The sequence below is a fragment of the Cherax quadricarinatus genome, chromosome 1 (genome assembly GCF_038502225.1).
Source record: "Cherax quadricarinatus isolate ZL_2023a chromosome 1, ASM3850222v1, whole genome shotgun sequence".
NCBI classification, from domain to species: Eukaryota; Metazoa; Arthropoda; class Malacostraca; order Decapoda; family Parastacidae; genus Cherax; species Cherax quadricarinatus.
The window spans coordinates 82,859,506-82,994,505 of record NC_091292.1 but is presented as its reverse complement, the minus strand read 5'-3'; the positions used below and the strand labels follow the sequence as shown (position 1 = coordinate 82,994,505).

General features: G+C 43.0%; 2 protein-coding genes across 2 annotated transcripts in view; one reads left to right on the top strand and one right to left on the bottom strand.

Annotated features, from left to right (window-relative positions):
- eIF3j (eukaryotic translation initiation factor 3 subunit j) overlaps window positions 1-19,228 on the top strand; it is a 91,438-nt gene extending 72,210 nt beyond the window's left edge. The window contains exons 6-7 of the mRNA XM_053772280.2: window positions 16,720-16,856; window positions 18,426-19,228. Coding sequence (XP_053628255.2) covers window positions 16,720-16,856; window positions 18,426-18,479 — 191 coding nt within the window. The 3' untranslated portion in view covers window positions 18,480-19,228. The remainder of the gene's footprint in view (window positions 1-16,719; window positions 16,857-18,425) is intronic.
- A 17,677-nt stretch (window positions 19,229-36,905) lies between these two features.
- On the bottom strand, window positions 36,906-133,715 carry LOC128688640 (mucin-2-like). Its single transcript, XM_070083195.1, has 5 exons — window positions 133,331-133,715; window positions 53,876-54,193; window positions 46,478-46,575; window positions 37,469-46,183; window positions 36,906-37,403 (listed from the first exon to the last, which is right to left on the bottom strand). Exons 2-4 carry the CDS (start codon window positions 54,191-54,193, stop codon window positions 42,538-42,540), a joined length of 4,062 nt encoding a protein of 1,353 aa, XP_069939296.1. The 5' UTR covers window positions 133,331-133,715; the 3' UTR covers window positions 36,906-37,403; window positions 37,469-42,537.
- Window positions 133,716-135,000: the final 1,285 nt, after the last annotated feature.

Sequence of the window (135,000 nt, the reverse complement as noted above, 5' to 3'; positions counted from 1 at the left end):
GGAGTGCTCTAATGTCCTCATTAGAATGAATTGGACGGCCTATTTTGGTGTCTTCAGGAAATTTGCTTTTGTTGCTATTTATTCCCTCAGTTATGGAAGGAGAAAAGAGAATATGAATGTGTAAATTCAAGAATTATGTGGATTAAAGTAAAGGTTGGATGCGAGAAGTGGGTCATAATAAGCGTGTATGCACCTGGAGAAGAGAGGAATGCAGAGGAGAGAGAGAGATTTTGGGAGATGTTAAGTGAATGTATAGGAGCCTTTGAACCAAGTGAGAGAGTAATTGTGGTAGGGGACTTGAATGCTAAAGTAGGAGAAACTTTTAGAGAGGGTGTGGTAGGTAAGTTTGGGGTGCCAGGTGTAAATGATAATGGGAGCCCTTTGATTGAACTTTGTATAGAAAGGGGTTTAGTTATAGGTAATACATATTTTAAGAAAAAGAGGATAAATAAGTATACACGATATGATGTAGGGCGAAATGACAGTAGTTTGTTGGATTATGTATTGGTAGATAAAAGACTGTTGAGTAGACTTCAGGATGTACATGTTTATAGAGGGGCCACAGATATATCAGATCACTTTCTAGTTGTAGCTACACTGAGAGTAAAAGGTAGATGGGATACAAGGAGAATAGAAGCATCAGGGAAGAGAGAGGTAAAGGTTTATAAACTAAAAGAGGAGGCAGTTAGGGTAAGATATAAACAGCTATTGGAGGATAGATGGGCTAATGAGAGCATAGGCAATGGGGTCGAAGAGGTATGGGGTAGGTTTAAAAATGTAGTGTTAGAGTGTTCAGCAGAAGTTTGTGGTTACAGGAAAGTGGGTGCAGGAGGGAAGAGGAGCGATTGGTGGAATGATGATGTAAAGAGAGTAGTAAGAGAGAAAAAGTTAGCATATGAGAAGTTTTTACAAAGTAGAAGTGATGCAAGGAGGGAAGAGTATATGGAGAAAAAGAGAGAAGTTAAGAGAGTGGTGAAGCAATGTAAAAAGAGAGCAAATGAGAGAGTGGGTGAGATGTTATCAACAAATTTTGTTGAAAATAAGAAAAAGTTTTGGAGTGAGATTAACAAGTTAAGAAAGCCTAGAGAACAAATGGATTTGTCAGTTAAAAATAGGAGAGGAGAGTTATTAAATGGAGAGTTAGAGGTATTGGGAAGATGGAAGGAATATTTTGAGGAATTGTTAAATGTTGATGAAGATAGGGAAGCTGTGATTTCGTGTATAGGGCAAGGAGGAATAACATCTTGTAGGAGTGAGGAAGAGCCAGTTGTGAGTGTGGGGGAAGTTCGTGAGGCAGTAGGTAAAATGAAAGGGGGTAAGGCAGCCGGGATTGATGGGATAAAGATAGAAATGTTAAAAGCAGGTGGGGATATAGTTTTGGAGTGGTTGGTGCAATTATTTAATAAATGTATGGAAGAGGGTAAGGTACCTAGGGATTGGCAGAGAGCATGCATAGTTCCTTTGTATAAAGGCAAAGGGGATAAAAGAGAGTGCAAAAATTATAGGGGGATAAGTCTGTTGAGTGTACCTGGTAAAGTGTATGGTAGAGTTATAATTGAAAGAATTAAGAGTAAGACGGAGAATAGGATAGCAGATGAACAAGGAGGCCTTAGGAAAGGTAGGGGGTGTGTGGACCAGGTGTTTACAGTGAAACATATAAGTGAACAGTATTTAGATAAGGCTAAAGAGGTCTTTGTGGCATTTATGGATTTGGAAAAGGCATATGACAGGGTGGATAGGGGGGCAATGTGGCAGATGTTGCAAGTGTATGGTGTAGGAGGTAGGTTACTGAAAGCAGTGAAGAGTTTTTACGAGGATAGTGAGGCTCAAGTTAGAGTATGTAGGAAAGAGGGAAATTTTTTCCCAGTAAAAGTAGGCCTTAGACAAGGATGTGTGATGTCACCGTGGTTGTTTAATATATTTATAGATGGGGTTGTAAGAGAAGTAAATGCGAGGGTCTTGGCAAGAGGCGTGGAGTTAAAAGATAAAGAATCACACACAAAGTGGGAGTTGTCACAGCTGCTCTTTGCTGATGACACTGTGCTCTTGGGAGATTCTGAAGAGAAGTTGCAGAGATTGGTGGATGAATTTGGTAGGGTGTGCAAAAGAAGAAAATTAAAGGTGAATACAGGTAAGAGTAAGGTTATGAGGATAACAAAAAGATTAGGTGATGAAAGATTGAATATCAGATTGGAGGGAGAGAGTATGGAGGAGGTGAACGTATTCAGATATTTGGGAGTGGACGTGTCAGCGGATGGGTCTATGAAAGATGAGGTGAATCATAGAATTGATGAGGGAAAAAGAGTGAGTGGTGCACTTAGGAGTCTGTGGAGACAAAGAACTTTGTCCTTGGAGGCAAAGAGGGGAATGTATGAGAGTATAGTTTTACCAACGCTCTTATATGGGTGTGAAGCGTGGGTGATGAATGTTGCAGCGAGGAGAAGGCTGGAGGCAGTGGAGATGTCATGTCTGAGGGCAATGTGTGGTGTGAATATAATGCAGAGAATTCGTAGTTTGGAAGTTAGGAGGAGGTGCGGGATTACCAAAACTGTTGTCCAGAGGGCTGAGGAAGGGTTGTTGAGGTGGTTCGGACATGTAGAGAGAATGGAGCGAAACAGAATGACTTCAAGAGTGTATCAGTCTGTAGTGGAAGGAAGGCGGGGTAGGGGTCGGCCTAGGAAGGGTTGGAGGGAGGGGGTAAAGGAGGTTTTGTGTGCGAGGGGCTTGGACTTCCAGCAGGCATGCGTGAGCGTGTTTGATAGGAGTGAATGGAGACAAATGGTTTTTAATACTTGACGTGCTGTTGGAGTGTGAGCAAAGTAACATTTATGAAGGGGTTCAGGGAAACCGGCAGGCCGGACTTGAGTCCTGGAGATGGGAAGTACAGTGCCTGCACTCTGAAGGAGGGGTGTTAATGTTGCAGTTTAAAAACTGTAGTGTAAAGCACCCTTCTGGCAAGACAGTGATGGAGTGAATGATGGTGAAAGTTTTTCTTTTTCGGGCCACCCTGCCTTGGTGGGAATCAGCCGGTGTGATAATAATAAAATAAAAATTATTCCCTCATATAATATGTGTAGATTGTGAACAACGAGGGGCCCAACACTGACCCCTTTGGAACACCGCTTGTGACGTGCCCCCATTCTGATTTCTCCCCATTAATGCAAAAACACTGTTGCCTATTAGTCAACCATGCCTCAACCCAGGAAAAAATTTCTCCTATTCCATGTGCCTTAACCCTTTCAGGGTCCGTCCCGTAGATCTACGGCTTTACGTTCAGGGTCCAAACCGTAGATCTACGCCATGAGCTCAGCTCACTCTGATAAACTGTGAGTGGTACATTTGGGCCTAGATATGAGAGAATACATCTATGTGGTATGTGTGCACCACATAAAACAGATCCTGCAGCACATTGTGTATAATGAGAGAAAAAAAATGAAATCATGATTTTTCGATTAAAACAGCAACTTTGCAGTGTTTTTTCGTATGTTTTTTATAGTTGTATTTGCGATTTCTTGGTCTCATTTGATAGAATGGAAGACATATTACAGAAATAGAGATGATTTTGATTGGTTTTAGCATTGGAAATGACTTGAAACTGAGCTCAAAGTAGCGGAAATGTTAAATTTTTGCCGATATTCAAGAGTAAACAAGCGACCTCACACGTCTAATACACGTCAGCTGGTGGGTCTAATATACATTCACAAATATGGTGATGATATTTATACAATTATTACAGTATTGCATAACAGTAAATCTTCTATTTTTTGGTGTGAATAAAAATTCATTATGTGAATAAAAAATCAAAATGGAATTTATTTGTAAAGCCTCAAAACATAACTAATGAACAGAGGAAATGTTAGTTTAGTGCCAGGAATGCCTACATTGTTCATTCTGGACCCTATTTTGAAATTGGAATATTTTGAACTTTGTGTTAAATTGGCCAAATTAACAATTTCCGATCACTTTATTTTGTAGTTGAAACAGTTGACTTGGCGATTTCTTGTGCTCAGTCGATAGAATAGAAGTAATACTAGTGAAATAGCTAAGAATTTGGTTGATTGGAATAATGTAATTGGCCTAAAATGGGAGTCAAAGTCGGCAAAATCGCCGATTCGTAAATATCGCTGACACATCAAAATTCGCGAGAGCATAATTTCGTCAATTTTCCACCAAATTTCGTACTTTTTGTTTTATTACCTTCACAAAAAGATTCTCTACGATTTCATAAGAAAAAATAACAAATTTTTTTTTTTTGAAAATTCTTGGACACTGGTGCGTGACTCCAGATTTGGGCCTTGGACCCTGAAAGGGTTAAGTTTCCTCAGTAGCCTCTGATGTGAACTCTATCGAAAGCCTTATTGAAGCCCATAACACAATATATTCGGTACCATGATCTACCTCCTCAAATACCTTAGTGAAGAAAGTAAGTTTGTAAGACAGGAATGCCCCTTTGTAAAACCATGCTGAGATTCATTAACCCTTTCAGGGTTGGTGCTGTACTAGTACGCCTAAATTCTAGCGCCTTCGAATCTAGTGCGAGAAAGCTGGTAGGCCTACATATGAAAGAATGGGTCTATGTGGTCAGTGTGTGCAGTATAAAAATAATCCTGCAGCACACAGTGCATAATGAGAGAGAAAAAAAACTCCGATCGGGTTTTTGGTCGAAAATGACGAATTTGTAGCGTATTTTCGTATGCTATTTATGGCTGTATTCTAGTTTTCCTGGTCTCATTTTATAGAGTGGAAGACATATTATGGAAATTGAGATGATTTTTGTTGGTTTCCGAATGAAAAGTACCTTGAAATTGAGCTCAAAGTAGCAGAAACGTTTGATTTTTGCCAAAGTTCAGAAGCAAATAAATCAAGCCATGTGTCCAATACACGTCAACTGGTGAATCTAATATTCTTTCACAAGTGCGTTGATATTATTTATACCATTTCTACACTAATACAGTAGTCTGCATATCAGTAAATCTTCTATATTTTGTGTGAATAAAAATTCAAAGTGGAAAGCAAAAGAAATGTAACAGAGGCCTGGGGATGTGACTAATGAACAGAGGAAATGTTATTTTAGTGCCAGGAATGTCTGTCTTGTTTATTCTGGACCCTATTTGGAAATTGGCATCTTTTGAAATTTGTGTGAAATTGGCAAAATTGCCAAATTCGGACCACTTTATTGGATAGTTGAAATTGGTAAATGGGTGGTTTCTTATACTCATTCGATAGAAAAAATGGAGTTCTAGCGAAACCGTTATGATTTTTGTCAACTGGTACATTGGAATTGGCCATAAATAGGGCTCAGAGTGGGCGAAATTGCCGATGCGTAAACATCAAGACTGCTAACTTCGCGAGAACATAATTCCGAAAGTTTTCCATCAAATTTCATACTTTTGGTGTCATTATGATTGGGAAAAGATTATCTATCATTTCATAAGAAACAGTAATTATATTTTTTTTTCCCCGAAAAATTTCTGACTCTGAAAGGGTTAATAAATTTATGCCTTTCGAGATGACTGTGAATTGCTTCGGCAATTATCGATTCCATAAATTTTCCCACTATGGAGGTAAGGCTTATTGGTCTATAGTTCGAAGCTAAGGACCTGTCACCTGCCTTGTAAATAGGCATTACATTTGCCATTTTCCACTTGTCACGCACTATGCCAGCTTGTAGTGATATGTTGAAAAGATTAGCCAAAGGTATGCTAAGTTCCTCTTCACATTCCTTTAACACCCTTGCAAACAGTTCATCAGGGCCTGGGGATTTGTTAGGATTTAATTTCTCTAATTGTCTGAGGACCATGTCACTAGTTACTGCAATCGTGCATAGTTTATTATTGTCCTGTTCTACATAATCTATTATTTCTGGAATTTCGCTAGTATCTTCCTGAGTAAAAACTGAGAGGAAGTAAGAATTGAAAATTTCACCCATATCCTTATCACTGTCAGTGATCTGACCTGAGTTACTCTTAACCCTTTCAGGGTTTTGACCGCATTAGTACGGCTTACGCCCCAGGGTTTTTGACGTACTAGTACGCCTAAATTCTAGCGCCCTCAAATCTAGCGAGAGAAAGATGGTAGGCCTGCATATGAAAGAATGGGTCTGTGGTCAGTGTGCGCAGTATAAAAGAAATCCTGCAGCACATAGTGCGTAATGAGAAAAAAAAAACTTAGTGTTTTTGGATTAAAACGGCGACTTTGCACTGTATTTTCATATGGTATTTATTGTTGTATTCTAGTTTTCCTGGTCTCATTTTATAGAATGGAAGACATATTACAGAAATTGAGATGATTTTGACTGGTTTTACAATGAAAAGTACCTTGAAATTGAGCTCAAAGTAGCAGAAATGTTCGATTTTTACCAAAGTTCCAAAGTAAACAAATCATGCCAAGCGTCCAATATACGTTAACTGGCAAGTCTAATATTCTTTCACAAGTGCACCGATATTATTTATACCATTTCTACAGTAATACAGTAGTCTGCATAACAGTAAATCTTCTATTTTTTGTGAGAATAAAAATTCAAAGTGGAAAGCCAAAGAAATATAAGAGGGGCCTGGAAATGTGACTAACGAACAGAGAACTTGTTATTTTAGTTCCAGGAGTGTCTTTCTTGTTTATTCTGGACCCTATTCAGAAATTGGCATCTTTTGAAATTTGTGTGAAATTGCCAAAATTGCTAAATTCTGACCACTTTATTGGATAGTTGAAATTGGTAAATGGGTGGTTTCTTTTAGTCATACGATAGAAAAAAATAGAGTTCTAGCGGAATAGTTACGATTTTTGTCGACTAGTACACTGGAATTGGCCGAAAATAGGGCTCAAAGTGGGCAAAATCGCTGATGTGTAAACATCGTTGAGACCGCTAACTTCGCGAGAGCATAATTCCGTAAGTTTGCCATCAAATTTCATACTTTTGGTGTCATTATGATCGGGAAAAGATTGTCTATCTTTTCATAAGAAAATAATAATTTTTTTTTTTTAAGTTTGGGGACCCTGAGAACAAGTCTCGGAGAGGGCCTGGGGACCCTGAAAGGGTTAAGTGGGCCTGTCTTGTCCCTAATCTTACTTCTGTATACCTGAAAGAACGCTTTTGGGTTAGTCTTCAAATCCCTTACGACCTTAGCTTCATAATCCCTTTTTGCTTTTCTTATTCCTTTATTTCTCTCTTTAATTGAATATATTGATTTCTTAACTGCCCCTCCCCTCTTTTGATACTCCTATATATGCCTCTCTTTTGACCAACGAGATGTTCATCTATTTGGGATCATTTTTGTTAGATCTAATTTCCCTACTCGGAACAAAAGTTGTCTGGGCAGCTAGAACTATGCTCTGAAAAATGTCATATTGGCAACCAAGACCACCTACCTGACCCATAGTCAGGACATACCAACTTAGCCCACCCAGGTAATTTTTCAGTCCCATGAAATCAGCCAAGCGAAAGTCTGGGACAGAGATTTGATTGCAGTTATCCGGGTAACTCCATGATATATTGAAACTAAGTGATTTGTGATCACTTTTCCCTAGCTCATCATTAACCTCAAGATTATTAACCCTATCAGGGTTTCCGACGTACTAGTACGCCTTACGCACCAGGGTTATTGAGGTACTATAACACCTAAATTCTAGTGCCTTCAAATTTAGCGAGAGAAAGCTGGTAGGTCTACATATGAAAGAATGGGTCTATGTGGTCAGTGTGTGCAGTATAAAAAAAAATCCTGCAGCACACAGTGTGTAATGAGAAAAAAAAACTTTGAACGTGTTTTTGGATTAAAAAAGCGACTTTGTACTGTATTTTCGTATGGTATTTATGGTTGTATTCTAGTTTTCCTGGTCTCATTTTATAGAATGGAAGACATATTACAGAAATTGAGATGATTTTGATTGGTTTCACAATGAAAAGTACCTTGAAATTGAGCTCAAAATAGCAGAAATGTTCAATTTTTACCTATGTTCAAAGGTAAACAAATCATGTCAAGTGTCCAATACACGTCAACTGGCGAGTCTAATATTCTTTCACAAGTGCACTGATATTATTTATACCATTTCTACACTAATGCAGTCATCTGCATAACAGTAAATCTTTTATTTTTTGAGAATAAAAATTCAAAGTGGAAAGCAAAAGAAATGTAAGAGGGGCCTGGGGACGTGACTAACGAGCAGAGAACTTATTTTAGTGCCAGGAATGTCTGTCTTGTTTATTTTGGACCCTATTTGGAAATTGGCATCTTCTGAAATTTGTGTGAAATTGGCAAAATTGCCAATTTCTAGCCACTTTATTGGATAGTTGAAATTGGTAAATGGGTGATTTCTTGTGATGTAAAAAATGGAGTTCTAACGAAATAAATATGATACTTGTCCACTAGTACCCAGGAATTGGCCGAAAATAGGGCTCAAAGTGGGCGAAATCGCCGATAAGTAAACATCATTGAGACCTCTAACTTTGCGAGAGTATAATTCTGTAAGTTTTCATAAAATTTCATACTTTTGGTGTCATTATGATCGGGAAAAGATTATCTATCATTTCATAAGAAAAAAATAATTAATTTTTTTTTTTCTTTCAAAAAAAAATTTCAACCCTGAGAACAAGCTTAGGAGAGGGCCTCTCGACCTTGAAAGGGTTAACTAGTGATTCTTTGTTGGCAAGAACCAAGTCAAGTAGATTGTTTCCTCTATAGTTGGTTCTGTCACAAACTTTTAAAAAGCAGTTCTGAACCATATCAATTAAGTCACTAGACTCAAGATTTCCTGTCACATTTTTCCAATCAATTTGTCTAAAGTTAAAATCTCCCATTAACACAACATTTTCATATCTAGATGCCTTATGAATTTCATCCCATAGCAGCTTACTGCACTCTCTATCAAGGTTTGGGGGCCTATAAATCACACCCAAAACTAACTTTTCACAACCCTCGAGAAACTGTAGCCAAACATATTCTGTGTCTAATGTTTCTAATTTTATTTCTTGTCTAAGACAACAATTTAAATTATCTTTGACATACATTGCCACTCCACCACCCTTCCTGTTGACCCTGTCAGTGTGGAATAGTTTATAACCCTGTATGTTGCATTCATAGGGCATTTCTCTATCTTTCAATTTGAACCAGGTCTCTGTTATAGCAATAATATCTATATCTTGTTTCTTAGACTCCTATTTGTATAGTAAACCTTAAGGGAGCTAGTCACTCGTTGCCCTCTACTATCTTTGTTTGTTGATTATTTGATTTGCCTTTACTAGCAACTTTATTTTGAATATTGTCTTTTAAACATATCCCTGAGGTATCCTAGTTATATCTGCTGTTTTCAACCCTAGTACTGCAGCCTGATTGTTTCCCACAGACACCCATACCTCTATAATCTATCGGTTTAAAGTCCTAGACAAGTCATCAATGACCCCCTCAATTAAATTGGCTAATGCAACCACTCCAGCCCCAGAGATGAACCCCATCCCTTGCATACATATCATGCTTGCCATAGAATATATCCCAGTTACCAATGAATGGGATTGCAAGTTCCTTGCAGTACCTGTCTAGCCGGCAATTTATACCAATTGCCCTAGACATCAATTCATTGCCCACTCTCCTTCTAGGTAAGATGCTACATATGACTGGGATCTCTCCCTTAGACCTGACTACATCTGTGACTGACCTATACTTATCCAGCAGTTCCTGTCTCCTGCCATTTCCGATATTATTTCCACCAGCACTAAGACACAGATAATGGGCTTGTTCCCATTGCCTGACATATTTTCCAATCTGCTGACTGTCACCAACACCAGCTCCTGGGAGACACACCCTCTCTCTGACCTTTCTATGTTACAAAAAGCACGGTCCATATATCTTGCCTTAGAATCTCCCACAATCAGAATATTCTTACCTTGATAAGCAGGGGAGTCAGTGGTACCTTTAATCTCATTAACCACTGAAGTACACTCGTCCTGGAGAGTAGAGAATCGATTTTCTACCTTCACATCTTCTCTATTAACCTTCTTTATCATCATCCTTCCTGAATTGTGAACCACTTGCCACTTAAAGTGGCTGCCATTCTCCAAATCACTGCTGGTAACTTTCCTCTTCACAAGCTACCATCATCCCACACTCCCTCCCAAACCCATCTAGACAAAGCTTCAGCCTCCTATTTCCCTCCTGATGAAGTAGAATTTCCTTCTTCAACACTTTAACCTGCGATTTTAAAACACTACAACAAGCCATGGTGCTCGGTAACACCCCACTAATCCCAGACAGCTTAGGACAGGAATTGACCACACATGACCACTGACCTCAGCATACTGACCAATGACCTCAGAATGTGTACAAGAGAGGAATTTTGAAGGATTTGGGGCTGACCCTGAGGAGCCTATGCCAGTTGTGGAATCTATTGTGGCATTGGGGAATTCCATGGGGTTGGATGTGAGCTTGGAGGATGTAGAAGAGTTGGTGGTGGACAACGATGAGGCGCTAACCACTACAGAGCTGCAAGAGCTTGAGGTGCTACACCAACAGACCACAACTCAGGAATTTCCTTCAGAGGAGGAGGAAGAGAGATGGAGGAAGGTGCCTTATTCAAAGATTAAGGACATTTGTGCAAAGTGGACTGAAGTGCAAACATTTATAGATGAACATCACCCTGCAAGCCATGCTGGCAATATCTACGATGACAATGTTGTATCCCATTTTAAGGAAATCTTAGAGACACCAGAAACAGAGCTCTTTGGACGGGATTTTTGGTGCGACGGGTCCAGTGACACTCAAGCTGGTGCTAGTGGCATTATAAAACAAAGAAGAGAAGTAACCCTGGAAAAGGACTTGGTACCTGAAGTCTTTATGGAAGGGGATATCCCTTCCAAACACTAGTACACCTCCATCCTCTCCCCTCCCGTCTCATCGCTCATCAGTAAGTCTTCAATAAAGGCAAGTGTCATTTTAGTATTGTTTATTCTGCATGTCTCATTGTTTTCTGTGTAGGGAAATGTATATTTCATGTAAAAAAATTTTTGTTTAATCCTTTTGGGTGTCTGGAACGGACTAATTGGATTTCCATTATTTCTTATGGGGAAAATTAATTTGGATTAAGACAGATTCGGTATAAGACACGCTCTCTGGAACAGATTAATGTCGTTAATCGGGGGTCCACTGTACTTGTGTATATCTGTACCTAAATAAACTTACTGTGCTGGCGTGCAGGTACACATTAAAATCAGTAAGTGTCTTATGTCTCGAGATGCCATATTAGTAATGATAATACTCAATAATAATCACCGAGTCTCAGTAAATGTCGTATATTACGTTAATATACACATTTTCATTAATCCATCTATATTTTTCAAAATCATATAATAAACACGATACGTAATATATAAAGATGATAAATACACCCTACAGTAGAATAAATTAACAAATGCAATGTGGTAGCCAGACGACTTGTACGAGTGACGGCAAGAATAATGTTTTCTCAAGTTTAACATGAGAGAAAATGTGTTACTGGGGGTAACTGTAGAAAATTATTCCTTTTGTATGCCTTCACTCAGAAAGTCATTTCTTCTAAAAATGGTGTTAAATGAGAATGAGGGTGTTCCTCTCTATTTATTCTGCCGTATCAACGTAAATAACTTATACACAATGTAACTTGTACACAAACCAGATGTGTTCGCCTCGTTTATTTACATAACTCGGCGCCTGTCCTCTCTCACGTGCTCATTTATTCGTTTTTTCTCGTTTACTCCCCTCTGGCTCTACAGTGACTACAAATATTTTAAGGTAAGTAATGAGTGAACTGTATATGCATTTTATCACTCTGAGATGCTTAAATGTCGTAGAATATTGTGTGGGTGGGATGGCCTGGTATGGTAGCCTGGCTGGCTACCATACATACCACACTTGATTTCTTACAATAAATAATATTCATCTCGCCCTATATTAAGACTACAAATATTTTAAGGTAAGTAATGAGTGTACTATGTATATTTTATTTTTATTGCTTTTTAATGCCTAGTTCAATTGCTAACTTATTATGTTAGTGTAAACTTATCTAGTATTTATATGCAGTGTGTGTCCATAAATAGGGTTAAATCCGAGTGGGGATCTATAACAAGTGGGGTTCCACAGGGATCAGTCTTGGGCCCGTTGTTGCTTATAATATATGTCAATGACCTTGATGAGGGTATTACTAGTGATATGAGCAAATTCGCGGATGACACAAAGATAGGTAGGAAAATTGATTCAAACGTAGATGTTAGGGAACTTCAGGAGGATTTAGACAATCTCTCTTCTTGGTCAGAAAAGTGGCAGATGCAGTTCAATGTAGATAAATGCAAGGTTCTGAAGCTCGGGAGTGTCCATAACCCTAGCACTTATAAGCTAAATAATGTAGAACTTAGCTATACAGATTGCGAAAAGGACTTGGGGGTTATGGTGAGCAGCAACCTTAAACCAAGACAGCAGTGCCTAAGCGTACGTAATAAGGCAAATGGATTATTGGGATTTATATCAAGAAGTGTAAGCAACAGAAGTCCAGAGGTTATACTGCAGCTTTATACATCATTAGTAAGGCCTCACCTTGATTATGCAGCTCAGTTCTGGTCTCCATATTACAGAATGGACATAAATTTGTTAGAAAACATTCAGCGTAGAATGACCAAGTTAATACATAGCATTAGAAATCTTCCTTTTGAAGAAAGATTGAAGACTCTTAAATTACATTCACTTGTTAGACGAAGAATGAGGGGAGACATGATCGAAGTGTATAAGTGGAAGATGGGTATTAATAAAGGGGACATTAACCCTTTGAGGGTCGACAGGCCCTCTCCAAGACTCGTTCTCAGGGTCGGCCAAATTTAAAAAAAAAGAAGAAAAAAAATTCTCTTTTGAAAAGATAGAGAATCTTTTCCTGATCATAATGAACCAAAAGTTTGAAATTTGATGGAAAACTTACGGAATTATGCTCTCGCGAAGTTAGCGGTCTCGGCGATGTTTATGCATCGGCGATTTTGCCCAATTTGAGCCCCATTTTCAGCCAATTCCACTGTACTGGTTGACAAAAAACATGAATATTTAGCTAGAACTCCATTTTTTCTATCGAATGAGTGCAAGAAACCACCCATTTATCAATTTCAACTATCCAGTACAGTGGTCAGAATTTAGCAATTTTGCCAATTTCACACAAATTTCAAAAGATGCCAATTTCCGAATAGGGCCCAGAATAAACAAGAAAGACATTCCTGGCACTAAAATGACATTTCCTCTGTTCATTCATCTCTGTTCATTCATCACGTCTCAAGGCCCGTCTAACATTCTTTTGCTTTCCACTTTGAATTTTTATTCTCACAAAAAATAGATTTACTGTTATGCAGAGTACTGCATTAGTGTAAAAACTGATATAAATAATATTGGTGCACTTGCAAAAAAATATTACTCACCAGTTGACGTGTATTGGACGCTTGGCATGATTTGTTTACTTTTGAACTTTGGTAAAAATCAAACATTTCTGCTACTTTGAGCTCAATTTCAAGGTACTTTTCATTGTAAAACCAGCCAAAATCATCTCAATTTCTGTAATATGTCTTCCATTCTATAAAATGAGACCAAGAAAACTAGAATACAACAATAAATACCATACGAAAATACAGTGCAAAGTTGCTGTTTTATTCCCCAAAAAATGATCTTTTTTTTTTTTCTCATTATGCACTGTGTGCTGCAGGATTTTTTTTATACTGTGCACACTAACCACATAGACCCATTCTTTCATATGTAGGCCTACCAGCTTTCTCCCAGTAGATTTGAGGGCGCTAGAATTTAGGCGTACTAGTACGTCAAAAACCCTGGGTCGTAAGCCGTACTAGTATAGCCGAAACCCTCAAAGGGTTAATAAGGTCTTGAGAATATCTCTCCAGGAGAGAACCCGCAGTAATGGATTTAAATTAGACAAGTTTAGATTTAGAAAGGACATAGGAAAGTATTGGTTTGGAAATAGGGTAGTTGATGAGTGGAACAGTCTACCTAGTTGGGTTATTGAGGCTAGGACTTGGGGTAGTTTCAAATTTAGGTTGGATAAGTATATGAGTGAGAGGGGTTGGATTTGAGTGGGACTTGCAAATGGGTGGATAGTTATCAGAGCTTATTTCTTTGGGTAACATTGAAAATTAGGTTGGGCAAATGTTTTGTTAGTGGGAGTGATTGTAAAGGACCTGCCTAGTATGGGCCAACAGGCCTGCTGCAGTGTTCCTCCTTTCTTATATTCTTATGTTCTTAAGTGGGGGGAAAAAAGGGTGTCCCACTTTACAGCGATTTCCGCTTTACAGCGGTAGCCTGGAACCTAACCTGCTATATAAGTGGGGCCCTACTGTACATTCATTATATCATATGATTTGTTTTAAATAGACATACAGTTCCAACTAGTTGGACCATCCTGTAAACATTAAGAAAAAATTCTCTGATACATTTCTTTTGACCATGACCTGTACAGGTGAAACTAACGATGATGAAAGCAAATCCAAAATTAAGGTTGTTAAAATTAACTATTTAAAGAAATTTAATGTAGAGACTAGTAAGGATATTATAGTAAGGTGATGAGGGTATCAAATGATTTAGATAAAGAAAAATTGGATATCAAATTGGAGAGGAGGGGTATGGAAGAAGTGAACGTTTTCAGATATTTTGGAGTAGACGTGTCAGCAGATGGATTTATGAAGGATGAGGTTAACCATAGAATTGATGAAGAAAAAAAGATGAGTGGTGCATTGAGGTATATGTGGAGACAAAAAAACATTATCTATGGAGGCAAAGAAGGAAATGTATGAAAGCAAAGTGGTACCAACACTCTTATATGGGTGTGAAGCTTGGGTTGTAAATGCTGCAGCGAGGAGGCGGTGGAGATGTCCTGTCTAAGGGCAATGTGTAGTGTAAATATTATGCAGAGAATTTGGAGTGTGGAAATTAGGAGAAGGTGTGGAGTTAATAAAAGTATTAGTCAGAGGGCTGAAGAGGGGTTGTTGAGGTGGTTTGGTCATTTAGAGAAAATGGATCAAAGTAGAATGACATGGAGAGAATATAAATCTGTAGGGGAAGGCAGGCGGGGTAGGGGTCGTCCTCGAAAAGGTTGGAGGAAGGGGGTAAAGGAGGTTTTGTGGGCAAGGGGCTTGGACTTCCAGCAAGCATGCATGAGCATGTTAGATAGTAGTGAATGGAGATGAATGGTTTTTGGGACCTGATGAGCTGTTGGAGGGTAATATTTAGTAAAGGGATTCAGGGCAACCGGTTGTTTTTATATAGTCGGACTTGAGTACTGGAAATGGGAATTACAGTGCCTGCACTTAAAGGAGGGGTTTGGGATATTGACAGTTTGGAGGGATATGTTGTATATCTTTATACGTATATGCTTCTAAACTGTTGTGTTCTGGGCACCTCTGCAAAAACTGATTGTGTGAGAGTGAGGTGAAAGTGTTGAATGATGATGAAAGTACAGTGGACCCCCGGTTAACAATATTTTTTCAATCCAGAAGTATGTTCAGGTGCCAGTACTGACCGAATTTGTTCCCATAAGGAATATTGTGAAGTAGATTAGTCCATTTCAGACCCCCAAACATACACGTACAAACGCACTTACATAAATACACTTACATAATTGGTCGCATTCGGAGGTGATCGTTATGCGGGGGTCCACTGTATTTTCTTTTTGGGGATTTTTTCTTTCTTTTGGGGTCCCCCTGCCTCGGTGGGAGACGGCCGACTTGTTAAAAAAAAAAATTATGCAATGTCAGAGGATGCCAGTTGTATTAAATGTAAAGTATTAGTGGACTGAGAAAAGCTGATATCTTTGACATTGAGAGATTTTTAGTTAAGGTCAGTGATGGGTTAATAGTTTGAACAGGCCATATTGAGGATTAGATACAGGATAGGTTTCCCCAGGTAGCATAGGGAAATAGGACAAGCTACTTGGATGTGACATTTTTATTACTAGTGACTTGAGATAGAAATCTCCCTTCAGCAAGGGGGGAAAAAAAAAAAATTTAGTGTTCTTAGTCAATGGTTAATATAGTTGAAAAGGTCATGAGAACTTTCAGAATCTGAGCTTCACCCTAGATGACGCAAGCCTGTATGAAAGTAATTACATGGGAAAATACCGTACAAATAGTATTGCAAGTTTTGGTGCTTCACCGAGTCCCCATTCTTCTGAAATATGATAATTTTTGTGGATTCTTTCCATGTGGGTTATTTGTGCCACTAACCATTATTGTCATCTGAAAAGTACCTAGCAGAGGGTCAAAATACTATACAGACCATTTACTCTTTTGAGTTTCTCTCTCTGGGTTATTATTGAACACATCCTAGATAATTACAATTCACGTGTGTATTTTGGATCCCTACATACCTGTAGGATCTCTACAGTAATCTCATGTCTTTGTATTTATCCCTTTCATAATTTTTTTTTTCCAACATTTCAAAGAATGTATAGATTTGTAGTTTAGAGCTCTTAAATGCTTGCCATCAGTATTTCATTGTAGTTATAAATAATTTTAAATTGGAATTTCATCCTACCTCTATAGTTCTTTGTGACTGACATATTTTGCTTCTTTGGGTTCTGCTTTTGATATTACCATAAATGCAGTTATTTCTTAACCTAATTTACAAAATATTTGCGTAGTTTTAGTTTCTATCATTTTTTAGTTGGCTTTATTAAGTCTTCAGTGAGTGGTATAAAAAAGTTAATTTCTTTTATTTCATCCAGTGGAGATGGAGGAAGTGAAGAGAGTATCATCAGTCATTACCTCTCTCTACAATGAGAAAGTTAAAGCCAGCAAACCCAAAAGCAAGAAGAAAGCTGGTGGAAAGGCAAAACTCAATGTTGGACAGGGTGCCCTTGTTGTAAGTTGCACATTTCATTTCACTAAATGGAGCTTGAAAGATTACATATTCCTTATGTTAACTGATTATTGTAATTTTTAAGGCATGGTTCCTTTTTTTTTCTTTTCTTTTCTCATTCCCCAGGTGCTATATGACCCTATAGGTTTAGAATTTTCTCCTACATATATAGAAAAGGCAATGCGGCAGATGTTGCAAATATATGGAATAAGTAGTAGGTTATGAAAAAGCAATGAAGAGTTATGGGGAGAGTGAGGCTAACATAAGGGTATGTATGAGAGAAGGGAATTGTAAAAGTAGGCCTTGGACAAGGATGTATATTACCATGGTGGTTTACCTTATTTATAGACAGTGGTGTTGGAGAGAGTTGTGGGATTAGAAGATAATGAATTTGATACAGTGTAGGAGTTGTTACAGTTGTCCTTTTGATGATGACGACATTTTTAGGAGAATCTGAAGAGAGGTTACAAAGTTTGGTGGAAGAATTTGGGAGGGTATGTAAAAGAAGGAAATTAAAAATGAACATTGGATTCAGCAAGGTGAAACAATAACAAAATATCTGTCGCAGGGCCCAGCTTGGGGAGTAGGAAAGCTCTTGAAAAAACCCACTAAATGTAGGCAATGAAAGATTGGATATCAGATTTGAGGGAGGGAAGTATGGAGGAAGTAAACTTTGTTCATATATTTGGGAATGGGCTTGTCAGCAGATGGAGTCTAAGAAAGACGAGTTGAACCATAGTAGTGACAAGGATAAAAAGGGATGAGCAACACATTGAGGCATCTGTGGAGACAAAACTAACCATGGAGGTAAAGGGAATGTACTAGAGTTTGTTAGTACAAACACTGTTTTATTGGTATGGAGCATGGGTTTTGAATGTTGCCCTGAGATGTTGTTTGAGGGCGGTATGTAGTGTGAATATTAAGCTGAAAGTTTGGAGTTTGGGGATTAGAAAGTGAAGCTACCAAAAGTATTTTTCAGAGCTGAGGGGGCAGCTGTGGTGGTTTGAACATTAAGAGGATAGAGCAAAACATGATGACTAAGAGTGTATAATTCACATGAAGATAGGGGCCATCCAGGAATGGTTTAGGGGGTGGGAGTGTAGGTAGTTTTGAGTGCTAGGGCCTTGTACGTCCAACAGGCTTTTGTGTATGTTAGGTAAGAGTAAGTGGAAGCAAGTGGTTTTTGTGACTTTACATGCTGTTGGAGTGTGAGCAAGGTAACATTCATGAAGGGATTCAAGAAAACCAGTTAGCTGAATGTGAATCCTGGAAGTGTGTGCACTCTGAAGGGAGGGGTGGGATTAGGTCAGTTCAGAGGGCTATCTGAATGGTGATATCAGCATAATAGTGGTAAAGCAGTGAATGGGTAACAGTGAAAAATGTTTACTTTTGCTGAGTCACCCTACCTCAGTGGGGGATGGCCATTATGTTAAAATAAGAAATAAGCATTTTGTAGCAAGTTATACCCAAAATTTTAATATATTAATATGTAGTAAGTTAATGTATTTTGAAATATAACTGCTGTGCATATCTGCAAATGCTTTGGTATTAATAAATGGCTTTCTCTTTCAGGATGATATAAGCAATGACTTCGGTGGTTACAATGAATATGACGATTTCATATAGTGTATTATTATAATAGACATCAATTATTATTGTTTGGCTTCCTATGAGCTTTTATTTGTACATACACACTCCCAGTGCTTTATATTCTGAGTGGAAACCTTGTAGGGTAAAATCTGGATCAATCGGGAATAAAATACAAGAGTCATACATATTTCCATGTATTTTTCACATTTTTAGTCCTGTATTGCCATAAATGCAAGTGATAGTTGCTGATGCTTATTTGCATCCTATGTCCACCAACATCACTTGATGTGGAGACACATGCCTACCCCCATGCTTCCCACTTACCATATAACCTGTTTGAACATTATTTTAAAAGAATATCTTATTGCCATGATAGGCAACAGTATAATTGTTATTGCTAAAGTTTAATCTGTATTCAAATTGCAGTCTATTGATAAAAATTGTTTTAAAATGAATAGGCAGCCTGGGTGTTTTTTGTACTGATCAGGATGTTTGGTTTAAATTTTGCTATCTGCTCCTGCAGAATAGACTGTCATACTATTGGAAATCAAAATTCAAAGCTATTATTTGGTGTTACAACTTGTGGCCTTAAATTTTCTCCTGTGATTGGCCGTTTTTGACAGTTACATTTAGCTCGGCTCTTCACATTCTAACCATTCCTCTTCACCTTTTATAAGCAGCTTCAAAATTGGCCACTTTTTTAGGATTGTTCATAGTTTTTCTTTGCTTCGGAAAGAACGACAGGTTTATGTTTAGGTATAATTTACTAATAAACATGTTTGTTATTTGTTAGTCTTCTTAGCCTTGCTTGTTGTCCCACCATATATTTTACATTGGTTCAAGTGCTTAGCTCGCTTTTGTGAAGCAAGTGGAAAAACTTGGGCTAATGAAGATTTCTCCTCATAATGTCTAGAAATTGTTTAGGCAGTTTGTTGCTAAACAAAATGCGCATAATTGTGATGGTGCATTTTGCAATACTTCATAAGTGTTCAAAAGAGTAATCGCCTAAAGTAATCTTTAGTAGTACAAGTAGAGGTGAATAACGATGACAAACTTATGTAAAGCCCTGCATGGAGGGATGTCTGCTAGAAAAACAGCTGTATCACTGTATGACCCTTAGGGTTTTAGTGCTTAATTTGATGATAGTACAGTAGTAATAGAAAAACAGCCACCAAATTGTACTAAAGTGTAATGTATTTTCTTTTGGTGAAAGAGCATGCCTTGACTGTAGTAGCACCAAATGACTCCACATGGGTCTAGTGCTCCATTTTAATATAAAAATGCCCTTTACTGCAACTTTGCCTTCATTCCCTGGCTTTTCCTTGTCTCAGTTCTACTGTCCCCAAAAGGTGGGTCTAGTGCTAGTGAGGTGTTCTTGGAGAAACGTTTCCTCATTAAAGATGCAGAAGTGTTGCACGTGTCTAATTTATCAACTTTTCGGTTCTCTGAACCATTCACCTACATTCCTGTCAGACACAGCAACATATTGGGATCTTAATACAGGGAATTCTTCACTTGCCTAACCTTTAGACATGACCTACTTCCACATTTGGATTCGTCAAATGTGATACCACCTACTTCTGCTGCAACTCGCCTGCCTACAGTATGAGAGCCACTTCACACATATACTGTATTCTTTTCAAGATTGATGGACTGATTACATCGACTCAAGGCTGAGGGACTGATTACCTCAAACTCCTGTTCTTCACATTCTCCTTTGTATGAAAAAATCTTAGTCAGAGCAGGTAATGACAAGACCATTTAGGTAAGTTGTTATCTTATTGGCTTTCCAGAAAGTGCTGATTCATGTGACGGCAATGAACATTATTTTAATATGAAAAGTAACATGCTATGTGTAGCACCACCAGCACCTGACACAACCAGTTGGCCTGCCAGTACTGCAAATGGCATTACCAGCTACTTTATCATTACTACATGTGGCATTACCAGCTACCCTATCAATACTACATGTGGCACCACCTGCTATTCTATGAATACATGTAGCACTACCAGCTTCCCTGTCAATACATGTGGCACCACCAACTATCCCTTCAATACATGTGGCACCACTGGCTACCCTGTCACTACTACATGTGGCACCACCAGCTACCCTATCAGTACTACATGTGGCACCACCTACTACTCTAGCGATACTATATGTGGCACCACCTGCTACTTTACCAACATGTAGCACTAGTACCTGACTACCAGTTGACTTACGAACACCAATTGTGGTATCGCCAATACTCTTTACACCCACATGCCTAGCTCCCCTTCCTTGGATCAAACCCAAATGCAGCTCATTCCTACTATGACTGTACACTTCCTCTGATTAAAATAAGTCTGGGGAATTGTTGTCCCAGAATAGTTCAAATGTATATGTGTGACAGTATTCACCAGGACAGGTGTGCTGACAAGGGGCTTAGTCTTGCAATGATCCATCTCCAACTCCGAAAGGAGAAAGATTTCTCAAATGTTTCAGTATGTGCTGCTCAAGTGCTGTTCTGGTCAGTGTATCTGGTATGCCTCTTCATTGAGAACACTACTGTAGTTTTTGGGTTCCTGGCAGAACACTGTTTTATATATGCAAGGTACATATACACATGCATTATGTATTTTCATGGGATATACCTATGTAAATCCACTTGTCCATATGCATGAGCATGTATGCATACTCATAAACACGCACTCTCTCACTCGCTCTTTATCACTCGATACTGAACATGCCTAGGTATGTGTCTAGCAGCCAAACTGTGGGTGTACTTTTATTATTGGTATCAGCTGGCTGAAATCATTTGGTCTCTCTTCAAAGAGGACACTGTTTCTGTGTGTTTGGGTTCCTGGGAGGAACAGCATTTCATACATGGGCAGGCTCTGCTTTCCAGTGCTTCACTTTAGTGTTTTGTTAATACAGAGGTTTTCAACTATACCCATTCTTCATTTATTCTGACTTGTACAATAAATACATTCACCATTCACCATAAGCTGAGGACAAAAATATTTTAACGTAAGGTGTGTACTGTATATGCATTTTTTAGGCCTAGCTATATTGCTCACTTAACATACGATAGTGTAAACATGTTATCAGGCTTTTACAGTGGATCCTTGGTTTTCGTGAGTGTTTCTGTGAATTTTGGTTATCAACAACTTTTTTCGTCAATATAGCCGTGGTTTTCGTGATTTCCCTTGGATTTCGGCGGTCGCACACAAAGCCTCCCACAGACGCATGCAGAGTTAGTGTGGCATTGTTTCTTGGCGATTGAACATTACCCTGCGAGGTAATAAAAAACATTTCGTAACAATACATTGGTTTTTGCTCTTGTTTGTGTGTGACTGCTAAATAAGCCATCATGGGCCCAAAGAAAGCTGCTAGTGTCAGCCCTTTGATAAAGAAGGCGAGAAACATGATAGAGTTCAAGAAAGAACACACCAGCCAGGGCACTTCCCCACACACCTGACAACCCTATGCCTGTTATGGAATCTATTGTAGCTTTGGGGAACTCATGGGGTTGACTGTGAGTCACCAGGATATGGAAGAGTTGGTGGATGACCACAGTGAAGAGCTGCAAGACCTTCATCTGGAACAGCAACAGACCACAGCTGAGGAAACTGCTTCAGAGGAGGAGGAAGAGAGAGGGAAGGTGCCTTCTTCAGTGATTAAGGACATTTGTGCAAAGTGGAATGAGTTGCAAAGTTTTGTGGAGAAATGTCACTAACAAAGCTGTTGTAGGCCGTGTCTGCAACACGTTCAATGACAATGCCTTGTCCCATTTTAGGCAACTCTTAGAGATGCCAGAAACAGAGCAGTCTGGAAAAAAATTTTGTGTGACAGGGGTCCAGTGACTCAAGCTGGTCCTAGTGCCAGTAAAAAACAAAGGGAAGTAACTCCCAATAAGGACTTGGTACCTGAAGTCTTTATGGAAGGGGATTCCCCTTCTAAACAATCAGTCCTCCCTCTCCCCTCCTCCCTGTCTTCCATACACCAACAAGAGTCTTCAATAAAGGTAAGTGTGATACTGTCATTCATTTCTGTATGTAAATCTATATTAATCTCTAAAAAAAAAAAAAAAATAATTTTTTTGTTAATACTTTTGGGTGCCTGGAATGGATTAATTGGATTTACATTATTTCTTATGGGGAAAATGGTTTTGGTTTTCATGAATTCTGGGTTTGGGCAGACTCTGGAACGGATTAATCACGAAAACCAAGGGTCCACTGTATATGTATTTTAAAGTGAAGAAAGGCTATGATTTACTTTCCTCTTCAAGGGGGGCCTCCTTGGCGTGGTGAAGAGGCTCTTGGTCTGAGGAATTAGACCTGTCGGTCTCCTTCCTCAGACCGAACCTAATTACCCCCCAATCCCTCCTTCCCTATCCCATCCTCCCCTTTTTCCTTTCCTCCTCCTCCTCCCCACCCCTCCCTTTTGCCCTTCCTTTTTGGCCTTTGGGATTTTTTCCCACAGGCACACTAGTTCCTAGGTAGGGGAAAGGGTACCGGGGTCCATCCCATTTCGTTGAGGTTCTTGGCGGTGGCGTAGTTTGCCGTGGAATCTGGATTGCCTGGGGATGTCCCGATCCCTCTCTGGTACCCCGGAGGGTGGCTTTGGGTGTCTCTCGGGCGACGGGTGTATCTCTGGAAGCCACCTTTCGGATTCCGGGGGTGGTGGCCGAAGGAGATATGCTTTGTGGCGGATATCTGGCCGCCCTCTCTTTTGTCCACCGAGGTAGCTCGGCAGATATGAGGTTGCTATCCCGGATTGCTGGTTTACTAGCATGATGGGTAGGGTATGGCACGGGTTCCATGCTGCATCTACGCTACTAGCGGTGCTGAGGTCCTCTTGGGCGCGGAGGGAGATTTCTGGCCCTTTCATTCCTCCTAGGAACTATCCCTTCCCGGTCCCCCCCTTTTTTTTATTTTTTTATTTTTTTTATTTTTATTTTCTTTCTTTTTTTTTTCTTAAAAACAAAAAGAAAGTAGTAACCTAACCATGGCAGCCCCAGTCCATGAACCTGCTACCCCCGGGCCCCTTCTTGATACCGCACCCTGTTCTGACCCCGCCTTGTCTTTGGACCACTCTTCAGACACTCCTCATGCCTCTGTACCTCTTGCCGGTGCTGTTTCCTCACCCGCTTCAGGTACTGAGGTCTCGACTGACTCCTTTGATTTATCTGACCTCCGCTCTCCTTTGACTATGCTTCCGGCCTCTCCCTCTACGGTGCGGCAATTTTCGAATCGCCGGCCCGTTCCACGTCGGACCAACTCTGGTCCCACACCTAAACGCCAATGACAATTTCCTGCTGATGATACTTCTCCACCTTTTCGTTCTTCTCAGAAAAGATCGGCACGTCCTTCACTCCCTTTCCACGCTCAGTTTCAGAATGCACAATGGACTAAATTCTTTACTTTACGACTGACTACCTCTACTGCCTATCTTTCCGACCACAGTACAGTGGTCCCTCGCTTTTCGTAGTTCTCGGCAATCGTAAATTTCGCCAATCATAGGGGTATTTTCGTATAAACATGGACTCGCTTTTCATAGGTTGACTCGCGAATAGTAGTTCGTCTGGGACGCATACGCACAGTGTGAGCTGGGGCGGCGTCCCTACCCAGCCAGTCTGGCATTGTTTACCAGTGAGTGAAGGTCCCCTCAAGTGCTCCTACAAAATATTTCATAATCCACTCATTTTAGTGCTTGCAATTACTAAATAAGCTACCATGGCTCCAAAGAAAGCTTCTAGTGCCAAGCCTGTGGTAAAGAAGGTGAGAAATATATACAGTGACAAAGTCTTGGGCCATTTTCGGGAAGGGTTAAAGAGACGCCAGAAACAGAGCTCTCCACAGTTACTTTGCGAGACAGAACTAGAGTGACTCTCAAGGTGGTCCTAGTGGCATTAAGAAACAGAGAAGAGAAGCAATTGGTACCTGAGGTGTTGCTGGAAGGGGATTCCGCTTCCAAACTGTAAACAATCCAATCTCTCTCCTCCTCCAGTCTCCCATACACTAAGAAGAATCTCCAATAAAGGCAAGTGTTATGCTGTTAATGTTTCATTCATCATTTCCCATTGTATTGTTTATGTACTATATGTATATTTCATGTAAAAAAATTTTTTGTTTTAATACTTCTGGGTGTCAGGAACGGATTAATTGTATTTACATTATTTCTTATGGGGAAAATTGATTCGCAAATCGTAAATTTCGTTTATAGTAACGGCACCAGGAACGGATTAATTACGAAAAACGAGGGACCACTGTATTGGCAAGGCACTCCTACGCCATGTTGGTAAAGATATTTCTTTTCTTGCTCTTAAGAGTGGTACGCGCATCATCACTGTACAGAATGCTACTCAAGCTCATGATCTTTCTCTTCTTTCCCATATCGGTACTGTTCCTGTCACTATTGAAAAACGTCATTCCCTCAATTCTTGTAGTGGTACCGTCATTCTGCCCCATACCATAGTTCAATAAAATTTCCAAACATGTGGCAATGACATTCTTGAACAGCTGGAACTCCAAGATCTCCCAATCCTCAAGGTAGACACTTATGTTCTTCCTGCCCACGGGCGGAGACGATACCCTAACAATGTGGCTCGTTTAACTTTTGACAGCCGTGAACTCCCATCCTCAGTTTATGTAGCATGACATCGGTTACAAGTTCGAAAGGTGATCCCTACACCGCAACAGTGTAGAAATTGCTGGCGATTTGGCCATCCAGCGAAATATTGCAGATCCATAGCCGAATGCCCAGTCTGTGGTGCCGATGACCATTCTAATACGTCTTGCAATCGACCTCCCTCTTGCCTTAATTGTCATGAGGCTCACCCTTCATACTCTCGCCGTTGCCAAGTCTACTTAAATGAGCGGGAAATCCGTTACCTCAAAGAGGCAGAAGGTCTCCCTTATACCATGGCAGTTTCTCATCTCTGCCTCCAAGGGAGACTACCTCGTGTTTCTTATTCCCGCGTTTCAAAACGTCCCCCCACTTCTGGGGTCCCATCTTCTGCAGCCTCCTTTGTGGTTACCTCTCCCATAGTCACTCCTGTATCTAATTCTTTCTGTCCTAGGCTCAGATGTCCCTACTTCAACGCCTCGGTCTGTTCTCGCTTCTTCATGTTCTCCCTCACAAGCCTCAGTATCGACGAGATCTCGTACGACACCTCCTCCCAATCGTCCCTCTACTTCTCAGAAGTCAAAAAAGGTCCTTTAACCCCTCCTTCCCTTCTTCCACCTCCTCATTTTACCTTCCCTGTCTCTGTACCTGGTTCTTCCCCTATCACTGGCTCTATTACAAGTGTAGAGGTTCACCCTCCTCCTCGTACTGTACCTTCCTCCCCTGTTCCCTCCCAAGTTTCTTCCTCTTTTGCCACCTCCCAGGTTTCTGCCTCTTCTGTCCCCTTCCACGCTTCTTCTCCAGTTCCCTCCACCCTTTCGCCCCCCCCCTACCTTGGTACAGTCCATTACAGTTCCAATCTTTACTCATCCTCCCCCTACCATCTCCAATATTGTCTCCCATACGACGTCTCTGAATTCCGAAACACTTGAAGCAATCTGTGAATATATTGCAGAGACCAAACCATCAATGGACACTGATCCACCCTCCGCTCCTTCTCTCTCCTCTACTCCATCTGCGCAACTCCTTTCTTCACAGCGCACCGTTCCTTCGCTACTTGACCGTTTTCCGCTGCCTCTGCATGTGGACTTTTCTAACCCCTCTAGTCCGTAGGAACCCTTACCTGCGGATTTCAGGTATCTTTATCATTGGCAATCATGGCCTATTTACGGTGGAATATACGTGGCCTCAGGGGTAATCGGGGTGAGCTTCAGATGTTACTCTCCCAGTTTTCCCCTGTTGGTGTTTGCTTACAGGAACCAAAATTACACTCTGCTGTTATCTCTCCCATCTCAGGCTATAATTTATTGTATTCTTCAGATCCTTTTCCTGATGGGACCTTTAATGAAAGTGCCCTTCTTCTACGCACTGATATTCCGTACCATCAGCTATTTGTTCGTACTTCGCTGTATTACACAGCAGCCCGTATCCATTTGCATAGGTGGTATAGGCTCTGTTCTTTGTATCTCTCTCCTTCTCGGGCACTATCTGTTCCGGATATTGCCTTTCTTGTTTCGTCATTACCACCACCAATTCTGTTACTTGACGATTTTAATGCCCATTTCCTCTGGGGGGGTCTCACTGTGATTCCCGTGGCATTCAGTTAGAGGCTTTTCTTGCCACCCACCCCCTCCATGTTTTAAATACAGGTACTCGCACCCATTTTGATCCTTGGACTCGCACTCTCTCTTGCATCGATCTCTCAGTCTGCTCTTCCTCCGCCGCATTAGACTTCATCTGGTCTGTTCTCCCAGATTTACATGACAGCGATCATTTCCCAATCATTCTTACTTCCCCTTCATATTCACCACCTCTTCGTATCCCACGCTGGCAATTTGATCAGGCAAATAGGAACCTTTACTCACAACTAACTGTTTTTACTGAGGTTCCTTCTTCGTCCTCCATTTTACACCTCTTCTCGTCCTCCGTTTTAACAGTAGCTTCTCATTTTATACCCCAAACTTCGGGCAGGCATTCTCAGAAATGCGTGCCTTGGTGGTCTCCTGCTTGTGCTCGTGCAGTACGTTTGAAACTCGCTGCATGGGGCAGGTACCGATACAATAGAACCACGGAGAGACTTCTCGATTTTAAGCAGAAGCGTGCGATCGCTTGCCGTGTCATCTGTGACGCTAAAAACACTTGCCGGCGAGATTGTCTCCACCATCACCTCTGCTTCCTCTGAGTGCAGTCTGGAAAAAAGTACGAAAACTGAGTGGTAAATATTCTCCTGACCCGGCTCCTGTTCTGCGGGTTGCCGGTGTTGATATAGCAAACCCACTAGATGTTGCCAATGAAATTGGCAATCATCTGGTCCGTATTTCTCAGGGGCTCCATCTATGTCCCTTGTTTCTTTCCTCAAAGTCTGCCAGAGAGTTCGCACCCTTGGACTTTTCTTCTCTCAGAGAAGAACAGTATAATGTGCCTTTTACACTTCAAGAACTGGAGGCAACACACTCAGCTTGCCGATCATTGGCAGCTGGGCCCGACGACATTCATATTCGTATGCTACAACATTTACATCAGTCAGCCCTTGCAGTCCTATTATGCCTTTTCAATCTTATTTGGTCACAAGGAGTTCTTCCACAGCTGTGGAAATCTGCCATTGTTCTCCTTTCCGCAAACCAGGCACTACGGGACATGAAGCCTCCCACTATCGTCCCATTGCTCTTACCAGTGCAGTTTGCAAAGTGATGGAACGCCTGGTAAATAGACGTTTAGTGTGGTATTGAGAGACACACAACAGTCTCTCCACTCGTCAATATGGCTTTCGTAAGGGACGTTCTACCATAGACCCCTTACTACGCTTGGATACGTATGTTCGTAATGCCTTTGCGAATAACCACTCGGTTATTGCCATATTTTTTGACCTTGAGAAGGCATATGACAACTTGGAGGTATAATATTTTGGCCCAAGCCCACTCCTTAGGCCTCCGAGGCAATCTACCATCCTTCCTTAAGAACTTTTTAACTGACAAACATTTCCGTGTTTGGGTTAATAATGTGCTTTCCCCGGACTTTATCCAAGCTGAAGGTGTCCCCCAGGGATGTGTTCTGAGCACAACACTTTTTCTCCTTGCTATAAATGATTTGGCCTTTAGTCTTCCATCAAATATTTGGTCATCACTCTGTTGATGACTTCGCTATTGCCTATGCAGGCGCTGACTGTCGCCTCATTACAGTTTCTCTCCAGCATGCGGTCGACAATGTTTCCAATTGGGCCACCACACATGGGTTTAAATTTTCCAACAATAAAACCCACCAAATTACTTTCAATAGACGCTCTGTCATCTCCGATCATCCTTTGTACTTCTATGGCTCCCGTATCCCTGAACGTGATACAGTCAAGTTTCTGGGCCTCCTCTTTGACCGTAGGTTATCCTGGAAACCTCACATTACCTCTCTGAAGGCAACTTGTCACAGCCGGCTGAACCTTCTTAAAACCCTTGCTCATCTTTCATGGGGAGCTGATCGTCGAACCCTCCTTCGCCTACATTCCACCCTCATTTTATCGAAACTTGATTATGGTGACCAGATCTATTCAGCGGCATCTCCTGCTACTCTCTCTAGCCTTAACCCCATTCATCACCAAGGATTACATTTATGCCTTGGTGCTTTTCGCTTTTCCCCTGTTGAGAGCCTCTATGCAGAAGCGAACGTTCCATCCTTATCCGATCACCATGATGCCCATTGCCTTCGCTACTATGTACGCTTTCATGATCTCCGCAATCCTTCCATTTATAGAATGATCACTGATATTAGTAGACATTCTTTATTTGTTCGCCGCCCCTGTTTACTCCGTCCCTTCTCTCTTCGCCTTCATTCGCTCTTGTCTTCTCTTCAATTACCACCTTTCTATGTTCATGTAGCATCTCACTTTTCCCTACCCCCCCTGGGAAGTTCCAGCTGTTCGAGTCTGTTCTTTCTCTCTCCCTTGCTCGAAAGCCCAACTGTCTACGGTCGCTTCCCACTCTCTTTTTCTTGACCACTTCCGCTCTCTTTCTCATGCCATTGCTGTGTACACAGATGGCTCTAAGTCTTCTGACGGCGTAGGATTCGCAGCAGTGTTTCCGGACAGTGTCGTACGAGGGCATTTACTATCTTCGGCTAGTATTTTTACTGCTGAATTGTATGCCATCCTTGCAGCACTTATCCATATTGCATCTATGCCTGTGTCATCATTTGTGGTTGTCTCAGACTCCCTTAGTGCTTTACTGGCTATACAGAAATTTGATACACCTCACCCCTAGTCCTCCGTATCCAACTTTGGCTACGCCGCATCTTTACCAAGCATGAAGATATTGTTTTTTGTTGGGTCCCTGGTCATGTTGACGTACAAGGCAATGAACAGGCAGACACTGCTGCGCGGTCAGCAGTACATGACCTACCAGTTTCATATAGAGATATTCCATTTACGGACTATTTTGCTGCAATATCTTCCCACCTTCACACTCGTTGGCAACAACGTTGGTCTACTATGCTCGGTAACAAACTTCAATCTATTAAACCGAGTATAGGTTACTGGCCGTCTTCTTATCACCAGTGTCGAGGTTGGGAGACTACTCTCTCTCGTCTTCTCATTGGCCATACTCGTCCTACTCATGGATATCTCATGGAGAGGCGCCCTGCTCCTCTCTGTGAGAATTGCCAGGCTCCATTATCAGTCAGCCACATTCTGTTGGACTGCCCACTTTATCAGTGAGCACGCAGAATTTGCCTCCGTCGTCATCTTCGCTCCGCTGCTCTCTCTTTACCTTCCCTTCTTGCTGATGGACCCACCTTTCATCCGGACTCTCTCACTGACTTTTTGACAACTGACTAACTTCACAAATTCTGATACCTTCAGTCCTTTCTACCTCAATCTCTTGCTACCCTCTACCCCCGTACTATCCCCTGCCCCGCAGTTTTCTGTAACCTACTGATCATCCCTCCTCCCTTCTGCCACCCAATACCCTCGCTTCCTTCCCTACCCTGCAGCGCTGTATAGCCCTTGTGGCTTAGCGCTTCTTTTTGATTATAATAATAATAATAATAATATGATTTACTTTACAATGATTTTTGCTTTACAACAATAGTCCGGAATCTAACCTGCTGTATAAGCGAGGCCCTCCTGTACATGCAGGATACATATACACCTGCATACATACATTCATGGAATATACATGTGCATATGCTCCTGCACCAGCATGAGCATGTATGCATACTCTTGTTCACACAAACATGTATATACTTCACAATGGACATGCTAAAACATGTCTGGCAACTGCAACAGTTTAGCAAGCAAGTTCACATATTTTATGCAGTACTAGTGGAAATTATAGCTATATCTGAAGACATGATGTTGTTGGCAGTTCTGAATTACATTGTGGATTACTTCATGACCTGTACTATTTCACTTCTTTAAAGGCAACTAAGCTGTTATTTGGAAAAGTGCATATGCTTATTTAGGGATTAATAAATAAAGGAGATATTAATATATTACCATTTTTATTAAAAATGTCTAGTTAGTTTTCACAATAGAAATAAATTATGTACATTCAAGAAACCAAGAACACTGATTTTTGTTTTACCAGAAATTGCTGACAAAGCAGCAATGTTAAACATTCTTTATCTGCATAAATTAATTTTCATTTGCTTCAAAATTTAATTTCTATTTTTGTTCATATATCCTTTGCCTTTTTTAAGTATCAAAACTCCTTAGGCATAAATCACAAGAAATAAGTACCTTTAACATATTTTATACTGATACATTTTTTCATCTGTTGTGTGGTATTTCTCCCATCACTCCAGGGAGGTGTTTAATGCTAGGGAGGGGTTTTGACTTAGAAAATTGAACCTTTCCTCCCCTTCATTAGATTGAAACTGACTGCATTCCATTTCTCAAGTGCTGTATGACCCCTGTGGGTTTAGTATCCCCAGCCATGAAAGCAATAATAATTATGCTCCCAAGAATATAATTTTTCTACAGAGGAACCTCAGTATTCGTACATACCTATATTTGTACAACTTGATATTTGCCCAACTTTTTCGAGAAAAATTTGACTTGGTATTCGGACATTGCCCTGATATTTGACCTAAACAAAATGGTCCATGTGGACAAAGTCGATGAAAACAGCATTATGCGCTCAGTCTCGTCAGCTTTTGTTCATTGAGCATTGTTTGTACAAGCTCTGTGAATGTTTTTGGTATTTCATTATTATTCTGTGGTGCTTTTTAAACATTTTAATGTGAAAATAAGTAATCATGGCCCCAAGAAAAGAGCAGTGATCCAAACAAATCTAAAAGGAAAGCGGTGAGAACAACAGTTAAAGTGAAAAAAGAACTCTTTGCGAAGTGGAACCCGTGTGTTGGACCTGGTATGGTGAAATTCACCATATCGTCCATATTGAAAAATAGAGGCAATAAAAGGGGCTGATGTGGCGAAAGGAGTGAAAATTCTTGTTGTGAAAAGGTCACAGATACTCTAATGGAAAAACTTTTGTTAGTGTGGATTAATGAAAAACAATTGGCTGGTAACAGTTTCTGAAATAATAATGTGTGAAAAAGTAAAGCAGTAATAGTATAATAATCTTAGGTGAGACAACCCAGGAAACAGTAATGAATTTAAGGCAAGGGCTGGTTTGATTGGTTTAAAAAGAGGAGTGGGATTCATAGTGTAGTAATGTTGGGGTCCTTATTTTGGTTCTTCACTTTCTTGTGGATTGTCCAGTTTACCAGTGAGCTCGCAGGATTTGCCTCCATCGACGCCCCCGCCCTACCACCCTTACCTTATCTTCCCTTCTTGCAGACAGCCCTGCCTTTGACTTGCCATCACTTTTTGTCAGCAACTGCTTTACTATACAAACTTTGGCACAGCCCTTAGTGTCCCTTCCAGCCCATTTCTCCCCTCACCTCTGATCCCCTCTCCACCTAGCTGTCTATATCCCCGGCACTATTTTCTGCCCCGCAACGCTGCATGGCCTTTGTCAGTTTAGCGCTTTATTTGATTATAATAATCGTACTGTAGTAAGGCATAGGGAGGCTGCCACTGCTAACAGATGAGGCTGAAAAATTTAAGGAATTTAGAACTAGACACTGAGGGATTTATTCTTCAAGTTTTTAATTGTGATGAAACTGGCCTCTTTTGGAAAAAAATGCCTAAGAGAACCAACATCACAAACAAAGAAAAATCAATACCAGAACACAAATCCATGAGACAGGCTAACACACTTGTGTAGTAATGCTAGCAGGGACTGCAAAATTAAACCGTTGCTAGTTTACCACACTGAAAATCCAAGGGTGTTTAAGAAAATGTGATTCAAAAGTAAACTCATGTAATGTGGAGGGCTCATAGTAAACCTTGGGTAACAAGGCAATTCTTCACTGAGTGGATACATCAAGTGTTTGCCCCAAATGTGAAGCAGTACCTTGCAAAAAAAAAAAAATGCCATTAACCCTTTGACTGTTTTGGTCATATATATACGTCTTACGAGCCAGTGTTTCGGACGTATATATACTCTATTCTAGCAGCTTCAAATCAAGCAGGATAAAGCTGGTAGGCCCACATGTGAGAGAATGGGTCTGTGTGGTCAGTGTGTACCACATAAAAAAAATCCTGCAGCACGCAGTGCATAATGAGAAATTAAAAAAAAAAACTTTTTTATTAAAACTCCGACTTTGAGGTGTATTTTCGTATAGTATTTACCATTGTATTCTCGTTTTCATGGTCTCGCATGATAAAATGGAAAACATGTTGCAGAAATAGAGATGATTTTGATTAGTTTCACGATGAAAACGACCTTGAAATTAAGCTCAAAGTAGCAGAACCGTTTGATTTTTACCAATGTTCAAGAGTAAGCAAATCACACCACACGTCCAATACACGTCAACTGGGGAGTCTAATATTCTTTCACTAGTGCACTGATATTATTTATACCATTTTTACAATGCAGTAGTCTGCATAACAGTAAATTTTGTATTTTTTGTATGAATAAAAAATCAAAATAGAAAGCAATAGTAATATAAGAGGAGCCTAGAGATGTGACTAATGAACAGAGGATGTTATTTTAGTGCTAAGAATGTCTACATTGTTTATTCTGGACCCTATTTTGAAATTGGCATCTTTTTTAATTTGCGTGAAATTGATCAAATTGTCAATTTCTGACCACTTTATTGGGTAGCTCAAATCCGTAAATGGGCGGTTACTTGTACTCAGTTGATAGAAAAAATGGAGTCCTAAAGAAATAGCTATGAGTTTGGCCAATTGGAACAACGGAACTGGCCAAAAACAGGGCTCAAAGTCGGCGAAATCACTGATGCGTATATGTCGCCGAGACCGCTAACTTCGCCGGAGCGTAATTCCATGAGTTTTTGACCAAATTTCGTACTTTTAGTGTCATTACCATCGGGAAAGATTCTCTATCATTTCACAAGAAATTTTTTTTTTTTTTTTTTCCAAAAATTTTGCAACAGAATGAGAAGTTCAGAAAGGGGCTTGCGACAGTCAAAGGGTTAAGGGCACTTATGGTAATGGACAATGCTCCTACTCACCCTCCAGGCTAGGAGGAACATTTGATGGATGACTACAGCTTCATTAAAGTGAAGTTCTTGCCCCCTAACACCACTGCAACCCATAGACCAGCAGATAATATCCAATTTTAAGAAACTTTACACAAAAGTACTGTTTTAAAAGGTAATTTGAAGTGATCTCTAAAACAGAGCTTACCCTTAGGGAATTTTGGAAAAAACATTTTAATATCCTCCAGTGTTTAAGGATAGCAGACAAAGCCTGGGGAAGAAGTTTCTTTCAGGACAATGAACTCTGCCTGGAAGAAATTGTGGCCAGAGGCTTTGAGGCAGAGCCTGTAGTGAAAGATACCGTTTCTCTGGGCCAGTCCATGGGTTTGGAAATGGACAATGAGGATGTAAAAGAGTTGGTGGAGGATCACAAGAATGAGCTCACCACAGAAGAACTTCAAGACCTGCACAAGGAGCAGCAAGAAGAAATGGTTGAGGAAATTTCTTCAGAGGAAGAGGAGCAGGGAAGTAGTAATGGCAACATTTTCACTGCGGAAATTAAGGAACTGTTATCATTGGGCTCAAACAGAGCCTGGTGAAAAAAGTGGCATCCTAACATTACTGTTTTGAACAGGAGCAGCAACCTGTTTAATGACATGTTTTTGACCACTTTAGAAAAATTTTGAAAAGTTGTCAAAAGCAGACAACATTGGACAGCTTCATTAGCAAAGAAAATAATCAAATGCTAGTGAATTGCCATCATTTTCTAGTGCTACTGCACAGACAGAAAAGAGAAAAAAACACCAGATGGGCAGCTACCTGATGTTTTTATGGAAGGTGACGCCCTTTCCAAACATCTCTCCACCTTCCTCTTAGGCCAACAGCACTCCTCAGTAAAGGCAAAGTGCAGTTAAATTTTCATTTATTTTATGTATTTATTGTTTTTATAGTTTTCATGTATGATTTTGTGCATGTAATATTATACAGGTTTAAATAAGCAGTATTATCACTTTAAATGTTTTATAATTGGTAATTTTTTAAGGTCTGGAATGGATTTATCCAGTTTATATTATTTCTCATGGGAAAAATTTATTCAGTATTCATACAACTCGCTATTCGAACAGCCTCCTGGAACGAATTACGATCAAATATCAAAGTACAGTGGTCCCCCGCTTTTCGTAGTTCCCAGCAATCGTAAATTTCGCCAATCATAGGGGTATTTTCGTATAAACATGGGCTCGCTTTTCATAGGTTGACTCGCGAGTCGTAGTTCGTCGAGATCATCCCCTGGCGTGAGCCTGCGGGAGCCGCTGCATTGTTTACGGGGAGCAAAGGTCCTCACGTGAAATATTTAAATATTCCATTTTTTTTTAGGGGTTAAGTTAAAAAGCCCATTAAAGAAAGCCCCTACCCAAGTTGGTAAAAAAGGGGAGAGATACATTGTTAAAAAACCATCAAACAATAGAAAGTGGGGGAAAAAATAACTGTCCAGGATGAAAGAAACCCACAAACCTTATGTTCCATAGGGGCCCAAGAAAAGGAAATAAAGGATCTGGTTCAAAAATAGCGAAAAAATTGAGATCCCAGATCGAGTTGGAAGTTTTTTGGGATAAATGAGAAAAATTAGCAGGGATACCTTATGACTTATTTTATTTATTTACTGCTGAAGATTTGAAAGAAATTGTGCAAAATGGGATGGGTGATTAAGGCCAGAAAAGGCGGTTTGAGAGTTTTAAGAACCGACTGGCATAAAAGTGGGTAAGGCATGGTGAGGTCCCTTTGGACCACAAGACGGTAAAAAATTTGTAAACCCCGGATAAAAGGGGGAAGGACTGAAACTAAAAGTTTTCAAAGAAAAAGGCCTTTAAGAAAATCCCAAAGAGGCCCTTTTTTAAAAGGGGAAACAATCCCGGGACAATTTTAAAAGACAGGCTGACGCTAATGTTTTTTGGCAAGCTAGGGGGGATTTCAAAGTGCCAAGAAATTTTTCTAAAAACCCGGTTCGGGAAAAACAATGTTATAAAAGTTTTTGAAAAATAGAAAGGCATGGGTCACGGGGAAATTTTTCTGAGTGTTCAATGAAGGTTTTTTGTGAAGGAAATTCCCGGAAAAAAATTGATCTCGAGCCTGTTAGTAATGGGAAGGGACCTGCTCATCCCCAAACTTGATGACCAACAGGGGTTTGGGGCATCACAGAAAGTTTGCCCCCAATAATCCCCTCCCCCAGCCCATGAACCGAAGGCACAAACTTTAAAAATCACACAAAGAAGTTTAAGGTGCTGACGACCACAGACACACTTGACCCCGGAAATTTGGGGAGAACATTTTGCATCCTCCATTGCATAACCCAAGGAGGTTTGGGGGGGGGACTACCAGGACTTTAACTGCCTGGGGAAAAAGGCGATTTGTCAAAAAGAGGGGTTTTAAGGGTTTATGACCCAAGGTTTTTGTCTGTTTAAACAAAGGGGACAGTTCCCCCGGGGGGATTTAGTTTAAGATAAAATTGGTAAGACACAACAAGAGTCACTACTGAGGGGCTGCAAGAGCCACAGGAAAGAACACACGGAAACTGCCAGAGGAGGAGGAAGAGATGGAAAGTCCTTCTTCAGAAAAAAGAGATTTTTCATGTAAGATGGGAAAATTTTATAAAAATCACCCTAACAAGGTTTTTTGGTTTTAAAAAATAAGGGCAAAGTCTTCCCTTTTAGGGGAAATTTAAACGCAGAAAAAGATTTTTCCCCAAGCTAAGAGAGATCCATTAAGTTAGTAAAAAAAATATTCCAACCACTAGTTACAAAAATTACAAATCTGACAGGAATCAAATTAGATCTGAGCAAGGAAAAAAAAAATATACCTGGTATTTCAAGAATTTTCAGGTACAGAGGAATACAATTGCATAATAATGCACATTAAATTTTAGCTTTCTGCAGAAACCAAGGTTTATTCCAAACCTATACTTTTTGTGAATATAATACATTAAGAAATACACGAACATGTGTCCACTTGAAAAAGCAGTAAAATTCAAGTTAGGTGTAGAGTTTGATCATTGTTAGCAGAAAGTAGAAAAATGAATGTATATGTAACTGCTCAAATCTGTCATGTATTAACAAGTTGAATGAATGGTTACCAGTAGTACAAGGGGGGGGGAGATTTTGTTCTACTCGTATAGATTTAGTGTTTTGTATGTGAATACCCCTCAAGGAAGGTTCCTTGATGTTGGTGAGGGGCTCTTGATTTAGGGAATTGGATCTGTGCTCCAGTTCCCCGAATTAAGCCTGAATGCCTTCCACATCCCCCCCCCCAAGGCGCTGTATAATCCTCCGGGTTTAGCCCTTCCCCCTTGATTATAATAATAATTGTATGTGAATAATAATGAAGAAAAATATATTTTAACAAAATATCACATCAAAAGGAAAATTCAGTGTTATTGTGGGGTGTGTGATGTGACAGTTACATGATGCAGCAAGTGACAAATAATCTGAAATGAAACATTTGTCAGCCCTACTGGCAACACTTTCATCTTTTATACAAATACCATTTTAAATTTAATTGTCAATCTACTGCATGAGCTTTTATTCCTGTATTGTTATACTACTTTGTTTGTTCCCTATTATCCTCAGCACTACCATGTTCCTGCAACTTTTTCTGCCCAGGAGTTCATTTGCTATATGAGCCATGTGGTTTACAGCTTTAAATTAACAATATTGTGGAAATAAGTGATAAAGAAATGTTGGCCATGGAATTATTTCTCTTGTTACATACTGATAAATACATAAACATTGCTCCATATGTTCAATCAAACATGTTTGTGCTTAACTGTTTTCCCACAAAGAAATAATCTATGAATTCATTCTCATGGCCTTGTGCTGTATAGCCCTTGTGGCTTAGCGCTTCTTTTTGATTATAATAATAATAATCTCATGGCCTTGAGTAAAATAGAATTTCAAAAGAGAGTAAATGATATTAACAAGGGTAAATAATCTTATTATATAATGCCTTTATATGCCAAACATTAGCCAAGTATTAAGTTTGTCAGTATTTAAGGGTGGAGGGGGAAAGGTTCTAATACTGTACAATGTTATTACAGTTTAAAAGCCTTGACTGTTTGGCTTTTCACTAACAGGACATATACTTAACCTACTTCTATATCTATTACCAGATTTTTCTCTGTGTAATAGATGTGTATGAATGCCACATTTAAATTATAAATGAATGAAATGAGTTTTTGTAATGTCTAAAGATGCAAAATGTGATTTTTAAAGCATTTTGAATGTCTTGAAATGTTGTTTATCTTGGTCAGTAAGCCACTATGAATAGGTCATCATAGTTACAATCAGTCAAGTACCCAGAAAAAATTATTACACGAGAGCTGACTGAAGGTTGGCTTTAGCTAAAGCTACAAGATGGGGTTGGTGATTTTTTTGTGAACATAAATATAAAGCAAGTGCATTATTTTTAAAAAAATGAAACTGTCCAAAGTCTCCCTTCATTAGTATATTAGTGAACTGAGTAGTAATGAATATACAGTACCACTATATAAACAGTACTACTTAATACACAGTACTTATGCACCATGCCAGTGTTTGAAAACTGATCTCGTACAGTATATTTTTGTGAATGTACAGTATAACTTCAAGGGATCTATTGATGCTGGTGAGGGCTTCTAAATTCTAGTATAATTGATGCTACCCTCCTCCTTTCTTAAATATAATAATTCCCTTGGCTCAAATCTAATTACCTTCCTCCTGAATATAATACAAAGGTAATAGTACAAGAACACTGTGTAAACACTCGCATCACATTGTGTATAGAGTGTCATGTTTTACCTTCATTAATGAGTGAGTGACACCATGTCACAATTGATTTTACTATTTCATTTTCATTCTTCATGTCAGATTGTCACTTTCCTCACATTACAAACTCTCTGTGTTGGCTTAGCGCTTCTTTTTGATTATAATAATAATAATAACAAACTCTCTGTAATGTGAGGTAGGTTTGATCATTTTGCACTGATCAAACCTACCTTCCATTCCCTAGATGCTGTATGACCCTTACTGCTTTAGCACTTCTGCATGAAAATAATAATATAATCATAGTAATAATGTCAAATTTCAAAATCTGCTATCTTACATCTCAAGTCTGTTCATTACATAAAGTATACAGTGGTACCCTGACTTACGAGTGCCCCAACTTATGAGTTTTCAGAGTTACAAGCATCACTCAGTTGATTTTTTGCTTTGAGTTGCAAGCCAAAGTCCAAGATACAAGCGAAAAAGAAAAATATTTACTGAAAATGACATTTGGCAAGAACCCCAGCCTAAATAGCACAACAAAAGGTGGTTTTGGGACTTGGTACTTATAAAACTATGCTAGTGTGATGTTCTCACTGGAGGTAATCGTGTAATTGTCTTTAGTTATTCTACAAAAAAATAAAGTTAAGCTTTTGACATTTGCAAAATATCTTGCCCTTTACACCCACACAAATCCCAAAATATTTGGAATATTTCCAATATTTCACAAGCCAGTTGTAGAACAATCATATTTTTATGATTCCTGTCAATATTATTGCATTTACTTCAGTAATAAATGGTGGGTTTCATGAAATAAGTCAATAACTATCGAGATATTCATATATCACTGCACTAGTGATCTAGTGCAGTTAGCCTCTCAAAAACTCCGTTTTCTCTTACCCAGGACCAAAGAACGTTATAGGAAGGAGCAGTAATGGTTTTATATACTCGGACTGGTCCCGGGCACTCGCCATATTATGGCCTAATTTATTCATTCTAGAGTATATGTTACTTATAGTGTTTATTATGTCTTATTAGATCAACTGTGATAGATAAGTAAGCAGTAGAGTTAATATTAGCATTATAATGAAGTATTTTCTCCTGCCCTTGGGGTGGTTTTTTTGGGGGGCTGGAACAGACTAACAGCATTTCAATTAATTTCAATGAGGAAAATTGATTTGATATACAGTATGAGCAAACTGAGTTACAAGCTGTCACAGAACAAACTAAACTCGTAAGTCAAGGTACCACTGTACAGTGTTCTACAACAGTTGAGTGTTCAGAAAACTTTAATGTACTTTAGATAAGATATGAGATAATATTTCGTTTGGATTTTTAACCCTGGAGGGTTAGCCACCCAGGATAACCCAAGAAAGGCGGTGCGTCATCGAGGACTGTCTTATTTCCATTGGGCTCCTCAATCTTGTCCCCCAGGATGCGACCCACACCAGTTGACTTACACCCAGGTACCTATTTGCCGTTAGGTGAACAGGTCAACAGGTGTAAGGAAACGTGTTGAAATGTTTTCACCCTGCCGGGAATCGAACCCAGGTCCTCCGCATGTGAAGTGAGAGCTTTGCCAGCCAGGCCACGGGGCCACTTTCATACTGCAATTAGTTTTTTGAAACAAATTGCTGAAAGTAAATATTACCCGCTCAAAATACATAATACTTAGTGCACAAATACTTTTATTATTCTTAGTAAATTTGAAAATGGTTTTTGCCAGCTTAACACTGACACACAATTTTTAAACCAGGATTGGCAAAACTCAAGTCAAAAGGTTAAGTTGTAGATCACTGGTTTGCTCTAATTCCTCATTAAAAATGAATTTCATTCAAGCGTCCACAGACCCTGTGGCCTGGCTGTGATGTTGGTGAGGGGCTCTTGATTTAGGGAATTGGATCTGTGCTCCAGTTCCCCGAATTAAGCCTGAATGCCTTCCACATCCCCCCCAGGCGCTGTATAATCCCCCGGGTTTAGCGCTTCCCCCTTGATTATAATAATAATGTGGCCTGGCTGGCAAAGCTCTCTCTTCACACATGGAGGGCCCGGGTTTGATTCACAGCGGGGTAGAAACATTTCAACGCGTTTCCTTACACCTATTGTCCTGTTCGCCTAGCAGCAAGTAGGTACCTGGGTGTCAGTCGAATGGTGTGGGTCGCATCCTGGGAGAGATCAAGGACCCCAATGGTAATAAGACAGTCCTCAGATGACCCCACAGATGTAAACAACTACAGGCCAATTTCGAACTTACCACTCTATGCAAAACCTTCGAAAAACTTATGCACAAGAGATTATACTCCTTTATAACAGCTCAAAGCATCCTCAACCCCTGCCAATTTGGCTTCAGAAAAAGGAAGAGCACAAACAACGCAATTGTAAAAATGTTAGACCTGCTTTACACTGCACTTGAAAAAAAAATGAATTTCCATTAGGACTATCAACCTAAGGAAAGCACTGATGCAGTAGACCACAGCATCCTGCACCACAAACTTGAGCATTATGGCTAAAGAGGCCACACACTTACATATTTCAAATCCTACCTAACAAGCAGCAATACGTCTCTATTAAGACAGGGAAGTGTCCTTGGTCCCCTGCTCTTCCTCGTGTACATCAATGATCTACCTAATGTTTCACAACACCTTAGCCTATTCTCTTTGCTGATGATACGACATATGTCATCTGCCACCCTAATCTTGTCTCACTTAACACTTGTTAACGAAGAACTGGTAAAAATCTTGACCTGGATGACTGCTATTAAACTTACACTTAATACTGACAAAACCTACATTCTGTAATGAGGGCAAATTCCTGGGCCTGCACCTTGACAGCAACCTGAAATTCGACACCCATATCCAACAAATAACAAAAAACAGTATCCAAAACAGTTGGGATCCTCTAAGATACGTTAATACGTACCACAATCAGCCCTACTCACACTATACTATTCACTCGTCTATCCCTACCTTACCTATGCTATTTGTGCCTGGGGATCAACAGCAGCAACTGACCTAAAGCCAATAATAACCCAACAGAAAGCCGCAGTAAGAATTATCACATAATCCAATGCAAGACAGCACACATCCCCACTCTTCAAAGACCTAAACGTACTCACCATACAGAATATTCACACTTACTATTGTGCAACCTATATTTACAGAACCATAAACTCTAATTTTAACCCTGAACTAAAACAATTTCTTGATAGTTGCAACAGGACCCAAAGACACACCAGACACAAAAATCTATGACATTCCCCGCGTCCGGCTAAACCTATACAAAAACTCGATGTACATAAAAGGGCCTAAAATCTGGAACTCCCTGCCTGAAAATTCCAGAACCGCAGACTTGACCACCATTTTACAAAACTACCGTTAAAAAACATCTCGTCTCCCTAACACACCCCATCATCAGCTAACCGAATGAAAACCACCCAGTTCTCTTTTTTTTTGTATCATGAACACATCCAAAACAATATAGACTTACTCTCGTTATCTGTAATTCCCCCATAATTTATACCTACACTCAGCCAAATGACTGTAAACATAAAATTCCTAATATAGCTATTGCCTATTAAATCTTAAGTTAGTCCTATTAAATCCTAAGTTAATCCTAAGTTTGTCTAAGATACTCTTCCAGTATGGCTTTAATAGAAACAATGTAACATGCCAAGACAAATCGAATCCCATTACTAAATCTACCATTTGCAATATATTATATTTGTACTACGTAACTACTTTAAACCTAATTGTCTGTACCTAACTGGGAATGTATCTAATATGTTCAAATGTACTTCTCAAATATAACCTATATCAGTATAACGTAAGAATTAGTATTAGTCTGCCTAGGCACGATTGTGGCCTGGTCACAGACCGGGCCGCGGGGGCGTTGACCCCAGGAACTCTCTCCAGGTAAACATGTAAACCACACACTGTAAGCTTTACAAGGAAATAAATATCTGAATCTGAATCTCATGCACTGCCTTTCTTGGATTATCCTGGGTGGCAAATCCTTCGGGGTTAAAAATCCGAACGAAATCTTATCTTAAAAAAAAGTCTTTCCCTTGCTTGTAGCATTATTTTAGTCAGCATTACCTGTACCCAAACTACTGTACATTCAAGTCACTTATTTCCACAAACCTTTTCATTCCTTTGTGTCTTATGTAAAATAAAAGCCAAGAGCACCAACACAGGGCTGCTCAAAGTTATACAAGAGCAGGGGGTTTGACCCAATAGCTACGAACTGTACCAGGTGTCTCCACACTAAGCTTTGATGAAAATTGCACCATTTGGTCATCTACCTCTCCCATTCTGTCACTGATCACTCCCGTTGCTATCTGTTCACCTCTGTCTGTTGCTGGACCTTTAATAATCACATCAGGAGTGTTCTCTCTGATGTAAGCCACAGCAGGGTTGAGAGAAGCACGTGACTCCTCTGCAGGCTTGGGAGGCACCTCGACAGCTTTCCACCCACCGTATGAGGAAGACTCCACTGTATTTGCCTTTATGTGTTCATGCTCTTTAGGTGCATTCGGAATGTGGGAATAGTGCGAGCTGTATTCTGTAAGGTACAAAGGAGTAGCTGTCTTTGGGGTGGACTGAGCTATTGCGATTTCTGTAGGTTGAGTTGTAAGCAAATATTGTGATGTAGTGGATATGTGCCTATATATGGGTCTTAACTCAGTAGGGTCTGAAGATCTGGAAGGAAGCTGATGTAAGTGTGTTGGTGTCGGGCTAGAGGGCAACGTAAGTGTTAGGGGAGACTGAGTCTCAGTTGTGGTCGAACTTGTAGTTATTACTGGTAGGCGAGGTGAAATTTGTGGACCTGAGAAAGGGACTGGACGGGGTATGGAGACATATGACTGCAGAGGACTATGGAGTGATGGAGGCTTGGTATCAACTTTAGCAGAGCGTTGCTGTGACCGTGGTGTTGGTCTTGGCCGAGGCGAACGAGATTTGTTTCTTTTACGTTTATGTGTGCCTCGCTGAATTGGGAGCACACTGCGTCGATCAGCAGCTATAGGTTCGGGTTTAGATGTGCCAAAACCTAAGAAGGACCAGAAAACGTCAGAGTATGACTGCGTTGTGGTTTCAGGATGGGGGTAAATTGGTACGGGAACAGGAATAATGCCAGATGGAAACTGTTCATTTATATCTCCACCTACTTTCTCAACACCATGCATGGGGGGAAATCTGATCTTGGCAGCAATTATTCCTTCCTTGTGTTCATCACTCACTTCTTCTATTACACCGCTAACGGGAACTACATGAGAGGCCGAGGCACTGTTATTTACATTTTCCTCACGAACCTTAAGGGATAAACTGACATCGGTTGGGATTTTATCTTCGTGTAAGGTAGATATCGCAGAATCCATGGGACGCCCGTATATAACAAGTGGCAGTTTCTTATCTTCCTTTGTGGTGATGTCCTCGGATGCATGTGGCCAGATTGTAGGTGGTGCGTTTACCAAAGCCTGAGGAGTAGGGAGCAAGGGTGGGGAAATGCGATTAACTGCCTCTAGTGGGTATGTTTTCACTTCCTCAACCGGCATGGCAATAGGCGTGTTGTGGCTGGTCTCAGCTGCCGGGATCTTCGTCAGTGGGGGAGAGATGCTGAGACTTGGTAAAGGGGGGGGAGGCGGAGGCAAGAAGGATGCGTCCCGAAAAGTGACAGGGGGAGGAAGGTCTTCGTTGGGTAAGTTGATTATCGGTGCACCAAGTGGAGGCTGCTTAAACGGCCCAACAACCATTACTTTCTGTGCATGTTCAGGGATGGGCCCCTGAGTCAGCTGATACTGAACCCCAACAGTGTCTGTTTTTTTATTTGTGTACACCTTATCTCCAGCACTGTTATTATTTAGCAAGGAGCCTGTCTCATCACCACGACGATTCACATTTTCACGTCCAAAAAAATTAAAATTTTCTAGGAAAGATGGACGCTTGCTTAGCACTGGACGTCTGTCAGGACGTAGTGGCCGCGGGGAGGTGTTGAACACAGATGCTGAAGGGCCCTGAAAACTGAAAGTTTCCTGCTGGGGAGGCGCATTGGGGCGAAACTGAGGGAGCACATTTGGCTGTGGTCGAATGAGATTTTCATCTTGTACACGACGTTTTGGCAGGTTTCCCGCTTCCGCAGGTAAATTAAATCCAGGCTCAGGGTGATCAGCGACATCCTGAGGGTGGGGTGCAAGTGTACCTGTAGCAGGAACTATCTGAAATGGTGGATGTACCTTACTGAGATTTTCCATAGCCGTAAAACCCAGTTCGTGAGGACGAGACTGCCGCAGTGTGGGTTGGGGAGGTGGAGGGTTAAATCGTGGGGAGAGACCCGAGAAGAGTGCTGGAGGCCTGAGTGTAAACTGGGGTTCCTTAAGTTTTGATAGGTCTTGGGCAGGTCGTTCATGGCGAGGAAGGCCAGATGGCTGCTCTGAAAATGAAGGTGGAGGTGGTAAGAAAGCTGCAGGAACAGATGGTGGGGGTGGGGGTGGTAAAAAGACTGTAGGAGCAGATGGTGGTTGATGTGGCGAAGATGGGCGTCTAGGAGGAATAGATGGCCGATTAGCAAATGGAGGTGGAGGTGGGGGTGGCAAAAATGGTCGGCTGGGTGGATGTGGAAGAGAAGACAAGGGTGGTGCAGGAGTATTAGTTGACTCTGTATTGAGGGTAGGTAGAGGGTGGGGCCTTCTGGAAGGGAGGCTAAATGTGTTTACCACTGGGGGGATTGACTGTGGAGAACCTGTGGCAAAATGATCAGAGTCATTTTCGTTTACTAAAGAGGTAAAGTTTGACGGCTCTCGTCCTGATGGGAGGTAGGGGTCAGCTTTAGAGGGACGGAATGGCTGCACTTCTTTTTGTTTATCAATGAGGGAAGGTTTAGACTGAGTACTGATATTTGGGCGTGGCTTTTCAACTGGAGGAATTTCCTCCTCAGCTCGTGTTGAATGTAATTGTGGGTTCGAGGGAATTCGTGTTCCGTATGTTGGGATACGAACAGGCTTTTCATGTAATGGTCTCCGTGTAATTCCAAATGTATGGTGCCATAAGTTGTCTGGCTGAGTAGTAGATGGTTGCGTAGTGTGGAAAGGTGTTGTAGTAGGCTGGAATGTGGTGGTAATGTGAGGTGTAGTCCTAATGCTTTTGGTTGGGCTATGTGTGATTCTAGTATCTTCTGTAGGCCGGCGTGTGGCTCTGTTGTCCTCAGATGGACGACGTGTGTATCTGAGTGGTGGGATGCTTGCGGGAGGAGAAGGCTTTTCATGTGAATCTATGTAGGCCAGCTTGGGATCAGTAGAAGCGTGAGTAGGATAGGGTTTAGGGTGTGACAAATTTGGTACATTGATAAACGGTCGGAAAGATGGGCTAGTTGGCCGAGAGTGGTAAGGTGGAGTTGTTGGTTGATAGCGATCATTCTGTATCGTAGGTTGAGTATGTGTAGTGTGGGCCGTTGGTGACATAGATGGGGAAGAGGGAGTCGTCGGTGGGTCAGTTGGGTGGTAAGAATTTTGGGAAGAGACAGTTGTACTAGCAGTGGTCTGAGATCTCTCTATGGGCTTCTCTTCATTCGAATTGTTGGCTACTTGTGTGTCCTGGTTTGCCGGTGCGATAACATTGTTGGCGTTGCCTTGGATTTTGGTGCTGGCATAGCCCTTGGAGATAAGGGGGCCAACTGGACGGTAGCGGTGGTGGGGACTGAAGGTGGAGCCGTTGGAGTAGGTGTGCAGAGGAATCTCCAGCAACCCATGGAACTGTGGTGGGAAGAGTGCAAATGGACTTATCTCATTGTCCTCTGGAAGGACAGTGGCAGAGAGTAAGTTGTTCGTCTCTGGAGGCACCGTCGTCGCCAGTGGGTACCTGCAAATGTAACTGGTGTTAACAGATGGAGATTGAGGGTCACTGACAGTCTATTACTCCTTAGTCAGGCAATGTCATCTTTCCATCTGTTATTTACCCACCCATTTGTAATCCATATGGGATTAGAGCTTATTTTTAATATAATAATAACAATGCAACTTATACAAACATGTTTCAGCATAGCATCCACATCCAATCATTTCACTTATCCACTCACCTACTCAAAAATCTCATCCATTTACACCGTCTTTGACTCACGCACTGACCTACAACACACTGTGTTCCACGACTTACCTGAAGTTGGCCTGGTCCGCCTGCTTCATGACGGCAGAGAGGAGTGTAGGGTCAGCATAAGATGGTGCTGGTGGAAAAGAGTCGGGCAGATTGTAGCCCTGAAAAAAAAGTCACTCTGTCTAGTCTGTACAAGTTTACTTACTAGTATTTCATAAAGTTCTAAGCTCATGTGGATTATCCATCGCAAGGAGTGTTGGAGACTATCCTCTGCTATGAGAACTTTGTGTACTCAGTTATGTTGTATATTTGCACCGGTTTAAAATATGCAGTTTTTGATAAGGGGTTGCCACACTGGAGGTATTAATATATAATTGAGGGAATCCTGTGAGTATCAGTTTCGTGTTCACCGGACGGAGGAACGAGCTCCCACCAATCCTTTAGGGCTTAACGTAATAATCACTAATGATGATAATAATTTTGACGATGCTATTCTTTGAGTTCCTTCTCCAAGAAATTATAATCTTACTACCTGAATGAAAGTAAAAAGCTTACCTCTAATTAGGTATTATATGATACCTACAGTCTCAGCGCTTCCCATGAATCTAATAATAATCACCATAATAATAATAATAATACTTAAGAGAGGTTCCGTGATGCCGGTGAGGGCTCTTGATTCGAGGAATTGGAACTGTCCTCCCCTTCCTTGGATCGACTTTGATTGCCTCCCAGAATAATAATAATAATAATAATAATATCTTTGGAGTAGCAAAACAGACAGTACTTTGATATAATTTATTTTGCAACCCATTATTTTTATTATCGAATCTAAATATATGTGTGGAAAATACTGTATATATTTTCCAGAAATTCAGTATTTATATGTAAATAGATGGCCATACTGTATTTAATAATATTTGTCATAGAAAACGGAAAGCCTGCGTTTGCATAGACGGGACTCGCCATCTTGGTTTTGAATTGGATACAACGTTAATTTAATGGGAAGAATTTTTCGTGCTCTAGAGGTTAAAATTGGATTGACACCTCTCAAATAGGAGGCAAAATTGTTGGATGTGCATTCCTACATAACTTGAGATATCAGACGACTGGACAAGACAGCTCCAGGAACCTCAGATAAGCTCTCTAGATTTGTGTGTAATTCTGGCCAGCATTATTTTCATAGATTTAGTAAGAGTGAGGTTTTCTGAGTATGATACACATTAATCTCCAGTCAAATTGGTGAGTGATATTAAGATATATTTTCCTTCTGTTATGTAATTGTGTATATATATAACCATTTATTATTTTTAATATACAGTCCACAAATTTATATATTTACCAGCATTCCTGGTGTATGTATATAGTATATTTCATTTAATTAATAGGTCCAGAGCAACTTGTGGATATGACAGTGGTAGGTATCGAAGGGGGACATTTTTTGCGACCTAAGTGTCCCAAATTCCTACTTGTCTAACTGATAAATAATAGTTATTGTTCATTTACTGTTATGTATATAATTATACATCCAAGTAAATGCAATTTTCCACAATATGGTTAAGGATATCTTGTGCTGTATATCCAGACTGGAAATTTTTACACGTTTTCCGGATTAATTTACTAAATAATAACAACGTAAGGTTTGTTTAGGGAGGAGGTGGATAAACTATAGACTCAAATACATGCTTAGATGTACAGAATGGTTCGTAATATGTCACTGTGGATAAAATACTTCGACTTTTCTTGAACATTTGGGAGTGAATTCTCTCTGAATTCATTAATTTTATAGCATTCCAGCACATATAGGTGAAAGGTGCGTCAATAGTCCATCTAGCACAGTTTACATTTAGTTACGTCTACATCTGCTGGTAGTGGTGATTCAGCCTCCCATTGACAGTGGTAACCGAGCCGGAGGAAAAGTGGCATCCAAGAGTCTGCCTATTTTGTTGGATGCACCATTAGGCATGTGGCTCCTCCTGCATAAAGAATGATGATAGGTGGACTGAATGGTGTAAATCTCCCTCTGTCTCAAGTCAGCGAACTTCAACTGAAGTTCTTTTCGTATTATTGTCCTCAAACTACTAATTGACAAAGCAAGATTGTAATCTACCCTCTCCTAGAAGATATGCCGTTGTTAATTAGTTGTAACATGCATCTGAATACCAATGTGGGAAGAAATTCACAGATGTATACTCTAATTTCACCGTCTACAATCCTACTATACTTGTCTGGCTTCTGACATAAACATGCCACAGCTGACATTCATGGAGTTAAAAGTTTTTATGGATTATAGAGAATTTACTACATGGACGCAATTGAGTACAAAGAGTATAGCAAACAGTTCAGTTTGAAGAGAAGAGGCCAAAGTGTTGATGCATGCTCCAATATTTATATGAGACCCGTCACTGTGTACAACACTGCCAGCTGCATCAGTGGTGAACACAACCATCATCACAGAGGCGTCGTAAGGGGGGGGGGCGCCCCGGGTGACACCATCTCTAGCGACGCCTCTGCATCATCATACATAATTTGTAGAAAAGGTTGGAGTCCAGTCCCTGGACCAATTATGTACCTCTGTAATCTTTTGACTACCGCCCACAGGATGGGTATGGGGTGCATAATAAACATATTAAACTAACTAAAGACTTGTAGAAAAGGATGCTGTGTGACTAGGGCATCAATGTTTTTTTAATGATTATTGTACTGAACAGAATTTAGTAAATATATTGTTAGACTATTTAATTAAATAGGACGGAGGACAACTCCCTCAGAGATGTCTAGTTAGAAGATTTGAATCACATTACTGATGCCCCTAAATGACCACCATAAGCCTAGCAGTTTTGTGATGATGATGTTGATAATAATAATAATAATAATAATAATAATAATAATAATATAATCCTAAAATAGGACAGACGACTTTCTGTTGAATTTTTATTTTAATCGAATGGAGGCGCTAAACCTGTAAGAATCATATAGCGCCTGAATAATGGGAGGCGAACAGATTCAACCTAAAGAAAAGGATAATAAATTTAGTTCCCTAGATAAAGAGTCCCTCACTGGCATCCAGACATGTCCCTTGAGGGAACTTTGTTGAACAGGTAACATCTAACTTAGTCGCGAAGTCATCCACCTACATCCATTCTGGCTACTTCACGTTGGACTATACGTCAATTGGGAATATCACAGGCAGTCTTAAGATGTCATAAAGTGGTACAGTAGATAGCGAAAGGGTGTTTACTTGGAGTTTACCTGGAGAGAGTTCCGGGGATCAACGCCCCCGCGGCCCGGTCTGTGACCAGGCCTCCTGGTGGATCAGAGCCTGATCAACCAGGCTGTTGCTGCTGGCTGCACGCAAACCAACGTACGAGCCACAGCCCGGCTGGTCAGGAACCGACTTTAGGAGCTTGTCCAGTGCCAGCTTGAAGACTGCCAGGGGTCTGTTGGTAATCCCCCTTATGTGTGCTGGGAGGCAGTTGAACAGTCTCGGGCCCCTGACACTTATTGTATGGTCTCTTAACGTGCTAGTGACACCCCTGCTTTTCATTGGGGGATGTTGCATTGTCTGCCAAGTCTTTTGCTTTCGTAGTGAGTGATTTTCGTGTGCAAGTTCGGTACTAGTCCCTCTAGGATTTTCCAGGTGTATATAATCATGTATCTCTCCCGCCTGCGTTCCAGGGAATACAGTTTTAGGAACCTCAAGCGCTCCCAGTAATTGAGGTGTTTTATCTCCGTTATGCGCGCCGTGAAGGTTCTCTGTACATTTTCTAGGTCAGCAATTTCACCTGCCTTGATAGGTGCTGTTAGTGTACAGCAATATTCCAGCCTAGATAGAATAAGTGACCTGAAGAGTGTCATCATGGGCTTGGCCTCCCTAGTTTTGAAGGTTCTCATTATCCATCCTGTCATTTTTCTAGCAGATGCGATTGATACAATGTTATGGTCCTTGAAGGTGAGATCCTCCGACATGATCACTCCCAGGTCTTTGACGTTGGTGTTTTGCTCTATTTTGTGGCCAGAATTTGTTTTGTACTCTGATGAAGATTTAATTTCCTCATGTTTACCATATCTGAGTAATTGAAATTTCTCATCGTTGAACTTCATATTGTTTTCTGCAGCCCACTGAAAGATTCGGTTGATGTCCGCCTGGAGCCTTGTAGTGTCAGCAATGGAAGACACTGTCATGCAGATTCGGGTGTCATCTGCAAAGGAAGACACGGTGCTGTGGCTGACATCCTTGTCTATGTCGGATATGAGGATGAGGAACAAGATGGGAGCGAGTACTGTGCCTTGTGGAACAGAGCTTTTCACCGTAGCTGCCTCGGATTTTACTCTGTTGACGACTACTCTCTGTGTTCTGTTAGTGAGGAAATTATAGATCCATCGACCGACTTTTCCTGTTATTCCTTTAGCGCGCATTTTGTGCGCTATTACGCCATGGTCACACTTGTCGAAGGCTTTTGCAAAGTCTGTATATATTACATCTGCATTTTTTTTGTCTTCTAGTGCATTTAGGACCTTGTCGTAGTGATCCAATAGTTGAGACAGACAGGAGCGACCTGTTCTAAACCCATGTTGCCCTGGGTTGTGTAACTGATGGGTTTCTAGATGGGTGGTGATCTTGCTTCTTAGGACCCTTTCAAAGATTTTTATGATATGGGATGTTAGTGCTATCGGTCTGTAGTTCTTTGCTGTTGCTTTACTGCCCCCTTTGTGGAGTGGGGCTATGTCTGTTGTTTTTAGTAACTGTGGGACGACCCCCGTGTCCATGCTCCCTCTCCATAGGATGGAAAAGGCTCGTGATAGGGGCTTCTTGCAGTTCTTGATGAACTCGGAGTTCCATGAGTCTGGCCCTGGGGCAGAGTGCATGGGCATGTCATTTATCGCCTGTTCGAAGTCACTTGGCGTCAGGATAACATCGGATAGGCTTGTGTTAACCAAATTTTGTGGCTCTCTCATAAAAAATTCATTTTGATCTTCGACTCTCAGTCTGGTTAGCAGCTTGCTAAACACTGAGTCATATTGGGACTTGAGTAGCTCACTCATTTCCTTGCTGTCATCTGTGTAGGACCCATCTTGTTTAAGTAGGGGCCCAATACTGGACGTTGTTCTCGACTTTGATTTGGCATAGGAGAAGAAATACTTTGGGCTTCTTTCGATTTCATTTATGGCTTTTAGTTCTTCCCGCGATTTCTGACTCCTATAAGATTCCTTTAGCTTAAGTTCGATGCTTGCTATTTCTCTGACCAGTGTCTCCCTACGCATTTCAGATATATTGACCTCTTTTAGCCGCTCTGTTATTCTTTTCCGTCGCCTGTAAAGGGAGCGCCTGTCTCTTTCTATTTTACATCTACTCCTCCTTTTTCTTAGAGGAATAAGCCTTGTGCATACATCGAGTGCCACCAAGATAATCTGTTCTAGGCACGCATACATGTCTGAACCTCAATTATGTTGTGATCTGAGTATATTGTTTTTGATATGGTGACATTTCTTATCAGATCATCATTGTTAGTGAAGATGAGGTCTAGTGTATTCTCCAGTCTAGTAGGCTCTATTATTTGCTGGTTTAAATTGAATTTTGTGCAGAGATTTAAAAGCTCGTGTGAGTGTGAGTTTTCATCAGAGCTGCCTCCTGGTGTTATTACTGCAACAATATTATTTGCTATATTCCTCCATTTTAGGTGCCTTAAGTTGAAATCCTCCAGGAGCAAGATGTTGGGTGCAGGAGCTGGAAGATTTTCCAGACAGTGGTCAATTTTTAACAGCTGTTCCTGGAATTGCTGAGATGTTGCATCCGGAGGCTTGTAGACTACCACAATGACTAGGTTTTGGTTCTCGACCTTTACTGCTAAAACTTCCACTACATCATTTGAGGCATTTAGCAGTTCTGTGCAAACAAGTGACTCTACAATGTACAGGCCAATCCCCTCCCCTTTTGCCTGTTCACTCTGTCACATCTGTATAGGTTGTAACCTGGGATCCATATTTCGTTGTCCAAGTGATCCTTTATGTGGGTCTCAGTGAAAGCCGCGAACATTGCCTTTGCCTCTGCAAGCAGTCCACGGATGAAAGGTATTTTGTTGTTTGTTGCTGGCTTTAGACCCTGTATATTTGCAAAGAAGAATGTCATCGGACTGGTGGTATTGTTGGTACTGGGGGGGGGGATTTTTTTTCCGGCATTAGTATCTGTATCTGTTGGTTTGGAGTGGAGGCCATCGACTGTGGCTCCACTCCAGGAATGACTGGATTTCGTGTACGATTTCTGCCATTTCCTGCCAGTTTTTTTTCCTTCCTGGCACTAAAAAACCTCTCCCTCTTGAGTGGCTGTGGCTACCCAGGTTTTCCCATGGCCTGGATGTTTTGTATCTTTTTGTCCCCTTTGGATGGTGTGCCTGGCAATTTAAGTTATAGCACAGTCTTTCCTGTACTGAAGAGGGACACATTTCAGGGTGAAAAAGCTTACAGGAAGGGAGTTTGCATTTTCCTGTTGTCATATGGGCATGGCATTTTCTAGGGTGGTCATAGTTGCACGTCCCGTCTGTTTTTCCAGATTTCCCATGTCTGCAGATACCAAGTGCATAGTATGTGCACAGGCTTGGTTTCCGTTTGCCTTGGGTTTCTGTGACTGTATTCCCTGTTGGTGCATGTTTCCCTGTCTTATTCATATCCTCCCTAGCACCAACAATGGAGCTCCCACCAGTTTTTGGTAATATATCCTCACTATTGCTAGTGGAGTCCTCTTGTTTGCTATTTCCTGTGGTATTTCTAGTTTGCAATATTGGTTTTATCTTATCTTTGACTACACTTGTTTCCCCACTACGGCTCCTGTCCCCTATGAGGTCATTTATATGTATTCCTTCCTGCGTATAATTCCCGACTACCTGGACAAAATCTCCAGCTTCACCATTACTGTCTCCCAGGACAGTACCTCCAGCTTCACCATTACTGCCTCCCAGGACAGCACCTCCAGCTTCACCATTACTGTCTCCCAGGACAGCACCTCCAGCTTCACCATTACTGTGTCCCAGGACAGCACCTCCAGCTTCACCATTACTGTCTCCCAGGACAGCACCTCCAGGTAGTAATCTTAATGACTCGCATGCAGTAGTTAGGCTTTAAACCAAGCTAGTGACATGGTGTCCCGTAGCTCGATCGCTAGCGCACTCGGCTCACACACTGAAGTCCGGAGCTCGAATCTCCGATACGGCTGAAAATATTAGGGACGTGTTTCCATAAGACACCAGCTGTCCCTGCTCACCCATCAGTGTAAGTCGACTGGTGTGGGTCGCATCCTGGGACAAAACTGACCTAATTTTCCCGAAATGCTCTGCATAACAAGCGGCTTTCTGTATAGTAGTATGTCACTGATATCAGCTAGGCCTGTATACCTTGTACATGTACTTGTAGAAATAGAGATATTATATTAGTATTATTATATAAAATAATGTTGGACTTGGGACTCACTGCCACAGTGTCTCCGTAGGGATCGTCAGGAACCTTATCTTGGTCAGGAGCATCTTTGGTGTCGTCGACGTAGTTGGGAAGCTCATCAGCACCTCCAAGGGTAAGAACCCGACGGTTGTTGTAATGAATGGAGTGGTAAAGTGGGTGTCTGGGGAGGTTCTCTAGGTCCAGCCGACCTTGACGCGGCCTGCTGGCGAGGTCTCTGTTAATGGTGTCAGCATCAGTAGTGGCGGCATCAGCAGGACGGTCCACCAGCACAGCCGCTATCACTATCACCACCACTGTTGTCATCTTCAACACAATAGTCTTCTCTCTCATCTGAAAACATGAAAGGCCAGTCATAATTTGTGATATACTAAGGTGTACAATATTCTTGTGATGTATAAATGTATAAGCATAAACACACAGAAGTAAGAAATGGAAATGAATCACAGGGATGTCAGAAAGTCATTTTTTTGTGGAGTCAAATTTATAAACAATACACTAATTTCTAACAAGATATGAAATGTGGCCTGGTAGGCAAAGCTCTTGCTTCACATGGTGAGTGTCCAGGTTCGATTCCCGGCAAAGATAGAAACATTAAAGATAAAGATAAAGATTTTTATTTCTTTGCAAAGGTTACAATGTGTAATTACAATTTTGATTTGTTAAATACAAAGAAAGCCACCATCACGCCAGGGCATTTCAGGCGTGTTTCCTTACACTGGATAAATTAGACACATGTGCAAGACTTGAGTATCTTTATTGAGAAAATGCCTCGCCACACAGTGGCTTCATCAGCCCAAACAAAGGAGAATGGTGAAGAACAGGAGGAGTTTGAAGTAATCAGTCCCTCAGCTTTGAGTCGATGTAATCAGTCCATCAATCTTGATGGACTGATTGCATCCATGTTCACCCATCAGTAAAATGAATACCTGGGTGTCAGTCGACTGGTGTGGGTTGCATCCTAGGCCAAAATTAACCTAATTTGTCCGAAATACTCTGCATGACATGAGGCTTTCTATATAGTAATATGTCAATGATGTCAGTTAGGGCTGTATACCTTGTATATGTACTTGTAGAAATAGATATTATATTATAAAAAGTAATCTACCTATGGAAAATTTTCTAGGGGTGATTACCTGTATGTACCTCAACATTATATACATACAAGTAATCTCATTGGGAGACAACCATATTGTTTACCGTAGTCACCCCGTGTAGACATGTGAGAAAACTTAACCACCCCTGGTCACGGCAAGTGGTTCCTTCGACCTCACAATCTTATCCATATCTATCCGAGACCAGTATGGATTGGATAGCACCCACAAGTACGATGCTACTAATTAATTGTGGACTGTATAGATTATATTAGTTTAACTGAATGAAGGGGGGTGGGGTAGGTTACACATGGATATATCCATCAAGGAAAACACTTGTACATAATCTCACCATTTACCAGATATTCTCTGGTGGTCACTTGATGTAGCTGGATCACCCATAACCTATCCAATTACAACATACCTAACTGGCCAGTATCAGTCTGCTATAACTAGAAGGGTTACTTAACTGTGGGTGATTGATACTCCTTATTCCCTCCATTCACCATCTCATTTCGATGTCCTGCTACACCGACACGGTTCTTATTCCAGCAGGACGAGGTATCCGTCGGTTTGTCCCGGTTTAGAAGTCGTGATTCCATAAAGCTTCACTATCCTCGGTACGAGAATCACGCGTTCACTAGGAGCAGGGCGATCTATTTCACATCCCGCATTCTCTTAACTCAATGTTATTATCTCTGATTACATTACCATTCACAAGACGATTTAACGTCTCATAATTATTATACACATTAGAGGTCACTCCATTAAGATCTGAGGCCGATGAGTGAGGATTAACACACGGGTATTTCCCCTGGACACACACCATGGCCGCGCACTAGTCACACCCGGTCAAACCATTATTCACTAATTTTACCACCTTTTTACGGTGGTCCCGTAAATCACGTTCCCTCACTCTTCACCAGGAACAGTTACGACACTTCCTATTATGAAGTGAGGCCCATATTAATCCTTAGGCCGCCGTGAATGCCAATTTCACAGCCTCCTCACTACATTCAAAACACTCCCGCCTCCTCGTGCCCCTGTTCGACCTATACCCCCGCACATCTGCGCAGGCGCAGCGGGAACCCAGTTGGTTCCATTCAAAATACAAATACATTTTGACCCAAGTCAACACATTAAACACTTATTGGGCACTATAGCTTCGGAAATTAAATAATTTCCACACTACCAGTGAACCACAGGATGCTCAATGTTGTGCATACACTGAAAAAACGAGACAGAGGAGGCTCTAGACTATACACCAATATGACCATATATATGTCAAATGTAATACCTATTTACAAGACAGGTAACAGGTCTCTAGCTTCGAACTATAGACCAATAAGCCTTACTTCCATAGTTGGTAAATTTGTGGAATCAATAATTGCCGAAGCAATTCGTAGACATCTTGAAAGGCATAAATTGATTAATGAATCTCAGCACGGTTTTACAATGGGGCGTTCCTGTCTCACGAATTTACTAATTTTATTCACTAAGGTATTTGAGGAGGTAGATCATGGTATCCAATATGATATTGTGTATATGGACTTCAGTAAGGCTTTCAATAGAGTTCCATATCAGAGGCTGTTGAGAAAACTTAAGGCACGCGGAATAGGAGGAGAATTTTTTTCCTGGGTTGACGTATGGTTGACAAATAGGCAGTAGAGAATTTGCATTAATCGGGAGAAATCAGAATGGGGGCACGTCACAAGCGGTGTTCCATAGGGGTCAGTGCTGGGCCGGGTGTTGTTCACAATTTATATAAACGACATAGATGAGGGAATAAATAGCGACATAAGCAATTTGCTGATGACACCAAAATAGGCCATCCAATTTATTCTAATGAGGACATTAGAGCACTCCAGGATGATTTGAATAGACTGATGCAATGGTCGGAGAAGTGGCAGATGCAGTTTAAATCAAATCAAATCAAGTTTATTCTCTATAAGGGTTACAATGTGGGGTTTACAGGATTTGGATATTGTGTGGTTTACATGTTATAAAATACTAATTACAGAGCGGGCCACTAGGACACCTAGCATGGCTAGGCATTTCGGGCAGACTTAGATTAATTTGTGAGTTTAGCAATGTGAATGCTTTTGTTTTGGCACAATACAGTGTCTATATTGGAGTATCATAATCTGAATGTTGGATAGGAAAATAACCATGCCACATATAAACTAAATAATGTAGATCTTAATATTACGGATTGCGAAAAGGATTTAGGAGTTCTGGTTAGCAGTAATCTGAAACCAAGACAACAGTGCATAAGTGTTCGCAATACAGCTAACAGAATCCTTGGCTTCATAGCAAGAAATATAAATAATAGAAGTCCTCAGGTTGTTCTTCAACTCTATATCTTCAGTTAGGCCTCATTTAGATAATGCTGCGCAGTTTTAGTCACCGTATTACAGAATGGATATAAATGCACTGGAAAACTTACAAAGGAGGATGACAAAGTTGATCCCATGTATCAGAAATCTTCCCTATAAGGATAGACTGAGGGCCCTGAATCTGCACTCTCTCGAAAGTCGTAGAATTAGGGTAGATATGATTGAGGTGTATCAATGGAAAACAGGAATTAATAAAGGGGATGTAAATAGCGTACTAAAAATATCTAACACAGGCAGGACTCGCAGCAATGGTTTTAAATTGGAAAAATTCAGATTCAGGAAGGATTTAGGAAAGCATTGGTTTGAAAATAGAGTTGTGGATGAGTGGAGCAAACTTCCGAGTACAGTTATAGAAGCTAAGACGTTGTGTAGTTTTAAAAATAGGTTGGATAAATACATGAATGGGTGTGGGTGGGTGTGAGTTGGACCTGACTAGCTTGTGCTACTAGGTCAGATACCGTGCTCCTCCCTTAGGTGACGTGACTGACCCGACTAGGGTCGGTCACGAAAGCGCTTGGAATTTCTCTATTCTTTCAGAGTGGTTGTTTTGCATATTCTGAAATCACCTGTTTACTGTGATCTTATTGCATATATATATATATATATATATATATATATATATATATATATATATATATATATATATATATATATATATATATATATATATATATATATATATATATATATATTAGATATATAGATATATACACACAGTGGAACCTCTGCTCACGAACGCTTGAGAACACGAAGAAATTGGTTCACTACCAAAAAATTCGCCAAATTTTTGCATCTGGTCTCGAATATATAATCGGGTGCCGAACAAACACAGCTGCGCCAATTTTCACATTCTGCGCCTTTTTTTTTTTTTTTGCATGCGCCAGTTTTCCCCACTTCCTGTTGTTTGTGTACACCTAACAAAGACTTTCGCCTTGTAGTCGGTCTCGTTCATTCTCTGTGAACTCAAGGATAAGGAATAAAGTACCATCCCCTTATCCCCTCTTGGGTAGTACAGTGCTAACTGTACAATAAACTAATGGTAATGCACCATAAAACTAGGTAAGTTTATTCAGGTATACACAAATACAGTTACACAGATTATTATACATAGCAGCATATGTGTACAGAACCTAGGATAACCCAAAAGTCAGAGTGACTTATTTTCTCGATATTTTTTTTTTTTTTTTTTGGTGGATGCTCGTTTTCGTCGATTATCTCGGAAGTAAGTTATTCATAAATTACAGTAATTACGACCGTGATAAATTAGGATTAGTAATGTTTTGTCTGCAGGTCGTACACAAACAGCTTCTCCTCGCAGTGCCAGTACCCGGCTAGGGCTTGCCATACCTGGAGTTTACCTGGAGAGAGTTTCGGGGGTCAACGCCCCCGCGGCCCGGTCTGTGACCAGGCCTCCTGGTGGATCAGCGCCTGATCAACCAGGCTGTTGCTGCTGGCTGCACGCAAACCAACGTACGAGCCACAGCCCGGCTGATCAGGAAATGACTTTAGGTGCTTGTCCAGTGCCAGCTTGAAGACTGCCAGGGGTCTGTTGGTAATCCCCCTTATGTGTGCTGGGAGGCAGTTGAACAGTCTCGGGCCCCTGACACTTATTGTATGGTCTCTTAACGTGCTAGTGACACCCCTGCTTTTCATTGGGGGGATGGTGCATCGTCTGCCAAGTCTTTTGCATTCGTAGTGAGTGATTTTCGTGTGCAAGTTCGGTACTAGTCCCTCTAGGATTTTCCAGGTGTATATAATCATGTATCTCTCCCTCCTGCGTTCCAGGGAATACAGGTTTAGAAACCTCAAGCTCTCCCAGTAATTGAGGTGTTTTATCTCCGTTATGCGCGCCGTGAAAGTTCTCTGTACATTTTCTAGGTCGGCAATTTCACCTGCCTTGAAAGGTGCTGTTAGAGTGCAGCAATATTCCAGCCTAGACAGAACAAGTGACCTGAAGAGTGTCATCATGGGCTTGGCCTCCCTAGTTTTGAAGGTTCTCATTATCCATCCTGTCATTTTTCTAGCAGATGCGATTGATACAATGTTATGGTCCTTGAAGGTGAGATCCTCCGACATAATCACTCCCAGGTCTTTGACGTTGGTGTTTCGCTCTATTTTGTGGCCAGAATTTGTTTTGTACTCTGATGAAGATTTAATTTCCTCATGTTTACCATATCTGAGTAATTGAAATTTCTCATCGTTGAACTTCATATTGTTTTCTGCAGCCCACTGAAAGATTTGGTTGATGTCCGCCTGGAGCCTTGCAGTGTCTGCAATGGAAGACACTGTCATGCAGATTCGGGTGTCATCTGCAAAGGAAGACACGGTGCTGTGGCTGACATCCTTGTCTATGTCGGATATGAGGATGAGGAACAAGATGGGAGCTAGTACTGTGCCTTGTGGAACAGAGCTTTTCACCGTAGCTGCCTCGGACTTTACTCTGTTGACGACTACTCTCTGTGTTCTGTTAGTGAGGAAATTATAGATCCATCGACCGACTTTTCCTGTTATTCCTTTAGCGCGCATTTTGTGCGCTATTACGCCATGGTCACACTTGTCGAAGGCTTTTGCAAAGTCTGTATATATTACATCTGAATTCTTTTTGTCTTCTAGTGCATTTAGGACCTTGTCGTAGTGATCCAGTAGTTGAGACAGACAGGAGCGACCTGTTCTAAACCCATGTTGCCCTGGGTTGTGTAACTGATGGGTTTCTAGATGGGTGGTGATCTTGCTTCTTAGGACCCTTTCAAAGATTTTTATGATATGGGATGTTAGTGCTATTGGTCTGTAGTTCTTTGCTGTTGCTTTACTGCCCCCTTTGTGGAGTGGGGCTATGTCTGTTGTTTTTAGTAACTGAGGGACGACCCCCGTGTCCATGCTCCCTCTCCATAGGATGGAAAAGGCTCGTGATAGGGGCTTCTTGCAGTTCTTGATGAACACAGAGTTCCATGAGTCTGGCCCTGGGGCAGAGTGCATGGGCATGTCATTTATCGCCTGTTCGAAGTCATTTGGCGTCAGGATAACATCGGATAGGCTTGTGTTAATCAAATTTTGTGGCTCTCTCATAAAAAATTCATTTTGATCTTCGACTCTCAGTCTGGTTAGCGGCTTGCTAAAAACTGAGTCATATTGGGACTTGAGTAGCTCACTCATTTCCTTGCTGTCATCTGTGTAGGACCCATCTTGTTTAAGTAGGGGCCCAATACTTGGTAAATATTTTTTTCCTCAGTTGTTTGTTGGTCTATCTTACTGAAACTTGGGCAATGTATGATGGAAAGATGCTTCTTAACGTACACCAAAAAATGAAAAAAAAAAATTCGGACGATAAATAATGGAGTTCACTTCTCAACCATTAGACGTCTCCTAAAACTCTTAAAAAAAATACTTACAGCGAACGGTTCGTAGAGGTCTAGAACGGACTCGTGCAATATTAGTTTTCTCTCTTATTCAAGGTTTTCTCAGTGTTATTCAAGGTTTTTGCATTTAGTTTAGTTTATTTAGTTTACACTGTGCATTCTATGGTATAATTAACTATTTTTGTGCTTAAAAATCTTTAAAAAACAATATTTACATACAGTTAGTAGGGGTTTAGAACAGAGTAATTGTATTTACATGCAATCCAACGGTAAAATTAGGTTCGGGTCACGACCAAATCGGGTCGTGACCAGAGGTTCCACTATATATATATATATATATATATATATATATATATATATATATATATATATATATATATATATATATATATATATATATATATATATATGTGTGTGTGTGTGTGTGTGTGTGTGTGTGTGTGTGTGTGTGTGTGTGTGTGTGTGTGTGTGTGTAAGGCTTGACCCTTAGTAAGATAATCGAGAAACAGACACCCTACTCTCTCAGTCAGACTTCCCCGAGTTAAGTACACAAAGAAGCCCAGAAAAATAGAGGAATGTGACATCAGACTGATTGTAGAGCCGAGACATATGAACTGTAAGTTAAGACTAAAGAAATCTTGTGACACTGGCAAAGAGAAAATATATGAGAGATATAACCACATCATACAAGTTACTGAAGAGTTGCAACACAGTGACATGCTGCCAACAATATTGAAGGAGAGACGCACTATATACAACAACCAGCTGTTGTTCCAGTATAAGTTTGTTCCACACTCTCTTTTCTTCATTACTCAAGAGTAACAAAACGAAGGCTGAATGACATAGGAGAAACTAGATTATTATATTTTCATGGGGAAGTATTAAATCCAAAGGGAAAATTCAGCACCTTGAGTTGGGTGATAATAAAGTTTGATTCGAGGAAAGTGAGGGCAACTCTTATTCTCTGGATCCAGAGCCCCGCGCTTGCATCATAGCGCCTCTCTGGAAGGGGCACAAGAAATCAGAAATAGGAAACGTGGAAGGTAAGTGGTCATGCGCGCACGCATACATGCAGTCACTACTAGATACGAATGATTATTATATTAAGGGGAAGCGCTAGTCCCGTAGGGCTCATACAGCGCCTGGAGGACTGCAAGACACTCACGTTCAATTCAAGGATGAGAAGTCTAATTCCTTGCGTCAAGAGCCCCTCGCTGACATCAAGGAACCTTTCTAGAGGGCAGATAAATATGACAGAAATCAAGAGGTTAGACATCGTATACCCTAGTTAGAAGAAACTTGAGAGGCTGGGCCCAGGAGCTATATGTATACCAATGGTAAAATAAATTTACCAACAAGTATGTGAACGAAACAATGTGCGATTCAAGGTATTTTATCGAGAAGACGTTTCCGCTCACCACAAACTTATCAACTGATCAAGTTCCTGGTGGACGAAGCGTCTTCTCCATAAATGCCAAATATCGCACGTCTCATTCACATACCAGGAGCTACAGCTGAGTCCCAGCAGACACAGTGGAGTACAAGTCCTCCACCAGTGGTGCACACAGAGTACGCTCTAGGTAAGTAGGACAAGACTAGCTACGTAGCCATTATCGGGTGACGCTCTCCTACCTGACCCGTTCATGTCGTTCATGTCGCTACTTTCCTCATTATTCAAATCAAAATCGAAGAAGCGAGGCGCAAGTGATACAGAAAATAAGGAGCAATATTAACCCTTACTGCGTGTAACTACAGTTGCGAAGGTTAGGTAGTGTGGTGTAGTAAATTTAAGCTTAGCAGACTGTCAGTGGGTCAGCTCACACCACTGTTAAAACAACACGAAAATACTGTATGATGTTTTAGATTTTTTTTTTTTTGGGGGGGGGGGGAGGGGGGATTTTGTCGCAGAAGCAGGTAGTTTAATTAATGTGCGCCCGATATTCACCCTGGATACGGTAGCAGTTTGTTAAATGTACAGTCCATAACCATCCTGTGAACAGTATCAACTAGCTTATTGTGCACCCCATGATCATCATGTGGAAGGTAGCAGCTAGTTTATTGTGCACCCCATGTTCATCAAGGACTGTAGCAGCTAGTTTATTGTGCACCTCATGTTCATCAAGGACGGTAGCAGCTAGTTGACTGTGCACCCCATGTTCATCAAGGACGGTAGCAGCTAGTTTATTGTGCACCTCATGTTCATCAAGGACGGTAGCAGTTAGTTTGCTGTGCACCCCATGTTCATCAAGGACGGTAGCAGTTAGTTTACTGTGCACCCCATGTTCAAGGACGGTAGCAGCTAGTTTACTGTGCACCCCATGTTCATCAAGGACGGTAGCAACTAGTTTACTGTGCACCCCATGTTCAAGGACGGTAGCAGCTAGTTTACTGTGCACCCCATGTTCAAGGACGGTAGCAGCTAGTTTACTGTGCACCCCATGTTCAGGTGGACGGTACCACAAGAGTGTAAGGATGCACAAAGGCCTAGAAACTAGGCCTCAAAAACATTAATAAGGTTACATCTGGGTATATATTAGCAATATATATTTTATCTATTACGGGCAAATTTAGGATATTTTCTTAAAATGTTTAATATGTTATTTTCACTAGTAAGACACTTTGGAATATCACATAGTTATTATACTGTCTCCATATTCCTCTAACTAGAGAATAACGTACATAGTGTCCATGATTTTAGATTTTTTTAGATTTTGCCACCGAAGTGGCTAGTTTATTGTGCACCCCATATACATCCTGTGGATGGTAGCGCAAGAGCATATGGATACACAAAAGGCCTAGGAACTAGGCCCAAAAAGGGTTAACAGGTGTACATACATATATGATTATATCTACATATCTATAGTTCACTTATCTGTTACAAGCAAATTTAGGAAATTTGCTTAGTATGTCTGGTATCTTATTTTCATTAATAAGATATCTTGACATGTCACATAGGTTATTATACTGTCTGTCTCTGTATTCCTCAATAAGTGGACAATTAAGCACATAGTGTTCAAGACAGTGACCATATGTTTGATCACATAATTTACATTTAGTCTGATCATCATCTGTGTGTCTCCCAAACTGCCAGAAGTACTTGTAACCGAGCCTAAGTCTGGCCACTACAACATCAGTCAGTCTGTTCACATTGCAAGTTGCTCCATAAACATACTTATCTATGTTCATGTTATCATAGTGGGTTATAGATCTACTCAGGCTTCTAACTGCATTCCTATAGCAATCATTTTCATTATTTACTTCTCTCTTAATATTATTCTTAATGCTAGACACAGTTATACCAAAGTTAGTGTCCATGACCGCGACCATAATCATTATTTTAATGGTAGACGATACCGATTATCTGATGAATAATATATGAGCAATACTTGGGTATCTTTATTGCTGGAAAATCAGGCTTCTTCAGTCTAATACAGAGATGACTTTTATACTGGAGACAGTGGAGGAAGTGGAGAGGTAATTGGTCAGTCCGTAACTGGAAGGCTACCAATATAGATCTCACACAATTCATTCCGCACCATGACTCCTGCACCAGACGCGGAGTATACCTGGAAGGGCGGTCCGGGGGTGAACACCTCCGAGGCCCTGTCTATGACCAGGCCTCGCGGTGGATCAGGGCCTGATCAACCAGGCTGTTACTGCCGGGCGCACGCAAACCAACGTACGAACCACAGCCCGCCTGGTCAGGTACTGACTTTAGGTGCCTGTTCAGCTCCCTCTTGAAGACAGCCAGGGGTCTACTGGTAATTCTCCTGGTCTATTGGTGGTCATAGGTTTCTTCCTGAATGCTCTGCGCATTTTCAGCCCTGAATTCTTGAAAAATGTGTATACATTTTATAGACATTTACTCATCTTCACTTCCCTTCCTATTTTCTCAAGGATTGTTCATGCAAAACTCAAGTCATTCTGCACAAACCACCGGCCGCCGGATGTAACTAAAGATTTCTGGTCTTACGCTTCAAAAATGACGTAACACCCCATCCCCCCCCACACAGACCACAAGGCTCCTTGTTAGTTGGGGACCTCACCAGGGAACAAGTTCCCACACCACGACGTAACACCCCATCCCCCCCACACAGACCACAAGGCTCCTTGTTAGTTGGGGACCTCACCAGGGAACAAGTTCCCACACCACGACGTAACACCCCATCCCCCCACACACAGACCACAAGGCTCCTTGTTAGTTGGGGACCTCACCAGGGAACAAGTTCCCACACCACGACGTAACACCCCATCCCCCCCACAGACCACAAGGCTCCTTGTTAGTTGGGGACCTCACCAGGGAACAAGTTCCCACACCACGACGTAACACCCCATCCCCCCCACACAGACCACAAGGCTCCTTGTTAGTTGGGGACCTCACCAGGGAACAAGTTCCCACACCACGACGTAACACCCCATCCCCCCACACACAGACCACAAGGCTCCTTGTTAGTTGGGGACCTCACCAGGGAACAAGTTCCCACACCACGACGTAACACCCCATCCCCCCACACACAGACCACAAGGCTCCTTGTTAGTTGGGGACCTCACCAGGGAACAAGTTCCCACACCACGACGTAACACCCCATCCCCCCCACAGACCACAAGGCTCCTTGTTAGTTGGGGACCTCACCAGGGAACAAGTTCCCACACCACGACGTAACACCCCATCCCCCCCACACAGACCACAAGGCTCCTTGTTAGTTGGGGACCTCACCAGGGAACAAGTTCCCACACCACGACGTAACACCCCATCCCCCCCACACAGACCACAAGGCTCCTTGTTAGTTGGGGACCTCACCAGGGAACAAGTTCCCACACCACGACGTAACACCCCATCCCCCCACACACAGACCACAAGGCTCCGGGTTAGTTGGGGACCTCACCAGGGAACAAGTTCCCACACCACGACGTAACACCCCATCCCCCCCACACAGACCACAAGGCTCCTTGTTAGTTGGGGACCTCACCAGGGAACAAGTTCCCACACCACGACGTAACACCCCATCCCCCCCCACACAGACCACAAGGCTCCTTGTTAGTTGGGGACCTCACCAGGGAACAAGTTTCCACACCACGACGTAACACCCCATCCCCCCCACACAGACTACAAGGCTCCTTGTTAGTTGGGGACCTCACCAGGGAACAAGTTCCCACACCACGACGTAACACCCCATCCCCCCCACACAGACCACAAGGCTCCTTGTTAGTTGGGGACCTCACCAGGGAACAAGTTCCCACACCACGACGTAACACCCCATCCCCCCCACACAGACCACAAGGCTCCTTGTTAGTTGGGGACCTCACCAGTGAACAAGTTCCCACACCACGACGTAACACCCCATCCCCCTCACGCAGACCACAAGGCTCCTTGTTAGTTGGGGACCTCACCAGGGAACAAGTTCCCACACCACGACGTAACACCCCATCCCCCCCACACAGACCACAAGGCTCCTTGTTAGTTGGGGACCTCACCAGGGAACAAGTTCCCACACCACGACGTAACACCCCATCCCCCCCCACACAGACCACAAGGCTCCTTGTTAGTTGGGGACCTCACCAGGGAACAAGTTCCCACACCACGACGTAACACCCCATCCCCCCCCCACACACCCCAAGGCTCCGCGTTAGTTGGGGACCTCACCAGGGAACAAGTTCCCACACCACGACGTAACACCCCAATCCCCCCCACACACAGACCACAAGGCTCCTTGTTAGTTGGGGACCTCACCAGGGAACAAGTTCCCACACCACGACGTAACACCCCATCCCCCCACACACAGACCACAAGGCTCCTTGTTAGTTGGGGACCTCACCAGGGAACAAGTTCCCACACCACGACGTAACACCCCATCCCCCCCACACAGACCACAAGGCTCCTTGTTAGTTGGGGACCTCACCAGGGAACAAGTTCCCACACCACGACGTAACACCCCATCCCCCCCACACACAGACCACAAGGCTCCTTGTTAGTTGGGGACCTCACCAGGGAACAAGTTCCCACACCACGCTCCCGTTAGGAATCTACACCATCTCCTGTCTAATAGAAATTATTAAGACAAATACTCCTGAACATTGAAATGGTATACAATACCGAGAGGTTGGTAAGTAAGACACATGTACAGCAGTTAGGTATCTTCATTCCGAAAGGTTTGGCCTACACAGTAGGCTTCTTCAGTCGAGTACAGTAAAGAATGGTATACAATTCCGACAAGATGAAATTAAGACACGTGCAATATCTGGGTTTATTGTAGACGTTTCGCCATCCAGTGGCTTTATCAATACAAATTCCAGGACAGTAGAACTATATACAGAAGATGAGGTAATCAGTCCCTCAATCTTGGAGTAGGTGCGAAGAGCACCGTAGTCGTGGAGATTCTGAAGCAGAAGCAAGGAGCCTGGCGCTTATATACTAACGTCAGGTGGAAATGGGACGTGTAGCAGACGAGGTCATATTCACTGATAGGCGGGATTCCCCAGTGGAAGTAGGTCCTACCCAAAGAGATGGGTTACTTGTAGTAGTAGTAGTCGTGAAGGTTATGTGCATATGTCCTCATAATCAAGATTCCATGTGTCTTAATTTCATCTTGTCGGTATTGTATACCATTCTTGTACAACTTGTCAGACACTGCAACATCATGGAATCTTGATTCTGAGGACATGTACATAACCTTCACGACTGCTACTTCTACAACGAACCCATCTCTGGGTAGGACCGACTTCCACTGGGGAATCCCGCCTATCAGTGACTATGCCCTCGTCTGCTACACGTCCCATTTCCACCTGACGTTAGTATATAAGCGCCAGGCTCCTTGTTTCTGCTTCAGAATCTCCACGACTACGGTGCAGCGGCGCCACTAGTACGCTAATAGACAACACAATAAGTGTCTGGGGCCCAAGACTGTTCAACTACTTCCCAGCATACGTAAGGAAGATTGCTAATAGACCCTTGTCATCTAAAGTCAGTACCTGACCAGCCGGGTTATGGTTCGTACGTCGGCTTACGTGCGGCCAGCAGTAACAGCCTGATTGACCAGGCCCTGATCCACAGCGAGGACTAGTCACAGATCGGACCGCGGGGGTGTTGACCTCCGAAACCCTCTCCAGGTATATTGTAAGTTGTGTGGCTGTGGTTAGTACTGGTTCTGCTGTGCGCAATGACCACGGTTCGACTCTCCGTCAATTCTTGTATTTACTCACAGACAGTCGTTCATTACGACTTATCTTGGGTAAATATATGGTCGGGTCACACTGGAGGTCAGGTCACACTGGAGGTCAGGTCACACTGAAGGTCAGGTCACACTGAAGGTCAGATCATACTGCAGGTCAGGTCACACTCTAGGTCAGATCATACTGGAGGTCAGGTTGTACTGGAGGTCAGGTCACGCTGGAGGTCAGGTCATACTGGAAGTCAGGTCACACTGGAAGTCAGGTCACACTGGAAGTCAGGTCATATTGAAGGTCAGGTCACACTGGAGGTCAAATTATACTGGAGGTCATGTCACGATAGAGGTCAGGTCATGCTGGAGGTCAGGTCACACTGGATGTCAGGTTATACTGGAGGTCAGGTAACACTGGATGTCAGGTTATACTGGAGGTCAGGTAACACTGGATGTCAGGTTATACTGGAGGTCAGGTCACACTGAAGGTCAGGCCATACAGAAGATCAGGTCACACTGGTCAGGTTACACTTGAGGTCAGGTCACATTAGAGGTCATGTCACACTGGAGGTCAGGTCATATTGGAGGTCATGTCACACTAGAGATCATGTCACATTGGTCAGTTCATACTGGAGGTCATGTCACATTGGTCAGTTCATACTGGAGGTCATGTCACACTGGAGGTCAGGTCATCACAGGGTACAGACGCCTCAGTGTCTTGCTGGAGTTACTTTAACGTTATTAGTGTAAATGTACTCAAGGTTGAACATACAACGCTTTGTGTGTGTGTGTGTGTGTGTGTGTATGTGTGTGTGTGTGTGTGTGTGTATGTGTGTGTGTATGTGTGTGTGTGTGTGTGATTGTGTGTGTGATTGTGTGTGTGTGTGTGTGTGTGTGTGTGTTGTGTGTGTGTGTGTGTGTGTGTGTGTGTGATGTGTGTGTGTGATGTGTGTGTGTATGTGTGTGTGTATGTGTGTGTGTATGTACTCACCTGTATGTGTATGTGTATGTGTGTGTGTGTGTATGTGTGTGTGTGTGTGTGTGTATGTGTGTGTGTATGTGTGTGTATGTGTGTGTATGTATTTGTGTGTGTATGTGTGTGTGTGTGTGTATGTGTGTGTGTGTGTGTGTGTGTGTGTGTGTGTGTGTGTGTGTGTGTGTGTGTGTGTGTGTGTGTGTGTATATGTGTGTGTGTGTGTGGTTGCATGGGTCGAGTCACAGCTCCTTACCTCGCTTCTTCGCTGGTCGTTACTAAGTCCATTCTCTCCTGGCTTCAATAGCCTTATTGTGCTTCTTCTTAAAGCTATTTATGGATCCCGCCTCCATCACTTCACTCTCCTGATAATCTTCTCCATAACTGTACATACTAATACATGTCAGTGACACTGGTCTGTAATTTAACGCTACCTGTCTGTCTCCTTAAAACCTGGGACTACATTTACTAACTTCCTCACCTCTGGCAGTTGCCCTGAGCTAATAGACTTCTTGAAGATTATCTCTAGCTGCACACCCACTGCTTCTGCTCCCTCTCTCGGGACCTACAAAGATGTATTTTCTGGTCCCACTGCCTTCGAGGTATCTAGCTCACACAGCAGCTTCTTCACCTCCTCTCCGGCTGTGTATTTTATCCATCGCTCGCTGATCCCTTACTGTTGTCTTTCTCCTGATGTGACTATATATCAACTTTGGATAGGGTTTGGCTTTCACTGTTGTCACTTAAATTGCCGTTGAGCTTCCTTTATTATCCATGTAAACTTGTTTCTGCTCTGGGTTATCTCCTTGTTTTCCTGAGTTCTTTGCTTTCTATACTTTTTCCATACTATAGCACAATTGGTTTTGGCCTCTCTACACCTGTGGGTAAACCATGGGCTCACTCTAGTCTTCCCATTTTTTTCTATTGTCCCTGAGTACAAACTTCTTCGCCTTCCTGCACCCTGACTACACACTCCATCATCTTATTCACTGTCCTACTTCAAACTTCAGTCATCCAGAAATTGCTTCATGACTGTGTAGTCCCCTTTTGAAACCTGGCTTCTCACATTCTTCCTGTGCTGCTTCACTCTCCACCGTTATTCTACACGGTATTCGAAACTCAGGACCGTATGATTACTAGCGCCGAGGGGTTTTTCATAAGTAGTATCCCTTGTCGAAATCTCTCATGGTGAATACAAAGTCCAGCCTTGCTGGTTCAACCTCTCTCTCTCTCTCTCTCTCTCTCTCTCTCTGATTGTATCTCTAACATGTTGGTGCATGAAGATCTTCATTATCACCTCCAGTATCTTAGCCTCCACGTTTCTGGACCCCCGCGTGACTTTAGGTTCTTCCTGTCCGTCTCCTTGTGGTTGAAGTCACCCTTGACCAGTAGCTTTGCCTTACTCATATGTGCCATCCTGGCCACCTCAGCCAGTGTATCCACTATTGCTATGTTGCTTCCATCATATTCTTGTCTTAGCCTCTTGCTGGTTAATGGACGGTTGTACAGTATTGCTATCACCACATTGGGGCCCCAGGTCTTCAGTGTCCCTTTTATACAGCCATCTGCAGGACTGTTCATTCCTCGCATCTCATCAAAACTCCACTCGGTCTTTCCTCAAAATCTGATAACCAGCCTGGAAGACTGTTTGTTATCATAGCTGTCAGCTTTGTTTCTGTGAGTACTATAAAGTCTGGGGATACCTCCATTATTTGATCGTGTCACTCTTCATTCTTATTTGTTATTTCATCTGAATTGTGAGTAAGCTAAGCAAGGAAGTAATGCAGCCTTAGAACACAGTAACGGGAACCATTGCGAAGGATTAAAACAACAGTGACTGTGGTACACAATAACAGTGACTGTTAGACAAGAGCAATAGCGACGGTGGTACACAAGAACAACAGTGACTGTGGTATACAAGAACAACAGTGACTGTGGTACACAAGAACAACAGTGACTGTGGTATATAAGAACAACAGTGACTGTGGTATACAAGAACAACGGTGACTGTGGTATACAAGAACAGTGACTGTGGTATACAAGAACAACAGTGACTGTGGTATACAAGAACAACAGTGACTGTGGTACACAAGAACAACAGTGACTGTGGTACACAAGAACAACAGTGACTGTGGTATACAAGAACAACAGTGACTGTGGTATACAAGAACAACAGTGACTGTGGTATACAAGAACAACAGTGACTGTGGTACACAAGAACAACAGTGACTGTGGTATACAAGAACAACGGTGACTGTGGTATACAAGAACAACAGTGAATGTGGTATACAACAACAATGACTGTGGTATACAAGAACAGTGACTGTGGTACACAAGAACAACAGTGACTGTGGTATACAAGAACAACAGTGACTGGTATACAAGAACAACAGTGGCTGTGGTACACAAGAACAACAGTGACTGTGGTATATAAGAACAACGGTGACTGTGGTATTAAAGAACAACAGTGACTGTGGTATACAAGAACAACGGTGACTGTGGTATACAAGAACAACAGTGACTGGTATACAAGAACAATAGTGACTGTGGTACACAACAACAGTGACTGTGGTACACAAGAACAACCGTGACTGTGGTATACAAGAAAAACAGTGACTGTGGTATACAAGAACAATAGTGACTGTGATACACAACAACAGTGACTGTGGTACACAACAACAGTGACTGTGGTACACAACAATGACTGTGGGGACACAAGTGACTGGTACACAACAACAGTGACTGTGGTACACAACAGTGACTGTGGGACACAACAGTGACTGTGGTACACAACAACAGTGACTGTGGTACACAACAGTGACTCTGGTACACAACAACAATGACTGTGGTACACAACAGTGACTGTGGTACACAACAAAAGTGACTGTGGTACACAACAGTGACTGTGGTACACAGTGACTGTGGTACACAAGAGTGACTGTGGTACACAACAACAGTGACTGTGGTACACAACAGTGACTGTGGTACACAGTGACTGTGGTACACAAGAGTGACTGTGGTACACAACAACAGTGACTGTGGTACACAACAACAGTGACTCTGGTACACAACAGTGACTGTGGTACACAACAGTGACTGTGGTACACAACAACAGTGACTGTGGTACACAACAGTGACTGTCGTACACAGCAACAGTGACTGGTACACAATAAGTGCCTGTGGTACACAACAGTGACTGTGGTACACAACAACACTGACTGTGGTACACAACAGTGACTGGTACACAACAGTGACTGTGGTACACAACAGTAACTGTGGTACACAACAACACTGACTGTGGTACACAACAGTGACTGGTACACAACAGTGACTGTGGTACACAACAGTGACTGTGGTACACAACAACACTGACTGTGGTACACAACAGTGACTGGTACACAACAGTGACTGTGGTACACAACAGTAACTGTGGTACACAACAGTGACTGTGGTACACAACAACAGTGACTGTGGTACACAACAACATTGTGGTACACAACAGTGACTTTGGTACACAACAGCAGTGACTGTGGTACACAACAACAGTGACTGTGATACACAACAACAGTGACTGTGGTACACAACAACACTGACTGTGTTACACAACAACAGTGACTGGTACACAACAGTGACTGTGGTACACAACAGTGACTGTGGTACACAACAGTGACTGTGGTACACAACAACAGTGACTGTGGTACACAACAACATTGTGGTACAAAACAGTGACTTTGGTACACAACAGCAGTGACTGTGGTACACGACAACAGTGACTGTGATACACAACAGTGACTGTGGTACACAACAGTGACTGTGATACACAACAGTGACTGTGATGCACAACAGTGACTGTGGTACACAACAGTGGCTGTGGTACACAACAGTGACTGTGGTACACAACAACAGTGATTCCGGTACACAACAACAGTGACTGTGGTACACAACAGTGACTGCGGTACACAACAGTGACTGTGGTACACAACAGTGACTGTGGTACACAACAGTGACTGTGGTACACAACAACAGTGACTGCGGTACACAGCAACAGTGACTGTGGTACACAATAGTGACTGTGGTACACAACAGTGACTGTTGTAAACAACAACAGTGACTGTGGTGCACAACAGTTTCTGGTACACAACAGTGACTGTGGTACACAACAGTGGCTGTGGTACACAACAACAGTGACTGTGTTACACAACAACAGTGACTGTGGTGCACAACAACAGTGACTGTGGTACACAACAGTGACTGTGGTACACAACAACAGTGACTGGTACACAACAGTGACTGCGGTAGACAACAGTGACTGGTACACAACAACAGTGACTGTGGTACACAACAGTGACTGTGGTATACAACAGTGACTGTGGTACACAACAGTGACTGTGGTATACAACAGTGACTGTGGTACATAACAGTGACTGTGGTATACAACAGTGACTGTGGTACACAACAGTGTGGTACACAACAGTGACTGAGTTACACAACAGTGACTGTGGTACACAACAGTGACTGTGGTACACAACAGTGACTGTGGTACACAACAGTGACTGTGGTACACAACAGTGACTGTGGTACACAACAGTGACTGTGGTACACAACAGTGATTGTGGTACGCAACAACATTTACTGTGGTACACAACAACAGTTACTGCGGTACACAACAGTTACTGTGGTACACAACAGTGACTGTGGTACACAACAGTGACTGTGGTACACAACAGTGACTGTGGTACACAACAGTGAGTGTGGTACATAACAGTGACTGTGGTACACAACAGTGATTCTGGTACACAACAGTGACTGTGGTACACAACAGTGACTGTGGTACACAACAGTGACTCTGGTACACAACAGTGACTGTGGTACACAACTGACTGTAGTACATAACAGTGACTGTGGTACACAGTGACTGTGGTACACAACAGTGACTGTGGTACACAACAGTGAATCTGGTACACAACAGTGACTGTGGTACACAACAGTGACTGTGGTACACAACAGTGACTGTGGTACACAACAGTGACTGTGGTACACAACAAAAGTGACTCTGGTACACAACAAAAGTGACTCTGGTACACAACAAAAGTGACTCTGGTACACAACAAAAGTGACTGTGGTACACAACAGTGACTCTGGTACACAACAACAGTGACTGTGGTACACAACAGTGACTGTGGTACACAACAGTGACTGTGGTACACAACAGTGACTGTCGTACACAACAGTGACTGTGGTACACAACAGTGACTGTGGTACACAACAGTGACTGTGGTACACAACAGTGACTGTGGTACACAACAGTGACTATGGTACACAACAGTGACTGTGGTACACAACAGTGACTCTGGTACACAACAGTGACTGCGGTACATAAGTGACTGTGGTACACAACATTGACTGCGGTACACAACAGTGACTGTGGTACACAACAGTGACTGTGATACACAACAGTGCCTGTGGTACACAACAGTGACTGTGGTACACAACAGTGACTCTGGTACACAACAGTGACTGTGGTACACAACAGTGACTGTGGTACACAACAGTGACTGTGGTACACAACAGTGACTGTGGTACACCATAGTGACTGTGGTACACAACAACAGTGACTGTGGTACACAAAGGTAACTGGTACACAACAACAGTGACTGTTATACACAACAGTGACTGTGGTACACAACAAAAGTGACTGTGGTACACAACAGTGACTGTGGTACACAACAGTGACTGGTACACAACAGTGACTGTGGTACACAACAGTGACTGTGGTACACAACAGTGACTGTGGTACACAACAGTGACTGTGGTACACAACAACAGTGACTGTGGTACACAACAGTGACTCTGGTACACAACAGTGGCTCTGGTACACAACAGTGACTGTGGTACACAACAGTAACTGTGGTACACAACAGTGACTGGTACACAACAATAGTAACAGTGACTGTGGTACACAACAGTGACTGTGGTACACAACAGGGACTGTGGTACACAACAGTGACTCTGGTACACAACAACAGTGACTGTGGTACACAACAGTGATTGTGGTACACAACAACAGTGACTGTGGTACACAACAGTGACTCTGGTACACAACAACAATGACTGTGGTACACAACAGTGACTGTGGTACACAACAAAAGTGACTGTGGTACACAACAGTGACTGTGGTACACAACAGTGACTGTGGTACACAACAGTGACTCTGGTACACAACAACAGTGACTGTTATACACAACAGTGACTGTGGTACACAACAAAAGTGACTGTGGTACACAAAAGTGACTGTGGTACACAACAGTGACTGTGGTACACAACAGTGACTGGTACACAACAGTGACTGTGGTACACAACAGTGACTGTGGTACACAACAGTGACTGTGGTACACAACAGTGACTGTGGTACACAACAACAGTGACTGTGGTACACAACAGTGACTCTGGTACACAACAGTGGCTCTGGTACACAACAGTGGCTCTGGTACACAACAGTGACTGTGGTACACAACAGTGACTGTGGTACACAACAGTGACTGGTACACAACAATAGTAACAGTGACTGTGGTACACAACAGTGACTGTGGTACACAACAGGTACTGTGGTACACAACAGTGACTCTGGTACACAACAACAGTGACTGTGGTACACAACAGTGATTGTGGTACACAACAACAGTGACTGTGGTACACAACAGTGACTCTGGTACACAACAACAATGACTGTGGTACACAACAGTGACTGTGGTACACAACAAAAGTGACTGTGGTACACAACAGTGACTGTGGTACACAGTGACTGTGGTACACAAGAGTGACTGTGGTACACAACAACAGTGACTGTGGTACACAACAACAGTGACTCTGGTACACAACAGTGACTGTGGTACACAACAACAGTGACTGTGGTACACAACAACAGTGACTGTGGTACACAACAACAGTGACTGTGGTACACAACAGTAACTCTGGCACACAACAGTGACTGTGGTACACAACAGTGACTGTGGTACACAACAGTGACTGTGGTACACAACAAGAGTGTGTGGTACACAACAGTGACTGTGGTACACAACAGTGACTGTGGTACACAACAGTGACTGTGGTACACAACAGTGACTGTGGTACACAACAGTGACTGTGGTACACAACAGTGACTGTGGTACACAACAGTGACTGCGGTACATAAGTGACTGTGGTACACAACATTGACTGCGGTACACAACAGTGACTGTGGTACACAACAACAGTGACTGTGGTACACAACAGTGACTGTGGTACACAGCAACAGTGACTGTGGTACAAAACACTGACTGTGGTACACAACAACAGTTACTGTGGTACACAACAGTTACTGTGGTACACAACAACAGTGACTGTGATACACAACAACAGTGACTGTGGTACACAACAGTGACTGTGGTACACAACAGTGACTGTGGTACACAACAGTGACTGTGGTACACAACAGTTACTGTGGTACACAACAACAGTTACTGTGGTACACAACAACAGTTACTGTGGTACACAACAACAGTGACTGGTAAACAACAGTGACTGTGGTACACAACAGTGACTGTGGTACACAACAGTGACTCTGGTACACAACAGTGTCTGCGGTACACAGCAGTGACTGTGGTACACAACTGACTGTGGTACACAACAGTGACTGTGGTACACAACAGTGACTGTGGTACACAACAGTGACTGTGGTATACAACAGTGACTCGTACACAACAGTGACTGTGGTACACAACCGTGACTGTGGTACACAACAGTGACTGTGGTACACAACAGTGACTGGTACACAACAGTGACTGTGGTACACAACAACAGTGACTGTGGTACACAACAGTGACTCTGGTACACAACAAAAGTGACTGTGGTACACAACAGTGACTGTGGTACACAACAAAAGTGACTGTGGTACACAACAGTGACTGTCGTACACAACAACAGTGACTGTGGTACACAACAGTGACTGTGGTACACAACAGTGACTGTGGTTCACAACAGTGACTCTGGTACACAACAGTGACTCTGGTACACGACAGGGACTCTGGTACACGACAGTGACTCTGGTACACAACAACAGTGACTGTGGTACACAACAACAGTGACTGTGGTGCACAACAACTGACTGTGGTACACAACAGTGACTGTGGTACACTACAGTGACTGTGGTACACAACAGTGACTGTGGCACACGACAACAGTGACTGTTGTACACAACAGTGACTGTGGTACACAACAGTGACTGTGGTACACAACAGTGACTGTGGTACACAACAACAGTGACTGTGGTACACAACAGTGACTGTGGTAAACAACAGCAACTGTGGTACACAACAGTGAGTGTGGTACACAACAGTGACTGTGGTACACAACAGTGACTGTGGTACACAACAGTGACTGTGGTACACAACAACAGTGACTGTAGTACACAACAGCAGTGACTGTGGTACACAACAGTGACTGTGGTACAAAACAACAGTGACTGGTACACAACAACAGTGACTCTGGTACACAACAACAGTGACTCTGGTGCACAACAGTGACTCTGGTGCACAACAACAGTGACTCTGGTGCACAACAACAGTGACTCTGGTGCACAACAACAGTGACTCTGGTACACAACAGTGACTCTGGTACACAACAACAGTGACTCTGGTACACAACAACAGTGACTCTGGTACACAACAGTGACTCTGGTACACAACAACAGTGACTCTGGTACACAACAACAGTGACTCTGGTACACAACAACAGTGACTCTGGTACACAACAACAGTGACTCTGGTACACAACAACAGTGACTCTGGTACACAACTGTGACTCTGGTACACAACAACAGTGACAAAGAGCTTCAAAAAATTATTTTATGTTTGGTAGAATTAATTCATTTTAAATGTAAAAGAAAAAATCAAGAAAATTTCCATTGCTGACCAAAGGTTAAATAATTTTTTTTTTAATTAGAATTAGTATAATGTTGTTGCCGCTGCAGATAAGTCATTCTTCCGCTAAGAAATAACACAGAAGAAAAAGTTAGTTCTCCCCCGTCAGTGTTAATAGTTAACGTCAGGCAGTGTTAATAGTTGTTAACGTCAGGCAGTGTTAATGGTTGGTAACGTCAGGCAGTGTTAATGGTTGTTAACGTCAGGCAGTGTTAATGGTTGGTAACGTCCGGCAGTGTTCATGGTTGGTAACGTCAGGCAGTGTTATTGGTTGTTAACGTCAGGCAGTGTTAATAGTTGCTAACGTCAGGCAGTGTTAATACTTGTTAACTTTAGTGGGTGCTAATGATCATCATCATGTAGGATACACAAGGATGCTGAGATCACTGAACAGTTACTTTGACAACTTCCGGTACTTACTTCTGACAACTTCCGGTACTTACTTCTGACAACTTCCGGTACTTACTTCTGACAACTTCCGGTACTTACTTCTGACAACATCCGGTACTTAGCTCTGACAACTTCCGCTCATTAGCACTGACAAGTGATGCTAATCTAAAAGTGTTGGGCAGTGTGCTGGACGCGTCCCACTGACGACACGGCGAAGACAACCCCAGAGTTCATTCAACAGGTGTGATTGAACCATTGCTTCGTTCTGTCTGTCTGTCTGTCTGTCTGTCTGTCTCTCTCTCTCTCTCTCTCTCTCTCTCTCTCTCTCTCTCTCTCTCTCTCTCTCTCTCTCTCTAATTTAAATACCGTTGCCCTAACAGCTGGCTCTGCAGGAAGCCATTCTACACACTACAGTCATATCTCTGCAGTTTAAACGGTGTAGGCTAATTAAAAGGTAACTTCCGCTTATGTGTGTAGTATTCGCAATATTCTTGTAGTCAGGTATAACAGTCATCCCACGCAATACATACTTTCATCTATTTTAAGCTGTATTTTCTTCTTTTATGTGTGATTAAACGTTAATCGCGAAGGGAAATAAGAAGAGAGAACAAAATTTCTGATACATTATTTAGGGTCAGACTGAGCAACACCAGACTGAGCAACACGCGACTGAGCAACACCAGACTGAGCAACACCAGACTGAGCAACACCAGACTGAGCAACACCAGACTGAGCAACACCAGACTGAGCAACACCAGACTGAGCAACACCAGACTGAGCAACACGAGACTGAGCAACACCAGACCGAGCAACACTAGACTGAGCAACACCAGACTGAGCAACACCAGACCGAGCAACACTAGACCGAGCAACACTAGACTGAGCAACACTAGACTGAGCAACACCAGACTGAGCAACACCAGACCGAGCAACACCAGACTGAGCAACACCAGACTGAGCAACACCAGACTGAGCAACACCAGACTGAGCAACACCAGACTGAGCAACACCAGACTGAGCAACACCAGACTGAGCAACACCAGACTGAGCAACACCAGACTGAGCAACACCAGACTGAGCAACACCAGACTGAGCAACACCAGACTGAGCAACACCAGACTGAGCAACACCAGACTGAGCAACACCAGACTGAGCAACACCAGACTGAGCAACACCAGACTGAGCAACACCAGACTGAGCAACACCAGACTGAGCAACACCAGACTGAGCAACACCAGACTGAGCAACACCAGACTGAGCAACACCAGACTGAGCAACACCAGACTGAGCAACACCAGACTGAGCAACACCAGACTGAGCAACACCAGACTGAGCAACACCAGACTGAGCAACACCAGACTGAGCAACACCAGACTGAGCAACACCAGACTGAGCAACACCAGACTGAGCAACACCAGACTGAGCAACACCAGACTGAGCAACACCAGACTGAGCAACACCAGACTGAGCAACACCAGACTGAGCAACACCAGACTGAGCAACACCAGACTGAGCAACACTGAGACTGAGCAACACCAGACTGAGCAACACTAGACTGAGCAACACCAGACTGAGCAACACCAGACTGAGCATCACCAGACTGAGCAACACCAGACTGAGCAACACCAGACTGAGCAACACCAGACTGAGCAACACCAGACTGAGCAACACCAGACTCTGAGAGCAAGCAGTGTGTTACTCTGAGAGCAGCAGTGTGTTACTCTGAGAGCAGCAGTGTGTTACTCTGAGAGCAGCAGTGTGTTACTCTGAGAGCAGCAGTGTGTTACTCTGAGAGCAGCAGTGTGTTACTCTGAGAGCAGCAGTGTGTTACTCTGAGAGCAGCAGTGTGTTACTCTGAGAGCAGCAGTGTGTTACTCTGAGAGCAGCAGTGTGTTACTCTGAGAGCAGCAGTGTGTTACTCTGAGAGCAGCAGTGTGTTACTCTGAGAGCAGCAGTGTGTTACTCTGAGAGCAGCAGTGTGTTACTCTGAGAGCAGCAGTGTGTTACTCTGAGAGCAGCAGTGTGTTACTCTGAGAGCAGCAGTGTGTTACTCTGAGAGCAGCAGTGTGTTACTCTGAGAGCAGCAGTGTGTTACTCTGAGAGCAGCAGTGTGTTACTCTGAGAGCAGCAGTGTGTTACTCTGAGAGCTGCAGTGTGTTACTCTGAGAGCAGCAGTGTGTTACTCTGAGAGCAGCAGTGTGTTACTCTGAGAGCAGCAGTGTGTTACTCTGAGAGCAGCAGTGTGTTACTCTGAGAGCAGCAGTGTGTTACTCTGAGAGCAGCAGTGTGTTACTCTGAGAGCAGCAGTGTGTTACTCTGAGAGCAGCAGTGTGTTACTCTGAGAGCAGCAGTGTGTTACTCTGAGAGCAGCAGTGTGTTACTCTGAGAGCAGCAGTGTGTTACTCTGAGAGCAGCAGTGTGTTACTCTGAGAGCAGCAGTGTGTTACTCTGAGAGCAGCAGTGTGTTACTCTGAGAGCAGCAGTGTGTTACTCTGAGAGCAGCAGTGTGTTACTCTGAGAGCAGCAGTGTGTTACACTGAGAGCAGCAGTGTGTTACTCTGAGAGCAGCAGTGTGTTACTCTGAGAGCAGCAGTGTGTTACTCTGAGAGCAGCAGTGTGTTACTCTGAGAGCAGCAGTGTGTTACTCTGAGAGCAGCAGTGTGTTACTCTGAGAGCAGCAGTGTGTTACTCTGAGAGCAGCAGTGTGTTACTCTGAGAGCAGCAGTGTGTTACTCTGAGAGCAGCAGTGTGTTACTCTGAGAGCAGCAGTGTGTTACTCTGAGAGCAGCAGTGTGTTACTCTGAGAGCAGCAGTGTGTTACTCTGAGAGCAGCAGTGTGTTACTGAGAGCAGCAGTGTGAGAGCAGCAGTGTGTTACTCTGAGAGCAGCTCTGAGAGCAGCAGTGTGTTACTCTGAGAGCAGCAGTGTGTTACTCTGAGAGCAGCAGTGTGTTACTCTGAGAGCAGCAGTGTGTTACTCTGAGAGCAGCAGTGTGTTACACTGAGAGCAGCAGTGTGTTACTCTGAGAGCAGCAGTGTGTTACTCTGAGAGCAGCAGTGTGTTACTCTGAGAGCAGCAGTGTGTTACACTGAGAGCAGCAGTGTGTTACTCTGAGAGCAGCAGTGTGTTACACTGAGAGCAGCAGTGTGTTACTCTGAGAGCAGCAGTGTGTTACTCTGAGAGCAGCAGTGTGTTACACTGAGAGCAGCAGTGTGTTACTCTATAAGATGTATTTTTCGGTATGAATAAATACAATTAAAGTTCAATTTAAATCATGAACTAGAGTATAGTTATTCGATTCTTAGTGTACAGGTTTTATAAACCTTGTATAGAAGACAGGTTTTATAAACCTTGTATAGAAGACAGGTTTTATAAACCTTGTATAGAAGACAGGTTTTATAAACCTTGTATAGAAGACAGGTTTTATAAACCTTGTATAGAAGACAGGTTTTATAAACCTTGTATAGAAGACAGGTTTTATAAACCTTGTATAGAAGACAGGTTTTATAAACCTTGTATAGAAGACAGGTTTTATAAACCTTGTATAGAAGACAGGTTTTATAAACCTTGTATAGAAGGCAGGTTTTATAAACCTTGTATAGAAGGCAGGTTTTTTAAACCTTGTATAGAAGGCAGGTTTTTTAAACCTTGTATAGAAGGCAGGTTTTTTAAACCTTGTATAGAAGGCAGGTTTTTTAAACCTTGTATAGAAGACAGGTTTTTTAAACCTTGTATAGAAGACAGGTTTTATAAACCTTGTATAGAAGACAGGTTTTATAAACCTTGTATAGAAGACAGGTTTTATAAACCTTGTATAGAAGACAGGTTTTATAAACCTTGTATAGAAGACAGGTTTTATAAACCTTGTATAGAAGACAGGTTTTATAAACCTTGTATAGAAGACAGGTTTTATAAACCTTGTATAGAAGACAGGTTTTATAAACCTTGTATAGAAGACAGGTTTTATAAACCTTGTATAGAAGACAGGTTTTATAAACCTTGTATAGAAGACAGGTTTTATAAACCTTGTATAGAAGACAGGTTTTATAAACCTTGTATAGAAGACAGGTTTTATAAACCTTGTATAGAAGACAGGTTTTATAAACCTTGTATAGAAGACAGGTTTTATAAACCTTGTATAGAAGACAGGTTTTATAAACCTTGTATAGAAGACAGGTTTTATAAACCTTGTATAGAAGACAGGTTTTATAAACCTTGTATAGAAGACAGGTTTTATAAACCTTGTATAGAAGACAGGTTTTATAAACCTTGTATAGAAGACAGGTTTTATAAACCTTGTATAGAAGACAGGTTTTATAAACCTTGTATAGAAGACAGGTTTTATAAACCTTGTATAGAAGACAGGTTTTATAAACCTTGTATAGAAGACAGGTTTTATAAACCTTGTATAGAAGACAGGTTTTATAAACCTTGTATAGAAGACAGGTTTTATAAACCTTGTATAGAAGACAGGTTTTATAAACCTTGTATAGAAGACAGGTTTTATAAACCTTGTATAGAAGACAGGTTTTATAAACCTTGTATAGAAGACAGGTTTTATAAACCTTGTATAGAAGACAGGTTTTATAAACCTTGTATAGAAGACAGGTTTTATAAACCTTGTATAGAAGACAGGTTTTATAAACCTTGTATAGAAGACAGGTTTTATAAACCTTGTATAGAAGACAGGTTTTATAAACCTTGTATAGAAGACAGGTTTTATAAACCTTGTATAGAAGACAGGTTTTATAAACCTTGTATAGAAGACAGGTTTTATAAACCTTGTATAGAAGACAGGTTTTATAAACCTTGTATAGAAGACAGGTTTTATAAACCTTGTATAGAAGACAGGTTTTATAAACCTTGTATAGAAGACAGGTTTTATAAACCTTGTATAGAAGACAGGTTTTATAAACCTTGTATAGAAGACAGGTTTTATAAACCTTGTATAGAAGACAGGTTTTATAAACCTTGTATAGAAGACAGGTTTTATAAACCTTGTATAGAAGACAGGTTTTATAAACCTTGTATAGAAGACAGGTTTTATAAACCTTGTATAGAAGACAGGTTTTATAAACCTTGTATAGAAGACAGGTTTTATAAACCTTGTATAGAAGACAGGTTTTATAAACCTTGTATAGAAGACAGGTTTTATAAACCTTGTATAGAAGACAGGTTTTATAAACCTTGTATAGAAGACAGGTTTTATAAACCTTGTATAGAAGACAGGTTTTATAAACCTTGTATAGAAGACAGGTTTTATAAACCTTGTATAGAAGACAGGTTTTATAAACCTTGTATAGAAGACAGGTTTTATAAACCTTGTATAGAAGACAGGTTTTATAAACCTTGTATAGAAGACAGGTTTTATAAACCTTGTATAGAAGACAGGTTTTATAAACCTTGTATAGAAGACAGGTTTTATAAACCTTGTATAGAAGACAGGTTTTATAAACCTTGTATAGAAGACAGGTTTTATAAACCTTGTATAGAAGACAGGTTTTATAAACCTTGTATAGAAGACAGGTTTTATAAACCTTGTATAGAAGACAGGTTTTATAAACCTTGTATAGAAGACAGGTTTTATAAACCTTGTATAGAAGACAGGTTTTATAAACCTTGTATAGAAGACAGGTATAGAAGACAGGTTTTATAAACCTTGTTAGAAGACAGGTTTTATAAACCTTGTATAGAAGACAGGTTTTATAAACCTTGTATAGAAGACAGGTTTTATAAACCTTGTATAGAAGACAGGTTTTATAAACCTTGTATAGAAGACAGGTTTTATAAACCTTGTATAGAAGACAGGTTTTATAAACCTTGTATAGAAGACAGGTTTTATAAACCTTGTATAGAAGACAGGTTTTATAAACCTTGTATAGAAGACAGGTTTTATAAACCTTGTATAGAAGACAGGTTTTATAAACCTTGTATAGAAGACAGGTATAGAAGACAGGTTTTCTAAACCTTGTATAGAAGACAGGTTTTATAAACCTTGTATAGAAGACAGGTTTTATAAACCTTGTATAGAAGACAGGTTTTATAAACCTTGTATAGAAGACAGGTTTTATAAACCTTGTATAGAAGACAGGTTTTATAAACCTTGTATAGAAGACAGGTTTTATAAACCTTGTATAGAAGACAGGTTTTATAAACCTTGTATAGAAGACAGGTTTTATAAACCTTGTATAGAAGACAGGTTTTATAAACCTTGTATAGAAGACAGGTTTTATAAACCTTGTATAGAAGACAGGTTTTATAAACCTTGTATAGAAGACAGGTTTTATAAACCTTGTATAGAAGACAGGTTTTATAAACCTTGTATAGAAGACAGGTTTTATAAACCTTGTATAGAAGACAGGTTTTATAAACCTTGTATAGAAGACAGGTTTTATAAACCTTGTATAGAAGACAGGTTTTATAAACCTTGTATAGAAGACAGGTTTTATAAACCTTGTATAGAAGACAGGTTTTATAAACCTTGTATAGAAGACAGGTTTTATAAACCTTGTATAGAAGACAGGTTTTATAAACCTTGTATAGAAGACAGGTTTTATAAACCTTGTATAGAAGACAGGTTTTATAAACCTTGTATAGAAGACAGGTTTTATAAACCTTGTATAGAAGACAGGTTTTATAAACCTTGTATAGAAGACAGGTTTTATAAACCTTGTATAGAAGACAGGTTTTATAAACCTTGTATAGAAGACAGGTTTTATAAACCTTGTATAGAAGACAGGTTTTATAAACCTTGTATAGAAGACAGGTTTTATAAACCTTGTATAGAAGACAGGTTTTATAAACCTTGTATAGAAGACAGGTTTTATAAACCTTGTATAGAAGACAGGTTTTATAAACCTTGTATAGAAGACAGGTTTTATAAACCTTGTATAGAAGACAGGTTTTATAAACCTTGTATAGAAGACAGGTTTTATAAACCTTGTATAGAAGACAGGTTTTATAAACCTTGTATAGAAGACAGGTTTTATAAACCTTGTATAGAAGACAGGTTTTATAAACCTTGTATAGAAGACAGGTTTTATAAACCTTGTATAGAAGACAGGTTTTATAAACCTTGTATAGAAGACAGGTTTTATAAACCTTGTATAGAAGACAGGTTTTATAAACCTTGTATAGAAGACAGGTTTTATAAACCTTGTATAGAAGACAGGTTTTATAAACCTTGTATAGAAGACAGGTTTTATAAACCTTGTATAGAAGACAGGTTTTATAAACCTTGTATAGAAGACAGGTTTTATAAACCTTGTATAGAAGACAGGTTTTATAAACCTTGTATAGAAGACAGGTTTTATAAACCTTGTATAGAAGACAGGTTTTATAAACCTTGTATAGAAGACAGGTTTTATAAACCTTGTATAGAAGACAGGTTTTATAAACCTTGTAAACCTTGTATAGAAGGCAGGTTTTATAGAAGACAGGTTTTATAAACCTTGTATAGAAGACAGGTTTTATAAACCTTGTATAGAAGACAGGTTTTATAAACCTTGTATAGAAGACAGGTTTTATAAACCTTGTATAGAAGACAGGTTTTATAAACCTTGTATAGAAGACAGGTTTTATAAACCTTGTATAGAAGACAGGTTTTATAAACCTTGTATAGAAGACAGGTTTTATAAACCTTGTATAGAAGACAGGTTTTATAAACCTTGTATAGAAGACAGGTTTTATAAACCTTGTATAGAAGACAGGTATAGAAGACAGGTTTTATAAACTTGTATAGAAGACAGGTTTTATAAACCTTGTATAGAAGACAGGTTTTATAAACCTTGTATAGAAGACAGGTTTTATAAACCTTGTATAGAAGACAGGTTTTATAAACCTTGTATAGAAGACAGGTTTTATAAACCTTGTATAGAAGACAGGTTTTATAAACCTTGTATAGAAGACAGGTTTTATAAACCTTGTATAGAAGACAGGTTTTATAAACCTTGTATAGAAGACAGGTTTTATAAACCTTGTATAGAAGACAGGTTTTATAAACCTTGTATAGAAGACAGGTTTTATAAACCTTGTATAGAAGACAGGTTTTATAAACCTTGTATAGAAGACAGGTTTTATAAACCTTGTATAGAAGACAGGTTTTATAAACCTTGTATAGAAGACAGGTTTTATAAACCTTGTATAGAAGACAGGTTTTATAAACCTTGTATAGAAGACAGGTTTTATAAACCTTGTATAGAAGACAGGTTTTATAAACCTTGTATAGAAGACAGGTTTTATAAACCTTTATAAACCTTGTATAGAAGACAGGTTTTATAAACCTTGTATAGAAGACAGGTTTTATAAACCTTGTATAGAAGACAGGTTTTATAAACCTTGTATAGAAGACAGGTTTTATAAACCTTGTATAGAAGACAGGTTTTATAAACCTTGTATAGAAGACAGGTTTTATAAACCTTGTATAGAAGACAGGTTTTATAAACCTTGTATAGAAGACAGGTTTTATAAACCTTGTTAGAAGACAGGTTTTATAAACCTTGTATAGAAGACAGGTTTTATAAACCTTGTATAGAAGACAGGTTTTATAAACCTTGTATAGAAGACAGGTTTTATAAACCTTGTATAGAAGACAGGTTTTATAAACCTTGTATAGAAGACAGGTTTTATAAACCTTGTATAGAAGACAGGTTTTATAAACCTTGTATAGAAGACAGGTTTTATAAACCTTGTATAGAAGACAGGTTTTATAAACCTTGTATAGAAGACAGGTTTTATAAACCTTGTATAGAAGACAGGTTTTATAAACCTTGTATAGAAGACAGGTTTTATAAACCTTGTATAGAAGACAGGTTTTATAAACCTTGTATAGAAGACAGGTTTTATAAACCTTGTATAGAAGACAGGTTTTATAAACCTTGTATAGAAGACAGGTTTTATAAACCTTGTATAGAAGACAGGTTTTATAAACCTTGTATAGAAGACAGGTTTTATAAACCTTGTATAGAAGACAGGTTTTATAAACCTTGTATAGAAGACAGGTTTTATAAACCTTGTATAGAAGACAGGTTTTATAAACCTTGTATAGAAGACAGGTTTTATAAACCTTGTATAGAAGACAGGTTTTATAAACCTTGTATAGAAGACAGGTTTTATAAACCTTGTATAGAAGACAGGTTTTATAAACCTTGTATAGAAGACAGGTTTTATAAACCTTGTATAGAAGACAGGTTTTATAAACCTTGTATAGAAGACAGGTTTTATAAACCTTGTATAGAAGACAGGTTTTATAAACCTTGTATAGAAGACAGGTTTTATAAACCTTGTATAGAAGACAGGTTTTATAAACCATGTAGAGAGTACATGTTTTATAAACAGGTTTTATAAACCTTGTATAGAAGACAGGTTTTATAAACCTTGTATAGAAGACAGGTTTTATAAACCTTGTATAGAAGGACAGGTTTTATAAACCTTGTATAGAAGACAGGTTTTATAAACCTTGTATAGAAGACAGGTTTTATAAACCTTGTATAGAAGACAGGTTTTATAAACCTTGTATAGAAGACAGGTTTTATAAACCTTGTATAGTTTTATAAAGACAGGTTTTATAAACCTTGTATAGAAGACAGGTTTTATAAACCTTGTATAGAAGACAGGTTTTATAAACCTTGTATAGAAGACAGGTTTTATAAACCTTGTATAGAAGACAGGTTTTATAAACCTTGTATAGAAGACAGGTTTTATAAACCTTGTATAGAAGACAGGTTTTATAAACCTTGTATAGAAGACAGGTTTTATAAACCTTGTATAGAAGACAGGTTTTATAAACCTTGTATAGAAGACAGGTTTTATAAACCTTGTATAGAAGACAGGTTTTATAAACCTTGTATAGAAGACAGGTTTTATAAACCTTGTATAGAAGACAGGTTTTATAAACCTTGTATAGAAGAAGACAGGTTTTATAAACCTTGTATAGAAGGCAGGTTTTATAAACCTTGTATAGAAGGCAGGTTTTATAAACCTTGTATAGAAGGCAGGTTTTATAAACCTTGTATAGAAGGCAGGTTTTATAAACCTTGTATTTATAAACCTTGTATAGAAGGCAGGTATAGTATAGAAGGCAGGTTTTATAACCCTTGTATAGAAGACAGGTTTTATAAACCTTGTATAGAAGACAGGTTTTATAAACCTTGTATAGAAGACAGGTTTTATAAACCTTGTATAGAAGACAGGTTTTATAAACCTTGTATAGAAGACAGGTTTTATAAACCTTGTATAGAAGACAGGTTTTATAAACCTTGTATAGAAGACAGGTTTTATAAACCTTGTATAGAAGACAGGTTTTATAAACCTTGTATAGAAGACAGGTTTTATAAACCTTGTATAGAAGACAGGTTTTATAAACCTTGTATAGAAGACAGGTTTTATAAACCTTGTATAGAAGGCAGGTTTTATAAACCTTGTATAGAAGGCAGGTTTTATAAACCTTGTATAGAAGGCAGGTTTTATAAACCTTGTATAGAAGACAGGTTTTATAAACCTTGTATAGAAGACAGGTTTTATAAACCTTGTATAGAAGACAGGTTTTATAAACCTTGTATAGAAGACAGGTTTTATAAACCTTGTATAGAAGACAGGTTTTATAAACCTTGTATAGAAGACAGGTTTTATAAACCTTGTATAGAAGACAGGTTTTATAAACCTTGTATAGAAGACAGGTTTTATAAACCTTGTATAGAAGACAGGTTTTATAAACCTTGTATAGAAGACAGGTTTTATAAACCTTGTATAGAAGACAGGTTTTATAAACCTTGTATAGAAGACAGGTTTTATAAACCTTGTATAGAAGACAGGTTTTATAAACCTTGTATAGAAGACAGGTTTTATAAACCTTGTATAGAAGACAGGTTTTATAAACCTTGTATAGAAGACAGGTTTTATAAACATTGTATAGAAGACAGGTTTTATAAACCTTGTATAGAAGACAGGTTTTATAAACCTTGTATAGAAGACAGGTTTTATAAACCTTGTGTAGAAGGCAGGTTTTATAAACCTTGTAGAAGACAGGTTTTATAAACCATTGTATAGAAGACAGGTTTTATAAACCTTGTATAGAAGACAGGTTTTATAAACCTTGTATAGAAGACAGACCTTGTGTAGAACAGGTTTTATAAACCTTGTTGTATAGAAGACAGGTTTTATAAACCTTGTATAGAAGACAGGTTTTATAAACCTTGTATAGAACAGGTTTTATAAACCTTGTATAGAAGGCAGGTTTTATAAACCTTGTTAGAAGACAGGTTTTATAAAGAAAGACATGTTTTATAAACCTTGTATAGAAGACAGGTTTTATAAACCTTGTATAGAAGACAGGTTTTATAAACCTTGTATAGAAGACAGGTTTTATAAACCTTGTATAGAAGACAGGTTTTATAAACCTTGTATAGAAGACAGGTTTTATAAACCTTGTATAGAAGACAGGTTTTATAAACCTTGTATAGAAGACAGGTTTTATAAACCTTGTATAGAAGACAGGTTTTATAAACCTTGTATAGAAGACAGGTTTTATAAACCTTGTATAGAAGACAGGTTTTATAAACCTTGTATAGAAGACAGGTTTTATAAACCTTGTATAGAAGACAGGTTTTATAAACCTTGTATAGAAGACAGGTTTTATAAACCTTGTATAGAAGACAGGTTTTATAAACCTTGTATAGAAGACAGGTTTTATAAACCTTGTATAGAAGACAGGTTTTATAAACCTTGTATAGAAGACAGGTTTTATAAACCTTGTATAGAAGACAGGTTTTATAAACCTTGTATAGAAGACAGGTTTTATAAACCTTGTATAGAAGACAGGTTTTATAAACCTTGTATAGAAGACAGGTTTTATAAACCTTGTATTTGTATAGAAGACAGGTTTTATAAACCTTGTTGTATAGAAGACAGGTTTTATAAACCTTGTATAGAAGACAGGTTTTATAAACCTTGTATAGAAGACAGGTTTTATAAACCTTGTATAGAAGACAGGTTTTATAAACCTTGTATAGAAGGACAGGTTTTATAAACCTTGTATAGAAGACAGGTTTTATAAACCTTGTATAGAAGGCAGGTTTTATAAACCTTGTATAGAAGACAGGTTTTATAAACCTTGTATAGAAGACAGGTTTTATAAACCTTGTATAGAAGACAGGTTTTATAAACCTTGTATAGAAGACAGGTTTTATAAACCTTGTATAGAAGACAGGTTTTATAAACCTTGTATAGAAGACAGGTTTTATAAACCTTGTATAGAAGACAGGTTTTATAAACCTTGTATAGAAGACAGGTTTTATAAACCTTGTATAGAAGACAGGTTTTATAAACCTTGTATAGAAGACAGGTTTTATAAACCTTGTATAGAAGACAGGTTTTATAAACCTTGTATAGAAGACAGGTTTTATAAACCTTGTATAGAAGACAGGTTTTATAAACCTTGTATAGAAGACAGGTTTTATAAACCTTGTATAGAAGACAGGTTTTATAAACCTTGTATAGAAGACAGGTTTTATAAACCTTGTATAGAAGACAGGTTTTATAAACCTTGTATAGAAGACAGGTTTTATAAACCTTGTATAGAAGACAGGTTTTATAAACCTTGTATAGAAGACAGGTTTTATAAACCTTGTATAGAAGACAGGTTTTATAAACCTTGTATAGAAGACAGGTTTTATAAACCTTGTATAGAAGACAGGTTTTAAGTATAGAAGACAGGTTTTATAAACCTTGTATAGAAGACAGGTTTTATAAACCTTGTATAGAAGACAGGTTTTATAAACCTTGTATAGAAGACAGGTTTTATAAACCTTGTATAGAAGACAGGTTTTATAAACCTTGTATAGTAGGCAGGTTTTATAAACCTTGTGTAGAAGACAGGTTTTATAAACCTTGTATAGAAGGCAGGTTTTATAAACCTTGTAGAGAAGACAGGTTTGTATAAACCTTGTATAGAAGACAGGTTTTATAAACCTTGTATAGAAGACAGGTTTTATAAACCTTGTATAGAAGTCAGGTTTTATAAACCTTGTGTAGAAGACAGGTTTTATAAACCTTGTATAGAAGTCAGGTTTTATAAACCTTGTATAGAAGTCAGGTTTTATAAACCTTGTATAGAAGGCAGGTTTTATAAACCTTGTATAGAAGGCAGGTTTTATAAACCTTGTATAGAAGACAGGTTTTATAAACCTTGTATAGAAGACAGGTTTTATAAACCTTGTATAGAAGACAGGTTTTATAAACCTTGTATAGAAGACAGGTTTTATAAACCTTGTATAGAAGACAGGTTTTATAAACCTTGTATAGAAGGCAGGTTTTATAAACCTTGTGTAGAAGACAGGTTTTATAAACCTTGTGTAGAAGACAGGTTTTATAAACCTTGTATAGAAGACAGGTTTTATAAACCTTGTATAGAAGACAGGTTTTATAAACCTTGTATAGAAGGCAGGTTTTATAAACCTTGTATAGAAGGCAGGTTTTATAAACCTTGTATAGAAGGCAGGTTTTATAAACCTTGTATAGAAGACAGGTTTTATAAACCTTGTATAGAAGACAGGTTTTATAAACCTTGTATAGAAGACAGGTTTTATAAACCTTGTATAGAAGACAGGTTTTATAAACCTTGTATATAAGACAGGTTTTATAAACCTTGTATAGAAGACAGGTTTTATAAACCTTGTATAGAAGACAGGTTTTATAAACCTTGTTTAGAAAACAGGTTTTTTAAACCTTGTGTAGAAGACAGGTTTTATAAACCTTGTATAGAAGGCAGGTTTTATAAACCTTGTATAGAAGACAGGTTTTATAAACCTTGTATAGAAGGCAGGTTTTATAAACCTTGTATAGAAGACAGGTTTTATAAACCTTGTATAGAAGACAGGTTTTATAAACCTTGTATAGAAGACAGGTTTTATAAACCTTGTATAGAAGACAGATTTTATAAACCTTGTATAGAAGACAGGTTTTATAAACCTTGTGTAGAAGACAGGTTTTTTAAACCTTGTGTAGAAGGCAGGTTTTATAAACCTTGTATAGAAGGCAGGTTTTATAAACCTTGTGTAGAAGACAGGTTTTATAAACCTTGTGTAGAAGACAGGTTTTATAAACCTTGTATAGAAGGCAGGTTTTATAAACCTTGTATAGAAGGCAGGTTTTATAAACCTTGTATAGAAGACAGGTTTTATAAACCTTGTATAGAAGACAGGTTTTATAAACCTTGTATAGAAGACAGGTTTTATAAACCTTGTATAGAAGACAGGTTTTATAAACCTTGTATAGAAGACAGGTTTTATAAACCTTGTATAGAAGACAGGTTTTATAAACCTTGTATAGAAGACAGGTTTTATAAACCTTGTATAGAAGACAGGTTTTATAAACCTTGTATAGAAGACAGGTTTTATAAACCTTGTATAGAAGACAGGTTTTATAAACCTTGTATATAAGACAGGTTTTATAAACCTTGTATAGAAGACAGGTTTTATAAACCTTGTATAGAAGACAGGTTTTATAAACCTTGTATAGAAGACAGGTTTTATAAACCTTGTTTAGAAGGCAGGTTTTATAAACCTTGTATAGAAGGCAGGTTTTATAAACCTTGTATAGAAGACAGGTTTTATAAACCTTGTATAGAAGACAGGTTTTATAAACCTTGTATAGAAGACAGGTTTTATAATCCTTGTATAGAAGACAGGTTTTATAAACCTTCTATAGTAGGCAGGTTTTATAAACCTTGTATAGGAGGCAGGTTTTATAAACCTTGTATAAAAGGCAGGTTTTAAACCTAATAAAACAGCTAAATAAAAGTCGTAAATAATCCGACCTTAACAGGTGCTTTTAGAGACAAGTATTAATAATCCCTAACTACTCACGATTCAAATTGTAGATGTTAAAGAAACCAGCATTAACAGCCTGGTTGATCAGGCCACCATGGGCATGGCCGAGGGGGCGTTGACGCCCGGAACACCTTCCAGGTAGACTCCAGGTAGAATAAGAAGAGGTGGAAATAGACGTACTTGTAGCACTCTAACAGAGGTCTGAAGATTTACCGGGCCTGAATTATTAGCAGTGTGCCACGGACAGGTTGAGAGAGGCAGCGCTGAAACACCAGGAGGCACCACCCGGGTTTTCGCTAGTTATCTCGATCTCATTCCACTTTTTCTTACTTGTTCATTCCTGACATTGTGGTATGGTCTAAGTAGTATGGTCCAGACTAACAATTCACTCGCCAACATGATTCTTGCATCTGAAACGTGTAGCGTAGACCTATAAGAAGTTAGATTTATGCAAGAGTGAGTCACCATTGTAACTGCTTCTTATAGGCTAAGTCGGACTCATCATGACTCTTAGTTTACAATGATATGATATAAAGAACTGAAATCTCTTCACTGTTACACCAGTCACTTGATGAGTCGTCTGGTGTTGTTGCAAACATTGTTGGTACCTGTGACCGATCCTTGTTGCAGACATTGTTGGCACCTGTGACCGATCATTGTTGCAGACATTGTTGGTACCTGTGACCGATCCTTGTTGGTACCTGTGACCGATCATTGTTGCAGACATTGTTGGTACCTGTGACCGATCATTGTTGCAGACATTGTTGCAGACATTGTTGGACATTGTTGGTACCTGTGACCGATCATTGTTGCAAACATTGTTGGTACCTGTGACCGATCATTGTTGCAGACATTGTTGGTACCTGTGACCGATTGTTGCAGACATTGTTGTACCTGTGACCGATCATTGTTGCAGACATTGTTGGTACCTGTGACCGATCATTGTTGCAGACATTGTTGGTACCTGTGACCGATCATTGTTGCAGACATTGTTGGCACCTGTGACCGATCATTGTTGCAGACATTGTTGGTACCTGTGACCGATCATTGTTGCAGACATTGTTGGTACCTGTGACCGATCACCGATCATTGTTGCAGACATTGTTGGCACCTGTGACCGATCATTGTTGCAGACATTGTTGGTACCTGTGACCGATCATTGTTGCAGACATTGTTGGTACCTGTGACCGATCATTGTTGCAGACATTGTTGGTACCTGTGACCGATCATTGTTGCAGACATTGTTGGTACCTGTGACCGATCATTGTTGCAGACATTGTTGGTACCTGTGACCGATCATTGTTGCAGACATTGTTGGTACCTGTGACCGATCATTGTTGCAGACATTGTTGGTACCTGTGACCGATCATTGTTGCAGACATTGTTGGTACCTGTGACCGATCATTGTTGCAGACATTGTTGGTACCTGTGACCGATCATTGTTGCAGACATTGTTGGTACCTGTGACCGATCATTGTTGCAGACATTGTTGGTACCTGTGACCGATCATTGTTGCAGACATTGTTGGTACCTGTGACCGATCATTGTTGCAGACATTGTTGGTACCTGTGACCGATCATTATTGTGGTGTTGCAATAGGGAATGTTGGTTCAAATGGAAATGTTTGTCACATTTCCTTACACTTGGTGTCCCTGGAAGTAAGTTCCTGAATGTTAAGTGATTGTTGTCAGTAGAATCCTGACAAAGATTATATGACCCCAGTGGAAATAAGCCACATCGTGGGGCGTTCTTGAATTATCTTGGATTATCCTGGGTTAATAACTCTCCGGGTTAATTACTGTCTTCTGACCAAGCGACAAACACTGGTGATTAATGTCAACACTGGCGTCTGAGGGTATTTTTTGGAGTTCAGTCGCTGCCACGGTGCCACAGGGGTAGTGTGCTTTGTCTCTTGTCATAGAGTGTCTTCAACGACCTATTAAATGTCATGCCTAAAGCCCATGTTTACGTAAATGGTTGTATTTACACAAAGAAACATGTCTAGCGTCGTGAGTGTCGCCGCGTACCAGCCTATGACCACAGCCATCTACAACCATAGCATGACAAGCTAATTTGTTACTGAGAAAACATTGCCATGAGGATGAACGGAAGTCTCAGTATTCAGAAATCAACAGGAATTTCAGGATTTCCGAAAAACTCAATATGAGAAGCATGGTGTCTCACACCTTGAGTATGCACCGGTATTTTGGATGGCATTTCTCTGATTTCTGGACAAGAACATTCAAGTTGCAAGGCCGCTCATCTCGAGGCAAGAAACTGCATTCTGGGGCCATATTAGCACACCTGGCATGACAACTCTGGGGCCATATTAGCACACCTGGCATGACAACTCTGGGGCCATATTAGCACACCTGGCATGACAACTCTGGGGCCATATTAGCATACCTGGCATGACAACTCTGGGGCCATATTAGCACACCTGGCATGACAATTCTGGGGCCATATTAGCACACCTGGCATGACAACTCTGGGGCCATATTAGCACACCTGGCATGACAACTCTGGGACCATATTAGCACACCTGGCATGAAAACTCTGGGGCCATATTAGCATACCTGGCATGACAACTCTGGGGCCATATTAGCCCACCTGGCATGACAACTCTGGGGCCATATTAGCACACCTGGCATGACAACTCTGGGGCCATATTAGCACACCTGGCATGACAACTCTGGGGCCATATTAGCCCACCTGGCATGACAACTCTGGGGCCATATTAGCACACCTGGCATGACAACTCTGGGGCCATATTAGCACACCTGGCATGACAATTCTGGGGCCATATTAGCACACCTGGCATGACAACTCTGGGGCCATATTAGCACACCTGGCATGACAACTCTGGGGCCATATTAGCCCACCTGGCATGACAACTCTGGGGCCATATTAGCACACCTGGCATGACAACTCTGGGGCCATATTAGCCCACCTGGCATGACAACTCTGGGGCCATATTAGCACACCTGGCATGACAACTCTGGGGCCATATTAGCACACCTGGCATGACAATTCTGGGGCCATATTAGCACACCTGGCATGACAACTCTGGGGCCATATTAGCACACCTGGCATGACAATTCTGGGGCCATATTAGCACACCTGGCATGACAACTCTGGGGCCATATTAGCACACCTGAATGGCCTAACAACCAGCCCAGGCGTGACACGCAGGCAATTTAATCACAGTTATCGTTCTACCTCCACTGTGACAATACGTTTTTCTTCTTCGTAAAACTTAGTAAATAGAAAAAGTGAAAACAAAGTCATGCGCATTACAACATCTAGACGATTGAAGGACACTAGCTCAAAATCCGGATTTATTTGGAGTAATATGGATTAATAAGGATTAGTATGGATTCGATGATTTTTGTTTACTAGTTTAAGAGGAAAGTGAAGGAGACTTGTGAATTGTAGCTTCGTAACTAATAGGAAGATGAAGACGTGTTGAGGCTCAGACGAAACAGACAGATCCAGGCAACGACTCAGTGATTTCTCAGGATCCCGACAACGATCCAGTGAGTTCTCAGGATCCCGACAACGATCCAGCGAGTTCTCAGGATCCCGACAACGATCCAGTGAGCTCTCAGGATCCCGACAACGATCCAGTGAGTTCTCAGGATCCCGACAACGATCCAGTGAGCTCTCAGGATCCCGACAACGATCCAGTGAGTTCTCAGGATCCCGACAACGATCCAGTGAGCTCTCAGGATCCCGACAACGATCCAGTGAGTTCTCAGGATCCCGACAACGATCCAGTGAGCTCTCAGGATCCCGACAACGATCCAGTGAGCTCTCAGGATCCCGACAACGATCCAGTGAGCTCTCAGGATCCCGACAACGATCCAGTGAGCTCTCAGGATCCCGACAACGATCCAGTGAGCTCTCAGGATCCCGACAACGATCCAGTGAGCTCTCAGGATCCCGACAACGATCCAGTGAGCTCTCACGATCCCGACAACGATCCAGTGAGCTCTCAGGATCCCGACAATGACCCAGCAAGCTCTCAGGAGCCAGGATCCGGGCATTGACCTAAAGAACTCTTACAACACAATGTAAGGGGCGTCAGTCCTCACTCCCACTAATTTACTGAGATGTGTGACGGTAGTGTCAAACTGTCAATCTCTCTCTCTCTCTCTCTCTCTCTCTCTCTCAGGTGTTGCTCTATACTGCTGCTTCTATATGATCCATCACAACACACTACTGTGCCCAGGAGATCTAGTTCAACCCATTCAACGACTATTATTACAGTCATGGAGGGATATATTCTAGAGCAGGAAACTTCAGAGTTGTGTGTCATAACACAAGTACTGTGTCATGACATTACTAGTGTCATGACACTAGTACTGGTGTCATGGCACTAGTACTGCTGTCACGACACTAGTACCGGTGTTATGGCACTAGTACTGGTGTCATGGCGCCATTACGGGTGTCATGACACTAGTATGGTGTTATGACACTAGTAATGGTGTCATGACATTAGTACTGGTGTCATGACACATTAATGACGGGGGTCACCAGATACTGTTCACTGGGTGATGTTACACAGCAGGCAGGACCAGACACACTGGGTGATGTTACACAGCAGGCAGGACCAGACACACTGGGTGGTGTTACATGGCAGGCAGGACCAGACACACTGGGTGGTGTTACATGGCAGGCAGGACCAGACACACTGGGTGATGTTACACAGCAGACAGGACCAGACACACTGGGTGGTGTTACATGGCAGGCAGGACCAGACACACTGGGTGGTGTTACATGGCAGGCAGGACCAGACACACTGGGTGGTGTTACATGGCAGGCAGGACCAGACACACTGGGTGGTGTTACATGGCAGGCAGGACCAGACACACTGGGTGGTGTTACATGGCAGGCAGGACCAGACACACTGGGTGGTGTTACATGACAGGCAGGACCAGACACACTGGGTGATGTTACACAGCAGGCAGGACCAGACACACTGGGTGGTGTTACATGACAGGCAGGACCAGACACACTGGGTGGTGTTACATGGCAGGCAGGACCAGACACACTGGGTGGTGTTACATGGCAGGCAGGACCAGACACACTGGGTGGTGTTACATGGCAGGCAGGACCAGACACACTGGGTGGTGTTACATGGCAGGCAGGACCAGACACACTGGGTGGTGTTACATGGCAGGCAGGACCAGACACACTGGGTGGTGTTACATGGCAGGCAGGACCAGACACACTGGGTGGTGTTACATGGCAGGCAGGACCAGACACACTGGGTGGTGTTACATGGCAGGCACGACCAGACACACTGGGTGGTGTTACATGGCAGGCAGGACCAGACACACTGGGTGGTGTTACATGGCAGGCAGGACCAGACACTGGGTGGTGTTACATGGCAGGCAGGACGAGGCACACTGGGTGGTGTTACATGGCAGGCAGGACCAGACACACTGGGTGGTGTTACATGGCAGGCAGGACCAGACACACTGGGTGATGTTACATGGCAGGCAGGACCAGACACACTGGGTGGTGTTACATGGCAGGCAGGACCAGACACACTGGGTGGTGTTACACAGCAGGCAGGACCAGACACACTGGGTGGTGTTACATGGCAGGCAGGACCAGACACACTGGGTGGTGTTACATGGCAGGCAGGACCAGACACACTGGGTGGTGTTACATGGCAGGCAGGACCAAACACACTGGGTGGTGTTACATGGCAGGCAGGACCAGACACACTGGGTGGTGTTACATGGCAGGCAGGACCAGACACACTGGGTGGTGTTACATGGCAGGCAGGACCAGACACACTGGGTGGTGTTACATGGCAGGCAGGACCAGACACACTGGGTGGTGTTACATGGCAGGCAGGACCAGACACACTGGGTGGTGTTACATGGCAGGCAGGACCAGACACACTGGGTGGTGTTACATGGCAGGCAGGACGAGGGACACTGGGTGGTGTTACATGGCAGGCAGGACCAGACACACTGGGTGGTGTTACATGGCAGGCAGGACCAGACACACTGGGTGATGTTACATGGCAGGCAGGACCAGACACACTGGGTGGTGTTACATGGCAGGCAGGACCAGACACACTGGGTGATGTTACACAGCAGACAGGACCAGACACACTGGGTGGTGTTACACAGCAGGCAGGACCAGACACACTGGGTGGTGTTACACAGCAGGCAGGACCAGACACACTGGGTGGTGTTACATGGCAGGCAGGACCAGACACACTGGGTGGTGTTACATGGCAGGCAGGACCAGACACTCTGGGTGGTGTTACATGGCAGGCAGGACCAGACACACTGGGTGGTGTTACACAGCAGGCAGGACCAGACACACTGGGTGGTGTTACATGGCAGGCAATACCAGACACACTAGGTGGTGTTAAACAGCAGGCAGGACCAGACACACTGGGTGGTGTTACACAGCAGACAGGACCAGACACACTGGGTGGTGTTACATGGCAGGCAGGACCAGACACACTGGGTGGTGTTACACGGCAGGCAGGACCAGACACACTGGGTGGTGTTACACGGCAGGCAGGACCAGACACACTGGGTGATGTTACACAGCAGACAGGACCAGACACACTGGGTGGTGTTACATGGCAGGCAGGAACAGACACACTGGGTGGTGTTACACAGCAGATAGGACCAGACACACTGGGTGGTGTTACATGGCAGGCAGGACCAGACACACTGGGTGGTGTTACATGGCAGGCAATACCAGACACACTAGGTGGTGTTAAACAGCAGGCAGGACCAGACACACTGGGTGGTGTTACACAGCAGACAGGACCAGACACACTGGGTTGTGTTACACAGCAGACAGGACCAGACACACTGGGTTGTGTTACATGGCAGGCAGGACCAGACACACTGGGTGGTGTTACACAGCAGGCAGGACCAGACACACTGGGTGGTGTTACATGGCAGGCAGGACCAGACACACTGGGTGGTGTTACACGGCAGGCAGGACCAGACACACTGGGTGGTGTTACACAGCAGGCAGGATCACACACACTGGGTGGTGTTACATGGCAGGCAGGACCAGACACACTGGGTGGTGTTACACGGCAGGCAGGACCAGACACACTGGGTGGTGTTACACAGCAGGCAGGACCAGACACACTGGGTGGTGTTACACGGCAGGCAGGACCAGACACACTGGGTGGTGTTACATGGCAGGCAGGACCAGACACACTGGGTGGTGTTACATGGCAGGCAGGACCAGACACACTGGGTGGTGTTACACAGCAGGCAGGACCAGACACACTGGGTGGTGTTACACAGCAGGCAGGACCAGACACACTGGGTGGTGCTACATGGCAGGCAGGACCAGACACACTGGGTTGTGTTACACAGCAGGCAGGACCAGACACACTGGGTGGTGTTACACAGCAAGCAGGATCACACACACTGGGTGGTGTTACACGGCAGGCAGGACCAGACACACTGGGTGGTGTTACACGGCAGGCAGGACCAGACACACTGGGTGGTGTTACACAGCAGGCATGACCAGACACACTGGGTGGTGTTACATGGCAGGCAGGACCAGACACACTGGGTGGTGCTACATGGCAGGCAGGACCAGACACACTGGGTGGTGTTACATGGCAGGCAGGACGAGGGACACTGGGTGGTGTTACATGGCAGGCAGGACCAGACACACTGGGTGGTGTTACAAGGCAGGCAGGACCAGACACACTGGGTGATGTTACATGGCAGGCAGGACCAGACACACTGGGTGGTGTTACATGGCAGGCAGGACCAGACACACTGGGTGGTGTTACACAGCAGGCAGGACCAGACACACTGGGTGGTGTTACACAGCAGACAGGACCAGACACACTGGGTGGTGTTACATGGCAGGCAGGACCAGACACACTGGGTGGTGTTACATGGCAGGCAGGACCAGACACTCTGGGTGGTGTTACATGGCAGGCAGGACCAGACACACTGGGTGGTGTTACATGGCAGGCAGGACCAGACACACTGGGTGGTGTTACATGGCAGGCAGGACCAGACACACTGTGTGGTGTTACGGGGCATGCAGGACCAGAGACTCTGGGTGGTGTTACACTGCAGTCAGGACCAGACACACTGGGTGGTGTTACATGGCAGGCAGGACCAGACACACTGGGTGGTGTTAGGACCAGACACACTGGGTGGTGTTACATGGCAGGCAGGACCAGACACACTGGGTGGTGTTACATGGCAGGCAATACCAGACACACTAGGTGGTGTTAAACAGCAGGCAGGACCAGACACACTGGGTGACACACTGGGTTGTGTTACACAGCAGACAGGACCAGACACACTGGGTGGTGTTACATGGCAGGCAGGACCAGACACACTGGGTGGTGTTACATGGCAGGCAGGACCAGACACACTGGGTGGTGTTACATGGCAGGCAGGACCAGACACACTGGGTGGTGTTACACTGGGTGGTGTTACACAGCAGGCAGGACCAGTCACACTGGGTGGTGTTACATGGCAGGCAGGACCAGACACACTGGGTGGTGTTACACAGCAGGCAGGACCAGACACACTGGGTGGTGTTACATGGCAGGCAGGACCAGACACACTGGGTGGTGTTACATGGCAGGCAGGACCAGACACACTGGGTGGTGTTACACCGCAGGCAGGACCAGACACACTGGGTGGTGTTACACAGCCAGGACACACTGGGTGGTGTTACATGGCAGGCAGGACCAGACACACTGGGTGGTGTTACACGGCAGGCAGGACCAGACACACTGGGTGGTGTTACACAGCAGGCAGGACCAGACACACTGGGTGGTGTTACATGGCAGGCAGGACCAGACACACTGGGTGGTGTTACATGGCAGGCAGGACCAGACACACTGGGTGGTGTTACACAGCAGGCAGGACCAGACACACTGGGTGGTGTTACATGGCAGGCAGGACCAGACACACTGGGTGGTGTTACATGGCAGGCAGGACCAGACACACTGGGTGGTGTTGGCAGGCAGGACCAGACACATGGCAGGCAGGACCAGACACACTGGGTGGTGTTACATGGCAGGCAGGACCAGACACACTGGGTGGTGTTACATGGCAGGCAGGACCAGACACACTGGGTGGTGTTACACAGCAGGCAGGACCAGACACACTGGGTGGTGTTACATGGCAGGCAGGACCAGACACACTGGGTGGTGTTACATGGCAGGCAGGACCAGACACACTGGGTGGTGTTACATGGCAGGCAGGACCAGACACACTGGTGGTGTTACATGGCAGGCAGGACCAGACACACTGGGTGGTGTTACATGGCAGGCAGGACCAGACACACTGGGTGGTGTTACATGGCAGGCAGGACCAGACACACTGGGTGGTGTTACATGGCAGGCAGGACCAGACACACTGGGTGGTGTTACATGGCAGGCAGGACCAGACACACTGGGTGGTGTTACATGGCAGGCAGGACCAGACACACTGGGTGGTGTTACATGGCAGGCAGGACCAGACACACTGGGTGGTGTTACATGGCAGGCAGGACCAGACACACTGGGTGGTGTTACATGGCAGGCAGGACCAGACACACTGGGTGGTGTTACATGGCAGGCAGGACCAGACACACTGGGTGGTGTTACATGGCAGGCAGGACCAGACACACTGGGTGGTGTTACATGGCAGGCAGGACCAGACACACTGGGTGGTGTTACATGGCAGGCAGGACCAGACACACTGGGTGGTGTTACATGGCAGGCAGGACCAGACACACTGGGTGGTGTTACATGGCAGGCAGGACCAGACACACTGGGTGGTGTTACATGGCAGGCAGGACCAGACACACTGGGTGGTGTTACATGGCAGGCAGGACCAGACACACTGGGTGGTGTTACATGGCAGGCAGGACCAGACACACTGGGTGGTGTTACATGGCAGGCAGGACCAGACACACTGGGTGGTGTTACATGGCAGGCAGGACCAGACACACTGGGTGGTGTTACATGGCAGGCAGGACCAGACACACTGGGTGGTGTTACATGGCAGGCAGGACCAGACACACTGGGTGGTGTTACATGGCAGGCAGGACCAGACACACTGGGTGGTGTTACATGGCAGGCAGGACCAGACACACTGGGTGGTGTTACATGGCAGGCAGGACCAGACACACTGGGTGGTGTTACATGGCAGGCAGGACCAGACACAGAAAGTTGAGTTATAAATGAAGCAGCAGAATATGGTAGTCAGCTTGACACTGGATATATGACCAGAGAACCACAAACTATACAGACCCAGTGGCACAGTGTGAGGGTAACAGTTCTGAGATCCGCCTTCCTGAGCAACGAAGTCTTAAAAGAATACATACACGACGTGGGCCAGACTTATCATAGAGTATCCCGAACCAGCATGGAACCCACACCTCATCATAAAAAAAAATGACCGGAAGCTTGGAAAAGTTCAGAGATGTGCGGCCAAGATGGTCACTGAGTTGAGAAGATTAAACTATGAGGATATACGGAAAAACAATATTGCCTTGGGAAAAAAACAGAAAAGAATTGCGGGACACATGTACCATTGAGGTGACGTGACGCGCGCGCGCACGCGCACGCGCACACACACACACACACACACACACACACACACACACACACACACAGTGGGCACCTGTAACGAGTTGGGTCCCACAGGGGTCGGTCCTAGGACCAGTGCTATTTTTGGTATATGTGAACGACATGATGGAACAGTTCGACTCAGAAGTGTCCCTGTTCGCAGACGATGTAAAGTTAATGAGGAGAATTAAACCAGATGAGGACCAGGCATGACTTCAAAGAGACCTGGACAGACTGGACACCTGGTCCAGCAACTGGCTTCTCGAATTTAATCCCGCCAAATGCAAAGTCATGAAGATAGGGGAAGGGCACAGAAGACCGCAGACAGAGTATAGGGTAGGTGGCCAAAGACTGCAAACCTCGCTCAAGGAGAAAGATCTTGGAGCACGTCTCCGGAAGCACACATCAACCAGGTAACTGCTGCAGCATATGGGCGCCTGGCAAACCTGGGAACAGCGTTCCGATACCTTAATAAGAAATCGTTCAAGACACTGTACACCGTGTATGTCAGGCCCATACTGGAGTATGCAGCACCTGTTTGGAACCCGCACTTGATAAAGCACGTCAAGAAACTAGAGAAAGTGCAAAGGTTTGCGACAAGGTTAGTTCCAGAGCTAAGGGGAATGTCTTATGAAGAAAGGTTAAGGGAAATCGGCCTGACGACACTAGAGAACAGGAGAGTCAGGGGAGACATGATAACAACATATAAAATACTGCGTGGAATAGACAAGGTGGACAAAGACAGGATGTTCCAGGGAGGGGACACAGAAACAAGAGGCCACAATTGGAAGTTGAAGACACAAATGAGTCAGAGAGATATTAGGAAGTATTTCTTCAGTCATAGAGTTGTAAGGCAGTGGAATAGCCTAGAAAGTGACGTAGTGGAGGCAGGAACCATACACAGTTTTAAGACGAGGTTTGATAAAGCTCATGGAGCGGGGAGAGAGAGGACCCAGTAGCAACCGGTGAAGAGGCGGGGCCAGGAGCTAAGACTCGACCCCTGCAACCACAAATAGGTGAGTACACACACACACACACACACACACACACACACACACACACACACACACACACACACACACACACACACACACACACGGCCGCGAGTGATGTGGGAAAAAGAAAGCTGCTTGAAATTTCCCCGTCGTTACTCTTGCGTGCATTAGAGAAAGTTATTATCACCAGCACTGACTGTCGTGTGTGAGTGTACTCATAATTGTGGTTGCAGGGGTCGATTCATAGCTCCTGGACCCGCCTCTTCACTGGTCGTCATAAGCTTTATCATATCTCTTCCTAAAGCTACCTATGGTTCCTGCCTCCACTACCTCACTTTCCAGGCTATACCATTTCTTGACAACTCTATGGCTGAAGAACTACTTCCCAACATCCCTGTGACTCATCTGAGTCTTCAACTTCCAACTGTGACCCCTTGTTGCTGTGTCCCATCTCTGGAATATCCTGTGTCTGTCCACCTTGTCGATTCCTCTCAGTATGAATCGACAAGGTGGAATCGTTGCAAACCTTTGTACTTTGTCTAGTTTCTTGGCGTGCTTGGCTAGGTGAGGGTTCCAAACTGGAGCTGCATACTCCAATAAGGGCCTGACGTACGCAGTGTACAGGGTCCGGAACGACTCCTGAGATATCGGAATGCTATTCTTAGATTCGCTAGTTGCCCACATGCTGCAGCAGTTATTTGGCTGATGTGTGCCTCAGATGTGTCTGATATTATACACACTCAAAGATCCTTTTCCGTGGGTGAGGTTTGCAGTCTTTGGCCCCCTAGACTGTACTCTGTGACCTTCTTTACCCTTCCCCGATCTTCACGCCTTTACACTTGGTGGGGTTGAACTCCAGGAGCCAGTTGCTGGACCAGGCCTGCAGTCTCTCCAGATCCCTCTTTAGTCTGCTTTATCCTCCTCCGACTGAATTCTCCTCATTAACTTCACATCGTCTGCAAACTGGGACTCTTCTGAGTATATTTCTTCCGTCATGCCATTCACATATACCAGAAACAGCACCGGTCCTAGGACTGACCCCTGTGGAACCCCGCTCGCCACAGGCGCCCACTCTGACACCTCGCCACGTACCATGACTCGCTGATACCTTCCCGTCAGGTATTCTCTGATCCACTGCAGTGCCTTCCCTGTTATACCTGCCCGGTCCTCCAACTTTTGCACTAGTCTCTTGTGTGGAACTGTGTCAAAAGCCTTCTTACAGTCCAAGAAAACGCAGTCTACCCACCCTTCTCTCTTGTCTTACTGCTGTTACTTTGTTATAGAAGTCTAGTAGGTTTGTGACACAGGATTTCCAGTTTCTGAATCCGTACTGGTTGTCGTTGATAAGCTCATTCCTTTCTAGGTGCTCCACCACTCTTCTCCTTTTAATCTTCTCCATGACTTTGTATACAATATATGTCAGTGACACTGGTCTGTAGTTTAATGCGTGTGTGTGTGTGAAAGAGAGAGAGAGAGATTAATAAATATGGACATCTGGTGGTAGGAGGGAGGTACACGTACACACACACATACACACATACACACACACACACACACACACACACACACACACACACACACACACACACACACACTACAAAGGGATCTGGACAGGCTGCAGACCTGGTCCAGCAATTGGCTCCTGGAGTTCAATCCCACCAAGTGCAAAGTCATGAAGATTGGGGAAGGGCAAAGAAGGCCGCAGACGGAGTACAGTCTAGGGGGTCAGAGACTACAAACCTCACTCAAGGAAAAAGATCTTGGGGTGAGTATAACACCAGGCGCGGGCGCACGCACGCAACCGTAAATAGGTGAGTACACACACAGACAGACACAGACAGACACAGACAGACACACACACACACACACACACACACACACACACATTGTCCTACGAAGAAAGGTTGAGGGAAATCGGCCTGACGACACTGGAGGCCAGGAGGGTCAGGGGAGACATGATAACGACATATAAAATACTGCGCGGAATAGACGAGGTGGACAAAGACGGGATGTTCCAGAGAGGGGACACAGACACAAGAGGTCACAATTGGAAGTTGAAGACTCAGATGAATCAAAGGGATGTTAGGAAGCATTTCTTCAGTCATAGAGTAGTCAGGCCATGGAATAGCCTAGAAAGTGAAGTAGTGGAGGCGGGAACCATACATAGTTTTAAGGCGAGGTATGATAAAACTCATGGAGCAGGGAGAGAGAGGACCTAGTAGCAATCAGTGAAGAGGCGGGGCCAGGAGCTATGACTCGACCCCTGCAACCACAAATAGGTGAGTACAAATAGATGAGTACACACACACACATATTCTTGGACTGCAAGAAGGTGTTTGACTCAATTCCACACAAGAGATTAGTGCAAAAACTGGAGGACCAAGCAGGGATAACAGGGAAGGCACTACAATGGATCAGGGAATACTTGTCAGGAAGACAGCAGCGAGTCATGGTACGTGGCGAGGTGTCAGAGTGGGCACCTGTGACCAGCGGGGTCCCACAGGGGTCAGTCCTAGGACCAGTGCTGTTTCTGGTATTTGTGAACGACATGACGGAAGGAATAGACTCTGAGGTGTCCCTGTTTGCAGATGACGTGAAGTTGATGAGAAGAATATACTCGATCGAAGACCAGGCAGAACTACAAAGGGATCTGGACAGGCTGCAGACCTGGTCCAGCAATTGGCTCCTGGAGTTCAATCCCACCAAGTGCAAAGTCATGAAGTTTGGGGAAGGGCAAAGAAGACCGCAGACGGAGTACAGTCTAGGGGGCCACAGGCTACAAACCTCATTCAAGGAAAAAGATCTTGGGGTGAGTATAACACCAGGCACATCTCCTGAAGCGCACATCAACCAAATAACGGCTGCAGCATATGGGCGCCTAGCAAACCTCAGAACAGCATTCCGACACCTTACTAAGGAATCGTTCAGGACCCTGTACACCGTGTACGTTAGGCCCATATTGGAGTATGCAGCACCAGTCTGGAATCCACACCTAGCCAAGCACGTAAAGAAACTAGAGAAAGTGCAAAGGTTTGCAACAAGACTAGTCCCAGAGCTAAGAGGTATGTCCTACGAGGAGAGGTTAAGGGAAATCAACCTGACGACACTGGAGGACAGGAGAGATAGGGGGACATGATAACGACATACAAAATACTGAGAGGAATTGACAAGGTGGACAAAGACAGGATTTTCCAGAGATTGGACACAGTAACAAGGGGACACAGTTGGAAGTTGAAGACACAGATGAATCACAGGGATGTTAGGAAGTATTTCTTCAGCCACAGAGTGGTCAGTAAGTGGAATAGTTTGGGAAGCGATGTAGTGGAGGCAGGATCCATACATAGCTTTAAGCAGAGGTATGATAAAGCTCACGGTTCAGGGAGAGTGACCTAGTAGCGACCAGTGAAGAGGCGGGGCCAGGAGCTCGGACTCGACCCTGGAACCTCAACTAGGTGAGTACAACTAGGTGAGTACACACACACACACACACACACACACACGCATCAACATGTTAGAGACACTACCAGAGAGAGAGGAGAGGATGAACCAGCAAGGTTGGACCTTGTATTCACCATGAGTAGTTCGGACATCGAGGGTATCATGTATGAAAGGCCCCTGGGAGCTAGTGATCATGTGGTTCTGTGCTTCGACTACATAGTTGAGCTCCAAGTGGAGAGAGTAGCAGGAATAGGCTGGGAAAAACCAAACTACAAAAGGGGGAACTACTCAGGCATGAGGAACTTCCTTCAAGACATTCAGTGGGAGAGGGAACTGACAGGAAAACCAGTACAAGAAATGATGGACTATGTAGCAACAAAATGCAAGGAGGCAGAGGAGAGGTTTGTTCCCAAGGGAAACAGAAATAATGGGAAGAACAGAACGAGTCCTTGGTTCACCCAAAGGTGTAGGGAGGCAAAAACTAGGTGTACTAAAGAATGGAAAAGGTACAGAAGACAGAGAACTCAGGAAAATAAAGAAATCAGCCGAAGAGCCAGAAACGAATATGCACAGATAAGAAGGGAGGCTCAGAGACAATATGAAAATGACATAACATCAAAAGTAAAGACTGACCCGAAGCTGTTGTACAGCCACATCAGGAGGAAAACAACAGTCAAGGACCAGGTAATCAGACTGAGGAAGGGTGATGGGGAATTCACAAGAAACGACCGAGAGGTTTGTCAGGAGCTCAACACAAGATTTAAAGAGGTATTTACAGTGGAAACCAGTAGGACTCCAAGAAATCAGAACAGGGGGGCACACCAGCAAGTGCTGGATGAGGTACATATAACCAAGGAGGAGGTGAAGAAGCTGCTATGCGAACTTGACACCTCAAAGGCGGTGGGACCAGACAACATCTCTCCATGGGTCCTTAAAGAGGGAGCAGAAATATTGTGTGAGCCATTAACAAAGATCTTCAACACATCATTTGAAACTGGGCAACTCCCTGAGGTATGGAAAATGGCAAATGTAGTCCCAATTTTTAAAAAGGGAGACAGACATGAGGCACTAAACTACAGACCTGTATCACTAACGTGTATAGTATGCAAGGTCATGGAGAAGATCATCAGGAGGAGAGTGGTGGGGCACCTGGAAAGAAACAAGTGTATAATTGACAACCAGCACGGTTTCAGGGAAGGAAAATCCTGTGTCACAAACCTACTAGAATTTTATGACAAGGTGACAGAAGTAAGACAAGAGAGAGAGGGGTGGATCGACTGCATGTTTTTGGACTGCAAGAAGGCCTTCGACACAGTTCCTCACAAGAGGTTACTGCAAAAGCTAGAGGACCAGGCACACATAACAGGAAAGGCACTGCAATGGATCAGAGAATATCTGACAGGGAGGCAACAACGAGTCATGGTACGCGACGAGGAGTCAGAGTGGGCGCCTGTGACAAGCGGGGTTCCACAGGGGTCAGTCCTAGGACCTGTGCTGTTCTTGGTATATGTGAACGACATAACGGAAGGGATAGACTCAGAAGTGTCCTTGTTTGCAGATGATGTGAAGTTAATGAGAAGAATCAAATCGGACGAGGATCAGGCAGGACTACAAAGAGACCTGGACAGGCTACAAGCCTGGTCCAGCAACTGGCTCCTTGAATTTAACCCTGCCAAATGCAGTCATAAAGATTGGGGAAGGGCAAAGAAGACCGCAGACACAATATAGTTTAGATGGCCAAAGACTGCAAACCTCACTCAAGGAAAAAGATCTGGGGGTGAGTATAACACCGAGCATATCTCCTGAGGCGCACATCAATCAGATAACTGCTGCAGCATACGGGCGCCTGGCAAACCTACGGATAGCGTTCCGATACCTCAGTAAGGATTCGTTCAAGACTGTATACCATCTACGTCAGGCCCATACTGGAGTATGCAGCACCAGTTTGGAATCCACACCTAGTCAAGCACGTCAAGAAATTAGAGAAAGTGCAAAGGTTTGCAACAAGACTAGTCCCAGAGCTACGGGGATTGTCCTATGAAGATAGGTTGAGGGAAATCGGCCTGACGACACTGGAGGACAGGAGGGTCAGGGGAGACATGATAACGACATATAAAATACTGCGCGGAATAGACGAGGTGGACAAAGACGGGATGTTCCAGAGATGGGACACAGACACAAGTGGTCACAATTGGAAGTTGAAGACTCAGATGAATCAAATGGATGTTAGGAAGTATTTCTTCAGTCATAGAGTAGTCAGGCCATGGAATAGCCTAGAAAGTGATGTAGTGGAGGCAGGAACCATACATAGTTTTAAGGCGAGGTATGATAGAGCTCATGGGGCAGGGAGAGAGAGGACCTAGTAGCAATCAGCGAAGAGGCGGGGCCAGGAGCTGTGACTCGACCCCTGCAACCACAAATAGGTGAGTACACACACACACACACACACACACACACACACACACATTAATCAATGAATTACAACCAACTTGGGATCATCAGTGTTTTGTAAGGTCAGAAGTTACCCACACCAACACCTTGTGACCCAAACACCGTGACCTGTGACCTGGCGCGAAACACCGGCTGGAGGAGCAGGTGGTGGTGGAGGAGCAGGAGGTGCTGGGGGAACAGGAGGTGGAGGAGGAGCAGGTGGCGGAGGAGGAGCAGGTGGTGGAGGAGAAGCAGGTGGTGGAGGAGCAGGTGGTGGAAGATGAGCAGGTGGTGGAGGAGGAGCAGGTGGTGGAGGAGGAGCAGGTGGTGGAGGAAGAGCAGGTGGTGGAGGAAGAGCAGGTGGTGGAGGAGGAGGTGGTGGAGGAGGAGCAGGTGGTGGAGGAAGAGCAGGTGGTGGAGGAGGAGCAGGTGGTGGAGGAGGAGCAGGTGGTGGAGGAGGAGCTGGTGGTGGAGGAAGAGCAGGTGGTGGAGGAGGAGCAGGTGGTGGAGGAGAAGCAGGTGGTGGAGGAGCAGGTGGTGGAAGATGAGCAGGTGGTGGAGGAGGAGCAGGTGGTGGAGGAAGAGCAGGTGGTGGAGGAGGAGCAGGTGGTGGAGGAGAAGCAGGTGGTGGAGGAGCAGGTGGTGGAAGATGAGCAGGTGGTGGAGGAGCAGCAGGTGGTGGAGGAAGAGCAGGTGGTGGAGGAGGAGCAGGTGGTGGAGGAGGAGCAGGTGGTGGAGGAGGAGCTGGTGGTGGAGGAAGAGCAGGTGGTGGAGGAGGAGCAGGTGGTGGAGGAGAAGCAGGTGGTGGAGGAGGAGCAGGTGGTGGAAGAGGAGCAGGTGGTGGAGGAGGAGCAGGTGGTGGAGGAGGAGCAGGTGGTGGAGGAGGAGCAGGTGGTGGAGGAGGAGCAGGTGGTGGAGGAGGAGCAGGTAGTGAAGGAGCTGGAGTGCACAGCTGGGAGTTATACCTACCTGAAGGTATTCTGGGGATTAGCGCCCCCGCGGCCCGGTCCACGACCAGGCCACCCGGTGGATCAGGGCCTGATTAACCAGGCTGTTACTGCTGGCCGCACGTAGTCCAACGTACAAACCACAGCCCGGCTGATCCGGCACCGACTTTAAAGTATTCGTCCAGCTCCCTCTTGAAGGCAGCCAGGGGCCTATTGGTAATTCCCCTTAAGCATGCTGGGAGGCTGTTGAACAGTCTTGGGCCCCGGACACTTATGGTGTTTTGCACAGCTGTCAAGTCTTTTACTTTCGTAGGGAGTGATATCTGTGTGAAGATTCGGGACCATTCCTTCTAGGATTTTCCAAGTGTAGATTATGATATATCTATCTCGCCTGCGCTCCAGTGAGTACAAGTCAAGTGATTCCAAGCGTTCCCAGTAGTTAAGGTGTTTGATGGAACTTGTATGTGCAGTAAAGGTTCTCTGTACACTCTCTAGATCTGCGATTTCACCTGCTTTGAACGGAGATGTTTATGTACAGCAGTATTCCAGCCTAGAGAGAACAAGTGATTTGAAAGGATTCTGGATGATCTTGGAGATCTGGAGAGTCATGGAGTTTTGGAGGGTCATGGAGTGGAGGGTCATGAAGTTTTGGAGGGTCATGGAGTTCTGGATGATCATGGAGCGAAGTGTCATGGAGTTTAGGTTTATGGAGTGCAGGGTCAGGGAGTGGAGGGTCATGGAACGGAGGCTCATACAGTGTACGCAGAACACCAACTGACTCAAATTACTTTTTTTTTTTTTTTTTTGCCCGTTGACACGTTAATTGCATCTGTAGATTCTCTCCCAGCAGAGAGAGCTGGGTGTCGGGGTGGATGACCTGGGCACAGTGCCAAGTATGTCAATCTCGTCGTGTGTTTTATATGCTCAGGGTGGAGAGCCACATACCCCTGGGCAGCCAGCAGTGAGGGTCACCCAACTGGGGCTCAGGTACCCGGGTACTTCAGGCTGGCACTTCCTGGGTACCCTCAGGCTGGCACTTCCTGGGTACCCCCAGGCTGACACTTCTTGGGTATCCCCAGACTGGCACTTTCCGGGTACTCCTGGGCTGGCACTTCCCAGGTACCCCCGGGGTACCAACAAGGAGTACCTGGGTGACATAAAAGAGTATGCGGGTGCAGCAAGGAGTACCTGGGTACCAGCAGGGAGTACCTAGGTACCAGCAGGGAGTACCTGGCCACCTTGGTGCCAGCAGGGAGTACCTGGGTACGAAAGTGTCAGCAGGAAGTACCTGGGTGCCAGCATGGAGTACCTGGGTACCTGTACTAATTAGGGTAACAGACTGAACTAGCTAGGAAGCAGACTGAACTAATTAGATAGAAGACTGAACTAATTAGGGTAGCAGACTAAATTAACTAGGGTAGCAGACTGAACTAGTTAGAGTAGCATCCTCATCTCAGTTGACAGTTGACCCTGACATTCATCACTGAGTGTGACCTGACCTCCAGCACCTCTGCAGCGACTCCCGTTAACCTGACAAATGAATTATCGCTTCAAAGTGAAACTGTCTGACTGACGATGGAATGTTTGGTGGTTTGTAGTGACTGCGCATCACATCGCTCATTCCTTCCTAAAATATAAAACTTAATTTAACATCATTAAACCAAAGTGAGCCTGTAATCACTGTTTTAACATCTCCTCTGTGTAGGTTTTATTATTATTATTATTATTATTAGTAGTAGTAGTAGTAGTAGTAGTAGTAGTAGTAACAGTAGCAGTAGTAGTATATTAAAACAAGCACTAAACGCGTATGAAGAGTAGTGTATGCATCCCTTGTTGATGGTGCTATTTAAGATCACATGTTATGATCTTGTATGCCGTTATCGTATCTCCTCTCTTTCCTCTTCCTCTAATAGTGTATATATAACAGTATATATATATATATATATATATATATATATATATATATATATATCTTCGTTTAGAGTTGTCACAGTTAAATGGATCACTTACTCTGCCTGAAAATTTTTTTACCTCACGTGTGATTGTGTATGAATGTACGTGATTGTGACTGCTAAATTTACTATGCACACTTGTGTATCAGCACGATCGTCTGTACGTGTTTCTATGTGTGTACTCACCTATTTGTGGTTGCAGGGGTCGAGCCTTAGCTCCTGGCCCCGCCTCTTCACTGATTGCTACTAGGTCCTCTCTCTTCCTGCTCCATGAGCTTTATTATACCTCGCCTTAAAACTATGTATGGTTCCTGCCTCCACTACTTCACTTGCTAGGCTATTCCACTGCCTGACAACTCTATGACTGAAGAAATACTTCCTAACGTCCCTGTGACTCGTCTGAGTCTTCAGCTTCCAGTTGTGACCCCTTGTCCCTGTGTCCCCTCTCTGGAACATCCTATCTCTGTCCACCTTGTCTGTTCCCCGCAGTATCTTATATGTCGTTATCATGTCTCCCCTGACCCTTCTGTCCTCCAGTGTCGTCAGTCCGATTTCCCTCAACCTTTCCTCGTACGACATCCCCCTGAGCTTCTTGACTAGCCTTGTTGCAAACCTTTGTACTTTCTCTAACTTCTTGACGAGCTTGACCAGGTGTGGGTTCCAGACTGGTGCTGCATACTCCAGTATGGGCCTAACATACACAGTGTACAGTGTCTTGAACGATTCCTTATTAAGGTATCGGAACGCTATCCTCAGGTTTGCCATGCGCCCGTATGCTGCAGCAGTTATTTGGTTGATGTGTGCCTCCGGTGATGTGATCGGTGTTATGGTCACCCCAAGATCTTTCTCCCTGAGTGAGGTCTGTAGTCTTTGTCCACCTAGCCTATATTCTGTCTGCAGTCTTCTTTGCCCCTCCCCAATCTTCATGACTTTGCATTTGGCTGGATTGAATTCGAGAAGCCAGTTGCTGGACCACATGTCCAGCCTGTCCAGGTCTCTTTGCAGTCCTGCCTCATCCTCGTCCGATTTAATTCTTCTCATCAGCTTCACGTCATCTGCGAACAGGGACACTTCAGAGTCTATTCCTTCCATCATGTCGTTCACATATATCAAAAATAGCACTGGTCCTAGAACTGACCCCTGTGGGACCCCGCTCGTCACAGGCGCCCACTGTGATACCTCTTCACGTACCATGACTCGTTGCTGCCTCCCTGTCAGGTATTCCCTGATCCATTGCAGTGCCCTCCCTGTTACATGCGCCTGATCCTCCAGCTTCTGCACTAATCTCTTGTGGGGAACTGTGTCAAAGGCCTTCCTGCATTCTAGGAAAACGCAATCTACCCACCCCTCTCTCTCGTGTCTTACTTCTGTTACCTTGTCATAAAACTCCAGGAGGTTTGTGATACACGATTTGCCTTCCATGAACCCATGCTGGTTTTCATTTATAATCTTGTTCCTTTCCAGGTGTTCGACCACTCTCCTCCTGATAATCTTCTCCATGACTTTGCACACATTACATGTCAGAGACACAGGTCTGTAGTTTAGCGCCTGGTTTCTGTTTCCTTTCTTAAATATGGGGACTACATTAGCTGTCTTCCATTTCTCAGGTAGTTGCCCAGTTTCAAGGGATGTGTTGAAGATTGTGGTTAGAGGCACGCACAGCATCTCTGCTCCTTCTCTAAGGACCCATGGGGAGATGTCCGGTCCCATCGCCTTTGAGGTGTCAAGGTCACTTAGGAGCTTCTTCACCTCCTCGGTTGTTCGTATGTCATCCAACACTTGTTGGTATATTCCCTCTTGATGTTCCCTTCTGCGTTGTCTTCCCACAGCCCTTCCTGTCTCTACTGTAAAAACTTCCTTAAATCTCCTGTTCAGCTCCTCACATACCTCCTGATCATTCCTTGTGAGTTCTCCACCTTCTGTCCTTAATCTGATCACCTGGTCTTTGACTGTTGTCTTCCTCCTGATGTGGCTATACAACAGTTTCGGGTCAGTCTTGATTCTCGATGCTATGTCATTTTCATACTGTCGCTGGGCCTCCCTCCTTACCTGTGCATACTCATTCCTGGCTCTGCGACTGACTTCCCTATTTTCGTGTGTTCTCTGCCTTCTGTACTTTTTCCATTCTCTATTGCACTTTGTTTTTGCCTCCTTACACCGTCGGGTAAACCATGGGCTCGTTCTGGTCTTCCCGTTGTTTCTGTTGCCCTTGGGAATAAACCTTTCCACTGCCTCCTTGCATTTTGTTGTTACATATTCCATCATTTCATTTACTGGCTTTCCTGCCAGTTCTCTGTCCCACTGGACCTCCCGCAGGAAGTTCTTCAACCCTATGTAGTCCCCTATTTTATAGTCAGGCTTTTCCCATTCAACTCCTGTTACTCTCTCCACTTGCAGCTCTACTATGTATTCAAAGCACAGAACCACGTGGTTGCTAGCTCCTAGGGGACTCTCATACTTGATGTCCTCAATGTCTGAGCTGCCCAGGGTGAACACAAGGTCCAATCTTGCTGGTTCATCCTCCCCTCTCACTCTGGTAGTGTCCTTAACATGTTGGTGCATGAGGTTTTCTAGCACCACGTCCAACATCCTGGCTCTCCATGTTTCGGGACCCCCATGTGGCTCCAGGTTTTCCCAGTCAATCTCCCTGTGGTTGAAATCCCCCATAACCAGCAACTTTGCTCTGCTGGAGTGAGCTCTTCTTGCCACCTCAGCAAGTGTGTCCACCATTGCTCTGTTGCTCTCTTCATATTCCTCTCTTGGCCTCCTGCAGTTCTGTGGTGGATTATATATCACTGCAATGACCACTTTGTGTTCCCCAGACTGAAGTGTACCTACTATGTAGTCTCTTTCTCCCGTCTCATCTATGCCTTCCATTTTCTCGAATTTCCCTCTGTTATTTACGAGCAGAGCAACCCCACCTCCCCCTCTGCCCCTTCTATCTTTCCTCATGATCTGGTATCCTGATGGGAAGATTGCATCTGTTATTGTCTCTGTGAGTTTTGTTTCTGTAACTGCTATGATGTCTGGGGACTTCTCATTGATTCTGTCTTGCCATTCCTCATGTTTATTCGTTAATCCATCTGCATTTGTGTACCAAACCTTCAACTTTTGTTCTAATACTGTAACTGTGGTGTGGGGGGTGGGAACAGAGGGATCGGTGTGTAATGGTTGGTTTGGATTGTTCAGTTGCCTTGGAGGTGTCGTGGCTGGAGTTCTTCTGCAGGTGTTTCTGGGGGGTGTGCTTGTCCTTCCATTTGATCCTGGGTTATTCTGCTCTCCTTTTTCATTTCCTCCCATTTCTCCTTTCGTTTTTGAACTCTCTCTTTCATCATCTTCCTTTTGTCCTGTGTTCTGTCTCGATCGAGGTACACACTTCGGAACTCCTGCTTGCCTCTCAGCCGTGCTTTCTCCTGCAGGATCATGGTTCGGGTTGATTCTGCCTTGAAAATTACTTTGAGAGGCCGATTCCTTTTCTTTGTGAACCACCCGATTCTCCGAAAATTTGCCACCTGGGTCATGTCCCCCTCGCCTATCACCTTCATGATACCTTCAGTCGCTTTTTTCTCCTCCTGCTTTCTTTCATCATAAGTTTCCCCTTTAGCTTCGTCTAGCCCATAGACAAACACGGATCTCTCCCTTTCCACCTCCCACTGTGACTCCCATTGCATCCTCTGATGTGTTTTAGTTCCTTCCCGTGGAGTGTTCCTTCCTTCAGTCCCTTCCCTAGTTATGGCCCCTATGCTTCTTGGTTTGTCCTTCCTGCTCACCTGTTCATGGCCCCCACAGGTATCTGGTATGGTCCCTGCACATGTCCTAATTCCTTCAATGTCTTCCAATCTCTCATTCTGTCCTAGTGTGCTCCCTGTCTTTGTTTTGGCCCCATGTGGGTTTGACAGGACCTCTGCATACAGTTTAGTTTCCATGCTCCCTTCAGACCTGTTGTCTGTGTCTGATGTAGCCATTACCGATGCTACTTCTGTAATATCTTTGTCTCTATGCTGTTTCAGATATCTCAGCTCCTCTTCTAATCTCTCTATCTTGATTTCTGCTGCTGTGGCCTGTTGCTTCCACCTTCTTCATTCTGCTGCTAACCTCTCTTCCATCTTCCTTTCCAGCTCATCTAGTCTCCTTCCCCAGTCTTCCTCCCTTTTTTTGAGCTGTGCCTCCCAGTCCTCCCTCACAGATTCGTCCTTGGAGCCCCTTGTCCTCATCCTGGTTCTAGGTTCCTCCGTTGCTCCACAGAAGGGAGGACGGGTGGTTAGGGGGAGGGGAATAAATGGTTAGGAGGAGAGGGGATGGATGGTTATGGGGGAGGGGGAGGATGGTTATTGGAGGGGTAGAGGTAGTTGGGGGAGGGGGTTAGATGGTTTGGGGGAGGGGTTAGATGTTTTGGGGGAGGGGTAGGTGGCTAGGGTTAGGTGGTTAGGGAAGGGGGAGAGGTGGTTAGGGGAGGAGGAAGTACGTGTTTGAGAGAGAGGGGATGGATGGTTATGGGGGAGGGGGAGGATGGTTATTGGAGGGGTAGAGGTAGTTGGGGGAGGGGGTTAGATGGTTTGGGGGAGGGGTTAGATGTTTTGGGGGAGGGGTAGGTGGCTAGGGTTAGGTGGTTAGGGAAGGGGGAGAGGTGGTTAGGGAAGGGGGAGAGGTGGTTAGGGGAGGGGGAAGTACGTGTCAGAGAGAGAGGGGGGATGGATGGTTATGGGGGAGGGGGAGGATGGTTATTGGAGGGAGGGAGGTAGTTGGTGGAGGGGGTTAGATGGTATGGGGGAGGGGTTAGGTGGTTTGGGGGAGGTGGCTAAGGTGAGGTGGTTAGGGAAGGGGGAGAGGTGGTTAGGGAAGGGGGAGTACGTGTTTGTGTCAAGTGTTTGTGTCAAGTGGTGTGTGTGTGCGTATGTGTGTGTGTGTGTGTATATGTGTGTGTGTGTGTGTGTGTGTGTGTGTACCCGTATAAGTGATACCTTACACTAACTACAACACACACCATGTGGTACACTTGCTACAACACACACCGTGTGGTACACTTGCTACAACACACAGTGTGGTACACTAACTACAACACACACCATGTGGTACACTTGCTACAACACACACCGTGTGGTACACTTGCTACAACACACAGTGTGGTACACTAACTACAACACACACCGTGTGGTACACTTGCTACAACACACACAGTGTGGTACACTAACTACAACACACGCAGTGTGGTACACTTGCTACAACACACAGTGTGGTACACTAACTACAACACACACAGTGTGGTACACTAGCTTCAACACACACAGTGTGGTACACTAGCTACAACACACACAGTGTGGTACATTAGCTACAACACACACAGTGTGGTACACTAGCTACAACACACAGTGTGGTACACTAGCTACAACACACACAGTGTGGTACACTAACTACAACACACACAGTGTGGTACACTAACTACAACACACAGTGTTCTACATTAGCTACAACACACACAGTGTGGCACACTAGCTACAACACACAGTGTGGTACACTAACTACAACACACAGTGTGGCACACTAGCTACAACACACAGTGTGGCACACTAGCTACAACACACAGTGTGGTACACTAACAACACACACACAGTGTGGTACACTAGCTACAACACACACACAGTGTGGTACACTAGCTACAACACACAGTGTGGTGCACTAGCTACAACACACACAGTGTGGCACTCTGGCTACAACACACACAGTGTGCTACACTAGCTACAACACACACAGTGTGATACACTAGCTACAACACACAGAGTGTGATACACTAGCTACAACACACACAGTGTGCTATTCTAGCTACAACGCACACAGTGTGGTACACTAGCTACAACACACAGTGTGGTACACTAGCTACAACACACACATTGTGGTACACTACCTACAACACACAGTGTGGTACACTAGCTACAACACACACACAGTGTGGTACACTAACTACAACACACAGTGTTCTACATTAGCTACAACACACTCAGTGTGGTACACTAGCTACAACACACAGTGTGGTACACTAACTACAACACACACAGTGTGGTACACTAACTACAACACACAGTGTTCTACATTAGCTACAACACACACACAGTGTGATACACTAACTACAACACACAGTGTTCTACATTAGCTACAACACACTCAGTGTGGTACACTAGCTACAACACACAGTGTGGTACACTAACTACAACACACACAGTGTGGTACACTAACTACAACACACAGTGTTCTACATTAGCTACAACACACACAGTGTGGTACACTAGCTACAACACACACAGTGTGGTACACTAGCTACAACACACACAGTGTGGTACACTAGCTACAACACACAGTGTGGTACACTAGCTACAACACACACACAGTGTGGTACACTAACTACAACACACACAGTGTGGTACACTAGCTACAACACATACACAGTGTGGTACACTAGCTACAACACACACAGTGTGGTACACTAGCTACAACACACACAGTGTGGTACACTAGCTACAACACACACAGTGTGGTACACTAGCTACAACACACACAGTGTGGTACACTAGCTACAACACACACACAGTGTGGTACACTAACTACAACACACACAGTGTGGTACACTAGCTACAACACATACACAGTGTGGTACACTAGCTACAACACACACAGTGTGGTACACTAGCTACAACACACACAGTGTGGTACACTAGCTACAACACACAATGTGGTACACTAACTACAACACGCACAGTGTGGTACACTAGCTACAACACACAGTGTGGTACACTAGCTACAACACACACAGTGTGGTACACTAGCTACAACACACACAGTGTGGTACACTAGCTACAACACACAATGTGGTACACTAGCTACAACACACAGTGTGGTACACTAACTACAACACGCACAGTGTGGTACACTAGCTACAACACACAGTGTGGTACACTAGCTACAACACACACAGTGTGGTACACTAGCTACAACACACACAGTGTGGTACACTAGCTACAACACACACACTGTGGTACACTAGCTACAACACACACAGTGTGGTACACTAGCTACAACACACAATGTGGTACACTAGCTACAACACACAGTGTGGTACACTAACTACAACACGCACAGTGTGGTACACTAGCTACAACACACAGTGTGGTACACTAGCTACAACACACACAGTGTGGTACACTAGCTACAACACACACAGTGTGGTACACTAGCTACAACACACACAGTGTGGTACACTAGCTACAACACACAATGTGGTACACTAGCTACAACACACAGTGTGGTACACTAACTACAACACACACAGTGTGGTACACTAGCTACAACACACACAGTGTGGTGCACTAGCTAACACACACAGTGTGGTACACTAGCTACAACACACACAGTGTGGTACACTAGCTACAACACACACAGTGTGGTACACTAGCTACAACACGCACAGTGTGGTACACTAGCTACAACACACAGTGTGGTGCACTAGCTACTAACACACAGTGTGGTACACTAGCTACAACACACACAGTGTTCTACATTAGCTACAACACACACAGTGTGGTACACTAGCTACAACACACACAGTGTGGTACACTAGCTACAACACACACAGTGTGGTACACTAGCTACAACACACACAGTGTGGTACACTAGCTACAACACACAGTGTGGTACACTAGCTACAACACACACAGTGTGGTACACTAGCTACAACACACACAGTGTGGTACATTAGCTACAACACACAGTGTGGTACACTAGCTACAACACACACAGTGCGGTACACTAGCTACAACACACACAGTGTGGTACACTAGCTACAACACACACAGTGTGGTACACTAGCTACAACACGCACAGTGTGGTACACTAGCTACAACACACAGTGTGGTGCACTAACTACTAACACACAGTGTGGTACACTAGCTACAACACACACTGTGGTACACTAGCTACAACACACACAGTGTGGTACACTAGCTACAACACACAGTGTGGTGCACTAACTACTAACACACAGTGTGGTACACTAGCTACAACACACACAGTGTGCTACACTAGCTACAACACACACAGTGTGCTACACTAGCTACAACACACAATGTGGCACTCTGGCTACAACACACACAGTGTGCTACACTAGATACAACACACACAGTGTGCTATTCTAGCTACAACGCACACAGTGTGGTACACTAGCTACAACACACAGTGTGGTACACTAGCTACAACACAGTGTGGTACACTACCTACAACACACACAGTGTGGTACACTAGCTACAACACACACAGTGTGGTACACTAGCTACAACACACACAGTGTGGTACACTAGCTACAACACACACAGTGTGGTACACTAGCTACAACACACACACAGTGTGGTACACTAACTACAACACACACAGTGTGGTGCACTAGCTACAACACACACAGTGTGGTACACTAGCTACAACACACAGTGTGGTACACTAACTACAACACACACAGTGTGGTACACTAGCTACAACACATACACAGTGTGGTACACTAGCTACAACACACACAGTGTGGTACACTAGCTACAACACATACACAGTGTGGTACACTAGCTACAACACACACAGTGTGGTACACTAGCTACAACACACAGTGTGGTACACTAGCTACAACACACACAGTGTGGTACACTAGCTACAACACACAGTGTGGTACACTAGCTACAACACACACAGTGTGGTACACTAAGTACAACACACAGTGTGGTACACTACCTACAACACACAGTGTTCTACATTAGCTACAACACACACAGTGTGGTACACTAGCTACAACACACACAGTGTGGTACACTAACTACAGCACACAGTGTGGTACACTAGCTACAACACACAGTGTGGTACACTAGCTAGTACACTAAGTACAACACACAGTGTGGTACTACCTACAACACACAGTGTTCTACATTAGCTACAACACACACAGTGTGGTACACTAGCTACAACACACACAGTGTGGTACACTAACTACAGCACACAGTGTGGTACACTAGCTACAACACACAGTGTAGTACACTAACTACAACACACAGTGTGGTACACTACCTACAACACACACAGTGTGGTACAGGGGTAAAGGGGCTGGTAGAGGGGCTGGTAGGGGGAGGCTGGTAGGGGGACTGATAGGGGGGCTGGTTGGGGGACTGGTAGGGGGCTTGTAGGGGGGCTGGTAGGGGGACTGGTAGAGAGACTGGTAGGGGGCTGGTAGGAGGGCTGGTCGGAGGGCTGGTAGGGGGGCTGGTAGGGGGCTGGTAGGGGCTGCAAGGGTCAGTTTTGCTGGCTTAAGTTATGGTGTTGCATGATTGCTAAGGTTGCAGATAATTTAGACACAGGTGCAACACTTGGGTATCTTTATCGAGAAAACGTTTCAGCACACAGTGGCTTCATCAGTCTTTTCAAGACTGATTACATCGACTCCAGGCTGAGGGACTGATTACCTTCTGATTTTCACCATTCTTCTTTGTATTGGACTGATGAAGCCACTCTGTGGCGAAACATACATGCTACAACATGCTACAACATGCTACGAAAGGTTGGGAAGCTTTAAAGTCGATCATTAGTGATAAGGTGATGACGCATTTCTCAGTTGTTGCATAATCCCTACGGCTTTACCGCTTCCCCATGAAAATAATAATTTTATACGTAATTAAAGGAATAGTTGTTACAGGACCCACGAGACTAGGAGTGACCTCATAGCTGCTAGCTATGAGGCCGCGCCCGGGGCGGAGAATCGACTCCCGTTACCAGAAATAGGCGAGTACACACGACACTAAGATAACGAACTTGTTATGTTTCACCTTACCAGAACTTTTATGACCTTAATAATGTTAGTTAAATTTTTATTTTCCCTAATATGAAAATACACTAAGAGAGAGAGAGAGAGAGAGAGAGAGAGAGAGAGAGAGAGAGAGAGAGAGAGACAGACAGACAGAGACAGAGAGAGCTCACACACAAGAAAACTAAGCAAAGAGAGACGTAGCTGGTAAAGTGCTCCTGACTGTGACAAGGAAACTCTGAGGAAAGAAACTAAAGGAGACGAAATATTTTCACTAGGTTTATACCATTTTTCTAATTTATCGTCTCTTTTTGTTTTCACGGTTTTCATTTTTATTGTAATAATAATAATAATAATAATTTTAATATAATAATAATAATAATAATAATAATAATAATAATAATAATAATAATAATAATAATTTTAATAATATAATAGACGTGAAAAGCAGGAATTGGAAATTATAAATTGGGTGTAACATTTTCTGGTTTATTATACAGCTGTTGCTGTGCACCGTTGCTGAACTATACCAAGTATATACATTATTACCTCCAGCCTGCCTACGTCAGTCACTGCTGCGTAAGTCAGTCACTCTTGCTTAAGTCAGTCACTCTTCATACGTCAGTCATGCTGCGTCAGGAAGTAATTAATGATTCATACATCACTGCTACGTCAGGGAGTAATTAATTTTTGATACATCACTGCTGCGTCATGGAGTAACTACGTTGACCGTGAAGCAACAAACAGCTGGTCAGGTATTGCATCATTGTTTACATGGATCAGCTGACCACCAGTCATCCTCTCCCCACACAATTAACGTTCACAGTTATCGCGCGCACTCATAAATAATGTACACGTTATAACAAACACAAACCCGCACACACATACGGAAACGCACAGCTCGGTAAATGTACACACACACACACACACACACACACACACACACACACTAAACTGTATTTTTTAACATGTAACAAGAATATATGTTCATTTTGTTTCTAATTAATCTATGCATATATTCCCAAATTAAACCTGCAAAGGTTATATATGTAATAATAATCCAATGAAATATTAACACATTTACTATTAATACTATTATTAATACAGCTAAACACATTGGACATGTGTAGCAGTCAGTACATGTACATCCGAGTTGCCTTGACCTAACATGCATGACGTCTGCGTTATGTTCACGTTATTTTGGGTCAAGACTTCGAGGGTAATTTTCTGGTTACGTCCGCCATTAGGGAGTTGTAGTTCCTATTGTGGCTTCCGGCAACCTACTGTACCTGCTGTCTACATATGGTTGTTACCTACTACCTTCTTTACTTACTGGCTGCCTGGAGTGTATCCTACTGCCAGTACCTGTAAACTAGTACCACCTTCACACAGTACACTGTATCCTAGCACCGTCACAATAGGTGTCATATTCAACTACTTAGGTACCATATTCTATATCTTTGGTACCATATTTATAATAATAATAATATCTTTATTTACTACAAGTACATGTACAAGGTATACAGTCCTAGCTGACATCAATGATATACTACGATATAGAAAGCCCCTTGTTATACTGAGCATTTCGGCAAACTAGGTCAGTTTTGTCCCAGGATGCGACCCACACCAGTCGACTAACACCCAGGTACCCATTTTACTAATGCTGGAACACAGACAACCGGTGTAAGGAAACACGTCCGATGCTTCCACACCTTCGCCGGGAATCGAACCCGGACCCTCACTGTGCGAAGCGAGAATTTTTGCCACCAGGCCACAGGGCCATATTCTACCACTTACGTACGGTATTCTGCCTCTCAGGTACTATATTCTACCTCTCAGGTACTATGTTCTACCTCTTAGGTACCATATTCTACCTCTTAGGTACCATATTCTACCACTTACGTACCATATTCTACCACTTACGTACCATATTCTACCACTTACTACCATATTTTACCACTTACATACCATATTCTACTTCTTAGGTACTATATTCTACCTCTTAGGTACCATATTCTACCTCTTAGGTACCATAATTTACCTCTTAGGCACTATATTCTACCTCTTAGGTACCATATTCTACCTCTTAGGTACTATAGTCTACCTCTTAGGTACCATATTCTACCACTTACCTCCATATTTTACCACTTACGTACCATATTCTACCTCTTAGTTACTATATTCTACCTCTTAGGAACTATAATCTACCTCTTAGGTACCATATTCTACCTCTTAGGTACTATAGTCTACCTCTTAGGTACCATATTCTACCTCTTAGGTACTATAGTCTACCTCTTAGGTACCATATTCTACCTCTTAGGTACTATAGTCTACCTCTTAGGTACCATATTCTACCACTTACGTACCATATTCTACCTCTTAGGTACTATAGTCTACCTCTTAGGTACCATATTCTACCACTTACGTACCATATTCTACCTCTTAGGTACTATAGTCTACCTCTTAGGTACCATATTCTACCTCTTAGGTACTATAGTCTACCTCTTAGGTACCATATTCTACCACTTACGTACCATATTCTACCTCTTAGGTACCATATTCTACCTCTTAGGTACCATATTCTACCTCTTAGGTACCATATTCTACCTCTTAGGAACTATAATCTACCTCTTAGGTACCGTATTCTACCTCTTAAGTACTATATTCTACCTCTTAGGCACCAGAGTCTACCTCTTAGATACTATAGTCTATCTCTTAGGTACTATATTCTACCTCTTAGTTACTATATTCTACCTCTTAGGTACCATAATTTACCTCTTAGGTACTATATTCTACCTCTTAGTTACTATATTCTACCTCTTAGGTACCATAATTTACCTCTTAGGTACTATATTCTACCTCTTAGTTACTATATTCTACCTCTTAGGTACCATATTCTACCTCTTGGGTACTATATTCTACCTCTTAAGTACTACAGTCTACCTCTTAGGTACTACAGTCTACCTCTTAGGTACCATATTCTACCTCTTAGGTACCATATTCTACCTCTTAGGTACCATATTCTACCTCTTGGGTACTATATTCTACCTCTTAAGTACTACAGTCTACCTCTTAGGTACCATATTCTACCTCTTAGGTACTATGTTCTACCTCTTAGGTACCATATTCTATCTCTTAGGTACTATAGTCTACCTCTTAGGTACTACAGTCTACCTCTTAGGTACCATATTCTACCTCTTAGGTACCATATTCTACCTCTTGGGTAATATATTGTACCACTTAGGTACCGCATTCTATCACTTAGGTACCATATTCTACTTGTTAGGTTATCTCCTGCCTCTATATATGTGTTGGGTGGTGGTACTCTTTATAGTGGCACTGTGTGTGCGAGTAACAGTGCTCTGTAATATGCCTCGGGAATATTGCCTGTAATACAAACTTCGATATTACAGCTGGCTTGTAATTCCCCTTGGTTATGTTATAATTTATGCACAGAGTCTATCAGAGTTGTTTAAATTATGTTCCGCTTATAGTAGATGGGGACAGATGATAAACTGTGAATTGAAGACAGAGAAGAAAGTCCCACAGGGACGTAGCCTTCTACAGAGTTGCTTTATCTGTTTTGGATCGACTGTTTACCGTTCGATGGAAGCAACTCTGATAGCAGCAGTGTCTGCCTGACCTTACCTCCTCCCCAGAGATAATGGGGAACCCGAAGGAGGTATATCGAAATTTGTTACATATCATCATTCTCTTGAGTCTAACCTGACACTCCCTCAGCCACCATCCCCAACACTCCCTCAATCACCCTACCCAACACTCCCTCAGTCACCTACCCCAACACTCCCTCAATCACCCTCCCCAACACTCCCTCAGTCACCTTTTCCAACACTCCCTCAAACACCCTCCCCAACACTCCCTCTCTCACCCTCCCCAACACTCAGTCATCTTCCTAATAACCCCAACTTCTTCAGCTGCCCCTCCCTTCCACCCCTTCCTCTATAGCCAACTCCATTCCCTCTTCAGCCCTCCCTCCATCCCTCCCTCCCTCCCTGCCTGCCCATCCCTCTTTCACCAGTATCTAGGTCAAGGAAGCGTCCCTCGTCCTAGTTATCCTAGTCCCGTTAGCTGTGTCAGGTATGGAGGGAGGGAGGGGCAAGACGCATTACTTTTACACAGCGGGACACAGGGATACATTCCTGGTATATGGGAGGACACGAGGATTCGTAGGTCCGGGATACATACAGAGCATCAGGAAGAACGTCAAACTAGACACAGCAAAGTTATAATTGTAAATGTATGCGGACGGAGGATCAAACAAGCACTAACGCAGCATGCGCAGTGTGAGTAATTTGTGGTGTGGGTAGTGTGCAAGTGGCCTGTGTAGTGTGGGCAGTGTACAGTGTGGGCAGTGTACAGTGTGGGCAGTGTACAGTATGAGAAATGTGTGAATGACGTGTGCAATGTGGGCAGTGTGCAAGAAAGGTGCTGGAGGCCAACACTATGCATACTGAAAACTCAATACGCCAGACACCAAAAGCAAAAGTGGGACCCAAGAGCTAGAAATCAATGCCTACAAATACACCTCGATGAGTATAACTAAGCGAGTATAGTTATGTGAGCACGGCTACGTGTGTACAACCAGGTAAGTACGCCCACTTGAGGACACCCACGTGAGGACACCCAGGTGAGGACACCCAGGTGAGGACACCCAGGTGAGGACACCCAGGTGAGGACACCCAGGTGAGGACACCCAGGTGAGGACACCCAGCTGAGGACACCCAGCTGAGGACACCCAGCTGAGGACACCCAGGTGAGGACACCCAGGTGAGGACACCCAGGTGAAGACACCCAGCTGAGTACACCCAGCTGAGTACACCCAGGTGAGGACACCCAGGTGAGGACACCCAGGTGAGTACACCCAAGTGAGTACACCCAGGTGAGGACACCCAGGTGAGGACACCCAAGTGAGGACACCCAGGTGAGGACACCCAGGTGAGGACACCCAGGTGAGGACACCCAGGTGAGGACACCCAGGTGAGGACACCCAGGTGAGGACATCCAGGTGAGGACACCCAGGTGAGGACACCCAGGTGAGGACATCCAGGTGAGGACACCCAGGTGAGGACATCCAGGTGAGGACACCCAGGTGAGGACACCCAGGTGAGGACACCCAGCTGAGGACACCCAGCTGAGGACACCCAGCTGAGGACACCCAGCTGAGTACACCCAGGTGAGGACACCCAGGTGAGGACACCCAGGTGAGGACACCCAGGTGAGGACACCCAGGTGAGGACACCCAGGTGAATACACCCAGGTGAGGACACCCAGGTGAATACACCCAGGTGAGGACACCCAGGTGAATACACCCAGGTGAGGACACCCAGGTGAGGACACCCAGGTGAGGACACCCAGGTGAATACACCCAGGTGAGTACACCCAGGTGAGGACACCCAGGTGAGTACACCCAGGTGAGTACACCCAGGTGAGTACACCCAGGTGAGGACACCCAGGTGAAGACACCCAGGTGAGTACACCCAGCTGAGTATACCCAGGTGAGGACACCCAGGTGAGTACACCCAGGTGAGTACACCCAAGTGAGTACACGCAGGTGAGGACACCCAGGTGAGTACACCCAGGTAAGTACACCCAGGTAAGTACACCCAGGTAAGTACACCCAGGTAAGTACACCCAGGTAAGTACACCCAGGTAAGTACACCCAGGTAAGTACACCCAGGTAAGTACACCCAGGTAAGTACACCCAGGTAAGTACACCCAGGTAAGTACACCCAGGTAAGTACACCCAGGTAAGTACACCCAGGTAAGTACACCCAGGTAAGTACACCCAGGTAAGTACACCCAGGTAAGTACACCCAGGTAAGTACACCCAGGTAAGTACACCCAGGTAAGTACACCCAGGTAAGTACACCCAGGTAAGTACACCCAGGTAAGTACACCCAGGTAAGTACACCCAGGTAAGTACACCCAGGTAAGTACACCCAGGTAAGTACACCCAGGTAAGTACACCCAGGTGAGTACACCCAGGTGAGTACACCCAGGTGAGTACACCCAGGTAAGTACACCCAGGTGAGTACACCCAGGTGAGTACACCCAGGTAAGTACACCCAGGTGAGTACACCCAGGTGAGTACACCCAGGTGAGTACACCCAGGTAAGTACACCCAGGGTACATATAAACACACTAACGGTACACTCACGCCAGTCTTGTAACTCACAATTTGCGGTAGTTCACTTACGTTGTTTACAACGTACACACTTCCTTCTTGACCTTCTTCTCTTTACATGTATTTACAATGTAAATCACTCGTTTATAATGTGAATTATTTGTGTTCACAATATAACACAAATTACAATGTAAATCACTCGTATTTACAATATAATTTATTGTTCTTTTCGCTGCTAATCACTTTTGTTTACAGTGTAAATTTGTTTTGTTTACAATTTAAATTACGCTTAAAACAACTTGTGTTTATAAATCTTTCGTGAAAATGGAGTCAGATTAGGTCGAAATATTCCTTTATTAGTTTGTCTTTCCACTTTGATGGTAGTAGTAAATTCCATGCATAGATTCAAGAGTAGGCATGACAAGGTCTAGAACAACGTGTATCGGTAACACTAGTCAATTTAGATTAACAAGGCAGAGTCAGGAGCAATGGCTCAATCCTCGCAAATAATTAGGCGAGTACACACAAACACATGCGTGCACACAGGCATGTAGATATACATACATAGAGTACAAACACAGACACATACAAACATACACATATTTCCTAGTAGCATATCTGGAGCGTGTGCAAAGATGACCAAAGTAATCAGAGCGTGTACGAACCAGACTAGAAGATGGATCACCAGCACCCCAACCCCCTCCCTCCCTCTACTTCCGTCTCTCTCTCTCTCTCTCTCTCTCTCTCTCTCTCTCTCTCTCTCTCTCTTCAACCTTCCGATTCAAAATATTTGGATACACACACACAATAGCAACCAGCGAAGAGGCGGGGGCCAAGAGCTGTGAATCGACCCCTGCACCCACGTACAGGTGAGTACAAATAGGTGAGTGTACACACACACACTTTCGTCTTCCGGCATTACTAGTTTTCAGTCTCCTGAGCACAATCATACCTATTCTAAAAGCTGTGTATGTAGTTTCAACTCACTAGTTCCGCATCATGTTTATTTCACTTCTCAACTACAATGAGATTTACAAAAAAATGCTCTATAATTTGCACGCGAGCGTGCGCGCGCGCGCGTGTGTGTGTGTGTGTGTGTGTGTGTGTGTGTGTGTGTGTGTGTGTGTGTGTGTGTGTGTGTGTGTGTGTGTGTGTGTGTGTGTGTGTGTGTGTGTGGGTGTGCGCGCGCGCGCGCGCATCACTTTTTTAATTCTTGAATTAAAAACACTAGACGAAAAAGTCTGTGTTTTATCTTTATGAAATAAATGTTGAAGACTGAGAAGCGAGAGGAAGCGAAGAGTCGAGGTGGAGAATATACACTGATGATGAGGAGGAAGAGAAGGAAGGAGGGGAGTGAGAGAAAGGAAGGAAGGAGGGTGGTGGGAGAAAGGAAGATGCTGGGAGAGAAAGGAAGAAGTCATCAACGAAAGACCAAGGGAAATACATCTTTAAATACACCCATACACACGCAAATGCACCCACACCCTGGGCCACACCCACACCCTGGGCCACACCCTGGGCCACACCCACACCCTGGGCCACACCCACACATTCGGGACTCCCAGATGACCATAAGAGTCAGGAGCAGGTGGGTGTGAGCGAGGCAACAACAGCACCTCGGTAGTAGGACACACCGTTATGTGAGGCTTCAGGGAGGAGTGACCCAGGAGCCAAGGGAAGGTATGTACCCCTTGTGGGTATGTAGATATCCCTCATGAGGCAATGGGGGGGGGACCGGTGGGGCTGGGGGAGAGAAAGAGAAAGCTTGTGAGAGGATATAGGTGTGATGTTTAATGGGAGAGGACCGAGAGCAGAGAATATATAGAGGAAAGGGGTGGTTGGGTTAGTACTTGTGAAGCGTTGATGTCTCCTTTGGTATGGAATTATAGGGTGGGGTTTTTTATGACGCTAAAAGATGTTATCCTACTTGTTATCGACGCTACGAGTTATCCTACCTGTTATCCACGCTAAGAGCTGTTATGTACCTCAGCTCATACCCTATACTCCCCTTCTAGATGCCGCTCGTACCAGGTACCTATTTAATGCTAGATGAGCAGGGGCAACAAGTTTAAGAACACTTGCCCATAGTCTGAACCTGTCTGAGATCGAATTTGGGTCCTTTGGTCGCGAGCCAAATGCGCTATAACTGAACTACGAGTAACCTAATTTCTGGAAAGGAATGGGATGAGCCCCAGCTCTTGGCTACTCCTCTTAAACTGTCGACTAACAAATTGCCCGTATCATTTGATGTTTGAACCCGCCTAAAGTAAGAAGCTGCAATTTGTGTGGCTGTGTAGTTCACTCTTTTTTTTTATTGGCCTTGTGTTGAAGTGATGCTTCCATGATTAATAATAATAATAATATATTATTATTATTATTATTATTATTATTATTATTATTATTATTATTATTGTTATCAAGAAGAAGTGCTAAACCCATAAGTCACGAGGCTCACGGGGAAAGGGAAGCAATTTGGTTAGATCCAAGGGAAGGACAGATCCACTTCCTTGGATCAAGAGTCTCTCCTGGATATGAAGGCACCTCCCCTGAGGGGTGAGTTACTCAATGATTGCTTGCATGTAAGTTTAAACAATGATTCGAAAGAGACTTGAGTTTAAATATCAAAAATCCATCCTTACGTCTGCCAGCTTAGTATTTTATGTTACTCTGGTCGCCACGAGGGGATGTGTTCGTTGCAATACTTACTCCCAGGCCTGTGTCCTTAAGAAGTTCCCCTCCTAAGTGGTACTCTGTCTCCAGTCTGCTTTCCCCAACGTCCAATTTCATTTTTTTCCCTCTTACCAGAGTTGTTTTGGAGTAGACACCACTGGGACCAGTCCTGCATACTGTCCGGCTCATTTTACGGCTTTCTGCTCCAGTTATCCGTTCATTCTCATAATTTCTGAACTGTTAATGGACGTTGAGACGTAGCGTCTAACCTTACTGGTAAGTTGTTCACACGCACAAATCTTCCCTCACAGCGTAAGCTTCGTCAGCTTGTTGCACAAATATGTACTCACGGGGTCGAGTCTCGGTTCCTTGTTCAGATATTATTGATCTCTGGCCTCTTAGCTTCTGTCATTCTTACTCTTAAAACTATGTATGGAGTTTCCTTCCACTATTTCCTTATACAACCACAGATAATGTTTACACAGTACTGTTGTACGCTCACTTAAAATTTAAAAGCCACTATGTATTAAATATTTTATAACATATATTATTATTATATGTATGAATAGGATTTAGAGTGTATTTGCGCGAGGGAAAAAACACAAAATCTATACAGATATATACATGATATTAGGAACCGAGTCTCCAAGTCTGGATCATTTGTGGTAATAAAACTTGAAACAAAGGCTGTGAGGAACATCTGTTGGAACTTTAATAAAAATTTAGAATATCCACTGTATTTAACTCATAAACAAGTGACTTGGATACTTAATGGAATTTTTTTCTTAAGTATCTCTGACGATGGCAGTGTTAATTTGTTTTTAATCAGGTATATGTAGAGATAAGCTCCCCGTGCTTATATTTTATCCAATATTAGATGGGTTGTGCAAGGTTGATAGTTATATTTTGGTCATATTGGGAAGAAGGGAAACTTTACCTAACTCAGAATTTAAATCCAACTCTAAGTGAAATTTGGTTATTTTTGGTTAGGGTGGTTAATTATTTTTTTTTTTTTTTTTTTGGGGGGGGGGGTCACCGAAAGTTTTTTCCACGTGAGCCAAAAATTATATCCATTGCACAATCCTTATTATTAAGCTGAAAAAAACACATGGAACTTATCTCTATATTAGCTAAAGAATCGCAATTTAACCAAGTTACATTTCGACGAAGACTTTACTTATAACTTCCATTGTAGTGAACACCAAAGACAGAAAATAATGTAATCGAGGGTGGCACAGTGTTGTTATTAACAAATATTAACAAATACAGTAAAGAGCTACAAGAGGCAACGTTTAAGGTAAATATTTATCAGTCTTAAACATCCTTACCTTGTATGTGTTCTCTGGAGCGTCTCACTGTCACAATTCGATCATTCCAACACCTTTTTCCGGGATAAAATGTCTTGACGCTACTTTCAGTGACCACTTTCCTTCACACTCAATAATATGTCATAATTCAAACTAAGAAGTAGACACGTTGCTTGTATAAGTCTGCCACAGCCAAGCTTCCTGACTTAATGCAGAAAACCTCACGTTATCGTCTTACTGGTGATATCGTCAGGCTAGAATTATCTTCTTAATAGTGGTGTCATGCAGCTAGTGTTGTCATGGTGGCAGTATGTAGGGACTAATATAACACTGACGTGCCTCCTGTGTGTGTGTGAGTGAGGGAAGTGAGTCGCAGTGTATCAGACACCTCCTCTCTGGACCACACCTTGCGGTCCAATGAAACCACTGCCTACTGTAGCTGACTCCACCGTCTCTCTCTCTCTCTCTCTCTCTCTCTCTCTCTCTCTCTCTCTCTCTCTCTCTCTCTCTCTCTCTCTCTCTCTCTCTCTCTCTCACACAGTTTATATATATCGAGAGATGTATATACTCTTTACATAATCTATGAGTAGTCTTGCTTTAATCGCTATTTTAGTAATTAACGTATTCTCAAATGATGATGAACAGGTGGCACGCAGCCTTAATGTCCCTTATAGTAGCTGATAGGCTTTAAGCCGAGTTAAATAATCTATTCTTTTTCTCCCCACCAGTTCCCCATTCCATTGTTCCTCCCGTTTCATCGTATTATCCTTTCCCCTCCCTCTCACATCCCTTCCCTCCATCCACCCTCACTCTCACACCAACTTGCTTTTATATTTAAATAACACTAAGTGACGAATGACACAGCAGAATCAGTTATAGCGTTATTTTGTGCAGCCATCCACAACGTGTTCATAGTGTTGTTCATGTTCATCCACAACGTGTTCATAGTGTTGTTCATGTTCATCCATAACGTGTTCATAGTGTTGTTCATGTTCATCCACAACGTGTTCATACTGCTGTTCATGTTCATCCACAACATGTTCATAGTGTTGTTCATGTTCATCCACATCGTGTTCATACTGCTGTTCATGTTCATCCACAACGTGTTCATACTGCTGTTCATGTCCATCCACAACGTGTTCATACTGCTGTTCATGTTCATCCACAACGTGTTCATACTGCTGTTCATGTTTATCCACATCGTGTTCATACTGCTGTTCATGTTTATCCACATCGTGTTCATACTGCTGTTCATGTTCATCCACATCGTGTTCATAGTGTTGTTCATGTTCATCCACAACGTGTTCATACTGCTGTTCATGTTCATCCACAACGTGTTCATAGTGTTGTTCATGTTCATCCACAACGTGTTCATACTGCTGTTCATGTTCATCCACAACATGTTCATAGTGTTGTTCATGTTCATCCACATCGTGTTCATACTGCTGTTCATGTTCATCCACAACGTGTTCATACTGCTGTTCATGTCCATCCACAACGTGTTCATACTGCTGTTCATGTTCATCCACAACGTGTTCATACTGCTGTTCATGTTTATCCACATCGTGTTCATACTGCTGTTCATGTTTATCCACATCGTGTTCATACTGCTGTTCATGTTCATCCACAACGTGTTCATACTGCTGTTCATGTTTATCCACATCGTGTTCATACTGCTGTTCATGTTTATC

Excerpts from the sequence above, each read along its gene's own strand:
- LOC128688640 (XM_070083195.1), bottom strand. The coding sequence starts at position 54,193 with ATGAGAGAGAAGACTATTGTGTTGAAGATGACAACAGTGGTGGTGATA. Across the intron at positions 46,576-53,875 it reads CCTACGGAGACACTGTGGCA|GGCTACAATCTGCCCGACTC; the intron begins GTGAGTCCCAAG and ends CTTTTTTTTCAG. Across the intron at positions 46,184-46,477 it reads GCGGACCAGGCCAACTTCAG|GTACCCACTGGCGACGACGG; the intron begins GTAAGTCGTGGA and ends TTACATTTGCAG.